At 46.6% G+C, this 144,179-nt stretch overlaps 3 protein-coding genes across 6 annotated transcripts; 2 read left to right on the forward strand and 1 right to left on the reverse strand.

The window, feature by feature from the left end:
* Positions 1-3,164: 3,164 nt before the first annotated feature.
* XG (Xg glycoprotein (Xg blood group)) lies at positions 3,165-38,764 on the forward strand (the record flags this gene model as incomplete). The annotated part of the gene is made up of 9 exons (XM_082681200.1): positions 3,165-3,283; positions 11,081-11,122; positions 13,716-13,739; positions 14,854-14,916; positions 17,908-17,970; positions 20,148-20,198; positions 20,315-20,350; positions 22,522-22,615; positions 38,710-38,764. The coding sequence occupies exons 1-9, from the start codon at positions 3,223-3,225 to the stop codon at positions 38,762-38,764; spliced, it is 489 nt and encodes a 162-aa protein (XP_082537326.1). The 5' UTR covers positions 3,165-3,222.
* Positions 38,765-40,990: 2,226 nt separating this feature from the next.
* On the forward strand, positions 40,991-73,069 carry GYG2 (glycogenin 2). Of its 3 annotated transcripts, none has more exons than XM_082681590.1 (10): positions 40,991-41,112; positions 44,652-44,793; positions 50,432-50,606; positions 52,303-52,465; positions 54,599-54,725; positions 56,237-56,459; positions 59,032-59,226; positions 67,945-68,049; positions 69,201-69,308; positions 71,298-73,069. In XM_082681590.1, exons 1-10 carry the CDS (start codon positions 41,106-41,108, stop codon positions 71,451-71,453), a joined length of 1,401 nt encoding a protein of 466 aa, XP_082537716.1. In that variant the 5' UTR covers positions 40,991-41,105; the 3' UTR covers positions 71,454-73,069. The 3 variants fall into 3 exon arrangements, with proteins under 3 accessions (XP_082537716.1, XP_082537717.1, XP_082537718.1); XM_082681591.1 differs by having other exon boundaries at positions 69,204-69,308; XM_082681592.1 differs by lacking the exon at positions 67,945-68,049.
* Positions 73,070-84,707: 11,638 nt separating this feature from the next.
* On the reverse strand, positions 84,708-102,835 carry LOC309839616 (arylsulfatase L-like; the record flags this gene model as incomplete). Of its 2 annotated transcripts, none has more annotated exons than XM_082681454.1 (10): positions 84,708-85,134; positions 89,997-90,118; positions 92,308-92,470; positions 92,845-92,979; positions 94,081-94,217; positions 95,714-96,137; positions 97,735-97,857; positions 100,657-100,778; positions 102,070-102,219; positions 102,813-102,835. In XM_082681454.1, the coding sequence occupies 10 exons, from the start codon at positions 102,833-102,835 to the stop codon at positions 84,755-84,757; spliced, it is 1,779 nt and encodes a 592-aa protein (XP_082537580.1). In that variant the 3' UTR covers positions 84,708-84,754. The 2 variants fall into 2 exon arrangements, with proteins under 2 accessions (XP_082537580.1, XP_082537579.1); XM_082681453.1 differs by having other exon boundaries at positions 102,070-102,231.
* Between the last annotated feature and the right edge of the window lie 41,344 nt (positions 102,836-144,179).

Below are 144,179 nucleotides of genomic sequence, written 5' to 3' on the forward strand. Positions count from 1 at the left end.
ATAGAGATGCAAATTCATGATACCCCCCAGTGATGTCAGATCTGTTTCCTCACTGCCGTGCAAACTTTCTGATTGGTGCCAATCTGTAAGTTGAAAATGATATCAAATCAACTGCGTTTACATTGCATTTCTCTTAACACAAGTGAGATTGAGAATCTGTGTAGGGGGGGACCCATTTGCATTCCATTTCTGGGGGAAATGAATGCATTTTGCCTATGTTTATATGTGTTATCGGCCCTATCCTTATTGATTTGTAGGAACTCTTTACATATTAAAGCTATGACTGTGAAGTAAGTAGCAAATACTCTTACACTTTATCCTTCACCTTTTAACTCTGAAGTGATATTTTCCCCCATTCATTTTTATTATTTTTGCACAGTGAAGTTAGTTAATGGGTTCTGGGCTTGCTGTCATACTTTTAACACTTCTGTGGGGTTTTTTTACATTAAAATATTTGATCCCCTAGGAATGTGTTTCTGTAAAGGGAATGAGGAAGAGATTTCTTGGTATTTAGTTTTTTAAAAACCGCCATGGGATAATCCCATCATTCCCAAACCATTTATTGAATAATCCATGTTTTCCCACTGATTTGAAACGCAGTTTACATCATCCACTAAATTTCTGGACCTCCCAGGGCAGGAAGTATTTCTTTATTTTTTTTCTGTCCTATGGGATCCTTTACAGAAAAAGGTTGGTAACACCTGCTTGAATACATAAAATACCCGTACTTCAAACTGCGTCTTGCAGGGGTCAGGCGCGGTGGAGCAGGTAGTGGCCAGTTATAATATGAAAAAACAGCTATAATAAAAACAGTAGAGTTTTAATTATTTTGCTGCCATAACAAAATACCACAAACTGGGTGGTTTAAAGAGACATATATTCTCTCCGAGTCCTGGAGGCTGGAATCTGAGATCCAGGTGTGGGCAGGGCTGGTCCCTCCTGAGGCCTCTCCTCTGGGCATGTAGACGGCTGTCTCCTCCCTGTGTCCTCACTCGGTGGAGAGTTGTCTATTCTTACAAGGACGCTAATCCTATCATGGGGGCCCCACCCTCATGGACTTAACTAACCCTAATCACTCCCCAAAGACACCACCCTCTAACACCATCCCATTGGGGTTTATGGCTTCCACAGATGACATGTTGGAGGGACACAAGCATTTGGTCCACACCACTGGGCGATGTGCTCAGCACCCCTTAGAGGTGGTCCCACAGAAGCCCTGGGTCCCCCCTTTCTACCATGTGCCTTTTCCCCACCCCTTCCTCAGCTTCCACTCTCCATCCCTCCCCTCCCTACCCAGCCTTTAAATTCAGTGTGAGGTAGGACTTCCCTGGCTGTCCAGTGGTTAGGGCAGGAGGCGCAGGTTCAATCCCTGGTCTGGGAACTAAGATCCTGTATGCTGGTATAAAATAAAATAAAATAAGAGAAGAGAAGAGAAAATCAAATCAGTGTGAGGCTACAACCCTCCCCAGAAGCCTCTAGGACACAAGCTGGGTGCAGAACCTCCCAGGAGCCCCCCAGCCTTGGTGTGCTCCCCCATATTACCGAACATTACACTGCAACTCTCTCCTCCTCTTTGTAAACAACTCTTCTTCCTCTGTCTCCACACAGCCGGCATCTAGCCTGCCTCTCTGGCTCAAAACAGCTGTGCGTCAAATGTTTGTTGAATGAATGCACGAGCTCATCTGATGTCCCACACTGTGGAGCTGGAAACTCTGGAATTTATAAATCTGGTGCTTCCACTGCTGCATAGCACAGGGACATCAGCTTGGGGCTTTGTGACCACCTAGAGGGGTGGCATAGGGAGGGTGGGAGGGAGATGCAAGAGGGAGGAGATATGAGGATATACGTATATGTATAGCTGATTCACTCTGTTACACAGCAAAAACTAACACCATTGTAAAGCAATTATACTCCAATAAAGATGTAAAAAAATTAAAAAATGAAAGAACCTACTGTATAGCACAGGGAACTCTACTCAATACTCTGTAGTGGTCTATATGGGAAAGGAATCTTAAAAAAAAAAGAGTGGATATATGTATATGTATAACAGATAAACTTTGCTGTACACCTGAAACTAACACAACATTGTAAGTCTACTATACTCCAATAAAAGTTTAAAAAATAAAATAACTCTGGTGCTTCCAACCAGTTCTTTTTTTCTTTTTTAAAATTTTACTGAAGTATCATTGATTTACAATGTTGTGTTTAATTTCTGCTGTACAGGAAAGTGACTCGGTTATACATGTATACATTCTTTTTCATATTCTTTTCTGTGACAGTGTATCACAGGGTATTGACTATAGTTCCGTGTGCTGTACAGTAGGACCTTGTTGTTGAACCATTCTATATATAATAGTTTGCATCAGATCGTACTGTAATATATATACCGAGATGTATGTAAAATGTATACATTTATATATAAATAATATATATATCGCATATAATATAATTTCTCTCTGAAAGGTGTAACTCAGGTGTATGCAATTGGAAACAAAATGCTTCCCTCCACACAGAGGGGTTATTTTCTAGAAGCCTCTATCCAACCACTTCTTACACAGCTCAGGTGGAAAACGCGGAGAGAGGGCCAGGTGAAATTCGCTTCTCTGGCCCCAGCATCCCCAGCCAGACTGACTGTCCCGGCCACCTACAAAGAAACTGAGGTCCACGGATGCAGCGCGACTCTAAAGGTACAGGGTCTTCAAGTCGTAGAAGCAGAGATTAAACGTGAGTCTAGACTCTGATCGTTGCCTTGGCGCTCTGCTGGGTCTGGCGTTGGCGTCGCCCTGCAGGAGGGTTCAGGGGAAGGACCCGGGGCAGGGAGTGTCCTGCCTGCACCCAGGGTTGGCGCCTTTGATGCTGGTGCATCTCCCATGCCTGCGGGAAGCAGACCCAGGACACCCATTGGTGCGGGGCAGCCACCCGTTTCCCCAGCATCCTGAGGCTGGTTGGCAGCGTAGCGCAGGGAGGCGGGCTCCCCGGGACGCCCTTCAGCGTATACGGGCACACGCCTCACGGGCTCCGGGCCGTGCCGTTTGGGACGGAACGCCCAGCCCTTCGGCTTCTGGCAGAGACACTCCAGTTTGGTTCATCCTTTCTGCTTGGAGACATTGCCTGTTTCCCTTGCCAACTGGGAAGCAGAAGTCAGCACATCCGTCCAGCGAGGGTGGGGTGGCCGGATCGCCCAGCGCGCGCCCTGAAGGTTCACCTGAACGGAAACCGAGGATGGAGCCCTGGTGGGGCCTCTTCTGCCTCACGTTCCTGTGTTCTCTGATGCACGTCCGAGGTAAGGGAGGGTTTGCTCTGGGGAGAGCCGCGTGGGTGTGCATTTCTATCTGGCTGCTTTAAAAAAAAAAAAAAAAAAAACTCCGCCCCAAACCACTTCCACTCAGGAAATGGCTCGAAGGTGCCAGATAGTAGAAAAACAAAAAACCAGACCAAGTATCATGGCTTTGAGGGGAGAAAAAGGGGCCGGGTTCCAATTCGGGGTCTGGGAATTGGATCCAGAAGTGTAGGGTGTGGACTCAGTACTTAGACGCGAACTGTTTTTGTGGTCTGCTTTTGATCTCTGTGTGTCACACACGGAAAAAAGTGACCCGTGTTCCTGGGGCGTGTTGGGATTTTTCAATTCCTTGTTTTCGATTTAAAATAATCAGGGCTGCGTTTCTGGATGGGGACAATGGAGCTGAGACCCAGCTTGGTTCTGTGGGACTGATCACCCAAGATTGGGTTTGCTGGAAGGGCAGCCTCCGTTCAGGTGTTTAGACATTTCTCACCAATGTCACCCCTCCTGTTGGCAAATGAAAAGCATCTGAATTGTTTACGCCCCAAACTTCAATACAGGTTCTTCTGGTGATGCCAGGATTTTGGTTTGTCGGGGAGCAGAGGTGGGGAGGGACCTAGTTTGGGAACTATAATTTACCCATGACGTGTAGGATTTAACCGCAATTGGATAAGCTCCTTTGGTCCTCATTTGAATTTTAGGAGGTGGAGGCCCAGGCAGGATTTAAGAGTGAGAAGTGTTGTAGGTTAGGAATTGAAAGGATTTCATTGGGATGGCAGTCTTGTGACATTTCCTGTTTATCCTGTTTGAGGATGGTTGTTGAGGGGCAGATGTGGTTTTGTGAGACATCCTGGCACCCAGAGCCCAGGATCTTCCCCGAGACCCTTCCGGGAGTCCTTGCTGTCTGCACATCGTGCCCCCCGGCACGTGGGTCACGCAGAAACGCAGTCCAGGCGCTTCTGTTTGCAGGGAGACGTTAGTCCCTGAACTGACACCAGGGCTGAGAAGAGCAAGAGAGCAGAGCTCTGATTCTACACAGACCCGCCCAGAAGCCGAGCCAGCAAAACCTGTCTGAGCGTTTATTCCTGCTGCTGTGCACATGGTAGGAACTGTGGGTTCACCTGCGGGCTCAGGCAGCTCCGCCTCCTCCCAGGCACGGTCGGGTTGCTCCTTTGGGGATAATGGGATGTCAGATTCCTTCAGCGCATCACGTATGTGCTGGGGAAACGTGTTGTGGATTTAACCGCTGTTCTTCAGAAGAGAAAACAATGCAGGAGCCGGCCCTGGCTGACGTTAGCTGAGTGCTCCCGAGGATGCCCAGGTTACGTTCTTTTGATGAGGGCGTGACTTGCGACGGGCTCTGCGGGTGTTAATCGAGTTCATTCTCACACAGCCTTGGGCTGGGGCTGCCCGGCTTGGTGCACTTTTTCTTTCTTTCTTTTTAAATATGTTTCCTTTTCTGATCTAACACGGAACTTTTTTTTTTTCTTTTTAAAGATGGTATTATTTTATTTTATTTTTGGCCATGCCGCACGGCATGTGGGATCTTAGTTCCCTGACCAGGGATTGAACCCGTGTCCCCTGCATCCCTGCTTTGGAAGCGCAGAGTCTTAACCACTGGACTGCCAGGGGAGTCCCTTGATGCCCTTTTTTTTGATGCCCTCTTATAGATGGGTACACGGAGGCACAGAGGTGTTCCATCATTTGTCTGAGGTCCCATTGCTGGGAACATGCACAGGCAGGAGAGGTGCGAGGAGGGACGGGAAAGGTAGTGAGGTCTGGATCAGGGTGTGTCGGTGTGAAGATGTTGTGCAGCTGGCCCGAGTCCTGGGTAGTTTGTTAAATGCATGGACCACCCCTCACACCCCAAACCACCAGCAGCTGTCGGCGTGAGCGAGTTCACGAGGTCCCCAAACACTTCCTGCATGGCTGTCAAGCTGCTTGTTACCAAGGCTCCGGAAGAGCAGACTATCGCTATGGTGAACGTCACTTAACCGTTCTTAGAACGACTAAACTGTGTGTATAACATAAAAGAAGAATTTGATTACAGTCCTGAGGCAGAGGGGTTTACAATTCGGTGGTGGCAGATTTCCAGTGTATTGAATTACCTTTCGCTATCAAACCTGGATGCACTTGAAGGACCACGAGACCAAGACAGGTCTTCGAAAAGCTGATAGAAGCAGAGATGGAAACTCCAGGGGCTGCTTGTTGTGTTTGGTTTGTTGAGAAAAAAATCTATCTATCTACCTACCTACCTATCTATCTACCTACCTATCTATCTTCTGTCTATGTATCTATCTATCAACTATCTAATATCTATCAACTATCTATCTACCTATCATCTATCTATCAACTAACTATCTAACATCTATCAACTATCTATCATCTAGCTAGCTAGCTATAATACAGGTATAACTCTAGATTTTGTATATATATATATACATATATATATATTTCCTTATATTCCCTTTTTCCTGTATATCTATTGTATCCTGGGTATACATTACCATTTTCCTGTATCTATATTATACAGTGGCTCTGAAATCCCCTTCTACATGTATTGTATCTTCTTCTGTTATCAGACAAGACTAAACATGTGTGTGTGCTTAAACAGAGCTCCTTTTCTACCTACAGAGTAAAAAAGTACCGGCATCCCTTGGTATTTGAGGGGGATTAGTTCCAGGACCCCCTGGGACACCAAAATCCATGGTTGCTCAAGTCCCTTCTATAAAATAATGTCATATTTGCATATAACCCACGCACTTCCTCCCGTAGACTTTATTATTTTTATTATTTTTAATTTTTATAAATTTATTTAGTTTTGGCTGCGTTGGGTCTTTGTTGCTGCGTGCGGGCTTTTCCCTAGTTGAGGCGAGTGGGGGCTGCTCTTCATTGCGGTGCACGGGCTTCTCATTGCGGTGGCTTCTCTTCCTGCAGAGCACGGGCTGTAGGCGCACAGGCTTCAGTAGTTGTGGCTCGAGGGCCCTAGAGCACAGGCTCCGTCGTTTGCGGCACGCGGGCTCTAGCTGAGGCGTGCGGGCTCGGTAGTTGCAGCGCGTGGGCTTAGCTGCCTCGCGGCACCGGGATCTCAGGTGCCAGGCCAGGGATCGAACCCACGTCCCCTACATTGGAAGGCGGGTGCTTTACCACTGGACCACCAGGGAAGTCCCCTGAAGTATATAGTATTTTTAAAGACAATGGAGCCAGAGTCAAAAGGGGCACCTTAAATTTGCCTGAAGGAAGTCGGGCTTTGTTCCCTGGGGTCCTGCTTCAGCTGGGTGAAATCCCTCAAGGACATGAACGTCCTACCCATGTATGGCGTGCAAAGTGGCTTAACCTGTGACGCTGGTTCCGGAAGGACTGGCTTCAAGTAACCCACGCTTCAGATGAAGCCTGTAAATTCCTATGTAAAGGAATGGAAAGCAATTGTCTTGAAGGGCAGCCGTTCCCGACACTGGCCGGAATAATAAAATCTAAGATCCTGCCTGCTTGTGAGGGGTGCGATTCTTATCCCCTGATGGACCCACTCAAAGGTAATTAAATTCAGCACCTATAAATGCTGCTGCTAGCGGCTGTCATTGGTGACAGGGCTTTAGATAGTAATCAGTTTCCCCCCTCTTCTCAGAGCTAGCCTGGGGCTGGTTTTCTCCTTCAGAGGGACTAATTCAGGGGTTAGTTAGTGGGAACTGGGACATGTGCCTCTATCGTGGTCGCCTCCGCCGTGGAGGCGTGGTGGGTTTTTTCTAGTGCATGGTGTCCTCCTCAGCGCCGTGTCATGATTATTCCAACAGCTCTGCCCTTTGCAAAAATTCCCTTTGTCCTGTAGGCTTGTGGGTCTGAGAAGTTCAGGGAAGCAAACTCTGATACAAAGCATCTTAGAATCTTGCTGGGGTAGAATTTGACTGGGGAGGGAGGGGATGGGTTACTAGAGATAAGGAGAGAATTCCTCCAAGTGCCACTCAGGTGGTTTCGTCTCAAAATCCCTCCTAAATAGCTTTGTTCTTGGAGGGTAGGGGTTCTTGGGTATGGTGCTAAGACCTCCCACCCGGCAGCATGAGTCCTTTTCAACGCCCATCTCCAGGACGTCAGCAATGGGTGACCAGCCTTATGATCGCAGACCCCACGCGGCTCCTTTCCCCTCGGGGTTTACAGAGCCCAGAACATGTGGGATCGATTAGCAATGGCCGAGCCAGCTAAACTAAGCAGATCAGAAACACGTCTTATGTTCCCAGCCCCGTCCTAGTGGAAGTAGTTGCCCTGGGGAGCTGCATCCCCCCTGCCCCCCAGCTCCACCGAGGTTGAACCTCTGAATCAGCAGCGTCCACCTGAGTGATGTCCCTGGCAGGGCTGCACCCGGTGGGGCTACGATTTGAAGCACGTGGGGAGGGTCTGGGCTGCAGCCCCTCTGGGGCTAAACCACTGGCCTGCGGGACTGGATTGTCGCCAAGCCCAGGGTAGGGGAGCGCCTCATACTGGGTGCGGTCGCCGGCTCTGTGCATGAGTCATGCCCACGGGCCTCCCAGCAGCGCCACAGCTAGGGACAGCTTCCTCCACGACCTCTCCTCATCAGAAGCATCTCCACACGGAAGGAGGCTGCTGGAAAGAGACGGGGACACAGAATGGGGTTAGGGCAGGGTGGAGGGACTTGGCTGTTCTCAGAGCCCCAGACGGCGCTCCCTGGCTTCCAGCCGTAAGAAGGCCAGCCGGCAAGGCTACCACATCCCCAGAGACGACCCAAGGCCCTTTTGGAAAACAGCTCCCGCCCAGCCCCGTGGGTTGTGCGATGGATTCGGGAAAGGCCGGGAGGAGACAGATAACAGAGGCTTTGATCATCTCAGAACAGGGGGTGGCCTGACGCTCAGGTTGGAGGACACTGTGTAGGTGCTTCTTCACGGGACGCCTGGAACTCCTGGGAAGAGCCTGGTGAGAGTTACCTGTAAACTGCCAACTGGCGATGAGAATGCAGATTCCGGAGCTGCCCTTGTAGCTGAGGGGCACTGGGGGCCCTGCACCGGTATCTGTCCTTTCAAACTGGAGGGAGGGTCAGCCACAGCCCCACTGGCAGCCCTGGAAGGGATGTGTCTTCAGAGTCCCCAAGGCTGACGCTGATTCCTGTCACCCAGCCCCTGCACAATGAATGACCCAGAGCAGAGAGTGGCCAGCTTGTCCCCAAAAGAGGACCTGGCAGAAGCTGGAGGGACACAGACCCTGGCCAAACAGAGGGGCGCTGAGGACAGATGCGGGACCTCCCTGTGTTAGAGACGGCTCTCCGGGGTTTGGCCTCTAAACGCACTGAGCCCCGGCCTCCAGTCCGGACCCTGAGGCTGCCGGCGGATGCCCTCTGACCTCAGCTCCTCTGCCGTCCAGTTTCAATTATATTGAATTGTATAATCTATGGATTCTGTCTCAACAGAGCTCTTTTCAAAAGCTCTTTTTGATCAGCCAAAGATGAGATACAAGTTGGTCAGGAGCTCAGAGGTTTTCTGATTGGGCTTCCCTAGTTTTAGAGGCAGCGAAAGTGATGGGTGGGATGTGTGTGGGAAGAAGCCCTTAAACTGGCAGGAAAGGAACACTCAGCTCGTTAAAAAGGTTTTGTGTGTTTTTTGGAGATAAAATTCACAGGCATCAGAGTCACCCTGTGAACGCTTTGAAAGTGAATAGTGCAGACATTTTTGTCCAGCATGTTCACAATGTTGTGCGACCATCACCACCATGGAATGCCAGAATGTTCTTATCACCCCCATAAGGAGCCCCGTACCCGTGAGCAGTCGGTGCCAGTCCCCCCGACTCACTTGTTATCCACCCAAGTTTCTCCGAGTTGAGCTTGTAAGAAAACTGAAATCCAGCCTCCGCTTCTCTCCAGACCCTAGACTTCCTCATAGTATTTTTAGCAATTCTGAAACTCGCACGCCAACAAAATATCTGGGCCCCTGAACACTGGGAGGGAGCCGGGGTTGAAATGTTTGGGAAATGCTTGCGGGGGTGTCATGGAGAGGCGAGGGCAGCGCGATTCTGGGCCTCAGTCCAAGATGCATTCCGTCTTAGCCATAAAGGAAGATATCCACAGTTCCAGCCACAGAGCCGCCACCGAACCGCATTTCCCGAAGGCATCCCCTGAGGTGTAAACTGGGGCCAGAGTGTCTCCCGGTGCGTAAACCACTATCTTCCACACAGCTCACGTGTCACCTCCTCCAGGCAGACCTCCAGGTCGGCTCACACAAGACGTGCAATTGCCCCCGCTGCCTTGTGGTCCCCGCTACACCCTGTCCCCACCTTTAGGGATATTCACGGGTCCCTCTCCCCTAGAGAACCAGGAAGCAGGGCTAGTGTCATGGAAGGTCCCGTCCCCACTGGGTGACGGTGTGCCTCGATCAGAGTCGCAGTTCGTAAATGTTTGCAGAATGCACGGGTGCTTTGGCTTTCCAAGACGTCTATGTGCTTTGCTCGAGGCAGCCGAGATCCCAGGAGCATCTCCCTCCTGTTTAAGACGGGGATACCAGGAACTTCCCTGGTGGCGCAGTGGTTAAGAATCCGCCTGCCAATGCAGGGGACACGGGTTCGAGCCCTGGTCCGGGAAGGTCCCACATGCCGCGGAGCCACGAAGCCCGTGCGCCACAACTACTGAGCCTGTGCTCTAGAGCCCGCGAGCCACAACTACTGAGCCCACGTGCCACAACTACTGAGCCCGCGTGCCTGGAGCCCATGCTCCGCAACAAGAGAAGCCACTGCAATGAGAAGCCCGCGCACCGCAGCAAAGAGTAGCCCCCGCTCGCTGCAGCTAGAGAAAAGTCCGCACGCAACAACAGAGACCCAGCACAGCCAAAAAAAAAATAAAAAAAAAATTTTTTTTTCCTTTTTTTTTTGCAGTACGCGGGCTTCTCACTGCTGTGGCCTCTCCCGTTGCAGAGCACAGGCTCTGGACACGCAGGCCCAGCGGCCATGGCTCACGGGCCCAGCCGCTCTGCGGCATGTGGGATCCTCCCGGACTGGGGCACGAACCCGTGTCCCCTGCATCGGCAGGCGGACTCTCAACCACTGCGCCACCAGGGAAGCCCCTAAAAACATTATTTTTAATTAAAAAAAAAGATGGGGATGCCATTGGCAGCAACATGGATGGATCTAGAAATGATCATACTAAGTGAAATAAGTCAGACAGAGAAAGACAAATACCATACGGTATCACTTACACGTGGAATGTAAAAAATAATACAAATGAACTTATTTACACAACAGAAACAGACTCACAGACATAGCAAACAAACCTATGGTTACCAAAGGGGAAAGCGGTGGGGGGGGGAGAATAAATTAGGAGTTTGGAATTAGCAGATGTCAACTATTGTATATAAAATAGATAATTAGCAAGGACCTACTGTACAGCACAGGGAACTGCATTCAATATCTTGTAATAACCTGTAAGGGAAAAGAATCTGAAAACATATATATATGTATAACTGAATCACTTTCGCGTACAGCAGAAACTAACACTATATTGTAGCTTAACTATACTTCAATAATAATAAAATAAAAAAGACGGGGTGCCGTCATCTTCCTTCGGAGGCGTCTTTGGTGAGGGGCGCAGCCTGCCAGGAGAGCCAAGATGTTGGCTTGACAAACACACCACAGGGGACGTGGAGAGAGAGGGGGGGACTTTGGTCTTCCGCTGACCTCACGGTGGGTGCTGGGCTTGACCTTTGCACCAGGGGGGATGTCTGGGCAGGTGGGGCCAAGGGGGTGGAGACAGGTGTCAGGGGGCCCCGACGGTCCCGTCGCGGTGTGACCTAGCGCCCTGTCTCCCCACAGGTCAAGGTGACTTTGATTTGGCCGACGCTCTCGATGACCCCGGTAAGTGCCTGTCTTCCTCTAGGAGATGCTGTGCTTCGCAGCCTGTGTCAGCTCTGTGCTGCCTCGGGGCTGGGGGTGGCGGGGATTCCGAATTCCAGGCAGTGAGAGCTCTGTTTTTCACCTAAGACACAAGCCCCGGGAGATGGACCTTCACATCCGGCCTTAGCTGTGGGGCTCGGTCTTCTGTCTTGGTAGGTCTGGGCTCCCCAAGCCAGGGGTCCGTGCATACCCTGGAGGGTTTTCCTTCTCTTAAATGTGGTTCACCTCTACTCGCGGGGCATCTACGACTTGGAAGACCCCCCCCCCCTACACCCCACCTGTGTGTGGCCGCTACTCTTGAGGTCAGCTGGACCTTCTTGCCAGCAGAAAGGCTGACTGTACATCTCCTGGGCCCGGGAGGAAGGTCTGGATTAAGGCCCACAGTCAAGCTGGGTGGCAGGAGCGTTCAGACCTGGGGGCTTGGGGAGGAAGGAAAGGTTGTGACCTGCAGGCACAGTGGGAAGAAACATCAGTGCTTGTCTACTCAGAAAAATCAGCTTCTCCTGTCATCAGGAGAACCCCCGGTCCCTGATCGCACATCAATTACGGTGGATTTTCCAAGAAGTAAAGAAAGGACGTGATCACCAGACCCACTCAACTTAAAAAAGGATGACAACCAGGGCTTCCCTGATGGCGCAGTGGTTGAGAGTCCGCCTGCCGATGCAGGGGACAGGGGTTCGTGCCCTGGTCCGGGAAGATCCCACATGCCGCGGAGTGGCTGGGCCCGTGAGCCATGGCCACTGAGCCTGCGCGTCCGGAGCCTGTGCTCCGCAACGGGAGAGGCCACAGCAGTGTGAGGCCCGCGTACCACACACAAAAAAAAGAAGCTTGAGAACGAGGGGACAGGGTGGCCTCCAATAGCAGCCTGTCACCACTTCTCCACTTATGAGCCGGGGAGCGACACTCAGCACTTCTGTACTCTCAAAGGAGCTGCTTTTTAAAATGAAAACACACCTTAGGAATCATAGAATTTTAACAAAATTTCTTCTGTAGAGAATGGCATTTTGAAAGATATTCATTATCTAAGTTTTTACATTTCTGATATGTTGGAATTTTTACTACGTATTATTTTGTAATCAGAAAAATTGCAGACATGTAAGAAATAGAAAGAACAAAATAATGGAGGCAAGACCTGCTCCCTCCCCAGTTTTCCCCACTAACTGAGGCTTTTGCTAGTGGTAACCGTGACAGAGCAGATGTGAGATTCTTGTCAGAGCACCAGACAAGCGTAGTGATGCAGGTCAAAGCTGACACGCTGCTTCCCCCGTCTGACTGCAAGGGTGAAGGGCTCAGTCCTTCCCAGAGTGGACCAGCTGCGAGCTCAGGGTTATAGGAGGGCCAGTGGTTGCAGCCACACTGCGGGGCATTGGGAGGTACCGCCCCACATTCAGCCTGGGTGGTTGGCACAGGGTCTGGGATGGATAAAGACGGAGCACGCCCAGGGTAGGGCACACGCAGCTGAGGACTGTGGTGCAGAATCATCGGAGGCGTTTTATCGATTCAAAAACGTCATCAACCTGTGAACTGGCAATTCCCCTCCTAGGAAGAAAGGGAAGGATTGAAAGGAGAGACTCAGACGCATACGTGTTTACAGCGGCGTAACTCATCATCGCCAAAAGGCAGAAGCCACCCACATGTCCATGGACGGATGGATGGAGAAACAGCCTGGGGTCCAGGCACACAGTGGAATGTGACTCAGCGATGAAAAGGCGTGAAGCTCTGACCCAGGCTACCGCGTGGATGGACCTTGAACCCACGATGCTCAGTGAGAGAGGGCTTTCTGCAGAGAGGAAGGACCCTGTCCACTGTGCACCCGGCAGTTCCAACCTCCCTCACCCTTGTCAGGGGCCACCCCTCGGAGCACCTTCTCCCAACCTCTTCCTCCTGCCCCTGTCTGCCCACCCACACTGCACCCCCCAGACTCACTGAGCCTGGCAGACAGGTACGCTGCACTTGATGCCCCGTCCATGAGTGCTGACCTCAGGGAACCGAAACCACCTGGGAAGCTGTGGACCACCGCGTTTACACACCCCCGGCAACAACAGGCACTCCGCAAACTTTTGTCACGTGAAGAAACACGTGCAAGAAAGTGAGAGAAGCATCGTCCTGGAACCGGGGGAAGCTTCTCTCCAGATCTGCCTTCAGCCGCCCTACCTCTGCTCCGCAGGCACGTTTGTGGGGCACCAGCTCTGCGCCCCCTGCCCTGGAGGCTCTTTGCTCAGTCGGTCCTCCTGCTGGCGTCCCAAATCTCGCTACCTCACCTCCTGCAAGGCTCAGATGAAACTTACTTCCTAAGGAGCTTAGCCGACCACCCCAGGAAAGCTTTGCTCCCCCAGCGGGACCTCTGCGTAGCTCCCGTGGAGACTGGTGGGCGTGGGTTTTAAAGATGCTTTTGTTCTCCCCCCGCCCCGAATACAGAGTGGAATTTGTGTTCATATCATGTCTGTGTTAGCGCCTTGAAATTCTCATTGTTTATTAGGGCATTAACGATTCTTTCTTGGAGCTGCACATAAATCCTCGAAGCATACTGAATGTATGTCCTCTCTGTCCACAGAGCCCACCAAGAAGCCGAGCTCAGGTGAGGGACTACCTGGCTGCACAGAAATGAGGCTGCGCCCCTGAGATGAGGTTTTGGAAGGTGTTTCTAGGGACGTGGAGTGTGTGAAAGAGGGGCAGGTGTTTAAAGCAAAGCCTAGTCCTTGGGGAACTAGAAATCAAAATCACAGTGAGACATCATTCCTACTAGGACTGCTAGAATCAAAATATGGCGATACCAAGTGTCGCTGAGGGTGTGGAGACATTGGAGCCTTCGTGCGTTGCTGGTGGGGATAGACAACGGTGCAGCCTCAGCGGAAAACAGTCTGGCAGCTGCTCAGAAAGCTACGTATAGAATTTCCCTATGACGCAACAGTTCTACTCCTGGGTATAGACCCAAATGAACTGAAAACAAGGATTTCAACAGAAACACGCACACTTAGGTTGATCGTGTATAATTCCTACGTTAGTCCAGGAGAGAAAAATTGAGAATAAAGTTGATGAAAAGAAGGATAAAGTTGATTGAATGAAGAATAAACTTGATTAAATAGAGAAAAATGAAGAATCAACTTGATTAAATGGAGAATAAAATAAACTTGATTGAATGAAGAATAAAGCAAACTTGATTAACTAAGTAGAGGTCCAGAAATTTGAAAAAAGAAAAGAAAGGGAAAAAAATAAAATAGTAGGAATAACGTAACGTTAATTACTGTAGATGTAAAATGATTTAATGACTGTTAAAAGACAGGGCTTAAAGCACTTTTAAGTCGGTTATATGCTATTAAACAAAGTGAAAGTAAATGTTTGCGTGAAGAGTTGGAGGCAGATACCGGAGGGAAGTGGCATCACGTAGCAAACGTCGCACAAAATAATCTTCAAGGCATGAACAGTTTTTTGGGTTTTTTGGTTGTTTTTTTTTTTTTGCGTACAATGTAAAGGCTAAACAGTTCCTTTTGTAACTGTGTGTATGCAGTTTTTTCTTTAAGTTCTACGTTCCGAGGTTTTCCTTCTAGCGGCTAAATGATTTTTAGCGGCTCGATGGTGATCTGTGAGCAGCAACTGTGAATCAAATACAAGATCTAGTTCTTATTTTATAGGCTGCTACTGACGGAAGGACATTCTTCTCTTCTAAACATGCAGTGTTGTCTTCCCCACAGATATCTACCCAAAGCCCACGCCTCCCCACCAGCCACAGCCCGGAAATCCCGACAACAGTGGAAGTAAGAAAGTTCGTTCATTTCAAAGCAAGTGTGATGAAAGGTGCCTCTTTTTTTTTTTCCTTTTAACTATGAGTTTTCATCTGACTGCTTCTGAAGTAAGAACCAAGTCAGCTTTTATGGGGGCGGGGGGGGAGCAGTTTGCATCATTTTATTTCCTCGTTGCTCAGACACTTGGAGAATACTGAGCATTTGGGGACGTCGTGCATTACTGTGCTGCAATTTTAATCAGGCTGGAGGACGAGTCTTCTTCTAGCTGTTTCCGTGGTTCCTAATAAGTTCCCTTGCACTGTGCGTTTTAGGTCATTTATCTTCAGTTTCTCCTTTGTTTTAAAAGCTTGGCAGACACTGCGCCTATAGATCACTTTAAAAAAAAGGGGGGGGGCCGGGAGGGGGGTAATATTAGCCAATAGCCCATAAAGTCCTCAGCAATTCAAAACCCTAAAGACCTAAAAGCTGAGCAGGCAGAGGTGACCAGTGACACTGGCCAAGTTGAGAGCTTGCGGAAGCTTCCTGGAAGCTTGGTGTGGCCTTGGGATGGGTGGAAATTCATCTCCTCGGCGGTGGTGATGGCCATGGTGAGGGAGATGTCATGAAAAGTAAGACGTAAGGTTCTACGAAGCTGTTACCTAATTGCAAAGCAGCCCAGGCCACTAACTGCGTTCGTTAATGGACGCTTACGTCACTACTTTGTCATCCTTGATACCGAAACTTGGCTTCTGTACAGCGGTGCCAAACTGAATCTCAGAGACAGAGTTTCAGGTGAAGTAGAAAAGAATAGCTTCGTTGCTTTCCCCGGCAAAGGGGGACACAGCGGGCTGCTGCCCTCACAACTGTGTCCCTGGGCTTCCCTGGTGGCGCACTGGTTGGGAGTCTGCCTGCCGATGCAGGGGACGCGGGTTCGTGCCCCGGTCCGGGAAGATCCCACATGCCGCAGAGCGGCTGGGCCCGTGAGCCATGGCCGCTGAGCCTGTGCGTCCGGAGCCTGTGCTCCGCAACGGGAGAGGCCACAGCAGTGAGAGGCCCGTGTACCGCAAAAAAGAAAAAAAAAGTGTCCCTACCTGGGGTGGGATTCGGTGAGGAGTTTTATAGCAATGGTTCAAAGGGTGGGGCTGCTGAGAAGGACCAGGGTGCCTGCAGGGCCTGCACTCCTTCAGTCTAGACGTCACCTGGGCTCAGGTGCTCTCCTGATGGGCTTCTGTGCTTCTCAGAGGTTATCAAACTGTGGCCTTCTCTTTGGAATGAAGAATGTCTTATCAAGTAGTTAACATCGTCCATTTGTTGGGGTTTTCAGTATCTGACAAACAGTATGGTCACGTGTATCCCTTGAGGGGAAACCAGGACCTGCCCCCAGGCTGCACTATTGTGTCTTCACTGCTCCTCCCTTGTCTCTGCATCCCCTCCCTTCCCTGATTGGCAACTGTGAATCTGCCCTGTTGGAACTCAGGGAAGGTCATGGGGGCTGAAGGAAGCCTATTTCCTGTAATCAAGAAACGGGGGACACAGGAAGGCTTTTGTGCCCAGGAGCTCCACAGGGCCCTGCTCGGTTTCATCCCCTTTCGTTTTTTTTTTCCCCTCCAATTTTAACATCCCAGCTCCATCGATTCCTTTCTTGTAAAAATCCCTCCCAGCCTTTTCAACAAACTATTGTCCAGTGGAGCGCTGTTGTTCTACAAGGTGCGGATGGAAATCCCTCCTGGGGAGCATTTCTTGCTACAGGCTATTTGGGGATCTCGGGTTAAACGTATTCCCATGGGCTTCCCTCCTACGGGGTCCAGAGGATGTTGGATGCTGGCCATCCTGTAAGATGAGTCACCAGGACCAGGGTGACTCACCCACCCCAGGGCGTGGGTAGCAAGCCTCATGCTTGGGAGGGGTCCCTCTGTGACTCAGGGTTCCAGCAGCTGACACATTCCAAATGAGAGGAAGGTTGCTTTCTGGCCTTTGTTTTCAAGCTCTGCTAAAACCCAGTGGGGAGATGCCTTTCCAATGGTACCCCCAAATAACGAATTTATATTTGATACGAGTTATATGGCTTTTGGTATCAGCCTGACTGTCCCTTAGAAGCTAGTTCTGCTGATGGTTTATTGTGTATTGGGGAACACATCTTGATTAAGGGGTTTTGGAACACTGATGAGACTCAGTGAGTATACTTTCTGCCTGACCCGTTTGGAACGATTCATAATGAAATGATAAAACGTGTAGAAACAGGGACGCAGCAAACGCAACACAGACAGCAAACGAAGAGGGGAAAGAACTTGATTAGAACTTAAGTATGGAAACAGCAACACAGGAGTAGAAGCTCTCCTTAAATTTCACGCTTGCCCTCTGGCTCACCCAGGTCCTGTGTGTGTCTCTTGAGAAGCAAGGTGAGTCATTGAAGGCAGTGGTGAGCAGTCCCTTGAATACAGGGTGTTCTGGAACATTCTGCTGTGCAAGAAAGGCTCTGCAGGTGGAATGGGAGATCCTGGCAGAGACAGCGTTTTGTGCCAAGGCTCTGGGGCAGGAAGCTTGGGCTAAGTTTGAAGGGCAGATTAAGGGCATTTGTGACAAAAGTTAAGATTAAGTCCAGTGAGGGGACGTACACACGCACAGCAGGAAGGGTAACACGTCATCAAAAACGTGAGATGCTTCTGTCCTGGTATTGATGACGGGCTTTTGCAAACAACGTGACGTTTGCGATAACGCTAAACATTGGAACGTTCACAGGGCAGCGTCTGCCAGATTCTTTTCAGGAATCCGTGAACTTGCTTTCAGAACCAGAGGAGGAGGTTCTGGGCGCCAAGGTCAACACGGTGTTTAAAGCTTTGGAGATGCTGAGTACCAGAGGCTCTGTGAAGGCGATATATAAACATAAAAAATAAATAAATAAAACATAAAAAATATAAACAAGCCGGAATGTCATGTTGTATTTCGGCCTTCTGTATTGTGTGAACGGTTCGTTGCGGGAAGATGTCATTCTTTTCCTAACATCACCTTGGTGTTTTCCAACAGATATCTATCCAAGGCCAAAGCCACTGCCACGTCCCCAGCCTGGCAGCTCTGACAACGGTGCAGGTGAGTACTGAGACGCCTTCCGGAAGCATTGGGAGGGATGCAATGGACTGTCTCGGCATTCTGTCCTCGGGCGCGTTTGAAATACGCAGAGGTTCTTTAACAAGGAGTCCACCTGCTGTTACCAATCTCTCTGTTGACGGAGGATGCGTTTTGTTTTGTTTGGGCTGAAAGAATGCAATGCGCCCCAAAGACATCTCACGTCACTATGGAGGAAGGGGATTCTCTGTGTCCTTGGTTGCCCTGTTTTGGGTGTTCCGTTGAGTTTTGCTTCCCCTGTCAAGAGCCGTTTGGGGCCACGTGGCCTGAGTTCCCACCATAGATCGAGTGACGTGTTGGGAATCCATGCACCTGGGGGAGGACCGCTCGGGAAGGGATGCTGGCTCATGGTGGTGGGAGAATCGCAAGAATTCCACGGCTTGGCCAGACACGTGTGCCGACGGGTGGGTGCTGGGCAAAGCTCAGCTCTACAGGCATCCTCATTTCCAGCTGTTTGGGCGATGGGGAGTTCCCCTGTTTCCGATTCTCTTGAGATATTATTCGAACGTTGAATTCCTAGGGTGCAAAACACGGTTGCTTACGCCCAGCCAGACAGCCTTCAGAGAGATCCAGGCATCCTTTCTCCCCTGCAGGTTTCAGCTTGGGGTGGGGGGCATGTCTGTCTCCAAGACCTGACCTCTAGATCCTAAGCTGTGATCCTTTCTCTGCGTCCCTTTGCGCTGCAGCAGGAGATCATGTTATACTTTGTAACGTGCCATGCCATGCAATTGTGGTTAATTTATTTCCTTGAGTTAGAACGAAAAGTACACACACACACACACACACACGCACGCACGCACGCACGCACGCAGGGATTTTTGCCTTTCCTCCACCGATGCATCCCCAGAGCCAGAAGCCAGACATAGCACACAGTAGGTCCTGTAAAGATCAGTTGCATGACGGCGACGGAGGGCTCACCCCTAAACCCCTTCGTCAGGACACATATACCCTCCACGGTGTGGTTGACTTGAAAGGTCTAACGGCCCCGCCTCCAAAAGGCTGTGCTCTTTGACTGACAGCGTCCAGCAAGATGTTCCTAAGGGGTTCTCTCAAAGCTGTTCTCTGTTCCAAGATGTTTCAGGAGACACCCTTTTATCGTTATTATTATTAATTATTATTGGCCACGCGTCACGTGGGATCTCATGGAAAATTGTATCCGAGCGAGATTTGAGGGTGATCACCCAGGTAGAGCATCTCAGAAAAGTCTGAGAGCTCTTCCGCCCCGTTTGGAAGTCAAGGCCCACTTCTGTAAGTTTTTTGAGACAGAGGGCTGGACCTCGCAGCATGTACTAGTGACAGGTTACACAATCTAAGCATCACTGTGGCCCCTTACAAGATGGAGAAGGAAGGTTACCTTGTTAGGAGCCGTCTTGCTGGCGCTGGGAGAATGCTGCCGTTTACGGTTGAGCGGATATTCCTACCGATGGGGGAGGTCCGACCAACGCCTAAGGCAGATACACGATGCACAGCGAGGGGTGGAGAGAGGAGGCCAAAGGGAAGAGAAAATTTCTTAGGTTTAAATGTTTCTTGCGCTGCCATGAAACCTGAATTTTATTTCACATAAAGGACATGATAAACGACACAGATGAACGGGCAGATGAAGAGACACAGGGCGAGAGGGTCCCAAGTTAGGAGCTTCTGGAATTGGGGTGCCCTGCCTTCCACCGTGTAGATAAATTCACTCACTCGGAAGCTCTCCAAACCCCGTCTCCTGGGCTTTTGCAGAGGCTCTGTCACGTGAGCCTGATGGACTCCTTGGCCACAGGACGGGGTGAGGCTGAAAGCCCCCACCCACCCATCGCTGGTCGGTTGCCCTGTTTCCAAAAGTCACCTCATGCACATAAACTCAGGTGTGGTTCTGAATAACAAAAGACACCTTTATCTCTTTTGTCACTTCACAAAAGACCCCTTTATCATTCCTATCATTTAGGAAATTCCAAGGGGCTCTGTGTTTGGATTAGGGAGGAAAACCAAATACGTATATTTCTGATGAAAATCACAGTGTCCTGTCTGCAACCTCTTTATAAATCTTGCTTGAGGCTAGGGGTGGAAGTAGCAGGTTGGGGTCCAGGCTTGGCCCCCTCCACCTCCACTGGTCCCGCTCCCCCCCTAGCTGTAACGCCTGCATCTCCCCTTCCTAGATCTGTCTGTCCCCACCTGCCCGCTGGGAGGCCAGCTCCGTGAGAGCAGAGGTTTGGTCTGCTCTGCTCGTGGCCATGTCCCTATCAATTTCATGGCGCTGGCAGCAGAAGGCAGCCCGACCAGCTCTTCCGAATAAATGAATGACCGTGTGCTTGTCCCCTTCTAGGTGGAGACGGCTCCCCCTCATACGGCAACCCACAAGGTAACACACAGGGGCGGGGCAGCCCACCTTTCCAGGAGCGAGCTCTCCACATCACTGTGGGATGAAGTGGGGTAGACGTGTAATGATTTCAACCTGAGGGTGTTCAGGGAGCACCTACTGTTCCCATGCTCGTCTGGAAGCTCCTGAACACACATGTCTGTCCTTCAAGGAGGGGTCCATCCTGTGGGGGTCAGAGAAGGAGGGCGAGGACGGTCCTCAGGCTGCAAGATGCCTTGGAGCTCTGAGAGCAGGGCTGGGGCTCGTGGACCTGCCACTGGGCCACCAATGACGTCCCTTTCATTGACCACTACTGACCGGTAGCCAACATGGAGAGGAGAGGGGAAGTCATGGCGTTCAGCCTTGGAGAGCCCCAGAGGGCACTGCCAGCCCCATCACAGGTGCAGAAATGGGGGCTGTTGTGTGTCCCTGGGAGGATGGGGTCCAGTCTCTTGGTCGTCTGGCGTTTGGGTGGAGGGTGACAGTGAATCTGCCCACTGACCCCAAGGCTTTGGGAAGAAGAAGGGTATTGAGGTGTCTTTCCAAGCTTCAGACCCCATCCCCATGCGGAGTCTCAGTACTGCTCTTTGCTGGGTGTAGGGACATTCTGGGGAAGTCCATGGATGCGTCTCTCCTCGCGGGCAGGAGGTAGGGCAGGAGGGGTGCATCTCAGGGCAAGAATCCAGGTCTGACACGTGGTTTGACGGGGTCCACGGCAGGACAGAGGGACTCATCCTAGCCTGGGGCAGAATGGAGGTGGGTAAGGATGCTCCTGGAGGGGACCATCTCCAAGTCCGGGTCTAAAGGATGGGTGGGAGGCAGCCAGGACAGGAGAGGTAGGTGCTGTGCTAGGTCGGGCTGGGTACACCCCCGGGAACAACTGTGGTGTATGGGGCCAGGGTGTGGAGTGTGATGGGCAGGGGGCAACACTTGGGACTGGCCAGGCGACCCCATGGGCACGTCTGCACTTTCTACATGCTCCATGGGAAAAAGCCTGCCCCTGTTTATACCTATGTGACGCATGGATCAGAGGGCCAGTGATGGTCAGGGAGATCAGTGTTAAGACCCACTTAGTTCCCAGACTAAAGAGGATGTTGTAGAGACAGTGGACATGGGGATAAGAGGTCAGCCTGGAGGACCATTTGGTAGTCACCATTGATATCACGTGGTTGATTTGTATGGGATGGCAGAGAGGAAAGAGGTGTATCAGTTAGCAGTGCTATGTAACAAAAGAGCCCCAAACGTAGTGATTTTAAACAACCACCATTGATTATGATTATGTGAGTCGCAATTGGGCTAAAACCAGCCCACATCCATCCAAGAGGCCAGGCCAGGCTGGACCACAAGGCAGCCAGACACGGTACCAGCGAATAAAGAGGAGCATCACAGCTTCACGTCTGCCGGTTCTACTGGCTGAAGACCCAATTCTCAGGATGATGACCTGGACCCCCCCCACCTCCCATGCCACCAAGTCACATGGTAGAGGGTGTGCATGGGGGGTGGGGAGCCCTGGAGAGCGGGGTCCAGCAGGGGACAGGGTGAGACAGCAGCACAAGGGAGGGATAGATCCCTGGGCGCCGTGGTAATGCTCTTCCAAGCATCACGGGAGCCACATCCACGGCATGGCCACTCATCTGTCCCCTACGACACGCCGGGCACTTGCCTGGATCTGGCATAGGACATGGGTGGTTATTTTAGATGGAAGCAACGATTTGTTCTTCTGGGGAAGTGTTGATTTTTGTCCCATCAAGCTTCCATACCTTGGGTTTTGTGCAGGAATACCTAAGCTTCCCTTAAAGCATTGATGTTTGCTCTATGGTTGTGTTCAGAGCCCCCAGCGTGATTTGAGGATCGGGCTATCAGGCACTTTTTGGTTAAAAAAAATTTTTTTGCATGAGTGAACATTCTATGTCCCCAAAGCTACAGATTCATCCAAATTCACAAATACATGAAAAAACATATCAAGCCTGTCTTCTGCGCAAAACTGTTGGGTGCCCCAGTCCGATAAGACTGGTTGGTAAGCTCTCCTGAAAGCAGAATCACTTCCTCAGGCTTCTTGTGTGAATAGGAGGGTGGGGAGGGCCGGAGATGTGATTGCAGAGTTATTTACAACCAGCGGAGTTCCGGCTGGCTGTGTTTTTCACAGACCATCTTACTTTTCTGGGTTCCTGCAGGCAACAGGATAGCAAAAATCGTGTCTCCTATCCTGTGCGGGGTGCTGGTGACCCTGGTGGGGGCAACGGCCCGCTATTTCCAGTACAACAGGAGGTGGAATTGTTGCAGGACGAATGGCAAGTTTCCCTCCCAATTTTATCCCCTAAGCGTAAAGCCTGATAAGTATATGAATAAATGTAACAAAACAGAAGCAGACTCACAGATACAGAGAACAAATAGCGGGTCCCAGTGGGGAGAGGGAACGGGGGAGGGGCAAGATGGGGCAAAGAGATTAAGAGATACAAACTGCTGTGTATAAAATAAATAAGCAACAAGGATACGTTGTACAGCACAGGGAATACAGCCAATATTTTATAGTAACTTTAATGGAATACAACCTATAAAAATGTGGAATCGCTCTGTTGCATGCATGAGACTAATAGAATATTGTACCTCGACTATATTTCACTTAAAAAATTACTTTAATAAAATAACAACCAAAACAACTTAGGTCCAATAGACACACTGGCACGTCTTCCCACGAATCATCTGTATCTAGGAAATTTGTTCTTAAGATGAAAAATGTTTCATTTTATTCAGAATTTATTACTTTTCAAAAAGTCCTTGAAGTAGTTTTGTTTTGTTTTTTTAACATAGGCCTTTAGAGCTGATTTGAAACCACACCTAAATGATGGCTTTTAAGATCTCTTCTTGTTATACATTTTTTTTAATTGAAGTATATTTGCTGTACAATATTATATGTTACAGGTGTACAATATAGTGTTTCACAAGTTTTAAGAGTTATACTCCATTTACAGGTATTACGGAATATTGGCTATATTATGTTATAAAATTCTTTGACAGATATACGTTACTTAATTTAACTTAGGTAATGAAAGGCTAAATCCTTTTGAATACAATCTATCAAAAAAGTTCATGCAAAATACATACTTTGATTTCGTGAGTAAAAGGTTTTGTGTCTGCTTTTGTTAAACAAGGCAATGTGTTTAAAAATATTGCAAATAGGGGCTACCCTGGTGGCGCAGTGGTTGAGAGTCCGCCTGCCGATGCAGGGGACACGGGTTCGTGCCCCGGTCCGGGAAGATCCCACATGCCGCGGAGCGGCTGGGCCCGTGAGCCATGGCCGCTGCGCCTGTGTGTCCGGAGCCTGTGCTCCGCAACAGGAGAGGCCACACAGTGAGAGGCCCACGTACCGCAAAAAAAAAAAAAATATATTGCAAATAGAGTTGAAAGCAGTCACCCGCGATGCACCTGTGTGAGCTGTGTTCAAGTGTCACACTCAATAAGTGATAACATATTTTGAATTAAAAAATACTTTCTGGGGTCCTTCGCTGGTAGTGTTATTTCTGATACAGTCCAGTGTAGACCCCCTTGCATAATGAAGGGATGTTAAAGCTGGGCCTTTATTACGGACCCACGGGGGACTTGAGAGATGCTTTTGAAAAGGTTTTCTCATCTGTAAGATTTGGTTTCACTGCCACAGACCTTACATAAGTAACTTGCTTTTGTTTTCAGTGAACTTTCAATCACAAGGGAGTCGGCAAAGATATTTGGGTGGAGTCTGCAGTGTTTGGACCCTTCTCCCAAAAGAAAACCACAGAAGGACTAAATTGCAAACCTTTCTGTCGAAAGGTGCACAGACCCCAGGGAAATGGGTTGGGGCCAGGGCTGGGGGCGTGCTGGGACTTTCTGCTTCACCTTTGGGTCCAGGCTTCCGGGTTTGAAGAATTACACGCCCAAGGACGGGTGGGTAGCCGTCCTTGGGAGCAGAGATCCTGTCTGCTGACTCAGATGTTAACTCGGGGTCTCCCAAGGTTTGGTCCTGAGACCAACCATGTCTGAATCTGTCTGTGTTTTGCCAGGGGGCCTCCACCTCCAGGAAGGAAGCTATGAAACAAAAGCCTGTTCCAGGAGTATTTTTTTAAGGATTTGGGCGAATTCAAAATCCCAAAACCTACCCTTGGCCTCCCTCTGCTGGTGGGTGGATGGTACTGCGCAACCCCCTGGCCGGGGCGAGCCTTGGTGTATACATAACCCCGGACCCGGAAAGTTTGCGGGGCGGGTGGGGAAACAGATTATGAAGAACAACGTTACTTTCCGGGCAACATGCCTTATCATTACAGAGACACTGTGCATTAATTTCGCTTGCATCTTCGGCCAAACTCTGTAAGCACTTGTGACCCCGGGAGCTCAGGGCTGAAAATGGGCAAGGAAAGTGAGGCATCATCTCAGGCGCAAACGTAAGGGGGTGGAGGGAGCCCCAACGAGCGAAGTCACCAAGATCAATACTATTTTAGTGCCATATTTTTTTAAAAAAATAACAAAATGGCAAACTACAGCCTGCCGGCTTGCTGCCTGTTTATGTCAGTAAAGTTTTACTGCAGCGAGAGGCAAGAGAGGCAAGACTGGAGCCCACGTTTATTTCACGTTTTGATACTATGCTCACAGTGGGCTTTTCTGGGCTTTCATTATGATTTTTTTTTAAAAAAAACACTGCATTCAAGTATTACGACGTATCCTGGGTTTTTTGGCACCTGCTACAACTTCGCGGCCACTCGCCTCCCCCTATTTGAATTTCTGCAGCAGGGGCAGCTTTTGTTCTTTCTGGTTCATACCCTTCCCGTCTATATGAGGCGGAGGCCCTTTCTGGTTAAAGCAGTGTCCTGTCTTGAAGCTCTCTCCTGCCTTTTTCGGGACTGGATAAAATACACGTCCAGCTGATTTACTTTGCTGTACAGTAGAGACTAATACAACATATTATAAAGCAACTACACTCCAAAAAAAAAAATTCTGTCTGCTTCCTCAATTATCGTTTAATGATAACTTCACCAGGTCCACGAAGGGACCAAACTTGGCTGAGGTTCTGTGAAAGTTAGCGAGCTCAGAGAGTCAAGACATGCTGTGACATCATTCGGGCACCCCTCCCACAGTGTGCAGGACCGATCCTTGCTGGGTGCAAAACCCGTAAACCGTCTAAGAAATATGGCAGCTTGACCTTCCCTCTGTGGTCCGGTGTTGATGCCCACCATGTGGCCAGGGAATGCCCACTCTCTCCCGAAGGATGGCGGGCACGTACATTGGCCAGCTCTGCAGGGGTTAGGAGCAACGCACGACCTGTGCGTCTGTGTGCAGCCCAGTCCTGGAGCTTGTGTGTCTTGTAGGGGCAGTGATGGGGATGGGGGCCTCTACCATGGCGACAGAGGTCCGTGCGCTCAAGGGGACCGTGTGAGCCTCACACTTTGCCTTTATTTCGTCAGATGGACGTAATAGTCACTCCCCGTTTAGAGGTTATGAAGACTAATTCGGCCGCATCCCCCAAAGGGGGATTTCTACAACTAGGAGTGGTCACCCAAAAGATAGAGTTCCTCGATTCACTTAAAATGTTCTAAACCCTGAACAGATAGAAAGCAGCAGAAAAGATAGCAGGGCTTTGAGATCAATCTGTAGAGTTTTTTTTTTTCTTTTTTTCCTGGCTATGACATCTTGCATCCAATCTTTCCTTACAGAACCAGAAAACATCTGAGGCCTTCAAAATCCACCCTTTGCTTTGAGATAAAGGCTCCACCCAGACAAGAACCACCCTCATCACTCCCGTGCCATGTTCCTTTCCTTCTGGGCTTAAGCAGCTGCCCTGAAGGGTTTTCCCTCCTGTTTGCAATAGACGTGCTACCTAACCAAGAATTCCTAATTCCTCAGACACATCGATCATCATAAGGTAGACAGCTGGACCTTGGGTTGTAAAATGACTGCTTGATCTGTTGGTTCCATCGTGAATCCGGACAGAGAGTCCAGCTCTGGAATGAACTCCGAAACTACCTCCTGGTGTGACCTCAGGCCATCGACATGGTCACAAAGCACAGGGGCAGCAGGATAGCACCGGGGTCTTGGGCGGGAATGCCATCGGCTTCTAAAAGATGCAGACAGACTGCTGTTTGGGTTTCCAACAAGCTGGGGTGAGAAGATTGACTGATGCCATAAGTTCCTTAGTTATGTCAGGAATCCAGACCTGTTCACCACCGCCCGTGAATCGGGAATGAGTGATTCCCGACACTAACGGCAGAATTTGAACGTTATGTCAGCTCCCAAGAGTATTGTCACCTGCAGAGGATGAGGCTGGATTTGGGAAATTTAAGTGCAAAATCGCTGATGTGGAAACCGTCTCGGGGAAGTGATCATGGGGTGCTTTTTTCCTGTGAAATAGTCCAGTTTCTACATTTTTTTGGAGAACGTGGGGTAGAAATAGAGATTTGCAGATGTTGTGGCTTTTCGTATTATTTTTGGTCTTTGATCCTCCGTGGGTACCAGTTCTTAAGGCGACGGCAGTGCCGTCCCTGGTTTATACTTTTCTTTTTACTGGACGAGATGATCTTCTATCCTCAAATATCTAAAACGCATACTAGCTGTTTGGTTCTATTTTAGTAATGCTTTAGGGGAGAGGGAAAAGGATGGTTTGGGCAGATTAGTAGAGTTTGATTCAACTGAGATGAATGCTGATAGAATTTTAGAGTTTAAATATTAGAACCAAAGAGGAAGCCAGCCCGCTAGAATCTGGACCTCATAAAGAGGACACGTTAACATTCCAAATATTTATGCCTTGAGCTCACCCTTCAGGATTGAGAGCTGGGTCTGCAAAGAAAAGTTGGAAGCAGAAGGCGTTTGCAAGAGCTTCCCCAAAATGGAAAAGAACTTAAAACTAAAGGTCCTGATGAGACGGCTCAGAATTGCATGCCTTCCCGTCCTGGATTTACAAAGATTTGAGCCATTTGAAGACTGTATTTCCTATTTTACTATGAATGTCCTAGGACTCTTCCCAAATCTTGTTAAGCTTCCCCATAAGTGAGGATGCCTGCTAAACATGCCCGCTAAACATAATTTAACTGTTGTTCAAAAGTGTGTGTATGTACACACACAGATTTACACACAGATGTACATAAATGGAAGTTAAGCATTTTGAAAGGTAACTCCATCCCTTTTCTGTAACTGTCATGGGCAACTTTTCCTCATTTAAAATACATGTAAGAGAAAAAAAAATCGGCCTTGTTGGTTGTGTTCTCTGTTCTATATTTTGCACATATAACCATGAGACAGCGGTGAAAGGGTCAAAAAGTCATGAAGCTACGTAGCTTTGCATGTATCCAGGAAAGCCCTTTCTACTCCGTTGTGCATCCTTTGGGCGCATGGCCTTGGAGGCTTATGGCTGAGATGGTCGCCCCACCACCACCCCCCGCCCCGCCACCAGCTCCGATGGACCCAGCAGTTGTTTGAGAACCAGAGGGGCATCTGTCACCTTCCAAAGGAAGAAATGGTGTCCTCAGTACCCTGTGGAAGAAGATGGATTATGAACACATAAAGAAACATACAGTTGGAGAACAGCGGAATAAACGTCACCCCGACGACAAGAGGAAGATATGGTTAGTGTTCAATGTCGTTTAAATTTATGTGAACAATGCTGTCTCGGGAAGCCTCTCTTTAAGGCTTTAAGTTCTGGGGATCGAATGTCCAGCATGGTGACTAGCTAACAGTACTGTATTCTATACGTGAAAGTTTTTAAGAGAGTAGACTTTAAGTATTCTAACCACTAAAAGAAATGGTAATTATGTGACAGGATGGAGGTGTTAGCTAAGGCTGGGGTGGAAATCCTATTGCAGTGTATACACAATGTACACTTTATTGTATATATATTGTATATATCACAATGTACACCTTAAACTTCCGCAATGCTACGTGTCAATTATTATCTCAATGAAGCTGGGGGGAAAAAAAACTCTTTCTGACATTTTCTTCCGGAAGCGTTTTTTGCTTGGATTCCGTAGGCATCCAGCACTCCGCATGCACAGATGATCATTTCAGTGGCCTTGGCAAGATTTTCCTCTTTCTTTCCGTGGCACATTCACTATAAATTTAATATTCTGTGATAGTTCATTTTCTACACACATATATGTATCTGGGGGAGCACAGCTCACTCAGTGACCATATGTTTCTACTGACGTCATAGAATCTGACTTTCAAATGATGTTTACTCCTGACGGCGGCGAAGCTTGTGCATTTCTGAGACCGTTTCATAGGATCTGCGTGTGCATCTGTTCTTTTATCTTCTTTCGGATAATTTAGTGTAGATTTGGTGGCTTTTTCTTGCAGACATTTGGACGACTCCTTTATCTGAGCTCATCCATCAGTTTCTTCGAAACTCCTTGTGGTTCGCGTTCGAGAAGGTCTCCAACGTCTCACGCATTTCAAATGCAAGGAGGCATCATCTGTAGTAGAATCATTTCTACCTTCAGCAAATGGTTTCTAACATTTTGTTTGTTTATTGAATTCACTCTTTCTTTGCACCCTCTGGTTTCTTACGAAAGCAGATTTACCCTCCCCCAAAGGTGGACACATTCATCCAAACCCTCTGTTAGTTTTCTGGCTGTGTTAACCTGAGATAGTCACTCTTAAATCTCACCGAGCTTCCTTTTCATTCACTGACAAGTGTCACGTTGAAATGTCTCGTGACGCAGGTGACAGATTTCGGATCCCATCTGTAAAACTGCGAGCCTGGGGCAGGTGCAGATGAGTTCTGCTGGTTTTCAATAGCTTTTCAGAACGCAAGTTCTAATAGCAGTAACCAACCGTGTAATTCTCTCCTCGAATTCCTGCTCTGAACCCATCAACCTTTTCAGGACACGTTAATCCATGTTCACAGGGGGCTTGAATTTTTTTTTTTTCCAATTAAGCCCACTCAGATAGTGAGAACCATAGTAAAGCAAGTCATCAGAAGCTAGTCACCAGCCTTAAATAACCGACGGTTCAGCCACCGTTTCTGAGAAAATGATTCCTCTTTTCACTCGTAAACTCACGAGGGGACATTAGTTCTGGAAAGCTGCCTCTTTGGTAGAAAGAGCACAAAGCTGTCTTCTGATCCTGTTTCTTACGATGACGATGAGGCTGAAACCAGGCAGAGGAAAGCCCTTGTGGTTCCTGAAACCCACCATTCTGATGGGGCGAACTTTTCTTTGGAGAGCCGCCTTCTATGTCAACAACGTATTTCTTGAATCTTCACATTTTGGGGACACACCCTTGGCGTCCATCACATCTCTAACCCTGGCAGCTTTCACCTTGGCCCCCAAAGCAGGTGGTACTGTTAGCAGTTAGGGTTCTTGGCCTCCTTAAGCAATAGAAATTGATCAGAGGCCAGACAAGAAATTCACGCCAGGCTTTATTGGGGCCCCTGCTGCAGCGCGGGGCGGGGGCGCGGGGTCGGGGGGGGGAGTGAGAACAAATAACAAGTTCCCTTGTTTGCTCGCTCCCTGGCGGGGGCAAGCTTGTTCCTTAAGTGGGCTGAGGGTACGGGTGGGTCCAGGGGTCGGGCTGGAGGGGAGGCTTAGGTGGGCTGCCCACCCCTTAGGTGGTGTTGTGTGCAGGGGGCATGCGCAGGACTCTGCTTTCGCTCCGGGCTCTTCAGAAGTGGCAGGTGGGCTTTTTGGTCTCTTTGTATCTTGTTGTTCATCATTTGCCCCAACTGCGCATGCACGCGGTTATTTTTAGTCCGGTAAATGTTCTCTGTGTGTTGCTGTCTAAGAGATCTCTGTCCCGGCACAAGCCCTGCAGCAAAGGGTCCCGGGTCCCAGCCTGTCTCAGTACTTTAAAAGTATTATTATCTCTGCAAATGACTTTTTCAGCACTTTGCCTGTTTTATTCCCAGGAAATGGTTTTTGTTGCTTCTTGGGGTCCTCCAAACTCCCGCTGTTAGGAATTCTGTGGAGGGACCATCCATGAATCCAGGTCCGGTTGTTGTCCGGAGATCTGTTCTCTGCCTGTTGTGTAGGTGACCCGACACACCGACAGTGCATCTACTCAGAGCTCATGCAGAAATGGCCCCTTTCCCATCTCTTGGTCTCTTGGTTCAAAACACAGGGTGGGTAGTTACCCTGCAGACGGGTAAAGTGAGAGGTTCTGCAGCTTTGCGAGGATTCGGGTCTAGGTGATCATTGCTTTTTGAGCCCATCAGAGGCTGCTGTCTTCCGGCCCATGAGAGAATTACGTTTCACATTTTGCCCGGGCGGCCCCCTGAAAGTGTTCAGGGCTTTGTTCTGTGCAGAAGGGATACTGTATGGTGCATGGATTTTATTCCATGTGATAACGTTTCCATGCAGACGGGACCTTGGACCCCAGGAGAAAAGAATTAATGAGATGCAGAATTCCATGTGTTGTCTTGTGATTCTAATGACTTTTCTGTAAAGGGAGAAGATGTGTATATGTATTCTGTAAAAATAGAAAGATGTTTTACTTAAAGGGAGTTAAGCCTTAGAGCTGCAGAATTTCATTTTTTTCCAATATATTATTCTTAGGTCTATAGTCTTAAAAATCTTTTAAAACAACCTGCACCAACAATTTCAAAATTCAGTAAACAAAAGAGGAAGTATTGGATATTAGTTTTCACTCAATTTACTAATGAAAATTTCCCAAAACAGTGGCGGTCCTCCAATTCATATATCCCCGAGAATCTTATAAAGTCTCCTGACATTGTGAAAGCCCATAGTCATTTTATATTAATTAAGTCAGTTAAACCGAGTTCCATTTTGTTTATTTTTACAAATAAACATTTTCTATGACACAAATGAACTTAACTATGAAACAGAAAGAGACTCACAGACATAGAGAACAGACTTGTGGTTGCCAAGGGGGAGGGGGGATGGGGGAAGGAAGGATTGGGAGTTTGGGATTAGCAGATACAAACTATTATATATAGAGAATGGATAAACAGCAAGGTCCTACTGCAGAGCACAGGGAACTATATTCAATATCCTGTGATAAACCATCATGGAAAAAAGTATGAAAAAGAATATTAAAAAAAGAAGAAATGACACAAAAACCTTAATTATATAACATTTTAAAATATAAATCAATTGAAAGAAATAAACATTTTCAATTTGGCAGACAGAGAATGATTTATTAGATCATCAAGCCAATGTTTAATCTATCAAAGAGTGGCAATCTAGAAAGTGAACAAAATAACTGATGTTCTGATTAGAAACACCAAGTACCAGTTTGAGTAATAGTAACGTCAATGACATATACATATGTTCTATTTTAGTAGGAAGACATAAAAAAAACCAAACTTTTAAGATACATTAAATATTTTACACATACACATGGGTGTCGTTGACAGTAAATTGTTAGTAAAGGTATAACTAGTTCCAAGGTTGACGGGGCAGGTATAGTGTATTGTAGTCCCCACCCTGCACCCTCCAGGGTCAAAGTAGTGACTATAGAATTCAGGAGATTTACAAAAGAAGTCTCCCCGAGAGTGCTCCATTACTTGTCGAGCCATTGTAAATTTGTGAAATGGCTTTAAAATTAGTTTAACACTTTTAAAAATCACGGTTAAAAAAAATGGGTAATCATCAATACCTTGCACATTGCTATAGCCCACGCACACTAGGGAATCAGAGACTCCCATTGGATGTCCCATGGAAAAGGTCACCATCTGCTGTGGTGTTTTTAACGTAAATGTTAGTCTTGATGGGGTTATTCACTGCCTATTCTGCTTTCTTTAGAAATCCAACGTCTTCTAACACAGCTTCTGTCTGAGCCTGTTGGTGAAAGGCTCGTGAGATTTCCTGGGAAGGAAAGAAAGAGGGTCAAGGCGTTCATGGGCCAGCCCCATCCTGTGATCCCTTATTTGCAGGTCAGACCCATAAGGGATTAGAATTAGCTCGTCTGGTTTCCCACCACGTACTATTCTGGTTCCTGACACTAAAGGGCTTCGGTGATGTGGGTTGGCCTCTGCCCGAGTCCCATCTTCCTAATGGAGGCATGTCCCCCGCAGTTCCAAATATAAATGCAGTGCACATCTGTGCCTTGCAGCTATCTCCCTCCGCATCGTGGCCACCCCTTCTCACACTGGCATGCGTCCAACATAACTGCTCCTCTGTGAATAGCTGGGGATGGATAAATGGTCTGTGGAAGCACAGACGACGTTCCAAACTCCCCTCAACTGAAAATAAAAACAGCACTTGGACCTGACGAACATGGAACATTTTGCCCCTGGGGTGGAGGGCTGGGGGCAAAGCTGACACGCTCACCTTCGGCCGTAGACCAAAGGGGAGTTAGTTAGCGAGATGGGGCCATTGCAGTCCCAGCCCTTTCCCCGACCCTGCACATTCCCTCACCCACCTCCTCTGCCCAAACTTTTGTTCTCTAATCTTGTATCCACTGCCCACATCTTATGCACTATAACTTTTTATTGTTTATTGCCCGGGTTTTCCCCTCCCCCCTGCCCCCAGGAGGTACATCTATAAAAGCATGGGTGTGTCCATAACTACTAGAGCGGTGACTGGCATGCAGTAGGTGCTCAGTAACTATTTATTCAATCAACACTTGGAAGAATGAATGAATCTGTCTCAGCTCAGGCTCCCATAATAGAACACCACAGACTGCGGGGATTCAACAACAGATGTTTGTTTTTCACAGTTCTGGAGGCTGGGAGTCTGAGATCGCCGGGTGGGCAGATTAGTTCCCAGTGAGGCTCTCTTCCAGATTTATAGACGGCTGCCTTCTTACTGTGTCCTCACATGGTGGAGAGAGAGCTCTGGTGCCTCTTTTTTTTCTTCTAAGGACGCTAATGCCATCATGGGGGCCCCACCCCCATGACTTCATTCAAACCTGCCCAGGGGCCCATCTCCTAACACATCCCATTGGGGGTCAGGGCTTCAACATGTAGATTTGGGGGGACACACACATTCAGTCCATAGCAGAATTTCTTTTTTTAAAACAAAATTATTTATTTTATTTTTGGCTGCATTGGGTCTTCATTGCGGTATGCGGGTTTTCTATAGTTGCGGCGAGCGAGGGCTGCTCTTCATTGAGGTGCGCGGGCTTCTCACTGCAGTGGCTTTTCTTGTTGCAGAGCCGGGGCTCTAGGCTTGCGGGCTTCAGTAGTTGCAGCACGCAGACTCAGTGGTTGTGGCTCGCAGGCTCTAGAGCACAGACTCAGTAGTTGTGACGCACGGGCTTTGTTGCTCCGTGGCATGGGGGATCTTCCCGGGCCAGGGCTCGAACCCGTGTCCCCTGCATTGGCAGGCGGATTCTCAACCACTGCGCCACCAGGGAAGCCCAGAATTTCTTATTTAGGCCACAAACTTCACATTACAGAGGACGTGTATCCTCTTGTTATTTTAGCTAAAGACCTTTATGTGATGAGATTAAGAGAGATATGAACAAATGTGAGGTTTTAAAATATATATTATGAAATAAAATGTACCAACATTTGGAACACCTCCAGATGACCCATGCATGATATTGCAAGATCCTAAGTGGATAAAGGATCCGTCTGAAGTTCAAGATAAAGCTGTGGATTCTAACTTTATAGAGTACAGAATTCATTGATTGGTATCCAGATTCCATGCTGAAATCATGGAACCTTAAAGAAACTACCAATTATCAAGTTTTGGTGTGGCATCAAAGAAGAATGTCAATTGTGTGAAAACCCTATTAAAATATTCCCCTCTTTTCTAACTACCCATCTGGGGGAGGCCAGATTTTCTTTACCCATTTCAACCTAAACTATTATTGCAACAGAACAAATGTAGAAGTAAATATGAGAAATTAGTCATCTTCTATTAAGCGAGATATGAAGGAGATGTACAAGTGTGTAAATTAATGCTACTCTTTCCCTCTCCCCCAGTTTTTGTTTGGGAAAATAAATTTATTTTTCTGTAAAAATATGTTATTTATACAAAATGGAATGGGTTTATTATTGTTATCTTTAAACTTATTAAATGAATAAATATCAAAATTTTTCAGTTTTAAGGGCTTCCCTGGTGGCGCAGTGGTTGAGAATCTGCCTGCCGATGCAGGGGACACGGGTTCGTGCCCCGGTCCGGGAAGATCCCACATGCCACAGAGCAGCTGGGCCCGTGAGCCATGGCCGCTGGGCCTGCGCGTCTGGAGCCTGTGCTCTGCAACGGGAGAGGCCACAGCAGTGAGAGGCCCACGTACCGCAAAAAAAATTTCAGTTTTAATTTCTAATACAGAAAATATGGATACTTATAAACAAATATGTAAAAATTTCAGTTTTAAATTTGAATATAAAAAACAGATATTTATAGATAAATATCTAACATTTTCAGTTTTAATTTCTAATACAGAAAATATGTTTCTTTAAAACCTACATAAGCAAAAGTTCTTTGGGTTTCTCACTAGTCTTTCAGAGTGTCGGGAATCCAGTGACCAAACTGCTTGAGGATTTCTGCCATGTGGTATAAATTAGGATGCTTTTATGCTGAAGTAGCAGAAAGTCCATCTCAAAATAGCTAACACTATAAAGACAGTATCTTGTAAGGGGACTTACTGAGGTTTAGGGCGTCTGGATTGGGGATAATTTGAGGATTTAATGGTGTTCTCTCATGGTTCACCGGGTATTAACCAGTTTCACTCCTGGCAGAAAATGGCTCTGTAGCTCCAGCCATCACAGCCCCACCCACTAATATCTGCAGGCCCAATTAAGGCCACTTCCTCTTTTGAGAGTGAAGACCTCTTTCCAGAAGCCAGCCGCTAACCCCGCCTCCTTCCTCACACACACAATGGGCCACACAGCCCCTCGCTGAAACTGGGACGCATATATCCTGGATTTATGCATCCCAATCCAGTTCTGTTACAAACAAATAACAGAAAAATGAATGGCGGTTGAGTGGTTACCAGTAGCACGTGACGTAAATGCTTTGCTTTCTGTTTTCTTGCGGTTGTGGTCCTTTATATCTTACTAGGTTAATGTGTACAGATAAAATACAGATATATAAGGACTTCCCTGGCAGTACAGTGGTTAAGACTGCGCCCTTCCAATACAGGGGGCCGTGGGTTCCATCCCTGGCTCGGGAACTAAGATCCCACATGCCGCGTGGCCAAAAAATTAAAAAAGAAACACAAACGCATCTATCATTGCAGCTGGGACGCACACATATATGGACGTATACATACTGCAGACATCTTTTCTCTCCTTCTCGCACTTATCTTTCAAGGTAATTCATAGGATCTTTGTCACAAAAACGTGGCAGGTGACGCAGTTGGCTGGCATCTTCCTCTGACTCCTGGGCTTGAACTATGTCCGCCGCAGCGCCCTGTAACTTTCCAACAATGTTGCAACCGACGTACCAACGACTCAATTTCTCTGAATGGCTCCCAGGGAGAAGGCAGGGTCACCTTCGCCACGGGCAAACCTCCTTCGTGCGGCACCCCGACAAGAGACCGCCTTCCGCTGACGGCGCCCACGGCTCACCAGGTGCCCACCCTCCTGGCTTCCTGGAGACCCTCCCCCTCCCCCAGAGGCACCGGCAGCGCCCACGGCAGGATGCCTGCTCTGGGTTTCAAAACGGACCTAACCTTTGCCCAGGCATCTGGGAGGACTGCCTGTGGCTGACGGCCCTCTGTCCTGCTTTCCGGCCTCCAAGGCAGAGCTGGAAGGACCGGGTGGGCGAGTGTGGGGGCAGGGGCTGGGGGCGCGTCTACGGAACTGGGTGCTGGGAGGAGAGGCAACCTGCTCGGGCGTCCTGAGCCTTCTCTTTAAACATCTCTGCAGTTCCCCCCAGCTCCTGTCTGGGTGCAACTTCTTCCCACCCTCTCTAGCCCCTCAGGCTGCCGCCGGTCCCTCCCCACAAAGCCCAAATGCCGGCAATCAGAACCGCGGTTGTCAACCTTGAGGGTGGATGGGGCGGGGAAGGGGGGGGGCTTGTTAACACAGGGTACGTATGAGAGACTCAGTTTCCTGATGTTCGGGAGACCTGAGAACGCGCATTTCTCAGAATTTCTCAGGGGATGCTGATACCGCTGCCGGTCCAGGGCTGACCCAGGGAAGCAAAAGATGGGAGGGGGGGCGAGCTCGGAGTGAAACACAGCCTGGGGGGGACCAGCGTGGGTGGGTGGGTGGGTGGGAGGCGCTGCTAACTTCTCCCAAGTGTACCAACCGCCTGGCGTTATTTCCCGTCCTCCTGGGGCTTGGGTAGGATTCCGAATTCCTAGGATTCTTCATCAGCGGGAAAGCATCATGAGATGGTGCGTTCAGGGATGGGGCTGAAGGAATCCGCCTGCGCAGTGTCTGGGTTTCGACTTGGCCTTGAAGGTGCTCACTTTCTCCGCAACCCGGCGAGGACGTGCCGTGATCCACGCCCCCTCCCCCAACCTGACTGTAGCTTGTTAACCCCTCTTCCCCTCTGGGCCAAAGAAATCCCCTCCTCCTCTCAGCGGGCGTCAAAACAGAGACACAATTGTCAAGCTGTCATAAGTGGGGAGGGGGTGCTCCTGGCACCTGGCGGGTGGAGACCTGGGACGCTGCTTCACACCCCACAGGGCACAGGACGCCTCACATCAGAGCCACCCAGCCCCAGATGTCAGTAGTGCTGAGGCTGAGAAACGCTGACTTAGCATCAGAGATTCTATCTTCCATTTACCAATCAACCTCTCTCTCTCTCTCTCTCTTATCTATATATTATAATTGTAATTAACCTATCTATTATCTATCATCTATCTGTGTATCTATCCTGTCAATCTATTCACATGTCAATCATCTATCATCTTCCATCATCTCTCTTTCTCCCTCTCTCTCTGGCTGTAGTTCGCAACCAGAGACAATTGTACTCCCCCAGAGACACTTGGCGATGCCTAGGGACGCTTTTACTGTCACAGCTGGTATCTGATGGGTGGAGAGCAGGGAGGCTGCTCCGCCCCCCACAGGGCACAGGACGCGCCCATGACAGCAAAGACTTTGGTCTTTGCTATCTATCTATCTTTGGGTCTATCATCTACCTATCTATTATCTATTATAATTCTATTATCATTTACCTGCTAGATCTGTCATCTATGTATCTCTATCTGTCTATGATTTATCTATCTGTCTGTCTATCATGATCTATCTGCGATTGTAGTTTGAAACCCTGCATGGCTCTCTCCCCAGGGGCACAGTTGGTGATGTGTGGAGTCGCTTTGTGGGGTGTGGGTACCAGGGATGCTGCTGCACAACCCTAGTGCACAGGACACCCCACATCCGAGAGTCACCCACTTCTGAACGTCCCTGGTCCTGAGGTGGAAATCCTGCTGGCAGGTAACTTCTAACCCAGGGCAAAGGGAAAATTTTAGAATCTCACCACCCCGCAATGTGGACTGAAGGACGCAGACGCTGTCTGGGACGTTTCAAAGGGGACCTCTTGTTGTCGGAACGCTCTGGCGGGTCCTTTTCCCCATATCCCCAGTGTCACACAGGAGCACTGCACCGCTGGGGCAGAAAGAGGCCAGAATGGGACCAAAGGGAATGACCCTGTGGCACGGGTGAGTGGGGACACTTGGCAAACACTGGAGACAACAGTCAGACAAGCACAGAGGCTGGGAACCCGTCCCCTTCCTCTGGAAGCCAGGGGGCCGCTGGGGGCTGAGGAGACCTCGGGGCTCAGAACGGACCCTTCCTGAGACTGTCCGGCTGCGTCAGAAGCACCTGAGCCTCTTTCAGGTTGGCTGGCAGGGGACAGAAACCCAGCACTGTCATATTAAGTAAGAGAAAGACAAATATCATTGGATGTCACTTACATGTGGAATCTACAAAAATGATACAAATGAACTCGTGTACAAGACAGAAACAGTCACAGGTGTAGAAAACAGACTTAGGGTTACCAAAGGGGAAAGGGATGGGGGAGGGATAAATTAGGAGTACGGGAGTAACAGGTACAAACTACTGTACACAGAACAGATAAACAAGGACCTGCTGTATAGCACAAGGAACTATGTTCAGTATCTTGTTAGAACAAGATGGAAAATAAATGGAAGTAGATTCTTTGTATTAATCTTTTATTAAAAAGCAATAGATTCTTTTCTATAATGGAAAAGAATTTTGAAAAGAATATACATGTAACTGAATCACTTTGCTGTATACTAGAAAGTAACACAACATTGTAAATTATCTATACTTCAATTTTAAAAAATGGTTAAGGAAAAAAACAAAACCAAACCCAAACCAGCACTGACTGCAGGAAGAGTCTTCCCCTGGTTGTTACTCATATCCTGATGCTTCCACCAATGGTTCAGAAGCTGCAGGGATTTCAGGGAGACTTCCAGAGGCTCAGTAAGTCCCGCAGACATCTTGCAGCACCCCGATAATAAGTACGTGCACATAGTGCCCAGGGGGCGGGCAGAGGGGTCCGTGCCCTTTTCCTGCTTAGCGACATCAGCCACACTTTCATCGCATACGAGATCTGCATTCTGCAGACAGCGTGATGAGGTGGGGTCCTGCCCTAGCGTTTTCCAGCCGGCCTGGCCCAGCTCTGTCACCTGGACGCGATTTCTGAGATAGCTCTGAGCCCAGCAGGTGCTGAAAACACCTGCGGCATCTGTCCCTCGAGGCCGATGGCTATCCATCCACGGTGCTGTGTCTGTGGACAGATGCCCTGAGGCTCTGGGCTCTTGCCTCATCTGTCTCCCCACATGGCACGGGGAATCCCCTTCTTATTCCAAGGCAAGTGAGCCCCGATGGCTTTTACGCCTGCAAAGCCCCCTGTTCCCCATGGGGCATGAACTCCAGCAAAAAGCCCAGACAGAGATCCCAGTCTGCTGGGCGCTGGGTGACATGCACGCCTTACTGCGTCGATCGCTGACGAGGTTTAGCATCGGCTATGTCCTCTCTTAAGATTTTTTCTGTCACTTCTTGAGCTTAAATTGTACCGGTTCCCAAAGTGTGAAGTGTGGAACCCTGAGGGGGCGGGTTCCCCGAGATCAGGACATCCGCGTGGGAAGAACTCCTTTGCCTTTGTTAAAACTATGTGGACGTTTGCACAGACGGTGGAGAAGCAACACGGGGCGGGGGGGCGGGGGGTGAGGACTGCTGGGGCTATAGTTGGTGTAGTGGAGAGATGACCCCCCTCCCAGGACGCCTTCCACCCACCCCCCCCAGGTGACATTTTCAGAGCAGGAAGCCCCGTTACTCAGGAATGTCCATTCCTTCTGTCGATCCGTGTTCCCTGGACCCTTGATCCCGCAGGACATGACAACGTGCTGGATGGGCAAGGTCCAGCAGGTGGGAGAATTCCTGAGATACCGCCTGGTTTCTCGGGCCCCTGGTGCTTACGCGCTCCTATGGCCCCAGCCAGTGGCTGCACCCTCCCTGAGGACAGCATCTGGCCCACTCCTCTCTCCTTCTCTACAACCCGCCGTGGCTCACAGGGTTCAGATGGCGACTCATCCACTCATGCGGGCATGCACTCACACGTGCATTCATTCATTCCATTCGTCCACTCCTGCATTCACACGTTCATTAATTCACTCACTCATGCGTGCATTCATTCATAAATGTATTCCCTCGTTTATCTACTCCATTCATTCACTCATAATTCTCTCCCTCCCTGACGCACGTATTCAGCAGCCGAGGTGCCCATCACTCCATCACTCACTCATTGATTTTCAGTTACTCTCTCCTGCGTACACGCACCGTGCACGCTTGCATGCCCCTTTCCTTTGCTCACTGAGCGTTCGTTCAGTAAGATCACGTTTCCAGCGTGGCCTCTGCCCGGGCAGCGCGCCGGCCTTGGGCCCGGCCCGGGAGGCCACTGCAAACGTTTACTTTGGGGCTGGCCGGTTAAAGGTGAGATGTCCGAGCGGAGACGCCTCAGACTCCTGGATTGGGCGGGGAGGGGTCGGGGGGCCGGGGCGGGGCGAGGATGCCCGGCGGCCGCTGCCCCCTCCGGCTCTCCTTCCGGGGCGCCAGGGGCCGGGCACGAGGCGGCGCCGGCCTGGCGCGGGGCTGCGGCGGTCGCGTGGACCAGCGCCCGGGGCTGCAGAGCGGGGGCGGGGGCGGGCTTCCGGAGCGCAGCCCAGCAGGCCGGGCCGAGGCGCTGGGGCGCCGGGGACGCGTGGTGGGCGCAGGGCAGGGGCGCCGGCCCGGGCAGAGGCTGCCGGAGCGCCGCAGGTGCCGGGGCGCAGGGGCCGGGCGGCGCGGAGGCGGCCTGGGCGCGGCGGGGACTTGGCGCTGCAGCTGCCCGAGCGCGGGGGAGGAGCGGGGCGGGGCGCAGGGGTGCGGAAGGCCGGGGGGCGGGGGAGGCGCCGGCGCCAGGCGGAAGCTTCGGGGGCGCAGTGGAGGTGCTGGGCCTGGGGAGGGGCGCGGAGGCGGCCTGGGCGCTTGGGGGGCCTGGGGGCGCGCGAGCTGCCCGAGCGCTGAGGAAGGGCGCGGGTGGGGGGCGCAGTGGTGGTCGCGGGGCGAAGAGTATTCTGCGGGGCGAGGGGCGCCGGGCCAGCCTGGGACACAGGCTGCCCGGGGCGCGGCGAGGTCGCTGGGGACACCCGGGCGGGCAGGGGCCGGGGGACGACGGGGGTGTGGGCAGAGGCAGCCCCGGAGCGCAGAGGGAATATGGGGAGACCGGGGTGGGGAGGGGCTGACCCGGGGGAGGGGCTGTAGGGCGGTGCTGCAGCCCCGGGGGTCTGTCTGGAATGCCGAGCTGTCTCCGCAGGCCCGGAGCTCCGTGCGGGTCGCCTAGAGACGACGCCTCCGCCAGGCCCGGCTCGAGGCCGCCCCCGCGCCCAGGCGCACTTGGCCGCCCGGTGCCCACGGCGCGCTGGGCCTCAGACCATGCCGGGTGAGTCGGGAAGACCCCTCGTGCTCAGCCTCCCTGCTCTCCTGGCGCGGCTCAGATTGGCCCGCGCTGGGGGCACCCCCCGCTTTGCGCGCGCAAGGTCGCCCCCAACCCCTCAGCTCCCACGGTGCGCCTTCCCAGTGACCCCCGGGGCTGGAGAGCTTGGTGTCCCTGGGGCAGGTGGAGATGGGGGTCTCAGCAGCTGGGAGGCGGGCGAGGTTTAGTATGGTCAGGGGGCGCTGAGATTTGGTAATTTTCCTTCTGTATAAAAGTAGCCCTTGGAGATTAAATGGGCTGGTTTGTTGGCCAGCGCGGAAACGCGTGGGCGTCTCACGGACGCGGAGACCCGTGGGAGTTCGTGCCCCTATGGCTCTGGGAAGACAGAGCCTGTGGTTCCCCTCCCCCAGCCTCGCCCCTCGAGGTCAGACTGGAGGCAGAACTGGTTATTCCGGTAAAGATCCAGGGTTAATCCCGCAGCGGGGCAGCAGGCCGACCGTGGCCAGATGCTGGGACTTCGGCGAGCCCTGGCCCCCCAGGGCTGCAATTCGGTCCTGTCTGCCTTCTCTTGGGTCTGGAGTGGACATCCGATTTGGACAGTAGACTTCCAAAGCGTAGAAACGTGATGATGGAGCAGTTCCCTGGGGATCCAGTGGTTGGGACTCCGTGCTTCCAATGCAGGGGTCACGGGTTCCATACCTGGTGGGAGAACTAAGATCCCACATGCTGCGACATGGCCAAAAAAAAAAAAAGCTCCCAAGAAATGTGGTGATGAAACATAACCTCCACCCATGGGAAAGGTGCCCGTCCCGTTTTTATCATGAAGACACCCCGTGCTTGCACCAGTCCGGGCCTGAACGTGCATGAGCGCATTTTTCAGAAAAAAAAAAAAATCTGGTTACTTTTTATTCAGAGGAGCGATTTGGTAATTCAGGGAGCCGTTTCCATGCTTCTGTACCTCCTCTGTGCCTTAGAGAGGAGAATTGTTGGGGCAGAAAAGGCAGATATCCTGCCGTGTGCTGCGGTGTGCTGTCAGATTCTTGCAGAGAAGCAGAAAAGTCTGTGTGTTCCAGGCGGCGGTTTGGAGCTCTGCAGAGTGAAAAACACATTTTCTGCCAACCCGCTGGGGTCAATATAATGGTAGCATTCAGGAGGGTCGTTCGGACACATCGGCCACGGAATGTGCTAGAAAGAGCCCATCTAGGTGTTCAGCACTTTGCAGGGAACAAAAAACACCATTGAGTATAAGAGGAGGGGCAGAGGAGGAAGTCGGGATGTTATTTCGGGGGAGGGTCCGGGGGTGGGTTGTAAGGGGGGTGGGGTAGAGGAAGGCGAGGAAGAGAAGTAAACATTTCTCCCAGACCTGTTATAAAACTGTCAGCCACCGCCGTCTTCAGGATGAACTCGGTTTTGCGGCATTCTTTTTTCCCCCCAACCTGGGGCTGGAGGACAGCCACCCGTTCTATTTCTGTTTTCCCACCCTGCACGCATGCCAAAAGTCCCCTCCCCAGCGCCCTGCCTGGTGGAAACAAAGCCTTTCAATGCAGGAGGCTTGGATAATTGTGCCGTGTTTTTTTGATGCCACGCCCAAACCTGACAGATGGGAGTTTCTTAGAGGTAAGGTGGTGTTGGAATCTGCAGACTTGTCCGTGAAGTTTTCAGCCTTTGTGACATTGACGTCCACTGGTCTGCCTTTGCACTTGAGATGGAGATCTTATCCAGCCATGATTTTGCACCATCATGCCCCGGCCCCTGGGGGCTGGCCTTTGGAGTCATGTGTCTTTGACCTAGAACGTGACGTTGAGTCTTGGGGTCGCTGGAGAAAGGGGGTCTTCTCTCCACTGGGGCTGTCTTGTCATCCTGTTAGCAGAAGCCATAATCCCTCCCCCTAGCAAAGGGAGAGTCCAGTAGTTCCGTAAAACCTACTCTGCAGACCCAGCCCTGTCTGTCTCCTCCCCGAGAATCGGAAGCTCTGGACAGTTGCCCGTCGCTGCTGCCTGGTCCCACTGTAGCCCACCTGCCCCATGCCTCAGCCACCCCAGAGACCTCCCAGATGATGTGGCTCTGTCTATAGGTAGAGATAGGTGATAGATATAGAGAAATAGAAGGGTGATAGGTGAATGATAAACAGTTGGATAGACAGACGTTAGATAATGATAGATGGGTAGAAAAATGGCTGGATGGGTGGATAGCTAGACAGATATCTTTTGGGCTGCAGACTTGAGTTCTGAGGTCTGCTGTCGTTGATACTCAGCCCGCAGTGGAAATGCCAGGAATTCTCATTCCCTCTTAATACAGGATAATGTGTAGACAGGAGCTGTTGGAACAGGCACACTTGGGCGTTTACCCCAATGGAATGTCAAGGGTACGATGCCAGCTGCAGGAAAACCGGCTCCAGAAGCTTGGGTCCTGGTGTTCTGTTTGGCGTGACGGTATCTTTGGGCCGTGCGGTGGCTGGAGGGGAAGACCGTCTGGTCTTTGAGAACTGAGCTGTGTGTGTTCCAGCCGTGGGCTGTGAATTTTAATTTCTGTCGACAGCAGGGGAGCCAAGGCCTGGATTTCTGGATCCCTTTGTTTTTATCCTGGCAACCAGCTCCTGGGGGTCCCAGACTCACACTGCTTCAAAGTCCCCGTTAAAGTCAATGTCACGAGTTCCCACTTAGATTCAAAACTGCCATAAATCGGATTGGCCGTCTGAGTTTCTGCCTCTGCTGCGGAGACATTAGGAAACTGAGGGCCTTTTGGTTAATGAGACAATATATTTTCCCTTCTCCCATCTCCTCGGCCTCATATATCCTTGAGTTGAAGTCTTTCCAACAAGTGGGTTGTGTGGAATTTAATTAATGGCTTTGGCCATTCCTTCTGAGAGCCCAGTTCTTTTGAGCTGGGTGGGAGTCCTCACGGTGACTCAGAAACTCCAAAGCTCTGTTTCCACCTGTTGCTTTGTGTTCGCCCAAGACCCACCTATTTTGGGTGAGTTTTTGAGACTTGAATGCAGAATCACATAAGGGGTCTGAGCTATGCCCATTTGCCGTGTGGCAGCACCAGGAAGGTTTTTTTAAATTGAAGTCTGGACGATTTACAACGTTGTGTTGATTTCAGGTGTACAGCAAAGTGATTCAGTTATACGTATATATCTATATTATTTCGACTCGTTTCCCTGATAGGTTATTACAAGATAATGAATATGGTTCCCTGTGCAATACAAGTAGGACCTCATGTTTATTTTATATACAGTAGTTTGTATCTGTTAATCTGAACCAGGGAATTTTAATGATGCTCCTCTTGGCTTTGTCTCACTCGTGTTTAGGGTTTCCTCTTTTCCTGTGTGTTTTTTTTCTTTTTCTTGTTTTGAAGAAGAATTGTTTTGCTTTATTTTGAAACAAAAGGATGCATGTGAAATGTCCTTGATGCGTATCTTAGAACAGCGAACAGTTATTGAGTTAGAGTTGTGAAGCTTGAGAGGATTGGAGGTGACCCTCAGCCCCGCCATCCCATGAGACCCGTCGAAAACATAACCCTGTTGTTTTTGTCTGTGTCCACAGTGTCTGACCAAGCGTTTGTCACGCTGGCTACCAATGACATCTACTGCCAGGGGGCCCTGGTGCTGGGGCAATCATTGCGGGACCACAGGGCCACCAGGAGGCTGGTGGTGCTGGTCACCCCTCAGGTGTCCAACCTGCTCAGGTAAGACTCAGACACACACCTGGTCCTTCCTCCTGAAGACGCAGGTCCCAGCCATGGTTCGTGGGCCCGGACCACCGGCTGTCCTGGGGGGCCTGAGACACTTGCACATTGCCCTCCGGTCGTTATTAAAGGAGGAGGCTCTGCCAGGGGTGTGGCCAACTTCAGAATCCTTGTAGACAACACGCTGTGTGGGTACCGTGTCTTGTCTCAACTACGGAAATTCAGATGCCAGTTATTTTGCGGGGGGAGAGGGCAACTTTGAGAAGCAACTGTCCTAAGCTAAGTTAAAGATTTTTTTTTTTACGTTTTTATTGAAATATAGTTGAATTACAATGTTGTATTATTTTCAGGTGTACAGGAAAGTGATTCAGTTATATGTACATACGTATATATTCTTTTTCAGATTGTTTTCCCTTATAGGTTATTACAGGATATTGAGTAGAGTTCCCTGTGCTCTACAGTAGGTCCTTGTTGGTTATCTATTTTATATATAGTAGTGTGTATCTCTTAATCCCCAATTCCCAATTTATCCCTCCCCCCTTTCTTCTTTGGTAACCATAAGTTTGTTCTCCATGTCTGTGAGTCTGTTTCTGTTTTGTAAATAAGTTCATTTGTATCATATTTTAGATTCCACGTACAAATGCTATCGTATGTTATATGTCTTTCTCTGACGTACTTCACTTAGTGTGACCATCTCTAGGTCCATCCATGTTGCTGCAAATGGCATCCTTTCATCCTTTGTTATGGCTGAGTAATATTCCATTGTATACATGTACCACATCTTCTTTATCCATTCATCTGTCGACGGACATTTAGGTAACTTCCATGTCTTGACTGCTGTGAGCAGTGCTGCTGTGAACATTGGGGGGGGTGCATGTTTCTTTTTGAATTAGAGTTTTTTCCGGATATATGCCCAGGAGTGGGATTGCTGGATCATAAGGTAGCTCTGTTTTTAGTTTTGTAAGGAACCTCCACACTGTTTTCCACAGTGGCTGGATGCGACTTAAATTTTAAACTTAAATACTACGTGGAACACTTTGCTGATAAAATTGAAAGTAGGAAATACTTGATCCTTCTAGGGAAATTCAGATGGTCCACATGACACCAGAAGAAGTGAAGCCCTTCTGTGGACCAGTAACAGTGGGAGAAATGGAGGATGTTATCAAAGGCTTATCTGGGGGAAGGACCTGGGCCTGGGCAATTGTAAGGGATGTTCTGTAAAACTGGGCACAATAAATTAATTTCCATGCAAAAAGAACTATCTGAGAGCCTAGGGGGAAAAAAATCAATGTGTTCCTTTATTTTAAGACACTGTGCTAACCTTGATACGGAAACTTGATTTACAGATTTGATTGTGTTTCCATATAGATGAGAAAAGCCCCCCAGTACAGATTATCAACAAGGCAACTCTAGGCCTGGAGTAGAGAAATAAATGATGCTGGATAAACAACAGGGTCCTACTGTATAGAACAGGGAACTATATTCAGTATCCTGTGATGAACCGTCACGGAAAAGAATATGAAAAAGAATGTATACGTATGTATAACTGTGTCACTGCTATACAGCAGAAACTAACACAACATTGTAAATCAACTGTACTTCGATAAAATAAAGAAGACAAAAAAAGAAAGAAATGATGCTTGCTGTAAGAAAGCAAGGATAGTTCATTGTATAAAAATCTATCATTGGGCTTCCCTGGTGGTGCAGTGGTTGAGAGTCCGCCTGCCGATGCAGGGGACACGGGTTCGTGCGCTGGTCCGGGAGGATCCCACATGCCGCGGAGCGGCTGGGCCCGTGAGCCATGGCCGCTGAGCCTGCGCGCCCGGAACCTGTGCTCCGCAACGGGAGAGGCCACAGCAGTGAGAGGCCTGTGTACCGCAAAAAAAAAAAAAGAAAAAAAATCTATCATTGTAATTCATCACATCGCTGTATCAGAGAAAGGCAATGATGTGATCCTTTTATATAAAAGTTGAACACATACCCACATGATTTCCAGGTAGATTTTGAAGATAAAGGTAAAATTTAAAGTGTAGGAAAATCTTAGAAGTCGAGATCTTGGCATGACTGACATCTGGGGCTGGATGACCCTCGGATGCGGGGCGTCCTGTGCCCTGTGGGGTGTGTAGCAGCCTCCCTGGTCTCCACCCACCAGGTGCCAGGAGCACCGCCCCCCCCGCGCCAACCCTCCTTGCCTTTGTGATAACGAAAAACGTCTCCAGATACTGACATAGTTGACTGCTTCACGTGTCTGCCATTTTTAATTACACAAAACAAAGGGTACCAGAACTGCTGTTTGTCAGATGTATTTGTGTAAACGTAAAAGGTAAAACAAGCCAATTAGGGAGCCCATTTACAAAATTTATAACGAGGAGAGGGTGTTGTCCGTAGAATAATGAAAGAACTCTTCCAATTGATAAGCAGAGATGGATGGATGGATACAACCAGGGTAGACGGCATGACCAAGGGATACGTACTCTGTCTTCACAGACATTGAAGCCCTGTCACATCAAACAGCTCAGTGATACGTATGACGCGTCAGGCTGGCAAATGTGTTTTTAAACGTCGGTGTTTTGGGAGGGGGGGCGTGCACAGACCTTAGTCATTGACATTAAGTGTTGTCATTAGTCTTTAACCAGATTGGCCGTCACCCATTCTCCCAATAGTGTTTCAGATGAATGGATGCTCGAGGTGTATTTCTTCTTGTCTAAGATGATTCCTGCAGGCCCCAAAGAGAAAGAAAAGAGAAGAAAATACATTTGTGTGCAGCGGACGTTTCCCTGTGCCCGGGCCGCTGGGTCTTCAGGGTCAGACCAAGGGCTGCAGTGGAACCAGCGTTGGGAACGGTGACCCTGGGGGTAGCCACGCATCCTTGGGGGGGACCTCTTTGTGGTCCCATCATCATCTCCTGAATCATGGTGTGCGTGGAACAGTTACATAGAACTGATAAAGCCAAAAAAAACCAGACATGTCTGTTCTCTGCTAGATTCCTATCTCCTCAGCTGTCCAAAGCTGTCAGCACGTTTTTTCAGTCTTTCAGTCTACTCATGATGAACTGTAAAATATTCAGGGACAGTGTCACAGAAAGACTGGGAAAGGCTCACTGAGGCAGACCTAGTTGCACTGTTGTAGAACCAGTTATGTATTTTGCGGTCGTTGGTAGGGTTGAGGAATGGTGCTCTGTGATGCAGTCAGGGCAGTAGGACATAAACAGTGACCTGTGACTCCAAATGACCAGGCGGCGGTGTTCAAGAGACTGCCATTCCTCCAGGCTGTGTGGTACATCCATGGCTGGGGGAGTCTTTCTGCAGGGAAGGGGACCCAGTAGCATGTGCTTGTGGGTTCACACAAATTGCATTCTTGAAACTTAATTCTCCCTCCAGGAATTTAAGTTAAGGAGGCAAGGAGAGCTGAACAAAAGCCTATAAGGACATAGGTGCTACTTGTAGTAACGTAGAATGACATTTCTTGGCCCTCTACCTCCCTCTTTATACAATCTTGAGGATGCCATAAATGCCATAAATAACTGGGTAAAAAGCAGGAGGAAATTGGTGATGGCGTGGTATTTTCTTAGAAAGTTACTTTGAATACTGTGCAACGTGAAAGCACAAATGTAGAGTAGAAGTGGAAAAGCTACTAAGGAATAGAAAAGATAGACTCAGAAGCTCCAGCATCTGTCAAGACTGGGAGTTTCAGAAAGGACAGGAGTGGAGAGAAGGGATTCAAGGAACTACTTCAGCTCTGAGGAAGGATTTTAGATTGTGGGTGTTCCCTGAGCACTGAGCAGAATGAATGAAGGAAACCCAAGTGTTGATGATACAGAAGGTACCATTTCAGAGCACGAAGAAAGAAGAAAAAGTACCAAAGGCATTTCAGGTCTCAGCCTGGTTGAGACAGCTGATGCCTCAAAGCTCTTAGACTACCTAATTTTGAAATGAAATGTCTGTATTCAGCTAAATGCAGTTTGAAAGCAAAATCAAGATGTTTCAAATATGCAGAAGCTGAGCCGTTTTACCCCTCAACGACCTTTGAGAAAAAGTTACTTGAGGATACACTCAAGCACAATGAAATGTGAATCCAAGAAAGAAGAAATAGAATGTAAGAAGCTGTGCAAAACAAATAAACGAGTAATATTGAGAGTTAATTGGGAATGTATGGGTGAATAATTACGAAAACCTGGAATTAACAGTCCCCATGGGAGGTGGTTGGCGGTTAAAAGAGGAGGGAGACAGGTGAACGTACGCTAATATTCCTGTCTTGTCTGGGGCGAAGTTATAGATGATAACTGTTGTTACATTTGATAGGAAATAGTAAGGTTAAATAGATGCGTTGAGGGTTTAAGGGTGGCAGCCACCAGAGGACTAGAAAGGGTATAAACAAAAAACACAAGGGAGAGAAAAAAATCGAAACCAAGCAATGAAAAGTAGGAAAGAATTACAAAGAAGAAAGTACCTTCTTCAGTGCGTGATATTGTGGAGTGTGTGATGTCTTGGTACTGGTGACATTAACCTTGGTCTCCTTTGGGGTATCTCTACTGTAAAATCATTATTTTTGTCTTTGTAATTGATAAATATCTTGGGAGAGGTACTTTTAGACTATGAAAACATGCTGTTTCTCCTCAAAACCTTTACTCATTGCTTTTAGGGTTCATCCGTGAATTTTGTCTGCAACACTTACCACTGTGATGTTCATCTAATGGTGATTTTTCTCTTTCCATCATTCCTTCTACATTTATTACTTGGAATTCTTCTGGGAGGAAGAGCTACCCCTTTTACCCCATTTACTTATGTATTCACTTGTGATATCAGTGTGGATCCGTGAATATTCATGTTATACTTTAGGTTTTGTTGTTGTTGTTTTTGCGGTACGCGGGCCTGTCACTGTTGCAGCCTCTCCCGTTGCGGAGCAGAGGCTTCGGACACGCAGGCTCAGCGGCCATGGCTCACGGGCCCAGCCGCTCCGCGGCATGTGGGATCTTCCCGGGCCGGGGCACGAACCCGTGTCCCCTTCATTGGCAGGCGGACTCTCAACCACTGCGCCACCAGGGAAGCCCTAGGTTTGTTTTTGTTTTCTTGCCCAAATTGCGTCAGCTTTGGCTCCTGGGACCTCCTCCTGACTGACTTACTGTATCCTTTTGACATGCCCCTATCCTTTTTCTAGCACCTTCTTAATTTTCTGTCATCGCAAAGATATTCCAGGCAATGATGAAGTAGAATTTAAGCAAAAAAATTTTTAATGGAACAGAGGCACATTTCATTTTGATGAAATGTACATTCTTTCAAAATTTGAGTCTCAAAACTTGTATGCAACAAGCGATGTAGGTTTTGAATATGTAAAGTAAAAACTGATGGAGAGCTTCTGTTGGTTTCTACCTCCTCAGCCTTCCCTTCTCACTGCCCATGCACTTTGGAAAGAGAAAGTACCTTCCTAAGAGATGACCCGAATCAGTCTGTGTTAAGACAGTTTAATATGTCTTGCTTTTCACGTTTGCCTAAGTTTTAAGCATGAATGGAACGTGGGCAAAGCCACGAGACCCACATGGGGAAAATAAAGCCTGGTATGAAGACTGCAGCAGCAAGGGACAGCATGTCTCATGTTAGAAGGTGGGCTGTTCTCCTGGGATTTGGCATGTCTTTTCCAGGGTGATCCTCTCGAGGGTGTTTGATGAGGTCATCGAGGTGAACCTGATAGACAGTGTAGACTACATCCACCTGGCCTTTCTGAAGAGACCTGAGCTCGGAGTCACCCTCACCAAGCTTCACTGTTGGACACTCACCCATTATAGCAAGTGCGTCTTCCTGGATGCAGATACCCTGGTGAGTACAAGGGAGGGCAAGGACCAGACCCTCCACCTGTTGAGGAACCCCCGACAAAGACCATGCTGCTCCCTCCTTAAGCAAGCTGCTAGCTCGTGCCGGTGGGTCCCCACCAGGTAACGTCCATCACTATCACCAACATCGTTTAGTCGATAAACATCAGATAGAACACACCTACTGCAGTGGACCCTGCTGAGTATACTGGGATGCTTGAAGGCATGTTCCTTCCCGAGGAGGGGTTTGTAATCACATTATTTTATCTACACAGGGTAAAATATTAGAGAAGTATTCTTTCTTGATTGTAAATTAGAGAGTCCTGAAGGGACTGGTACACCTGGCTTCTGAAGCTGTGGTATCCCCCATCGTCATGTGGGGTAGTTGCCTTTGGTGTAGGAGCCCAGGATGGGCACGTTCGTGAGCAGCCATTGGAGAGTCGAAATGTGAAATGAGGTTGGAGTGTCAGAGATACATGCGAGCTTGTCTTGGTTGTGCAAAAGCAGCTCTGTAGGAAAACGGGGGTGGAGAGGAAGATAATAAGTGCGTAATCAGAGTAATTTCTTTCCCAAACAGCACAGTTCAGAAAGCCGGTAGGTGTTGGAGAGAACTGCTGTTGGTGGTCAAGCTCTCGAAGACAGTGGATTATATGATATTGACTTGCAGACCTCTCTGTTTATGGATTTCCAGTCTTGTAGGTCACACTTGCTAGAGGAAAGAGAATATATACAATTAAGAGCATTTCGTGGAGGATCTTAAGAATCTTGAGGTGATAATTGCATTTCAGTGACGGTGTTACTTCAAACCCTTGAAATAAACCAGGGAGCAATCTTATACACACACTCTTCTCTTTTGAATATAAGTCTAAAAGAAGAGAGTCAGGGGCTTCCCTGGTGGCGCAGTGGATGAGAGTCCGCCTGCCGATGCAGGGGACGCGGCTTCGTGCCCCGGTCTGGGAAGATCCCATGTGCCGCGGAGCGGCTGGGCCCGTGAGCCATGGCTGCTGAGCCTGTGCGTCCGGAGCCTGTGCTCCACAACGGGAGAGGCCGCAACAGTGAGAGGCCCGCGTACTGCAAAAAAATAAAAAAAAATAAGAGAGTCAGTCAAAAAATTGGGTATAAGTTTCCCATCACTGAACGTTGTCTGGCCCATTGTGAAGTTCCTGTTGCATTTCTCACTTGTGCCCCAGAGGTTAAGAGAAGCGTCGCTGTTCCTGAGTCCAAGCTTGTACTGCTCACCACACGACACAGGCCAGTAAATTGAGAGATGAGGTGTTGGAGCAAGGAATAATGACTTTATTCAGAAAGCCAGCAGACCGGGAAGATGGTGGACCCGTGTCCCAAAGACCCATCTTCCCTGAGTTAGAATTCAAGCTGCTTTTATACTAAAAGGGGAGGGGCTGAAGTCCTGCTACTGGTCAGAATTTCTCCCTTCTTGCAGCCATTCACAGGTGGGCCTGATGAGGGTTTCCTGTGAGCGAAACAGAGGTATTTTAGCTTAACACTCATTGCACCGGAGGCAGGGTTCCCGGAGATGGGCCGTTATGTATTGTTTAAGCTTATGGGCAACATCCCTTTGGTGATTAACTTGCAGCAAAAGCAGTAGAATACAAAGGTTAAACTAAGAGAAACAGGTCTAATATGGAGTCAGATTGGTTCTTCCCTGTGAGATCGTACGGGTCCCCCACGCTCTGTTGCTCCAGGTGCTGTCCAATATCGATGAGCTGTTCAGTAGGAGAGAGCTTTCTGCGGCCCCGGATCCCGGATGGCCGGATTGCTTCAATAGCGGGGTGTTTGTCTTCCAACCTTCCCTGGAGACACATGGCCACTTGCTGCGGCATGCCACGGACCACGGCAGCTTTGACGGTAGGTGAAGGGCAGCTGGACATTTGTGGGAGAGAATGGGGCCTGAACACATCCCTCTGCCCCACCGACACCTATAGTCCCCACCACCCCGTATCTGTGAGCGGCAAGTTAAAGTTGGGGATTGAAGAACAAGTGCAGGAAGAGATGAAGATATAAGTAAGTAAGTACACAGTAGAGAGGACCGTTGAAAATATCTTTGATGGGTAGAAGGGAGAACTCCTCAGTCCTGATCACATAGGATGTGTGGACAGCCTTTCTCTAAAGGGCCCGATAGGCGACTTCCCTGATGGTCCAGTGGTGAGGACTCCGCACTTCCACTTCAGGGGGCACGGGTTCCATCCCTGGTTGGGGAACTACGATCCCGCAGACCTCACGGCGCAGCCAAAATAAAATAAAAAAGGACCAGGTGATTAATGTTTTCAGCATCGTGGGGCGTCTCATCTCTGTGACAGATATTTATCCCTGTCGTTGTAAGATGAAATCAGCCATTGACAGGACTTAAATGAGCGTGGATGTGTTCCAATAAAACTTTATTTACAAAAATGGGTTGAAGCCTTCGTTGGCCAACCCCGATATAGAATAAAGGGGAGAATGAACTGAAACCAGACAGTTGCCTGAACAGGCGTTAGTACACGGGAAAAATACTAGAATTTTTGTAATGGGAAAGAAAATGGTAGACTATTGAAAAATTGGAATGTAGATTGGTGCAGCCACTGTGGAAAACGGGATGGAGTTTCCTCAAAAAACTAAAACGAGAACTGCCATATGATCTAGCAATTCCACTTCTGGGCATATATCCAAAAAAAACCCAGAAACACTAATTTGTAAAGACACGTGCACCCCAGTGTTCATAGCAACACTATTTACAGTAGTCAAGCTATTGAAGCAACATCAGTGTCCACAGATGAGTAGATAAAAGAGATGTGGCATCTACACAATGGAATATTACTCAGCCATGAAAAAGAATGAAATATTGCCATTTGCAGCAGCATGGATGGACTTGGAGGGCATGATGCCAAATGAAACAAGTCAGACAGAGAAAGACAAATGCTGTATGCTGTATGGTATCACTTATATGTGGATCTAAAAAATACAACAAACTAGTGAATATAACAGAAAAGAAGCAGACTCATAAATACAGAGAACAAATGAGTGTTTATCAGTGGTGATGGGGGGCAGAATAGGGATAGGGGATTAAGAGGTACAAACTATTAGGTATAAAATAAGCTACAGGGACATATTGTACAACACTGGGAACAGAGCCAAGATTTTATAATGTCTATAAATGGAGTATAATGTCTAAAAGATTGTGATCACTGTATTATACACCTGTAACTTACATACTATTGTACAGCAGCTATACCTCAATAAAGACATAATAATAAACATTGATAGAAAAAAGAAAAGAAAAATTCCTTCTAGGTAACAAAGTTGGCAAAATTGATGGGAACAGCGATTGTCAATACCAGATAGAATTCCCTGGGGAGGGGTGGAGAATTTTGGAGACCGTGTGCGATTTTATTATTAATTGTTTGCACCATCGGTGGAGAATTCTGGAGAGACTATGCACTTTTTATTTTTATTTCATTTTATTTTCTTTGTTTGGCTGCTTTGGGTCTTAGTTGTGGCACGCAGGATCTTTGGTTGAGCTGTGGATTCTTCTTTGTGGCATGCGGGCTTCTCTCTAGTTGTGGTGTTTGTGTTTTTTTTTTCCTGTCTCTAATTGTGGTGTGCGGGGTCCAGAGCACATGAGCTCTGTAGTTTGCAGCACATGGGCTCTCTCGTTGAGGTGTGCGAGCTCAGTAGTTGTAGCGCGTGGGCTTAGTTGCCCCATGGCATGTGGGATCTTGGTTCCCGGACAGGGATCATACCTGCATCCCCTGCATTGGAAGGCAGATTCTTTACTGCTGGACCACCCGGGAAGTCCCGAGACTATGCACTTTTTAAATGAATGGTGTGGGTTATCCGTCACTTTTGAGACAACGACCATGTTTTAGTGGGTTGAGAGAGGAAATGTAATTTGTGCGCTGGGATACCCGTGTCTTTCCATGAAGTCTTCACACATGTCTTGCATTCTCCTGGTGCACTGTACCATTCTTTATTAACTTCTTTGTCTGTTTGTTAACTCTCTAGGGGCAGACCAAGGCTTGTTGAACAGTTTCTTCAGCAACTGGTCCACAGCAGACATCCAGAAACACTTGCCATTCATTTATAACTTGAGTAGCAACACGGCCTACACCTACAGCCCTGCTTTCAAACAGTGAGTTTCATGCCAAGCCCAATTCTTCTAGACCTGGTCCACCATCCTCTCTCAGAATCTAATATCACCTTTTGGCATTTTGAAGGAAAAAAAAAAAACCAGATCATCCTTCTGCTCGCTTATTTATTGCTTTACATGATAGGTCATCAAGGCAGCTAGGCTTAATGAGAGTGGTTCCCAAAGTGTTGCCCAGGGAACCCCCAGGGGTTCCCCGCCCCTCTCTCAAGGGTCTTTGAAGTCAAAGCGACTTTTAAAAACTTAATTTTAACATGTCATTTTCATCTTTTCACTCTTGTTTTCTCACAATTGGACAGTGGGATTTTACAGAAACGCCATGACATGATGTGATAAAAAAGCATTGTACTGAATGCAGGTGCAGATATGAGAAACCAACCGTCTCCTCGTAAAACAGGCAGTGTCACTCGTTTTACAAATTTTTAAAAATATAGTTATATAGAGAGTTATATTTTATGAAAAGATACGAAAGATGTGGCATTTTACGCATTTTAAAAATATATATATAGTTATAGTTTATGAAGAGATATGAAAGATGTCACTTTTTACACATTTAAAAGGTATATAGTAATATATAGTTATAGTTACACTTTATGAAAAAATATAAAAGTTATGTTAACATATAATGGGCCCACGGTTTTTTAATGAGTTGGTACACGGGTTTTCTAATTTCTCAGTTTTAACTTCTGTTGCGGTGAATATGGACAGATGGAATCCACGTGAACAAACATTTTTTGTTCCTCTGTGATTTGTAAGAATGTCAAGAGGTCCTAGAACCAAATGTGTGAGATCCTCTGCTCTAGGGGACATTGTTATAAGTGAAAATGGGAAATCTGAGAAGATTTTGAGCGTGCTTTTTTAATAGGGGCTGCACTGCCCCCAAGGAGGCAGACACTGGTTTGTGGGGTGTAAAGCCATCATATCCTTTTTAATGTAAAAAGCACGGCTGTACCTACAGAATGTAGATATACAAGGCAAATATGATATTAAAATGTCATAGGAAAGCAATTAAGAAAAAATTGTTTAAAAAGTTTCGAGGTTGGTGAGAGTGGTGATAATGAACAAAAAAAAAAGGTCGAGAGGGTAAAGTTCACCATCTTGTACAAGAAGCCAGTTTTCTGGTCTGCAGCTTGCGTTATCTATTATAAAATCAACTTTTTAAAGTTTTTATCATTTTCAGGATAAGATGATTTGGGCTACAGTACTGCCCATCTTTCTAAAAGACTCCTGATTTCTTCTTCCCGTTTTGGGGAACATCCCAAGTGAGTTATGATCATGTTTCTTGGTCTGTGGAAAATGAAAGGCTGCAAACGTGGATTGATGAAGCAGTTATTTTTACCGCAAGTCTAGGCGGTCGTTAATGACAGGATCGTCCATAACTCGTTGAGATGCATCTTTACGTCCCGCTGTCTGTGATGAGTCCTGTGGTTGTCACAGGCTCTCTGTGTGTGGTCACTTCCAAGAGGAAGGCCGGATGCTTTGTGTTTCCTCCTCAGATTCGGCTCGAGCGCGAAGGTGGTCCACTTTTTGGGGTCCACGAAGCCTTGGAACTACAAGTACAATCCCCAGACGGGCTCCGTCTTGGAGGAGGGCTCTGGGTCTGTCAGCCAGCATCAGACGTCCTTCCTTAACCTCTGGTGGGGGATTTACCACCGCAGCATTCTGCCTCTTTATGAAAATATCCTGCACGAGGACGAACAGACATCTCCAGGACACACAGTAAGCACACAATACCCTTGACATCCAAGAGTTCAGACCGGGGATAAACTCTCCGTGATCCACACCTGTGGGTTTTCTTCAAATACACGTTCCTCCCTCTTTTTTTGGAGTCTCTTCTCATTTTTTTTTATAAGTGGTTTTATTCTTTTTTAAAAATTAATTAAGTTATTTATTTTTGGCTGCGTTGGGTCTTCGTTGCTACACGTGGGCTTTCTCTAGTTGCGGCGAGTGGGGGCTACTCTTCGCTGTGGTGCACGAGCTTCTCATTGCGGTGGCTTCTCTTGTTGCGGTGCACAGGCTCTAGGTGTGCGGGTTAAGCAGTTGTGGCTCGCGGGCTCTAGAGCGCAGGCTCAGTAGTTGTGGCGCACGGGCTTAGTTGCTCCGTGGCATGTGGGCTCTTCCCAGACCACGGGTCGAACCCGTGTCCCCTGCGTTAGCAGGTGGATTCTTAACCTCTGTGCCCGCAGGGAAGTCCCTCTTCTCATTTTTTATGTTTCAGGAAAGACAGATTTAGGATATCTTAAGCAATTATCAAGTTATATTTTTATTTATTTATTTTTAAAATGTCACTTTTTATTCCAAATTCTTTTTTTCTGGCTTACAAGATCTTAGTTCCCTGACCAGGGATTGAACCCACCCCCTCAGCAGTGAAAGTGCAGAGTCCTAACCGCTGGACCGCCAGGGAATTCCTCACCAAGTTACATATTTTAAAAAAATCTGTCAAGGCCTACATTAATGAAAGAAATAAGGTTTTTTAAAAGTTCAATGTTTATAGACATGTTCATTGAAAAAGGATGGAATTAGAAGGTGGTAAATAATGTTGATACACCCCAGGAAGGGCTCAGGCAAGGAAAGATACGTCATTTCGTCGCAAGAAAGAAAGACCATAGTTGGAAGTTAATGGCCAGCCCAACTTTAGGTCTTGTGCTAGTTTTCCTTCTGCGTCTACAGCCTATATTTAATGCAGGAGGATGCTGAAAGAGGCAGGCACCATTTTTTTTTTTTTTTTTGGTGTAAAACCGTAAATGTTTCATGAGCAGAATTGCTGCTGTGATTTAACAGGGCTGATGCATAAAAATCATTATTTAAATTAGCTGCCTTCATCAGAGAAAGAGCCCCTCACAGATTAAGTGGCTAAAGATGATTGATTACAAATGTCATTGGAGGGGGCGTTTTCCACTTTCCCTCCTCGATGGAAGTAGCATTCGGAGGTGGTTTCTTTTTTTTTTAATTTATTTTATTTTTATTTTCGGCTGCGTTGGGTCTTCATTGCTGTGTGCAAGCTTTCTCTAGTTGTGGCGAGCAGGGGCTACTCTTTGTTGCGGTGCGCGGGCTTCTCATTGCGGTGGCTTCTCTGGCTGCGGAGCACGGGCTCTAGGCGCACGGGCTTCAGTAGTTGTGGCTCGCGGGCTGTAGAGCGCAGGCTCAGTAGTTGTGGCGCACGGGCTTGGTTGCTCCGCGGCATGTGGGATCTTCCCGGACCAGGGCTCGAACCCATGTTCACTGCATTGGCAGGCGGATTCTTAACCACTGCGCCACCAGGGAAGCCCCATTTGATTTTTTATAACTGTAACCCTACATGCTGTCCATAGTAGAGTTTCTGCAGTGAATTTTTTTTTTTTTTTTTTGGCTGCAACTGGTCTTAGTTGTGGCCTGTGGGATCTTTAGTTGTGGCACTCGGACTTCTTAGTTGTGGCATGCATGCAGGATCTAGTTCCCCGACCAGGGATCGAAGCTGGGCCCCCTTCGTTGTGAGCGCGGAATCTTACCCACTGGACCACCAGGGAAGTCCCCCTGCAGTGGACTTAACAGGGAGGCACCTGCCTTGCCAAAGACCTTTTATTTTTTATTTTATTTATTTATTTATTTATTTTTTTTGCGGTACGCGGGCCTCTCACTGTTGTGGCCTCTCCCGTTGCGGGGCACAGGCTCCGGACGCGCAGGCTCAGCGGCCATGGCTCACGGGCCCAGCCGCTCCGCGGCATGTGGGATCTTCCCGGACCGGGGCACGAACCCGTGTCCCCTGCATCGGCAGGCGGACTCTCAACCACTGCGCCACCAGGGAAGCCCCAAAGACCTTTTAAAATAAGGTCCCAGGAAATTTTATTTCCTGGTCAGTTTTTGACTAGTGCATGTATCGGTACAACGGAGTGCAGTGTCCGCAGATGCTTGCGTTGGGATCTTGAAACGAGTTCACATTTTAGCGTTTTTACTATGGTTTCTGTTTGGTGCACCTGGGTGCTGCTTTTCAAGAGAACTAAAGCTTTCTCTGACCATGCGACACGAATGAGTAGGAGTTTATTCAGATTCTTGATAGGAAGTTGCTGTTCTTTTCTGCAAAGCAGTATGCGAGGTACTGGGTTGGCTAGGAAGGAAAATAAGACCAAGTCAGGTGGTTCTAAGAGTAAAACGTGGAGACCCTGTGCCTGGGGGTCCTTCCTACCTGGAGCAGTAATGTGAACGCGAATGTCGGCACTGGGGACCACTGGCCACACAGGGGAGGGGATGGGCAGCGGGAGATTGGCAAAGATGTCAGGAGGACCTTGCTAACTGTGAATACCTTTTCTTGCAGGCTCACCTCGGGGGCGCTGGGGTGCCTTGTTCAAGTTCAGCGCCCACTGCTGAGGGGTCGTGTGCAAATGCTGTGCCCCGCTCCGGGGAGCCCTGTACCAATTGGGCGGAGGGGCCCCGCCAGCCTTGGCCTGAGAGCACCATGGTGGTGGTGGAGGAGACCCCCGCTTCGCCTGACGCATGCCCTGTGGAAGATGTAAGTATGTGCTCTTCGCACCGGTGCGATGGGGACACAGACGCTGGTTCCCCCGCGAGATGAAGCAGAGAGGATACTCCCCGGGGTCCCGGGGAGGGGCTGGGGGGACGGGAGGAACCTGTCTTCAGTCTGCTCTGTGGTATTAGGGCCTCCTGAGTTTCTTTAGAGAAAATGGCAAAATTGCACGTCACAGTAAAGCCAATGACAGCTGCATCTAATCCCTGGAAGCTGGAAATGCTGCCTTATATGGAAACGGGGTCTTTGCAGGCGGGATTGAGTTAAGGACCTTGACGTGGGGACGTGGTCCTGGCTTATCCGGGGAGGACACAGTGTCGTCGCGAGGGTTCTCCTAAGAGGGAGGCGAAAGGAAGCTTGATGAGATGGGAGAGAAGCAGGAGTGAGACGGGGAGCGATGGGAAGATGTGAGCTTCTGGCTTTGAAGGTGTACTGGAGCCACAGGTGCCTCTATGAGCTGGAAGAGGCGAAGAAATGGGCCATTGGCTAGAACCTCCAGAAGGAACTCAGCCTTGCCAAGGACAGCTGCCCAGTGAGACCCAGCGTGGACGTCTGACCTCCAGAACTGTTAACGTCATCAGTCTGCATTGTTTTTTTTTTGTTTTGCTTTTCACACTTCCTGAAGGTTGATTCTTTTGCCAGGTGCAGCCCTAAGCACTGTACGGTATACTGTTCCTGTTCAGCAGCACCAGAGCACAATTCTTGTGTCCGTTTTTTAAAACTAATTTCTTTTAGTGTGTCGTTGCTTTACAATGTTGCGTGAGTTTCTGCTGTACAGCTAAGTGAATCAACTCTACGTATCCATATATCCCCTCTTTTTTGGACTCCCTTCCCGTTTAGGTCACCACAGAGCACTGAGTAGAGTTCCCTGTGCTCTACAGTAGGTTCTCATTAGTTATCTATTTTATATATAGTAGTGTATGTATGTCCATTCCAATCTCCCAATTCATCCCACCCCACCTTCCCTCCCCCCCGGTAACCATAAGTTTGTTCTCTACATCTGGGTCTCTGTTTCTGCTTTGCAAATAAGTTCCTCTGTATCATCTTTCTAGATTCCACACAGAAGCCATATTACACGATAGTTGATTCTCTTTTTCTGACTTACTTCACTCTGTATGACAGTCTCTAGGTCCATCCATGTCTCTGCAAATGGCACTATTTCATTCTTTTTTATGCCTGAGTAATATTCCATTGTATGTATGTGCCACACCTTCTTTATCCATTCCTCTGTTGATGGACATTTAGGTTGCTTCCATGTCCTGGCTACTGTAAACAGTGCTGCAGTGAACATACGGGTGCATGTGTCTTTTCTAATTATGGTTTGCTCTGGGTTTATGCCCAGGAGTGGGCTTGCTGGGTCATATGGTAGCTCTACTGTTAGTATTTTGAGGAACGTCCATCCTGTTCTCCACACTGGCTGCACCAGTTGACATTCCTACCCACAGTGCAGGAGGGTTCCCTTTTCTCCACACCCTCTCCAGCGTTTATTGTTTGTAGATTTTTTGATGATGGCATTGTTTTAAGCCACCTAGTTTGTGTCTCTAAAAATGAGAAGGTCATTGCCCTTCTCTAAGGAAGGGGTGCTTTTTTGCGGTGTGTGTGTGTATATTTCATTATTTTGCACTCCCAGGCCATCTTTGTCATTAATTATGCAGCATTGCTGCCACCTACCGGCCATCCATTGAATGATTCACTCTGGGTTCTTCATTTTGGGGATTTGGAACCAGTCCAAAAAACCAAAAAAAAAACGATTATTTTCATAAATTCCTGTAACTGCGGAAGAGCTGGGTGTCTGGATCTGGGATCCTTATTCCAAGTAGCAGCCTTTGTATGTATAGCCATGGCAGTGTCGAGGAGTAGGTCTCCGTTTTCAAAAGTTGAATATCTTGGGCTTCGCTGGTGGCGCAGTGGTTGAGAGTCTGCCTGCCGATGCAGGGGACACGGGTTCGTGCCCCGGTCCGGGAAGATCCCACATGCCGCGGAGCGGCTGGGCCCGTGAGCCATGGCCGCTGAACCTGCGCGTCCGGAGCCTGTGCTCCGCAACGGGAGAGGCCGCAGCAGTGAGAGGCCCGCGTGCCGCAAAAAAAAAAAAAAAAAAAAAAAGTTGAATATCTCATTTATTTCCCATATAAAGGCATGTGTGTTAGATAAATATTTTTGCAGTTTGTTATCTTCTCAGCCAAGTGTCCTGTCCTATAGCCTCTTGGGTTGGGAAATGCAGTTAGTGGAAAGATTAGGGATGCCTTTCCTTGTTTTTTTGAAGTTGTTGGCTGTTTTTGCTATGGTTAATTTCTAAATGGTATCCTTGGATGAAAAGAAGTACCTAGTTTAGACCAATTTGTTAATGTTTCCTATATGAGGAGTGGGTTTTGTTTACCTTTTAGGAAATCTGTCTCTAAATCAGGGTCATAAAGCTAATCACCTCTGACGTCTTATGGATTTTTTATTCTTTTTACATTCAAGTATATAATTGATCTGGAATTGATGTTACGTGATGAATGAGTTTGGGGTCCACATACATCACTGTTATGTGTGGATCTGTAATGAACTCAGCATGGTTTGCAGTCAAAACTGTTACATCTCCACTGCTTTGTCATGTCTCCTTGGCCATCAGTCAGATACTCACACGTTACTAGGTGGCTCTGTTTTTGGAGTCACTAATCCTATGGGTTCCTCCCCCCCTTGGGAAATGGTATATACGTATATTTTTAAAATTGAAGTATAGTTGATTTACAGTGTTGTGTTGGTTTCAGGTGTACAACAAAGTGATTCAGTCATATATATATATATATATATATATATATATATATATATATATATACACACACATATATATATATACATATATATATATATACTTTTTCAGATTCATTTCCATTATAGGTTATTATAAGATAATGAATATAGCTTCCTGTGCTAAACAGTAGGTCCTTGTTTATCTATTTTATATATAGTAATGTGTGTCTGCTAATCCCAAACTCTTAATTTATCCCCCCCCTTCCCCTTTGGTAACTGTACGTTTGTTTTCTATGTCTGTGAGTCTGTTTCTGTTTTGTAAATAGGTCCATTTGTACCGTTTTTTTAGATTCTGCATATAAGTGATATCGTATGGTATTTGTCTTTCTCTGTCTGACTTACTTCACTCAGTATGACAATCTCTACTTGCATCTATGTTGCTGCAAATGACGTTATTTCATTCCTTTTTTATGGCTGAGTAATATTCCATTGTATACATGTACCACGTCTTATATATGTACACGTCTTCTTTATCCATTCATCTGTCGGTGGACAGTTAGGCTGCTTCCACGTCTTGTGAATAGTGCTGCTGTGAACATGGGGATGCATGTGTCTTTTCAAATTAGAGTTTTCATCTTTTCTGGATACATGCCCAGGAGTGGAATTGCTGGATCATATGGTAACTCTGTTTTTAGTTTCTTAAGGAATCTCCATCCTCTTCTCCGTAGTGGCTACACCCACTTATATTCCCACCGAGGGGATGGAATTCTTACTTGGCAATTCCCTTACAGTGACACTCGGAAGACGTTTCAAAATCATCTGACTTCCATTATTTCTCCAAGAATTCATCTCCCAGTCTTATGTTTATACATTTGAAGGTCATATGTCTTTTTGGTCTGCTTTTAACATCTTTCTCTTAGGCTCCGGTTTTTATCATAATGACTTTTTATTATCATTTGAATTTACCCTGTTTGGGTTTGTAGCACTTATTGAAACTGTATTCCTTCTGCCCTTTCTTTCTCTGTCTGTGTCTCTCTCCTCTTCCCACTTCCCTATCCTTCTGTGATTCCAATGACATCTACAGTAGGAATTTCATCGCATCCCATGTGTCTGTGACACACTTCTCCCATCTGTCTTCCCGTGCTTCTGTCTACTGGCCTGTTTTCCAGTTAACCAGTCTTCTCTTTGGCTGTGTCTAATCAGCTGTTAAACCCACATTCTGCACACTTTATTTCAACTATCGTGTTTTTAGTCCACATAAACGCCAAATGTTTACGAGGGGGTTTTCAGTACCCCCTTGAAACTCTCCAACTTGTCCCATCATTTAAAGTATTTTCCACGTTCAGTTACAGTCTGTGTGCCGTCCACCATACATCTGTGTCTCACATGGATCTGGTTTTGTGCTTTGATTTCGTTTTCTCTTGATTTTCACGCCTTTGGTCTTGTCTCGCTGCGTGCTGGTTGATTTCTGATTGACTGCAAGACGTTGTGTATGGAAAAATGGCAGGGATCCTCTGAGGCTCTGAATCACAGGATCACCCAGAGAGCATTTCTTTTTTTTTTTTTTTTTTTTTGCTGTACACGGGCCTCTCACTGTTGTGGCCTCTCCCGTTGCAGAGCACAGGCTCCGGACGCGCAGGCTCAGCGGCCATGGCTCACAGGCCCAGTCACTCTGCGGCATGGGGGATCTTCCCGGACCGGGGCACGAACCCGTGTCCCCTGCATCGGCAGGCAGACTCAGAGAGCATTTCTTATGTGTTGTTTTTCTTTTCTCAGTAGGAAGTTTTCATAGAGATGGTTTGCCCACATGCTATTAGAGGTTGAGTTGGAGTGAAATTGGGTTTTGGTGTTTGTGAAGGTTGGTCTTTTGCTGGTTCTCTTTTCAGTGGAGTCCTAAATGAAAGCTTGTGTTTAGAGTGTCCCTCTTGGATACCTCATTATTTATGGGCTCCTCAGGGCTATAGCCTTTCAGTTGCCTCGAGGGGAAATAAAAGAAATGTGTGTGTGTGTGTGTGTGTATATGTATATATATATATATATATTTTTTTTTTGGTCTAGAATTTTAAGTTGCTTTTGGCAGGAGGTTTACCGGGAAACAAGTAGCTTCACCCATTGATGAAAGTGGAAAAATCCCTCTTCGGTTCTTGAATAGATTTGTATATTTACACTTTTTAGTTTTCACCACCTCTTGCAGTCATAACGTTCACAAGATGATAGCCCATGATGCAGAGGAGTGTGTCTTCATCGTGTGTCCTAAACTTACCTGCTCGGGCTGTGTATGTGAGCACTCTGTGTCTGTCTGTTGGCGGTCCGTTCCCCACACAGTCTGGCTTTACGATGCTCTCTTTCCGCGTTCATCTTTCTGGGCTTAGAGTCACTGGATTCTCAAGCTACTTTCCATCCTTCAGCGGCTCTGTCTTCTTTGACCTGAGAATCCTCTGAATTGTTTCCAATCTGAGAGTCTCTCTTTTCAAGGTGACCCAAGCTTGCAGCAGCTAGTTAGGGGTGTGGATCAGTGAAATACTGATCATCTCAGGAGGAAAATAAATGCAGAAGTCACATTTTATGTAGGTGTGTTCGTAAGCCTGCCAGCCGTTGGCTGAAAGGCTGGCATTGCACCGTCATAGTATCAAATCCTTGTCTTGGAATTCTCTCCTGGCTTTCTGCACATGTGAAGAAAGACGTCCCTGTTTGTGGCTAGGAAGAGTAAGGGGAATATTTACTATTACTGTTTCAGTTTATATTTTAGTTGTTAACGTTCATTGTTTTTTTTTCCTCTTTTTTTTATTGAAGTATAGTTGATTTACAATGTTGTGTTAGTTTCAAGTGTACAGCAATTAAACATATATATGTACATATATTTTTTTTCATATTCTTTTCCATTATAGCTTATTACAAGATATCGAATATAGTTCCCTGTGCTATACAGTAAATCCTTGTTGTTCACCTATTTTATATATAGTAGTTTGCATCTGTGTCTAGGGGTCTTGTTCAGAAGTTTGTATCTACGTCTAGGGGTCTTGTTCAGAAATGTTAGCGTGAGTTGACATAACTTCTTTTCCTGTTTAAATTTGTAAGAGCCTAACACATCTGCAGAAGACAAGTGGAAAAGTTGTATTATTAGTTCATCCTTTCTTATCAAGTAAATGACCCTGAGTTAAATCTCTTCCAAGGAAGGATAGAGTTTCATGATGGCCCACGTGGAATTTATTTATGTGTTCTTTCTTGAGAGAAATTAAGCTGACAAAATTGACATTTTCCCCAATCCAGTTCAACTAATCTTTCTGAGATTACTCACATCTGTTGGCGATTAACCGTTTGCCAGGCCAACTGCTTCGTTTGTCCGTTACATCGAGTGTCCGTGCTGTGTATGATTCAAGAACTTGAGTTTCAGAGACAGTAAGTAATTTATGCAGTTTCTTTTTTTCAATGGGTGTTAGGATTCAAACTAGAAAATTCCACTACCCAACCCTGATTGGATGAGGAAATTATTTATTTTTATGGTATTTATTATTTGTAGGTAGTGCAATTATCTCATTCGTCATTTTTTTTTCCCTAAAGGTTGTTTTGGTGTTTTGTACACCAGGGAGACTTAGGATGCATTAATGATGTGGATTGAATAGGGCTCGTAGAGGGCTTGGTAGTCAGAGCGGTGTGAATTCAAATCCCCCCTCTCTCCCTTGCTACATCTGGCATGTTTAACGAGTATCTCTGTCTGAAAGTTCAACTTTTCCTCAGTAAGAGAAGGGATCAGACTCTCTACGTCATGGGGTTGTTGTGAGATTAAAAGGAATAATGCGTAACAAGTTTATGAGTTTAATTTAGGGACCAGTGTTGAACACCTAATACAAAGGGGCTGTTATTATCCTGGCCTTTCATGTTTTGGATAAAGTTATCATTTTATTTTCTACTGTAATTATTAGAACTTAATTTTATTTTTGGCTTTCACGTACATAATCAAGATCAGGAAGAATGAGCCCATATTTTTTGTTTTTATTTTTTTTTTAATATTTTATTGAATTATAGTTGATTTCCAGTGTTGTGTTAATTTCTGCTGTACGGCGAAGTGGTTGTTATACATGTATCTGTTCTTTTTCATATTCTTTTCCATGATGGTTTATCACAAGATATTGAACATAGTTCCCTGTGCTCTACAGTAGGACCTTGTCATTTATCCATCCTATATATAATAGTTTGCATCTGCTAATCCCAAACTCCTGATCAATCCCTCCCCCGCAACCTTGGCAACCACCGGTCTGTTCTCTGTATCTGTGAGCCTGTTTCTGTTTTATAGATAAGTTCATGAGTGTCATATTGTAGATTCCACATGTAAGTGATATCATGCGATATTTGTCTTTCTCTGACTTACTTCACTGAGTATGATCATCTCTAGGTCCATCCATGTTGCTGCAAATGGCATGATTTTGTTCCTTTTTATGAGCCTGTATTTTAATTGGCACTTTCAAGTTGACGAGAGAGAAAAAGCAAAATTTAAAAAGAGCAACTTTATGAACACAGTGTTCTCTTCTACATTAAAAATGTTTTTACTGAATTTCACCAAAAATGTACTTTTGTGCACTTTTTACTGCCAACTTACTTCAGTTTCCTGATGTCCTCCTTTACCTCTGCCTCAGGACATTTGCACGTGCGTGCTGTCCTGCTTTCTCACCATTGTCTCTTTCTCCCCACGTCTCCTGCTCATCTTTCAAACTTTGTTCCAGATGTTACTGCTTCAGGAGTCCTTACCCCTCCTGACGAGGTCGATCTGACCTTGATAAACCTGCCCTTGGTTCTCTGTCATTTTCCTTTGCAGAATTTTACAGGATTGTCATCTTATAGTTGTTATTGGTGGGACATTCATCTCTCTCCTTAGACAGTAAGCTGCATGAGGGTGGCCCACTCTTTGGTCTTCCTACGTCACTCTGTGAATAGCCTTTGGACGTATACGTAGGTGCCTCCGCTAATACAGGGATGACCTGCCCTTTCTCCAAGACGGGAAAGCCGGTACCAGAGATTTGGGAGCTGGGAGTGTGAGTTGCCAGCCTCCGCGTCAGGTCAACTCACTCAGAATCTCTGGGGCAGTGGCTGGGGAATCTGCCTTCCCCGCATGGAGGAAGCTCTGTCTGACCGCCACAGTCGGGGTCAGCCCAGCCCACGACACGATTCCTGCCGTGTGTTTGCCGTGAGGATGGGCAGCTGTGTCCGCGTTCTCTTCTCTGTAGTTACATTGCTGGAGCCTTTGGACTTGAATGGGCTGCAGCCTGGGGGCGCGGCCTCGGCCCCCAACCCTGAATTCATCGGGGTGGGCTAGCTACTGTAAGAAATAGCCCCCCAAATACATACAAGTGTATTTCTGGTGCGTGTCACACTCAGCCCAGGCGGTAAAGCTGTGCTGTGGTCCATGCGGTCTTGCGGGGATCCAGGATTCCTCCCCTTGGCCTCTGCTCCATCACCATCCAAGGAAGCCCTTGTCCACGGCGGCTCCTTAAGAAAGGGTTAGGCTCCCACGAGGAAGCCACCCACCGCCTGTAATGCATTAAGTCGCGTCCTGTGCCTCTGGGATGATCTTTGCTACGTACCACCCTTGGGAGAGCCGAGAAACTAGTCGCTCAAATGGTTTTCCGTAGGGTTTCGTTTTCCTGTGGAATCCCGGCTGAAATTGGAAGAGGTTGTCTGCCAAGGGACATTGCTCTTCACCTGACCTGTGGGGCAGAGGGTAGGAAACGTGTCCCCCACCTCAGCACCCAGTCTGGGGTGGACTCAGGTCACATCTCCTCAACGCCGTGGGTGAGAATTCATCATGTGGTCCTGCTTAGATGCAAGGAGCCCAAGACGAAGCAGCAGACACAGGCATTGGCGAGCTCCTCTGAGCCATATTTGCCGTATTTGGAGGCAGAAAAGCATTGATTGGGTGTTTGTATTTGCACGAAGGGTTGTCCTAACTTGGCGTTTGCTCTTTCTTTTTAGATGATAGGTTGGCCGGAAATGGAGACTTCCGCTGGAGTGATGTGTGACCCGTTGTCACCACCCTCCACCCAATTCGCAGACTTCACAGGGACCCAAACCAACTCGGTATAACTCACTTCTGTTTCTTTCTAATTCTTTTTTTTTTTTTTTCTGTACCGCACAGCATACGGGATCCTAGTTCCCTGACCAGGGATCGAATCTGCGCCCCCTGCCTTGGAAGTTCAGGGTCTTAACCACTGGACCTCCTGGGAATTCCCTGCTTCTACTTCTTAAGCATGGCCGTGTCTCTGCATGCCTGTCCATCGACCACCAGAGGAGGTGCCCCATGGGCTTCTTCACCATCCCGTGACCTTTCTAAATGGTTTTTCCATGGTGTTGTGACGAGTCTCTTTACTTTCGAGGTGGATAGGAGACCTGGTTGTCTATTCACATTTTTTTTCCCTCCTCCATCACTGAGTTTTGTGTTGGTCCTTTGGTCATTCTCTTATATCTTGCTTTAGGAAGACTCAGAAAAGAAAAAGATACAACATCAAAATGGCCTATATGTCTTCCTTAATTTTTGTTAAGTTTTCGGGACAACTTTGCACCCGTGTTTCACGTCACTATTCAAGGATTATGGCTTTCCCTTTCTTTCCCCCCGCTAAATTTACCCGCATGAATCTGGGCTTTTGTCCCCAGGCATCCTCAGAAGATTAAATCCAGACAGACTCTTAATCTCGTTGACAGACCATCTTAGTCAAGTGCTTCCGTAGACATTTGGTCTAAACTAATTGCCCCTCTCTGAAAAGTATTTTTGTTGTTGTTTTAAAATTTTTACTAGAGTTGATTTACAATGTGGTGTTCGTTTCAGCTGTACAGCAAAGCAAATCTGTTATACATACACATAGATCCACTCTTTTTTAGATTCTTTTCCCATATAGGTCATTACAGAGTATTGAGTAGAGTTCCCTGTGCTCTACGGTAGGTCCTTATTAGTGATCTAGTTTATATATAGCAGTGTGTATGTGTCAATCCCAGTCTCCTGATTTGAAACGTTAACCTTTACATCGCATGATAAATGTCAGCATCTCATCTTGTGCAAGAAAAAGCTGGGGGGAAGTTTAGAGTGGCAGAGCACACTCAATTACTTACTTATTTAGCACAACCCCTTCGTTTGGTCTTATTTTCCCAGGAAAAAGAGTTCTCTGTCATTTTGGTTAAGACTGCGGTCCTGTGAAGCCCCCTGCAGACTAACGATGGAACGGTTATGTTTCTAGCAGCCCGTGGAGAGCGCGGAAGGTGGCCCACCTGAGGAAGCCTTGGAGCCACGCCGGGAGCCCCCTGTGGATGTCACCAGGGACCCCAGTCTCCAGGATGCTTTGGAGGTGGTGTCCTCATTGTCTGCCTTGTCCAGCTCTCGTGATGGACGCTGTGCGCTAACTCAGGGGCCGGCTGCGTACACGCACTGGCGTTACCCCCATTTCAAGCCTCGCTTGTGGAGAGAAGAGTCCGCCTGCTTCTCCTGCTGCCTGAGACCCGTTTGTCTTGCGTTTGCCCGCGGTGGTCGGTCCACCCTCTTTCCTGTCCTCTGCTCTGATAATCACGCCCGTTCTCTCTTCAAAAGCTGTTCTGCAGAAGTTAATTGACGTTATGGGGCTGTGCTGTGTTTTCCCGCAAAGTAGGCTTGGAAGTTCATGCACACTGTCTAAAAAGACGAGCGTAAAAGCTGGGAAATTTGGCGGTGGTGGGGGAACCTTTCAATCCAAATCGAGCATGCGTTGATTTCTTCTTGAAGAAGGAAGTGAAAGATGCTTCCTTCGTGACTCTCCGTCTTACAGATGCTCTGGTCTCAAACTTCAGGCTGTGCGATGATGCTTTTAATGATGATGAAATGCTTTCATTTCTCTCTAACCATGATCTTAATAATACCTTTTGGTCTTTTAGAGCAAATACAGCTGTAGAGCTGAGTGTTGGGTGTAGGATGAAAATTCGTGTTGATTTTTTGGATTGTGTTTTTGTCTGTTGAGGCTGCGGTAACAGAAACACCATAGTCTGGGTGGCTTATGAACAATAAGAAATGGATTTCTTGGTGTCTGGTGAGAGCCCACTTCCTGGCTCACAGAGGGTGTCTTGTTGCTGGTTCCTCACATGGAGGAAGGGGTGAGGGAGCTCTCTGGGGTCTCTCTTCTTTTGAATTTATTTTTTAATTGAGATATAGTTGAATGTGTCCCATTCTTTCCAGAAAGTTTTCATTCCCGGGAACTCACGGAGCCCCAGTCCAAGCGCTCTTAGCGGGGAAACGTGCTGAGCTATCCTGGAAAATATCTTGTTTTCACTCTTGCAGTTTCTTTGAGCAACACGTTGGCAATGTTTCAATAAACTGTGCAGGGATGAGTGTAGAAAGCAGAACCTTATATGTAAAAACTCTTTGAAAGCATCGTGGCAGATAAACAGTGGAGAAAGTGTTGCATGCCTAGTGGATAGAAACAGTAGCATAACTGTCTGGTGTCCAGTACTGTCCACCCCCCAGCCCCACTTTTGCTGATCTATTTGCGTGCCAACCAAAAGTCAGGGGTGTGTGTGTGTGTGTGTGTGTGTGTGTGTACACATTTGCGTATTTATAATTTTCCTCATACGTATCCTTTAAGAAGATGGAAACCCTGCCATGGCAAGAAAAAAAAAGATTTAAATTAGTATTGAAATGGTCTTGCCAGGCTGTCCAAAATGTCATACACTTTATTTACACAATATGAACCTTTTCTTCATTTCACGTAGTTTGGTTACACTCAGGGATACAGAACGTGTTTTTTTTTTTTTTTTTAACTTTTAATTTTATTTTGGAGTAGAGTTGATTAACGATGTTGTGACAGTTTCAGGTATACAGCACACTGATTCCATTATACATAGATCGGTATCTATTCTTTTTTCAAATTCTTTTCCCATTTAGGTTGTGATATAATATTGAGCAGAGTTCCCTGTGCTCTACAGGAGGTCCTTGTTGGTTATCCATTTTAATTATAGCAGATACAGAACCTTTTTTTGGTGGGTGGAAAGATTAAGATGATCATATAAGCGTGTGTGAAAGGGTTTAGTGGCTAGACATTAAAACAAGTCTTAGGAACAAGTGGACACAAGTACAATGATAAAGTATAAAATTTCAAAAAAGTCAGACCAACTAAGCATCTTCTTGTGAGAAGGTTGTATTAAATTCAGCGTGTGGTTTGTTCAGAAGCAAAGTGTCAGCACCGTCTCCCTGAGACGTGGTGAGGTTTGTCCGTGGAACCGATTGCTCAGCCAGGTGGATGCCCGGGCTGGCTTTCACTCTCTGACGACGGTTTTTCTAACACCGTCTCCTGTGGGCTTGTCTTCCCTAGGTGGACCTGGCCGTCTCCGTCTCTGAGATTTCCATCGAAGAAAAGGCACTGAGTCCCGATGAGGAGCGGAGGAAGTGGGAGGAGGGACGCATCGACTACCTGGGGAAGGATGCGTTTGTCCGGATTCAGGAGAAGCTGGACCGCTTCCTGCAGTGATGGCACCATGGCGTTGGGTGGCCCTGTTCCATGAACGTCTCGAGTCCTTTCCGAGGGAAAGACTCTTCCACGATGTGCCTCTCTTTATGGTTGACCAGCTTGCGTGCCTCATGTCAGTCACGTGGTCCATCCAAAACCCAGCTCAAAAGGCCTGTGTGACCCCAGCTACCCATGCCTCCTGGGGGTTCCCCAGGAGGTTGCATCTCCTTTACACCTTGTTGGCAAAAGGGAACAGGAATAACCTTCTGGTCAACCCTGGGTCTCTGGTCTTGCTTGAAGGAGCTCAGGATTCTGTCCTGGGCAGGTCCTGCCGTGTCCGTCCTACGTAGGGTTAGATGTCACTGCACAGTTTCTGTCCCAGTGCCCGTAACACGAGGAGAGGTATTGAGTGCCCTGGGAACCTTTATTCAGTGCCTTGAGACTTTGCAGAATGAAAAGTCCTTCCTGTGAAGATGCAGCAAACGTTCGGATGCCTTGAGTGTGACTCCAGTGTGGACTTTCCCAAGCATGGCTGAGAAACACCACGGCTGTGGTTCCTCTTCAGCAAAAATACCCAAGAGGACTTGCAAGTGCATTGGCAGGTGCCCCATGGAGATGTGTCAGAGATATTTGGAAGGAAGATTCCAGCTGGCTTGGGAGAGGTGACCGCTTCCAAACTGGTTGGCCTACTGGTGTAGAGAAACCCAGGGTCTACGCTGAGGGGTGTCTGGTGGCCGTGCGCTCACGGTCGCTGGATTTGGTCGAGGCTGTTTCGAGGCAAACCTGTAGGCTGCCCTGTGCTGGGTCACACTACCTCACTTCACAGTATGGAGTCACTGTGCTCTCCAAGCCGTGCCAACTCGGTTCTTTCGGGACAGTTCTCCGTTTGATGACACTAGACGCTTTATCCCATGAGAAAGCCTCCCCTCCAGAAGCATCCGGAAATGAATGCGGTATGTTGGAGTTTCTCCCAGGGTCATTGCTGGTTGCCACCGTAGGATAATTAAAGCCGGATGTCAGTCGCTGTACTGAAGAGAAGGAAATGTAGTTTTTAAATGTTGGAATGGCTTATCACGCGTGTGCAATCGAAAGTCATGAGTTCATTAGACACAGGTGTGGAAGAAGCTTGAGAGGGCTGTGTTCAAATCCATCTGAGGTCTGGGTGGACTTCTGGGGCTCGTTGTGGCATTCACGTGTGTGAGGTGTGAGCTATGGAGGGGTGGTTTCTTTTTATCTATGGGTGAATGATTGGTCGTCTTGGTTGGTTTCACACAGATGATGCTTCAGGGGCTACTTGGAAATAGCCCTAGGGACATAGTCCTTGGGTGGGTTGCATGGGGTGATCACCAACCGTTAGAGTTATCCCATAACTTTGTGTTGGGGAAGGAACGTCTGTGCTCTGAGCCATAGTGTTGGACTAGAAGAAACGGGAGCCTGAGTCTGGCATCCGTGAGAGGAGGGTTCCAGGAGATGAACATCTGAGTCCGGTCCAGCTTCTCTGGAGAAGAGGGTTCTCCAGTGCCTATGGTCGATCGCTCATTGGCTAAAAGTGTACGCTTAAAATGGACTTCTGCTGCGCATCCTAGGGTCAGTCCTCACGTTAGTCAAAGGCTAGCACACTGCAATTAAAATTTTAAGACAGCAGTGGGGTCTCCTTCGGATGTGTGTTGGGGTGTGTTCCGAGCCATTGGGATAACACAGGCATGGGACGCCTTCGTCCTGCCATAAACTTAAATAACCAAATGGGTTTTTTCAGAATGGGTGGTAGCAGTAAAATGAGTAGAACTGTTTACTTCTTACCCTCGGAAATCTCATAAGTTCTCTCCAGGCATGCTGCCTACTCTTCTAGCATTGACTCGTCCATTTCACCCATCCATCCATCCATCCACCTATCCGTCATCCCTCTATCCATCCATCGTCTATCCATCCTTTCATCCATCCATCCATCCATCATCCCTCTATCCATCCATCGTCTATCCATCCTTTCATCCATCCATCCATCCATCATCCATCTATCCACCCATCACATGGTTTTTTGAGTTCTCTCCAAATGGCAGGCACTCTGACACGTGCTCAATCAATACATGAGAACGTACAAGAACCTGTAAGAACATTTTAACGACGTCTAAGTAATATCCATCCAAGAGGTGTACTACGAGGTTATTTCCTGAAGAATGCCAGTGCCAGGATTCGGGCTGTGTAATGTCAGGACTGCAGAGTGAACATAAGTTGAATCCTTGAGAGATGTGATTTGACCTATACTATCACTAATATTTTGGTACATAGGAGTTTTTTTAAAAAAAAAACACATTTAATTGTTCTAGAAATATTATCCAGTTATTTTGGGGCAGGATGAAATGGCAGGTGAAGAAAAAGCATTTCCAGAGGTATTGACCTGGCCGGCTGGATTAAGGTGTGTAGATTTACAGGAACACAGCAAGTATTTTTGTTATTCAAGGTCACTTGGTCACATCCTGGCGCTGAATGCACAGGAGTCATCCTAATGCTGCTGAGTTTCGGTGTGGAAATGCGAACAACTTGAACTAAAATAGGGTTTCTTTTAGCCACCACACCTGAATTAGGAAAAGTAGACCAATTCTCCTTCCCGATTTCATAGATCTCTGCCCTTTAGAGGACCATGCCATTTTTACCTTAGTGTCTTAAGGTAATGTCTTATATACCACTACTGTCTTAGTATTTTTGGTTGTTCGGGTTTTTTTTTTGAAATTTATTTATTTTATACAGCAGGTTCTTATTCGTTATCTGTTTTATACATATTAGTGTGTACATGTCAATCCCAATCGCCCAATTCATCCCACCACCACCACCCAACCCCCGCTTTCCCCCCTTGGTGTCCGTACGTTTGTTCTCTACGTCTGTGTCTCTCTTTCTGCCCTGCAGACCGGTTCATCTGTACCATTTTTCTAGGTTCCACATATATGTGTTAGCATACGATATTTGTTTTTCTCTGACTTACTTCACTCTGTATGACAGTCCGTAGACAGCACCGATTGTTAACCAAGGTAATGAGCAGAGAGAATCAGCAAGTTTACTATAATAATCAAATTGTATGATTTAAAAAAGGGGGAAAAATGGGAAGGAAATCGCAAAAAGAGGTGGCATATGTATACATATAACTGCTTCACTTTGTTGTACAGCAGAAGCTGACACAACATTGTAAAGCAACTATATGCCAATTAAATTTTTTTAAAAGTTAAAAAAAAACACAACCTAGCACTGGACTGTCGCCAGAACAAACCGCTAATCGGGGAGAGAAAGATGGGACTTGATGTCACGTAGACACTCACACGGCTTGGGGATGGGGACAGACATTCAGAACACGGAACAGGATGGGCTAGTGCACAGCACGGTGATGAAAGCTGACGATACTGTATTACGAACTCGGAAGTCGCTAGGAGAGTAGATCTTAAAAGTTCTCATCACCAAAAAGAAAGGGCAACTATGTGACCTGGTGGAGGTGTGAGCTCATGCTTGGTGGTGACCGTTTGGCGAGATTTATAAACATGAAATCAGGGCTTCCCTGGTGGCGCAGTGGTTGAGGGTCTGCCTGCCGATGCAGGGGACGCGGGTTCGTGCCCCAGTCCGGGAGGATCCCACGTGCCGCGGAGCGGCTGGGCCCGTGAGCCATGGCCACTGAGCCTGTGCGTCCGGAGCCTGTGCTCCGCAACGGGAGAGGCCACAACAGCGAGAGGCCCGCGTACCGCAAAAAAAACAACCCATGAAATCAGGACTTCCCTGCTGGTCCAGTGGTGAAGACGCCGAGCTTCCAATGCAGGGGGCGCAGGTTGGATCCCTGGTCAGGGAACTAGGGTCCCACATGCCATGCAGTGTGGCCTAAAAATAAATAAATGGATCACAGAATTTCAAAAGTAAATAAATACATGAAATCATTATGTTGCAGCCTTCAACTTACACCATGTTTGCACGTCAATGATAATAGAGCTGGGGAAGAAAGAAAAAACAAATCACACGCATTGGTCTCTGGTGGGTCCCCCACCATGTTTGGGCTTGACACCCCCAGTCTGCGTGATACATGCACGGAATTCCTGGTAGGGTTAGTTAACTCTGCCGGCTTGTTGCTGCTTGTTATGCGAAATAACTTTTCTAGAAGGCCACTCCTTGGTATCAACAAAACGCACAAAAATATTTCTCTGGCCAAGTGCTTTGTAGGAAATGTTGAAAGACATGCCCTTTTAGAGCAGTTTCTCAAGGACTTTTTTTTACCCCCTGCCTTTTCCTGTAAGTTCTTGGAATGAGTCCTTTACTAAGTCATCCAAGAACTATTTTTCGATTATTTACTGTTCAAGGAACCAGGAACCTCTACAAGAGATTTGTAAAAATATAACCTTGGCAGTTTGGGAAAAGACAGTAGGAAAACAAGTTGGGAAGAAACCTTATACTGCTTCCTTTTCAAAGCAATCTGCTCCGGCAGGTGTCCTTCTAAGAGACAGAAGAGGAGAGACCCAGACACAGAGGAGAAGCCCCGGGAAGACGGAGGCAGAGACGGGAGGGACGCGGCCACAAGCCCAGGGATGCCTGGAGCCCCCAGAAGCTGGAAGAGGCAGGAAGGACCCTCCCCTGGAGCCTCTGGAGGGACCGCGGCCCTGGGACACCTTGACCTCAGACGTCTGGTCTCCAGGATGGGGGAGGATGGACTTACAGTGTTTAAAGCCTCTGGTTTGTGGTCATTTATTACAACCACCCCAGGAAACTAATACACACACTCTCTGTCAGCCTGTCTAGATCTCAGCTCTTCATCAAGACTGTGTCCTCCTCCAGAAACGCTTTTCTAGACCTTCCAGGTTTCAGTAGTGGGCCAAGACCAGTATAGAGAGCGCCCAGTATTGGGGACCAGATGTGGACCAAGCATTTGATGTCCCTGATTATTTCATCTTCCAATACCCTGGGCATGGGCACCTACTATTTCCCGTAAGGGTCTGACCAAGTGCAAAGGCAATGCCTTAGAGAAAGGATGGTCTTTTCAACAAATGATGCTGAGACCACTGGACATGCATAGGCACAATGATACAGCTTGATAGAGGACTCTTAGAACGCTTGGGTGGGTCTTCTTGAGCTGCCATAACAAAGCACCCCAGACCGGGTCCCTCAAACAACAGACATTTATTTCCCCCTGTCCTGGAGGCTGGAAGTCCGAGATCCAGGCGTGGGTAGGGTTGGTTCCTCCTGAGGTGTCTCTGTTGGGCGTGTAGATGGCCGTCTTCTCCCTGTGTCCTCACAAGCAGAATTGAGGACATCTGAGCAAGAAGGATGGATGGCACCCATGCCCGTATTCTGGTTACCATGGTTACTCTATTACTAGAGGGGAAACAGGTAAAGGGCACATCGAAGCTCTGGTGTTATTTTTATTTCCTACGACTGCACGTGAATCTATAATTATCTCAATGTAAGAAAGTTTATAAAAAGAAAATAGACAGCTGTATACATCTCATGCTATAGTGGCATCAACTGAACTTGAGTTTCAGCGATGAACCCAAAGACATCATGATGAAGAAACAGAACAAGAAATTTGCACCCAAGACTGCTTGCTTCCAAACTCATATTTTTAACCACCCTGGAAAAAAAATAATAAAACCCAGTGGATGAGGGTTCTGATTTCTCCATATTCTCACCAACACTTGTCATTTTTTTTTTATTCTAACCATCCAAATGGGCGTGAAGTGGTATCTCACTCTGGTTCTGATTTGTAGTTCTCTAATAAGTAACGACGTTGAGCGTCTTTTCATGTGCGTATTGGCCATTCCTGTCATCTTTAGTAAAATATCTGTTGACATCTTTTGCCCATTTATTAGATCATTTGTCTTATTTTTTAAAAATTTTTATTGGACTAGAGTTGATTTATAATGTTGTGTTAGTTTCAGGTGTACAGCAAAGTGAATCAGTTGTACCTATACATATATCCACTCTTTTTTTCTTTTTTTCATTTGTCTTATTATTGAGTTGCATTCGTTTGCGAATATTTTCTCCCAGTCTGCGGTATATCTTTTCATTTTCTTAATGAGTGCTTTGAAATTTGATAAACTCTAATCCACCCCGACAGATCAGGCTTTTGCTACCTTATCTAGAACATTCCTTCCTAACCTAAGAGGACAAAGATTCTCTCCTAAGTTTTCTTTGGCAAGTTTTGTCGATGTGTCTCTTCTGTGTGGGTCTCTGGTGCATTTTGAGCTCGTTTCTGTGCACGGTGTGATAAGGAGCTAAACTTGTCCTTTCGCATATTTTGAAAATCCAATTATGTCAACACCGTCTGCTGAATCCTCCCCTGCGTGTTTTAACAGGCTGCCAAAGCGCTGTGAAATTTCCCTAGTTTGGACATTTGAGTGGGCTCCCCAGACCCTGCAGAGCATACTCACACTCCTGCAAAGCTTTCCTTTAGAGGTATTGATGGGGAAAAAAAAGCACAACCTAAAAGGTGAGAATTATGCTTTATTCAGTGGACTTTGTGAGGACGGAAGCCCTGGACACAGGTTCTCAGAGCGCTCTGAAGGACTGTTCCCAAGAGGTCCGGGAGGAGCCTGGATAGATAGGAGATTAAAAAAAATAATAATAATCCCAGATAGCTGAACATGAAAAGATGACTGCTAATTAAAGAAAAACAGACATCTCAAGTGCGTGAATATAGCGCTTTTCTGTGTGTGGGGAGATGCAAGAGTCTGGGCTCACGGAAACCATCCTTCTGATGTGCACCTTAAGTCTCTAAGGCCAGGGTCCTGTTGTTCTCCACCCTGAATCTCCACCGTCGGGGGCGCTACAGAGGCTGAGGGCTGCAACATCCTTTGTTTCCTGAGAAGGCAGGTGACATTCTTTGCCCCCAGAGGCGGAGGAGACGGGGCAGGAAGACAAAAGTGCAAGCCGGCCAGTAACGGGGGGTCAGAAACAGCCCGTGCACAAGCGCCCCACTGCCCTGCCCGTGGACAGGGCTCTGAGAGCGAGTGAGCTTTCCAAGGGGCTCAGGCAGACCCTTGCTCGGGCTTCCCTGGTGGCGCAGTGGTTGAGGGTCCGCCTGCCGATGCAGGGGACGCGGGTTCGTGCCCCGGTCCGGGAGGATCCCACATGCCGCGGAGCGGCTGGGCCCGTGAGCCATGGCCGCTGACCCTGCGCGTCCAGAGCCTGTGCTCCGCAACGGGAGAGGCCACAGCAGTGAAAGGCCCGCGTACTGCAAAAAAAAAAAAAAAAAAAGGTAAGGCCCAGAGACGGGCGGGGTGCATGAGTGATCACACAGCTACCCCGAAGCACGGCGGGGGTGGCCAGAGAGCTGGGGGTCTCGGGGCTCCGTCTCCTGTCCGGACCCCTGTCCCCCTGACCATTTGCGGGCTATAGGGTCACGTCCAGCATCACCTCACTTCTAGGCAAGGAGGGAGAGCCTGTGTCGCTATCCCAAACCCAAATTGAGTCACCAGGCTCTCAAACCCTACCCTCGCCTGCAGACGAAAGCGCGAAGTGTTTAACCACAGCCAAAGAGGATACCTGTGGACCCACGTCGCCACGGAATCCTCCAGCTGTGCTCCCTCCGTGAGGGATGCCTCACTGTCTGATGATTTAGGACAAAGGTCAGCAATTGATGGACAAATCTGACCCTGGGTCTATTTTTGTAAGTCCCTCTGGAGCGAAGAATGGTTTTCACGTTTTTTTCAAGAGCTGGACAAGGTAAACAGAACAAAAAGAAGGATATGTAAGGCGGACCTTATGTGGTCCACGCAGCCGACCAGAGTCCCGTGTGGCCCCTCACGGAAAAGCACTGCTGACCTCGACCCCTGGATTTGGAACAAAAAGGTCTTCCAGCATGTTTGGTATGTATTTCTGACACATACCTGGCTGCCAGAAAGAATTAGATGGGACTGCCTTACAAGAGGAGAATGGCTTACGCCGGAAGGGTGAAGGATTTCATAGCAAATCACTGAGAGGTGAAGTTAAGGATGCTGTACTGGGCGTGGCGTCCTCCTGCCTTGAAACCAAAGGTAGTTTCTCTAAACCAGGTGAGTTGTACCCCTGTCACCTTATGAGCTTGTGTTGGCAGAATGCCTAGACAGGGTGTGCCCTGCTTGCAGACGGGCTGGTGGGGCTGGTGGTGGATGGAGGACCAAGCGAGTCAGTAGGTTGTGGAAGAAGGCCAACACACCTAGTGGACGATGCTCTTGGGGTCTAGCCCCACAGCTGGACGAGGCATGCAGCAACGCCCGTGGCCAGTGGCCTCAGGGTTTTCCTCAACAAATCAATGACTTAAATGAAGACAATCCGAGGACTTCCCTGGCGGTCCAGTGGGTAGGACTCTGTGCTTTCACTGCAGGGGACACAGGTTCGATCCCTGGTCGGGGAACTAAGACCCCACAAGCTGCACTGTGCGGCCAAAAAAATACCAAAACAAATTAAGAGAACCTCCTTGCTGGCTATAGGGCGCCCCCCGGACCCTGCTCCCAATGTGCCTGCATTTGGGGTAGAAAGAGACAAACTACAGACATAAAATCACAGAGGCTGTTTCTACAGGTGGTGCTGGGCAGTCAGACCCAACATCTTGGCGGTTTTCAAGGTCAATCCAAACCCACTGGCCACAGAGGGGTCGACTTGGATCTAAATTGTTGCTTGCTTTGGTCAAAAGCTAGGAGATGATGTTCCAACGAAAGGGTTTCCTTGATGTAAAACAAGATATTGGGACCCTAGGACCAGCCATTGTACTCCTGGTTTCTACCCAAGAGACATGAAACAAGCTGTGTCCACACAAAGATTTGTACAGGAAGGTTCGTAGCAGCATTATTGCTCAGAGTAAAAAAGTGGAAAGAACCCAAATGATCCATCAGCGCAGGAATAGACTCCTCAGTGTGTCGTTCCCATAGCAACCAAGATCCCCAATGCCAAGATCATGTGCCATTGTCAGTAGAATATTCGGTTTAAACGCATTCGCTGCTTTGAATTCTCAAGTCCTCAGAAGCAAACACACAGTGAGTAGAACCGCCAAAGAATCCCTGGACAGAAAAGAAAAAACAAAAAACGCACAAATAAACGTCTCTCCCTTGGAATGAAAAGTCGGCCTTTCAAACCAGGTTGCTGGGAAGGTGTGTGTATTTTTCCACTATATTAGGATTTAACAAAGGACGGCCTCCAGCTTTGAATTCTTTGGTCCCAAAGACTGCCTAATCCCACGTGCCGCAGGGAAGTTGAACGCGCTAGCTTTTGGTTTTGAAGGTCCTGGTCGGCCCAGATTCGGTTTATTTCACTGAATGCATGCAGGCCTCCACCTTCCCATCGCTGTGTAAGTAAATTCTCACTGCAGGACGGGCGCGCCTTTCCCGCGTCTCCGCTGCGCTCCGGGGACGGGTCGCGGCCGGACAGCTGGAGAGGGGAGGGGGCGCCCAGGGGCGGACGGCGCGTATCCTGGAGGGTTTGGGGAACACCGCCACCCTTCCGGGGGAGGAGGGGGGGCTGTCCCAGTGCAGGAGGGGGTGCAGCTTCGTTTTGGGGTGGAGGGGACACGCCGGCGCTCGGGATGGATGTGGGGGGGGCGTGGCAAGAGAATATAGAAAGGAGGATGTGGTCGCGCTGGGGGGCCGCCTGGAGGAGGAAGCCTAATGGGTGGCGCCCTAATGAGTGTGGGAGGGGACGAGGCCGCGCCGGGGGGGCGGGGACCTGGGGGTTGGACCGGAAGTGTATGGAGAGCGCGGGGAGGGGGAAGGGGAGGGGAGAGGACCTGGGAGTTGGACCGGAAGTGTATGGAGAGCAGGGGAGGGGAGGGGCGGGGACCTGGGATTGGACCGGAAGTGTATGGAGAGCGGGGGCGGGGCGGGGCGGGGACCTGGGGGTTGGACCGGAAGTGTATGGAGAGCGGGGGGAGGGGAGGGGAGGGGGAGGGGGAGGGGCTGGGCCGCTCTCTGCCGGGGCGTGGCTCGCCAGGTCCCCTTCCTCTTCGCGGCCCGCCCTCTTTTGTTCCGTTCCCTTCCGGTCTCCTTGCCACCCCCAGGCCCCCGTTTCGTGGGGCGAGCACTGCCCGCCTGTCCCCAAGCGCTTTCGTCCCGCGGGTGTGCAGGCCAGAGAGCCGGCCTCCAGCTGCCTTTTGGTGACTCCCGTGCCCCCAGCCCCAGGATCCAGTAGGCACCGGGGCGCAGGGTCCCGCGCACCTGGCGGTGGGCGCGGCGCGTCCCGTGTGCTCCGTGGGTCCCCTGGCCGAGCTCAGCCTGGAGTGCAGGACTTGGCCGCGAGCGATCCGTGTCCTGGGCCCGCCCACGAGATCCGGGGTGTGGCGTCCTCTCCCTCCCTAATCCGCTTAAAGTCCTGGGGCCTCCGGGGAATTGCTCTGGTAAACAAGTTTTCCTGGGTGGCTTTCTCGGGGCGGGCACTCCCAGGAGACTGGGGCCAGGAAGGAGCCGATTAATCCTGGCCGGGGCTGGGCTCGGTGAGCACACCCCACCCCCCCCCGGTCTTCCGCCTGCAGGCTGGCCACCAGGATGTGAATCCAGACTCACGAGGGTCCAGGATGCCAGCCTTCTACTCTATGGGAGAGGCGTTTAAATGTGGTAGCCTCGTTGGCCCCTCAGCCGACTTTCTGTGTGTGCGTCTGCGGGCCCGTGGCAGTTTGCCTGGTGGTCAGTGTTTACCAGATGGGCATTGGAAATCCGTGTTAACCAAAAGCCTGGGGCGTAACGGGGTGTTGGAATTTACAGAAATGGGGCTGGAGATTCTGTTTGGAGCAGAGACCTTTGCCTTTTCATGGGTAGATTTAGTTGGCTTGTTTTTGACGGGGTGATGGCTTTAGCTGGATTCATTCTTGGCCGTTGTTTATTGCAGGCACTTTTATCAGTGGAGGACTTCTGGGGAAATACCACACAGATTGAGGCCTGGAGGGAGGGGCAGGAAGCCAGGAGCCCAGGAGTAGCTTTGCATAGAATTTGGCAAGGGTGGAGACCAGATTTGATCCGTTGAAGAAATTCTGCATTGGAGGCAGTCAAGATTCCCCAAAACTGTGCAGAACAGGAGCCCTGGGGACACTTGGGCCAAGTACCCAAACAAAATACAGGCTGTCCTGAGGGTTTTGGAATGGCAAAGAGGGATGGGGGTCAGGGAGCTGCTGCCCCGAGAAGTACTATTTGGGGGAGGTTGCATAAGCAGGTAAGAAGGAACCAGGCATGGCTTTGTTGACATAAGAGAAGCCATTTTTGGCCTGAGCCATTTTGGGATCTAAGCCTGGCCACTATGCTTGCCCTTGAACAGGTCTTAGTAATGAATGATTTTTTTAAAAAATTAATTTTTATTGGAGTATAGCTGATTTACAGTGTTGTGTTAGTTTCTGCTGTACAGCAAAGTGAATCAGTTATACGTATACATATACCCACTCTTTTTTGGATTTCCTTCCCATTTAGGTCACCAGAGAGCACTGAGTGGAGTTCCCTGTGATATACAACAGGTTCTCATTAGTTATCTGTTTTATACATAGTATCAATAGTGTATATATGTCCATCCCAATCTCCCAATTCATCCCACACACCCCTTTCCCCCTTGGTATCCATACGTTTGTTCTCTATGTCTGTGTCTCTATTTCTGCTTTGTAAATAAGTTAATCTGTATCTTTTTTCTAGATTCCACGTTTGTTTTTCTCTTTGGGACTTACTTCACTTTGTATTACAGTCTCTAGGTCCATCCATGTCTCTGCAAATAGCAGAATTTCATTCTTTTTTTATGGCTGAGTAATATTACATTGCATATATGAACCACATCTTCTTTATCCATTCTTCTGTTGATAGACATTTAGGTTGCTTCCATGTCTTGGCTATTGTAAATGGTGCTGCTATGAACATTGTGGGGGGGGGGGTACATGTCTCTTTTGAATTATGGTTTTCTCTGGCTATATGCCCAGGAGTGGGATTGCTGGATCATATGGTAGCTCTATTTTTAGTTTCTTGAGGACCGTCCCTACTATTCTCCATAGTGGCTGTATTAATTTACATTCCCACCAACAGTGTAGGAGTCCCTTTTCTCCACACCCTCTCCAGCATTTATTGTTTGTAGATTTTTTGATGATGCCCATTCTGACCATGAGGTTATAACCTCATTGTAGTTTTGATTTGCACTTCTCTAATGATCATTAATGATCTTAAGGGAACCAAAGAGCCAGCTGTTCTCAGGCAAGAGAAGGAACAGTAGCAAAGATCACAAACCAGTGCTGACGCCTCCCAGTTCTGCTTCAGTGGGGATTAGCCTGAAGCCTCAACCACCAGATCCACTGGGACCTAAAGGAGGAGGATGATACTGACCTTTTCTGACCCTGTGACTTCAGTCAACTAAAGCTTAGACTCTGTGGACCTTGGCCCCAGTGCAATGCTGAATTCTCCCCTGCTCAAGCCCCTTCATGAATATGCATGTACCACCCAAGCGTTTTCCCCGCCCCCGCCATGAATATACATGTACCCTGAGATTAAAGCTTCCCCAGTTTTGCTGTTCGGGAAACACTGCTTTGGGAAAGGGCCCCTGTGTTCTCCCTACTTGCTGCAGATGATAAATCCTTCTCCTGATTGTGGCTTGGTTGTGTCTTTGGCTGCACACCCACCAAGAGGCGACCCCAGTTTTCGGGTCACGGTCCTGGGGTCTGGCCTTGATCTTATGGGTCTGAAATCACTTTAAGGAATGCAAAGACTCTAGTGGCTTCAAAGTATCAGGGACAAGGGTGTGGATGGGTCTGGGAGGGAGGTGACAGAGCACAGCTCCTATTCAGTGGCATGTGGGATCCTCCCAGACCGGGGCGCACCGTGTCCCCCGCATTGGCGGGCGGAATCTCAACCACTGCGCCACCAGGGAAGCCCTGATTCTTTGTTTTAAATAACTTTATTTTTTAAATTGGAGTATAGTTAATTTACAATGTGTTAGTTTCAGGTGTACAGCAAAGTGAGTCAGTTATACATGTACATATATCCACCCTTTTCCAGATTCTTTTCCCATAGAGGTTATTACAGTGTATTGAGTAGAGTTCCCAGTGCTCTACAGCACGTCTTTATGAGTTATCTATTTTATATATAGTCATGTGTATATGTTGATCCCAATCTCCCCATTTATCCCTCCACCCCCTTTGCCCGCTCGTAACAATATGATTGTTTTCTATGTCTGTGACTCTCTTTCTGTTTTGTACATAAGTTCGTTTGTACCAATTTAGTATTGTGTTCCTGAGCGGTGAGACGCTGAACCTGAATTCGGTCACACTTTGTCTTTAGAGTTGGTGAAAGGATTCAGCCCCACACAAGCAGACAGCTTGTCTTCAGGCCATTTTATTTTGACCCCAAAGGAGATCTCTAGGGAGCGGGGACCTAGTTTTCCCGGGCGGTCGGCTCTTGTGGGTCAGCTTCCCGATCGCACCAGCAGAGGGGGAACCGACCACAGCAGGGCTGGAGCCATGGCTTCCAGAGGTTGTCCGGCATGTCCAGCTGCAGTGGAACCGGGCTGAGCGTCCGGCGATGGTCCTCCACGGCCTTTGTGATTCTCTCCATCACCTGATGGAATGAGGACTCCGTGTCTGGCGTGAGGGCGTGAGCTTCGGAAGGGTCTCTCGAGAGGTCAAACAGCAACGGTGGGTCATGATGGGCTACTTTGTCCCCAAAGCATGGGCAGACCCCTCTCCCGTAGCAGGCACCGGCTCCGTCTGGGTGGAACACTGGGGTCACGTAGTGGACTTTCCACACTGCCCCTCCTGGAGGAAGGGCAAGAATTGGGGAGGGTTGGCATGGAGACACAGGACACATTGCTGGAGAGCTGGGCGATTCACAAGTGCCAGGGGCTGGAAGCAGCCCAGGTGTCCATCAAGTGATGGATGGATACACAGCATGGGGGCCATCCACACAGTGGAATATCACACAGCCATGAAAAGGAGTGAAGCTCTGACACAGGCTGCCACGTGGATGGACCTTGAACACACGTTGCTCAGAGAAAGAAGCCAGACACAGAAGGACACACAGTGTGTGATCCATTTATAGGAATCGTCCAGAACAGGGAAATCCACAGACACAGAAAGTGGGTTCATGGTTACCAGGGGCTGGGGGAGGGGGATTGGGGAGTGAGTATTTAATGGGTTTGGAGTTTCATTTTGGAGGTGATGAAAATGTTATAGAGCTAGATGACGGTGAGGTTTGCACCCACTGTGAAGTGCTAAATGTCACTCAATTTTTACATTCGAAAAGGGTGAATTTTATGGTGACGTGAATATCATGGACTGAATGTTTGTGTGTCCTCCACCCCTGCAACCCCAGATTCATTGTGGAAGCCTTGAGCTCCAACGTGATGGGATTAAGAGATAGAGCCTTGGGAGGTGATTAGGGGTAGACGATGTTGTGAGGGTGGGGCCCCCGGGATGGGATTTGTGTCCTTATAAGAAGAGAAAGAGGCCAGAGCTCTCTCTCCCCAACATGAGGACACAAGGAGAAGGTGGCCGAATCTGACCCAGAAGAGAGTCCTCCCTAGAACCAGACCATGCTGGCATCTTGATCTCATACTTCCAGCCTCTAGAACTGTGAGAAATAAGTGTGCATTACTTTAAGCTCCCTGCTCTGTGGTCTTTTGTTATGGCAGCCGGAGCTAAGATGGTGAGGGAGAGCGCCACAGAGCTGTTTACAAAAAGGAATGAATTACTTGTCTTGACGGTGGTTTCCTAAGTGAATTCTCAGTGATGTTTTTCCTGAGCTTCTCTCTAGCTGTGAAGGTTCCACCAAGAAAAGGAGGGAAGGAAGGAAGGAAGGAAGGAAGGAGGGAGGGAAGGAAGGAAGGAAGGAAGGAAGGAAGGAAGGAAGGAGGGAGGGAAGGAAGGAAGGAAGGAGGGAAGGAAGGAAGGAGGGAAGGAAGGAAGGAAGGAGGGAAGGAAGGAAGGAGGGGAGGAAGGAGGGAAGGAAGGAAGGAGGGAAGGAAGGAAGGAGGGAAGGAAGGAAGGAGGGAAGGAGGGAAGGAAGGAAGGAGGGAAGGAGGGGAGGAAGGAGGGAAGGAAGGAGGGAAGGAGGGGAGGAAGGAGGGAAGGAAGGAAGGAGGGAAGGAGGGGAGGAAGGAGGGAAGGAAGGAAGGAGGGAAGGAGGGGAGGAAGGAGGGAAGGAAGGAAGGAGGGAAGGAAGGAAGGAGGAAGGAAAGAAGGGAGGGAGAGAGTAGCATGAATCTGTAAGACATCCTCCAGCGTCTGAGAAGACTTACTACTTAGAGGTCAGCTGGCACCAGACCTAGCTCAGCCTCAGGAAGCGATTTTGACCAAATGGAAGGAGAGACTGAGGCTGTCCTCACACCAGCACTGCCCCCCGCCGTGGGTCAGACCCAGGACTGCACAGCCTGAGCCCTGCGGCTTCCTGCTGCGTGGGGAAGGAGGCCCCCACTCTCCCTCTGGCATCCCCCCGGCATCCTCGCAGGGCAGCAAGTCTGGGGAAGCCACACGTGTAACCAGAGGGCAGTGAGCGGGACTCTGGTGGCCGTGCCTCTTCCAGGACCAGGCGGGAGGGCTCCCTTGGATCCTGGTGTAGGAGGACCAGGGAGGGAGACGGGGCAGGGCTGGGGCTGCTCCTGGGACCTGGACAGGAGAGTGAGAATGAGGCCAGGGGTCCCCATGCAGCCAGCAAGTGTGGGCAACCAAGACCTGTGGTCAGACGGGCATCCCGTTCCCTTCGTCCCCACAGCCACCAGATTTCCCTGCGCGAGCCCTGGTTCCCAGGCTGGCACCGCTGTGGTTTGGTGTTTTTATGGGAACACTGGCTTCTGTTCCCTTCAAAGCATTTATGGTGACCTGCTGTCTTTTTTGGTTTTTTTTTTAATATATATTTATTTACTTATTTGGCTGCGCTGGGTCTTAGCTATGGCACGTGGGGTCTAGTTCCCTGACCAGGGATGGAACTCCGGGCCCCCTGCGTTGGGAGCGCGGAGCCTTAACCAAAGGACCCCCAGGGAAGCCCTGCGACCTGTTGTCTTAACAAGTGTCAGTTTTCTCACCTGTGAACTGGGGACAGGAATTGTCACCTGCTGGGGTTTTCAGAGTAAAATGAGTTCATGGGCATCGGACGGACACTCATTCAATGTCTGTGATTGTTTTCATCGTTCAGCAGATGAGTACAGAGAGAAGACAGACAGAGTCGTAGGGAGGGGACTCGGGCCAGAGAGCGGTAAATAGACACCAGAAATGAGAAGATTGCCAAGAGTGCCGGATGCCTGGAAGAAAATACAAGCGGTCCAGGTGATGGAAGGCGGACGTGGAGGTGTGTGTGTGTGCAAGGTGCGGGCTGGGGTCATAGTGGATGCGGGATGTGAAGGTCAAGAACGGAGGACGGTCCGCCTCCTGAGCATGTTCTCGATGGCAGGGACGGGTCGTGCAAAGGCCCTGAGGCAGTAACTGCTGGTTCTAGAATCACAGGGCATGGTTCTGCTGCAGCTTGGTGACTGGGGGCTCCTAGGGTCCGAGCTCTTGCCCCAGAGAAGGGGAGGAGCTGGCTCATGTCACAGGGAGGAATCGGTATGGTGGGTGGTCCCGGAAAGGTTTTCATGGAGGGCTAAGTGGACAATGGGAGTGGGATGAAGAGTGGACCTGGGGAGGCCGGTGAGGGGGCCGTCGAAGAGACATGGCAAGTAGGAACAGGGGACTTCCCTGGCGGTCCAGTGGTTAGGGCTCCACGGTCCCAATTCAGGGGGCGTGGGTTCGATCCCTGGTTGGAGAACTAAGATCCCACATGGCGCGTGACACGGCCGAAAAACAAAAAGTTAAAAAAAAAAAAAGTAAGAACACACTCCCTATCTACCTTGAAAAAAAAATTGAGATATTTGCCCAATAACTGAGAGAGGAGAGGTTCGGTAATGGGGCAGCCACGGGGTAAAGAAAAACAGGATGAACGTTGATCCCAGGTATCGGTGCCACTCACAGCAGTGCTTGAAGGTTGGGCTATGGAACTGAAGGAAAGTTTAAAAAAACCCTTAAAAAGGGAAATCTATAATATGTGACTTTAAAAAATCAAAAGCGTAGCAATAGAAATCATCCCTAAGCATAAATGCTGGTAGACTGAACTGTGCAATTGAATGAAAGTTTTCTAAAAAATCGTAAAAGGGGAAATCTATAGTATGTAAGTTTAAAAAAGCAAAAATGTAGCAATAAAAATTATCCGTAAGCATAAATAGTTGTAGATTGTGCTAGGTAATTGAATGAAAGTTTTTGGTTTTTATTTTGCCACGCCCCATGGTATGCAGGATCTGAGTTCCCCAACTAGGGATTGAACCCGTCCCCCTCTGCAGTGGAAGCACGGAGTCTTAACCACTGGACTTCCAGGGAAGTCCCTGAATGAAAGCCTTTTTTTTTTTTAATCTTAAAAGAGGAAATCTATGTTATGAAATTCTTAAAAACCCAAAAATGTAGCAATAAAAATCATCCCAGATGATGATACTACTGGAAAGGATGGACAGGAAAAGGAGGGAGATTTTTAAAAAATCTATTGGTAACTTCCTCAAATAAGGGGGATTCCAAAAGGTATTCTTTTATTCTTGTTTCAGACAACTGGACATGTCCAGAGAATGGTTTTGAGGCATAAAGAAAAAAGAGTGAGTTGAATTGCAAGAGGGCTATAGGCCTTCCCAAACCCTGGAAGAAAACCAAGTCCTTAAGGCAAATCCACAAAAAAGGGAGAAAATGTCAGGGCAAAATGCAGAATAATAGAGAGGGAAACAGAAATGAAGAAAAGAGAAGAAACTCAAATAGCTGAAAGTCTGTTACCACAGACCAAGGCAGAGGCAGAACTCAAGCAGTTAGAAAATTTAAAAATATAGTTGTTTAGTAAATCCAAGAGCTGGATTTAAAAAGATTCATAGAAACAGAAAACCTCAAGCAACTCCAGTCAGACGATGATGGAGAATCCAGCTATAAATATGGAAGCAATTAAAATACAATGAAATGACTTGGTAAGGGAGCAAAGTGCTTGGTAAAACGAATAGCTTTTCAATAAGAAGTGCGGAGACATAACATGCCTCAGTTTGGGAACACTTGATATTGTAAAGATACCACTTTCCCCCCCAAAATCATTTATACGTTGAAGACAATGGATATTGATATTCCTGTGGGATTAAAAAAAATAGTTGCAAATGATTTTACAATTCTTTTGAAAGGACTGTTGGGCCACAACAGCCCAGAAAAGTTTGAGGTGCAAAAATTATTCACTAAACATGTTACTGCTTGTTTTACAAAGTTATCGTTAATCTAACAGGTATGAGATGGTGTCATGAAGTTAAGACACGTGGAAAGCAAATATAGATTAAGAGGACAGACTGGAAAGGTTAGAATCAGGTTGGAACACCTGTGTGTGTACAAGTGTGTGTGTGTGATGATAAAAGTTGCACCTCACCTCATGGGGCTGGGGGACGGGAAAGCCATAGACCAGAGAATTCCCTTCCGATCACCACGGGATGATCGACAGTGAAAGGACGTTGCCGGCATCAGAAGAAAAATACCGCCAAGAAGGAAATAAAGGAGCTCGCGTGGACATGCAAAAGCCACAAAGAAGCAGAAAATGCGAACGGAGGCCAAGACATGACTCCTTCAGGCAGGCTACTCACTGTTCCGTTGGTGCCACCGGGCTGCGTGCAGGAAGCTCTCGCAGTAATGCATCAGGAACTCGTGCTCCGAGTGCTGGGCTGTCCCCAGGAGCAAGGGCAGCAGGTCCCGGCCGTCAATCACCCTACAGGCAGGAGCACAGGGACTCAGGGCGGGGCTGCTGGAAGGTGGGCGTGGCCTTAACAAGCCCAGGGCCGCCCCGGGGCAGTCAGCACCCCAGCCGCCTGCACACAGCGCCTTCGGCTAAAAGATGTTGGAGGGTCCAGCTTGCTTGGCTGAAGTAATGGTCCCCCCAGCCTTATTCTGAAGCACAAATAGCTAAACCAAATGGAAACACCTGCTTGGTTCTGTATGGATTTGAGCTTTAAGTCGTTATAGAACATGCGGCATTCTTCAACAAGACCTGGAATCATTTCATAAGTATATATAATAAAAGAAATCTATATGCATATGTAGTGTATATATGCAATATACATCATTATATAAAAAATGTATACATTATATGCACAATGTATATCATTATATACAAATAGACATATACACTATATATGCAATATATAATACATACACAATATATGTATTATATATTCAATATATACACTATATATTATATATACTGTATATACAATATCTATACATATACACATACCACATACATATACCATAGATATGTGATATATATACCCACCATATATACATAAAATATATGCATACCGCATGGATACACCACACATATAGCACATATATATATACACCATGAATATACACAATATATATCATTTCATTTCCAAACGTGTATTCATATACACATACACACATACGTTTACATATGTGTGTGTATATATATAAATGTATATATAAGTAAAACCAAGCAACAATATATGGCTGAACTTCATCTTCTAGCAAAATACATTTGTGATATACATGATGGACAAATTTTTATTTTTAAAACAAATGAGATATTATAAATTAATGTTAAAAATTAGCAGCCAGTTAGGAGGAAAAAAAATCAACCAGAGACATGATATTCAATGTAAGAGAAGAGAAAAGAGGAGAATGTAATATTCAACATCTCTGCTGATAAAGCAGTGGAAATGATAACACACATATATGTATATGTGCATACACACATACTGTATGTGTCGTTTATATAATAAATAAATTACATGTATAAATTAAACTGATTTTAGTTCTATTATTTTAAAAACAGATGCTCTCACATACAGCCAGTAGCAATTCCTAGGGAACAATTTGACAAAATGTATCAAGAGTTTAGTAACTGGCCACACACTTTGACCCAGGAATTCAACTTCCAGGGGTTTTTACTAAGAAGGTAATTATGACAGGCAGTAAAATGACAAAGCCAGATTTTTTTTCAAAATGAACACGGCTGAAGTCCACCTGTAAGAGGTTAGTTGAAAGAATACTGTAAAGCCATTAAAATTTCTGTCCATGCATAAAGTATCTAAATATATATAGATATGTACATATATCTCTCTATATATACAGAATATTTTATACAAATATATAAAATATCTAAATATATATAGTACATAGGTATCATATAACTTAATTATGTATTCATCTCTACGTTGTCAAGTTTACGAAATAATTTTATTTTCTTTCTATTCCTCCCAAATTTTCTATAATTTTTAAAGGAAGAAAAACTGGAATCGGGCTTCCCTGGTGGTGCAGTGGTTAAGAATCCCCCTGCCAGTGCAGGGGCCACGGGTTCGAGCCCTGGTCCAGGAAGATCCCACATGCCGTGGAGCAACTAAGCCCACGAGCCACAACTACTGAGCCCGCGAGCCACAACTGCTGAGCCCACGTGCCTAGAGCCCGTGCTCCGCGACAAGAGAAGCCACCGCAATGAGAAGCCCGTGCACCGCAATGAAGAGTAGCCCCCGCCGGCCACAACTAGAGAAAGACGGCGTGCAGCAACGAAGACCCAACACAGCCAAAAATAAATAAATAAAATAATAAATAAATTAAAAAAATAAGAAAAACTGGGATCATGAAAAGTCCCTACCACACTACATCAAAAGGAATCTCTTGTGATGAATCGTTAGTAAATTCATTGATGCGTTTCAGTGACAATCGTCCTTATTATCAAATGGCTTCACTTAAGACTGAGAAGAGAAGGACATTTTGTGCATAAAATGAAGCAGACGTTGGATCCCAGCAGAGAATGATGAGCGTTCTTCCAGATACTGATCTCACGGATGTTTTATGCCAAACAAAAGTGACAGTGATGTTTGACATACATGTTGGCTCTACACAAAACGCAACTACCTTCTTTGGGCTGCTCTGTACCTGTCATGGGGCACCTGGCCACCCCCCAGCTGGACCACGGTGGGGAAGACATCCATCAGGCTGGTGGGCTCGTGGATCAGGCGGCCAGCGGGCAGCACCCCGGGCCACCGGAGTATCCCTGGGACCCGGATCCCACCTTCCCAGCCGCCCATGCCTTTGCCACCTGTGTTTAAACATGAACAGGAAAGAATGTGATTGAAAATCCAAAGTGGTCGCTTACCTGGGTGATTTAACCTTTCCATCTGTTTTAAATCTCTCTTTCTCTCCCTCCCTCTTTAATTACATGATGACATTTAGTTCCTCCCTGGCAGAGCATAGATTTTGTTTTATTTATTATTCTGGGTGTTGGTTTTCCACCACACAGGGGTCAGGACATGGATACCTTTGGGGACATTATTCTGTTGACCACAACGATCATTTGGGTTCCTTTGGTTTTTGTGACTTTGCTTTGTAAACTCCCATTCCAGAGAAAGCGTTGGGAATTATTGGGAAGAGATGAAGCCAGTACACATGGATCTGGGAATGTCTCACCCTTACCTTTATATATCCCATTCCAGCCACCATATTGATTGTTTCCAAACTGAGCCTCTAAGGATCCCCCATGATCCGACGTAAAATAAACGAGGGTACTGTTGGTCAAACCTTCCGTGTCCAAGGTATCAAGGATCTTCCCTGCAAAGAATAGATGCGTGTGTGCCAGTCAAAATAGAAGAAACTCTTACACCGGATTTTTGGAACGCTTCCTTTAAATGAGTCTTCAGTGTTAAAGCTTAATGGGAGTCAGCAGTAATATAATTGTGCTATTTTAAGCATCTTCGATCTAAGATTGACATATGTCTTTGTATGTGCCCAATCCTGTTTCCAGAAAGTTTCAGGAAAGCTACAAGTGTACATGCTGCATAGGACAACGTCGTGAACCCTTACAAATGAGGCAAAAGAAGATTACAGAGAAAAATAGGGAACAGGATGGTCTAGGAAGGACGGTGACAAAGGCATTTGTACGTGGATGAAGAATAGTTTTCAGTGGCAGTTCTAAGTTTCTTAGAGTCACATAAAAACTATCTGTACCCCCATGTTCATAGCAGCAGTATTTACAATAGCCGATACATGGAAGCAACCCGAGTGTCCATCGATGGATGAATGAATAAAGACAATGTGTTGTATACATTCAACGGACTATTATGCAGCCTTGAGAAAGGAGGAAATCCTGCCACTTGCAGCGACATGCATGGACCCTGAGGGCATTATGCTCGGTGCAGTATGTCAGACAGAGAAAGACAAATACCGTGTGATCTCACTTACATGTGGGATCCAAAAAGCCACACCTACAGAAAGAGAAAACAGATTGGTGGCTACTGCAGGTGAGGGTGAGGGGTGGGAAAAAATGGGGGAAGGTGGTTGGTTAAAAGTTACAGATTTAAAAAAACGAGTGTATTTCTTTGGTGTTTGGGTGTTGCTTTTTTATACAGTCTGACCAGGTCTGCATTTTTTTTTTTTTGCGGTACGCGGGCCTCTCGCTGTTGTGGCCTCTCCCGTTGCGGAGCACAGGCTCCGGACGCGCAGGCTCAGCGGCCATGGCTCACGGGCCCAGCCGCTCCGCGGCACGTGGGATCCTCCCAGACCGGGGCACGAACCCGCGTCCCCTGCATCGGCAGGCGGACTCTCAACCACTGCGCCACCAGGGAAGCCCTGGTCTTCTCATTCTTTACATCCTTCCCTCCTGCAGTTTCTGGACGAGGAACCATCACTTTCTCATCTGGAAAAGGTACCTACCCACCATCCAATCCATCTCTTCTGTGTTGTCCCCGTACAGCCCATGGGGACTCCTCCCTCGGAAGTTCTCGGTAGTGATGAGAGGGGTGTGGACATGTAGAAAGGACACGAAGAGGAGGAAAGGTCCTTGCTTGTTTCTGAAAGTAGATACGATGTGATGGGAGTTATTTTTTGGTCAACCTGAGATTGAGCTCCCACAGATGCTAAATACAAATTTCCATTGTCACGTCCTTACTCAGACACATGACTGTGCTGCTCTACCCACCAGCAGCAACTGCGTAGATCTGTTCCACGGCGCGATGTTCCTGTGTCTGAGAATCTTCAGTGTGATGACTTTCTTCCTTCTAAAGTCTTTGGAAAAGTCCACACGAATTTTTTTATTTTTTGGCCGTGCCACGGCATGTGGGATCTCAGCTTCCCGACCAGGTATCGAACCCGTGCCCCCTGCAGTGGAAGCGCAGAGTCCTAACCACTGGACCGCCAGGGAAGTCCCTCCACACTGATTTTAAAAGTCTTTTTCTTCCTGATTATCGTTTTCTAACTCTATGGACTTCGGATGACTGAAAGTAAAATAGAATACCAGGATGCCATCTGGTCTGACTTTCATTTTATTGTTATTTCGGTATATTTTTCGATTTCCAACTTAGCTGAAAGAATAAGTGATTTGCACATTCAGTTTTCTTTACAACTGCTCTTATGCAATGAAGTTTAGGGTGTGGAACAGTCATGAAAAAACCCACTTTCAAAATGATGTATATGGGGTTATTAATCTCAAGTTGATTCTCCCCAATCTAGACAATTCCTCACCTTCCCCTGTCTTCACCTGATCTTTATGGTCTAATCTACACCCTTAAAGGACAGAAGCAAAGGTGAAGCTCTTAGACTTAATAAGGACACATCAGGTTAGTTTGTTCTAATTTGAAAGCCAAGTATTCGCTTCACACCTGACCCAGATTTGGCAATTCCATCAAAAGCTCTCTAAGAATATTCCGGAACATGATCACCACCCAGGTAAGTTGGGGTTCCATGGAGTCACCCACTCTACTGGAACCCCTTTGGGGAGCACAAAGTGGCCTCCGTTTGGTGTAGCTTTTCATTGTGTCCCTCCTGGTCTGGCCTGGTAAGTCTCTTTGTCACTGTCACATTTACATCCAGGCTGAAGTTAGCCACAGGACTGCTTGGTCCTGATGGTAGAGCTTTAAAAATACTTAGAATTTATTGCAAAACCTACAGGTGATTCAGTTTCATATGTTCATTAAATACCACCCCTGTGGTAACCAGGGGTGCTCAAAGAATTGGACTGGCTCTTTTTTTTTTTTTTTTAGCCATGCCACGTGGCTTGCAGACCAGGGATAGAACCCGTGCCCCCTGCGGTGCGAGCTCAGAGTCCTAACCACTGGACCCCCAGGGAATTCCCTGGTCTGGCTCTAAAATAAGAAGGAACAGCAGCAAATTTCAACTGACTGGTCAGTTGTTTCAACGGATCCAGTTGAGTTTCAGGGAACATCATTTATGCCCCATTTTACCAAAAAAATGTCTTTCTGAGCTGGGACCGTTTCACCACGCCAGTACCCATTCCAGAAGAAGCAGATTCCGAATTCATTTTCATCCTGAAGCCACCTTTGATACTCACCTTTTGACAAAGGATGAGACCTCCTTGAGCATAAGAGCCGTCGTCCTTTGAAGGGACATGGGCTGCTCGGTGATGGCGTGATTTCGCATCAGAAAGCAGTCGGCGTGAACAATCAGGGCACCCATGAAATAGGAGGTCGTGAGGCACAGCAGGGCCACAATGGCTGAGCAGATGACCAGAGTCCAGGAGCCCGCTACCAGGCGAGTGAGTTTCCCAGCGGTGAGTGTAAAGGCGGCCAACGCCATGACATGCGAGCAGACGTTGAGTTTATGCTCCAAGCCTGCGCGCTTTTCAGACACTTCCCCGGGCTCACAGTCTCCCATCATGGAAAACGGCATTCCGTAGAAATGGTCAAAGCCATGGCTGAGCGGGTGGTGGCAGTAATCATCGGAGGATTCACAGTTGAGACCCAGATGCCATTTTCCTGAAAAGCAAGAAGTACGCACACGTGACAACGGTCCGACCATCCCTGGGGGCGTGGGTATGGTGTGCTTGCCAAGTTCTAGGCTCTCTGCTGGGTGGTGGGATGAGGTGGGGATGTAGAGGAGGTGGGGGTAGCGTTTGCTGTTGTTTGTACCACAGCCTGGCCAGGTCACTTCAAGGGAATGAGGACCTTGTGTAGCAGCATTTCCTGTGCTGCTGGAACAAAGTCCCATAACTTGGTGGCTTGAAACAACAGGAATTTATGCTCTCACAGTTCTGGAGGGCAAGTCCAAAATCAAGGCACGTGGGCAGGGCCACGCTCCCTCCAGAGGCTCCAGGGGAGGGTCCTTCCCGCCTCTTCCAGCTTCTGGGGGCTCCAGGCATCCCCAGGCTCGTGGCCACATCCCTCCCATCTCTGCCTCAATGGTCTCACTATCTCCTCTTTGTAGTCAGATATGTGTCTGTCTCCCTCTTGAAAGGACCCTTGTCCTTGTACATAAGGAAACCTGGATAATCCAGGATCATCTCCTCATGTCAAGATCCTTCACTGAATCACATCTGCAAAGACACTTTTTCCCTAGGTAAGGTTATATTTGCAGGTTCCAGCAGTTAGGACCTGCTATCTTTGGTGACCCTTATTCAGTCGCCTCCACCTGACTTTGCGACTGTCTACAGGAGAGCAATAATCAAGGCACACAGTGGTCACACGGCTCTAGAAAACTCCATCTGATGTGACCAGCGTGAGCAAAAGATTTCCTGACTTTAGAATTCTCCGTCCCTTTTGCTAATTCATTATAATCACAGTCAGGGTGGTGGTGGGTGACAGGTTTTGCAGACCCCACCTGTCGTGTTCAGTCAGTGGAAGGTGATTAGCTCCCCTGCTGTCACTGCTGGAGTGTTGATACGCTCTGTGTACCTTCTCAGCAGCCCAATGGTGTCCGTCACCCAGAAGACCTCATGTGATTTCCCGAGCGATATATCCACGAATCTATTGGATTCTATATTCAAAGAGCTAAAGAGTTAGCTTTGCTCTTTCTGATCGACAAAGGAGACTGTTAGCAAAACTTATTACTATAACATGATAATGATCATGACTTCTTGGGCCCCTTTCAAGAAACTGCCATCCCTAATTTTCATTCATTCTACACATGACGTACGTGGTTTGTTGACGTATAGAAAGATAAGCCTGCTCTTTACGGAAGCAGACAGGAAGGTTCTAAGCTGTGTGGTCACATTTCTAGACAGGAAATGGGGAAAAACAGCATGATGAAAATTTTTGGTAATTTGGTAAAATTAGAAAAGAAATGAGAAATCCCACTGTGTCCCAACTATTTCATTTCCAAACTTCTTACTTGACTATAACCTCCCTATAAAAGTAATGTGCTCCAGGGAGATCAGCTCAGTGCTTTGTGGTCACCTAGAGGGGTGGGATAGGGAGGGTGGGAGGGAGACACAAGAGGGAGAGGATATGGGGATATATGTATAGCTGATTCACTTTGTTATAGAGCAGAAACTAACACACCATTGTAAGGCAATTATACTCCAATAAAGATGTTAAAAAAAAAGTAATGTGCTTAATACTTAGAAAATGTCCATACCTATGAGTCCAGTGGCATAGCCTTTATCTTTCAATATTTTTGCAAAAGTTGTTTCATTCGGTGGAAGTCCTCCAGATACGCCCGTCCACTGAAGAACACGGTAACCATTACTGGACACCATACCTTTGATCAATCGTTTTCAAAGAAATGTTACAATCAGACATCGATTTGTATCATCATTATTATCACTTTAACTTAGAACATTCGGTGGAAGTCTCCATTATTCAAAATTCAGTTGAAAATTTACTTCCAACGTGGGTTGGCCTCATGGGTTTTATTTTTGTCAGCAAAGGAAATGATTCATTGATCGAAAATGTTAGCGAGAAGACTTACGGTCCCGATATGTCAAGGTTGTAAGCCGAAAGAGAATTAAATGAAAAGGAAAACAGAATTAAAAATGATTTTATGATTTCACCAAACTCTTGATAGAATCCAGTACTTCTCAAACTGGTCTGCACATTGGAATCATGGGAGGGGTTTCCAGAATATCCTGACACTTGGTTATCATATCACCCCAGAGACTGTGATATTAGTTGGTCTGGGGTGGAATTTGGAATGGTTAAAAGGTCCCCCCAAATGATTCTCATGTGCTGAAAAGGTAGGGAACCACGGACATAATTCATCCTGACCCTGATAGATCCAGGACCTCTACCCAATCATTTAAAAATGTAGGTTCAATATTTTTATAAAGCTCTGCAGTGTGCAGCTGAGAACCAACGATTTAGAAGATGCTCTTTGCCTCCTAGACCTTTTTGATGACTGCAGCTCAGTCTGATCAGAGAGGATCCACTTGGTTCAGAGAGCGAATGAAGTTCTCAGTGATCACGCTTTGGAAATTGGAGAATTCTGAGATTTTCCAAAACCTCAAGAACGCGTCTGGTTCAGTGAAGGCTAGTGAAAACCAAATAGTTCTAGGTCAGGACAAAGAAAGTTGGGGTGTTTCAGCTTATGTTGTCGAGGATTTATTCTTCCCTGAGCAGGTTGCAGAGAACTATATATAGGAGGGTCTCTGTGGGTCACTTTGATGGATCAACTTGACCAGGCTACGGTCCCCAGCCATGCAAACACTAGTCCATGGGTCTAGGTGTTGCTGTGACAGTCTTGTGTAGATTGGGTTAACATCTGCAATCAATCGACTTCAACTAAAGGAGGTGACCCCCGTGCAGGTGGGTGGCCTCATCCAGTCCGTTGGAGGTCTCCAGGACAAAAGCTGAGGTTTCCAGACACAGAAGGGATTCTGCTTCAAGACTGCAACACCAGATCCCACCTGCGTCTCCAGCCTGCTGTCCTGCCCTGAGGATTCTGGACTTGCCAACCACACAGTCACACTAGCCAGTTCCTTAAAATAAATCTCTTTACAGAGTAGGAGACAGAGATGGTAGATCCTAAATAAGTAGCTGATAGATTGATAGATGGTAGATGGATAGACAGATGATAGATGGATAGATAGATGATAGATGGATATATAGATAGATAGATGATGGATGGATGGATAGATGATAGATGAATAGATAAATGAGAGATAGAAAGATGATAGATAAATGATAGACAATAGATAGATGATAGATAGATGGATAGATAGATGATAGATAGAAGATAGATAGATAGATAGATAGATAGATGATAGATAGATGATAGATGATGATAGATAGATAGAAGATAGATAGATCTTGTTGGTTCTATTTCTCTGGAGAACTCCGGCTGATATAGGGTCTGAAGTCTGTCCCTACTCCCAGGAGTCAGCTTCAGGGTCAAAGGGCAGAAGGACATTATACAGACTTTCAAACTTTTAGTCTAGTTTCTACCCAAATCCCCAGGGAGATAGAAGATTGGGAGGAAAAAACCCTCCAAACCCCTCTGAAAAACAAACAAAAAAACCCCCCAAACCAAAAAACCAAAAAGCCCCAAACCCCCCAAAAACAAACAACAAAAGAAAACAAAAAAGCCAAAAAAACAAAGAAACAAAAGAAAACACACCAAAAACCTCTCAAAAAACAAAACTAAAACCAAAACCAAAACCCAAAACCAACCAAACAAAAACCCCAGAACTTTATAACAAAAGATCTGCATGACTTTTAATGCAAAAGAGTATGATTTTGGAGCCCCTGAGGTGGAAGCGGAGGAATATTTTGTCGACGTATTTCCCTCTTTAAAATCATTCCGAGGTCTCAGATCTTTTTCTTGGGGCCACAGAGAGCAAAAAAATTCCTTTTCTACGCGGCGGGCAGAGATTTGAAAACAATCTTCGGAGACCCCTATCTCTTCTTCTTCAGATTAAACATATTTGGTTACTTAAACTTTTGCACAACCAGAGTCATGATAATGCCTGTTAGGTCCCTTAATATCCCTCGGGGTAGATTATTATGTATGTTACACTAAGGGTTGAAAAGCTATGCCCCCTGGGGCAAACGTTGCCTACCACCTGATTGCATAACCCCTGCAGGTGGAGAATGGTTTTGTACATTTTATTTAATGGTTGGGGAAAAAATCAGAAGTAGTATGTTTCATAACATAGGAAACTATATGAGATTTAAATTTCAGTGTTCATAAATAAAGTTTTATCAGAACACAGCCATGCTCATTTATGTATGTAAGGTCGGTAGCTGCTCTCAAGCTACAACAGTAGAGTTGTGTAGCTGTATCACAGGCTACATGGCCCACAAAGATGAAAGTATTTAATATCTCGCCCTTTCGAGAAAGCGTTTGCCAACGCCTGCCTTATATGGTTATCCACATCACAGGAGACCATCAAATGCACCGGGCTCTACCAGTGTCACCTCATTATCTATAGCTCTTACGGACTCCAATCTGATGGGGGACTTAGAGCGTTCTCTTCCCACTGTACTGGAGAATCCGCACGTGATTAGTAAAAAAAGAGCATGTTCCTGCCCACTGCGTGGTTAGACGGAAGGAAGGACAAACCTGATCGGAGAGGGTATCTGCCTGTTAGGAAAGCGGCTCTGCTTGGCGTGCACACGGAAGCCGCGGCGATGTGCTGGGTGAGCATTACGCCATCCGCGGCAAGGCGGTCAACGTTCGGAGTCCTGCAGACGGAGACGTTAACTGCTTTATTCCTTAGCGCACAAACAAGAGGCTTTTCCCGTAAGCATAGTGACATCTTACTTAATAGAAAACTTTCCAGTCACCAATTAACACATGCATGCGTTCTTAGGAACGAACAAAAGACAACGGCTTTGCAGAGCTGGGGATGGACCCAGAGACTGTAATACAGAGTGAAGCAAGCCAGACGAGAAAAACGAATACCGTATCATATCTTTTCCATGTGGCGTCTAGAAAAATGGTACAGATGAACTTCTTTGCAAAGCGGAAATAGAGACACAGATGTTGAGAACGAACATATGGATATTGGGCAGGTGGGATGAATTAGGAGAATGGGATGGACATAGACACGCTACTATATATAAAATAGGTAACTAATGAGAACCTACTGTATATAGCACAGGGAACTCTACTCAGTGCTCTGCGGTGACCTACATGGGAAGGGAATCTAAAAGAGTGGCTGTTTGTATACGTCTAACTGATTCACTTTGTTATACTGCAGAAACTAACACAGCATTGTAAAGCAACTATAGTCCAATAACAATTAGTAATTTTAAAAAAGGCAGTGGAAAAACTTCAAATGTCTTCTGAAACATCGAAGAAGTATCCACTGCGTTATTATTGACCAAGTTTCCACAATATACGACTGGTACCGAGGCAGAGACGATAAGAGATCCAGAACTGAGAGTCCAGAGCGACTTCTCACTTAGGACACACAGTCTTCTTTTTCTCTTTACTTTTTATTTTATATTAGCGTGGAGTTGATGAGCCGTGTTGCGTTAGTTTCAGGGGTGCGGCACAGTGACTCAGCTATCCACAGACGTGTATCTATGCTGTTTCAGATTCTTTTCCCATTTAGGTCGTTACAGAGGATTGAGCAGAGCTCCCTGTGCTCTACAGAGGTCCTTGCTGGTCACGCATTGTAAGCACAGCTGTGCGGGCACGCTACTCCTAACTGGAAGATTTGACTCCACGCTACCAGCGCACTGTCGGTGGGACGTGAGGGTGGGACTCAGATGCAGCGTCAGGGTAGTGCCTGTGCTACCAGAGACTGTGCTGATGGAGATCATACTTAACAGTGAAGCGATTATTCACACACAGGATGCGTGTGAGCTGGCGTTAGTGCAGGTGTGGGAAGAAGGCGGGATTAAGGGCGTTCAGAGAAATGATGTGTGTGCAATTCTGTTATAGTTTGAATTGCACAGACCGAGGGTCAGATGCGATATCAGTGGCCTCTGCACCGGGGTGTCAGATGAGCAATTCTCTGGTCCTTGCCTTATGGTGTCGTTGCCATAGCAGCCGACATCTCCGATGCCGAGATCGTCTGCCATCAGGAGAAGGATATTCGGACGGGAACCAGATAGACTGCGGCAAGTTGAGGGCTTCAAATCCAGAAGCACACTGACTGTCAGAGCCAGCCAGCTCCTGAAAAACAAGCTACCCAACAAGGCTTCATGCTGCTTTCCACCTTATCGACACTACTTCTGTAAGTTGGAAGTTGGGTTCCCTCTTTTAGGGGACTTTGATATTATCATCCCATTTCAGAAGAGTTTGAATACACCTCTTAGGCATTTGAATTTTTTCTCTCTCTTTCTTGCTTTTTTTTTTAAAAGTTAAAAACAACTCATCCTTTCATGGATGCCACCCTGGGCACGCAAATAAACAGCAGGACAGTGGTGTTCCAATCCCCAGCAGCGTCATGAAATAAAGATGGAAATCTGAATCTGATGGAATTTGTGTCGTGGGCTTCCCGGAAAACCAGACACCGGCGCCATGGCAAGACTGGATGCACAGCTGCATCGGAAAGAGTGAGGTGGAATTCTTTCTGTAGCTGCCGGGGAGCGCCTCCCAGGAAAGGGTGCGTGGAACGTGTATATTAATCGTGAATTCTCAGGAGGGGAGGGATCAATTACTAATTTAGAAAGATCAGTTTACTATCAATGCATTCTGAGAAAGCGACATGAAGTCACACAGAGGCAGACCTAGAAGATGAACGAGTGCCCATCATCCTATCTTACCAAGAGTGTTCCAGATGTAACATGTCCTCTCTGTCCTTGTATTTCCTGGAAGAGATAAAGAGGTTGATATTAACACAGGCAGCAGAAAATGAACTAATGCAGGAAGTCAAACAGTAAGTCTGTAACGAGAAGGGAAACGTGGATTCTCTCTGATGCTATCAATAACATCTTAACTCCTAAAAACTCATCAAGGAATGAATGTTCTTCCCTACTCAGAAAGCTTTACGAATGCTGAACACTGTCTTTAGAACGGAGAGCATGGCCTTTGTTAGCTCTAGCTTAGGTCAGAGTGTGATCGGTTTTGAGGCACTCTGTCAGAACAGAAACGTATCTCCCTGCAGGTGAAAGTTCCCGAGGTGTTCTAGATCCAGGAGTGGCTGCCAGGAACCATGTTTGGTCCAGATGGATCTTAAATCCCATACATGGAGCAAGAAAGCAAAGCCGCGTTTCCGCTGAAGGTTCTGGAATTCTGGGGCCTCACCAAGGTCGTGGTTCACGGCTCTCACTTGCACAAGCTCTGGACAAAGTGGGTGTTCCGCTCCAGTGGAACGTGTTTCAGCTTGAGGAAGCTGTGAACGCCCTTGAGATAGGCCCTTGGGTGAAACGGAGCCAATGTGCAAATAACGTACCTGGGAGCAGAATGTAGGAGGTAGGCTGTGGGCAGAGCTGGAGTGGCTCCGTCCTGCTTGGAATTCTGCTCCAGCCTGACGAGCTGGAAAAACCAGCTGGTTTGGGGTGTCTGCCTTTGCGTTTGAGTCCTGATGTGACTTAAAAAAAAAAAAAAGAATGTGGGGAATTCCCTGGTGGTCCACTGGTTTGGACTCCACACTTTCACTGCCGGGGCCGGGGTTCAATCCCTGGTCGGGGAAGTAAGGTCCTGCAAGCCTCAAGGCGCGGCCAAAATAAAGAAGAATGTAGAACATGTGTTTATCAAGAGCCGATGGTACATATTTTGGGCTTTTCTGCCCAGATGGTCTTGTCGCTACTACTTCTCTCTGCTGTCATAGCATGGAAATGGCCACGGCCAACCCAGATGACTGGCCCTTGTTGTCCTCCAATTAAACTTGATTTCCAAAAACAGGAAGAGTTTGCCAAACAGACCAGAGATTCCTGATTCCCGATATAGAAGGCAGGAGTATAAAGGAAAATGCAAAATTAAGTGACAAAATATTGATATGAAATGATCTCCAATTCATATTTAAAAATTTTTTTGATTGTGGTAAACACACATAACAAAATTTCCCATCTTAACCATTTTTTGTGTGTGTGTGTGTGGTACGCGGGCCTCTCCCTGCTGTGGCCTCTCCCGTTGCGGAGCACAGGCTCCGGAGGCGCAGGCTCAGCGGCCATGGCTCACGGGCCCAGCCTCTCTGTGGCATGTGGGATCTTCCCGGACCGGGGCACGAACCCGTGTCCCCTGCATCGGCAGGCGGACTCTCAACCACTGCGTCACCAGGGAAGCCCTATCCAATATATTTTAAATGAAAAAAAAAAAAAAAGAGTCAAGAGAGTATGCTGCTGTCCCTACAAAACGATCATAGGAAAGGGGAAGAACACGTGTATTTACGTGTCTACAAAGCCGTCTGGTGACAACAGCTACTTTCTGCAGATAACTGGCAATCCTGTCCCTTGATGCGTGAGAATCAGACCTTGGGCTAACTTTCTAGCTCTGTTTCCCTGGAAACCCAATAAAGGTAGAATGTCAATGGGTGACTGGGCAACATTATGTGCAATAAAAATGCTGGTCCCTGGCAGCCTGTTTGTGGCCATGAGGAACCATGAAGACATGAGGGAAGCCCACTTGGGGCTTCTGGGGGTCAGTGGCCCTTGACCTGGCATGGCTTTTGCAGTGACCCAGAAGCTCTGCTCATGAGTTGTCTGAAGAGAAGTTGGCTCGCGTGGTGGGCGAGCTTCCGAGCTGGGGATGTCCAGCCTTTCAGAGTGACACCCTCTCCATCTAAACTGTCCCCTGGGAAGGTGCAGACTAGCTGCTGGCTGGCTGTGTGTGCAGAGGCGTGGATCGCTGTACGCAGGGCCTTCTCCAAGGAGAAATGCCCCAGTGTGCTTCCACCCTTCTCCTTCTGAGCTAGCCTGACATTTCCTGGTGCTTCATGTTCTCTGGACATTAGCCCTTGCCTGCAAGACAGAGGTGGCTCCTTCCAAGCTCACTTGCAGTTCAGGTGCTTTCTCACACCTCCCCAAGTTGCGTCCTCCTCAGCACAAGGACAGGGCAGTGCACCTGTGGTCAGCCGGATGACCACTGCATGCAACTGGGACAGGGCTTGGGCAGCGAGAAACCCCGCAGACAGGTTTCTCTGGATGGCTCTCTGTGGTCACTGCCTCTGTAGCGGGGAAGCTTTCAGTTGGGATCAAGGCTGAGGGCTCCTATCACTCCTGGTGAGACGTACCGTGACCCAGGCTGTTTATTTACTTCATTCCTTTCGAAGAAGGATCTTAGTGAGGTGTGAGCTACCTGGCTTGCTGCCTCTTTTTCGCTTCTGGTAGCTGGTGTACAGGTGGGTGACCTGTTGCAAGGTGATTGTGTCTGTTTGCACAGACACAGAGTTAGCTTTAGGGTTCTTTCTTGGTGTTATACATCCCATGGGTGGACAAGGTACAATGCCATGTACACCCCGCCCAGCCCATTAGAGTATCATACAGAGTAGTTTCACTGCCCTAAAAATCTTCTGTGCTTTGCCTGTTCATCCCTCTTCCCATCGTAACCCCTGGCAACCACTGATCCTTTTACTGCCTCCATAATTTTACCTTTTCCAGAATGTCATGGAGTTGGACTCATACAATACGTATGTTGTGGATGAAACTACTCCACTCTCTGATGGAAGGACAGAACACCAGGGACTTTGCTTACTAGACCTGTTTTAACATGTAGACAGTTTGGATGGCGTATCTCAAATTGAGCAGAGGGGGGAAGCTGGAAATGCTTTCGTTTCATACCATCGGCATTCGCCGTACCCTTTCGTTTGTTCCATTTTGCAATTTTTGGCTACAAATCTTTACCTCTCAGGAGGTCTGTATGAACATTTTAATTTATATGTATTTATATATGAAATAAATACATTTATGTATATGTATGTATAGATACATGTATATATAAAACACAATAATCATATAAAAATATGAAAATATAGAATATAGTATAAAGTAGATATGATTGTTTTCTTTACATCTATTTTAATCTTTTTTTTTTCCCCCCAGAAAAAGCATATTATGGGCTTCTTCTGACTTTTCTAGGGAACGTGACTGGTTCTACTTGTTCTACTGGTGGGTTAGAGTTGAGTGTATATACGCCGCTTGAGCACATGGTGGAAATGTCATACGAGGTTTAGTTTTATCAAATCTTTGGTTCACCTCTTCAGTGATAGGCTCTCTATACTTAGCTACACAGAAGGAGCGTATTCTTCTGTTCCAAGGAACACAGCATCTTATCCCTTAGAACACTGCATGCTTTTCTCCATGTTGGCTACCAGAGAAAACTTTCCATAAGAAAGAGACAAAGAAAGAGCAGAGGGTAGGGTGGTGGTTGCGGGGGTGGGGGTGGGGGGGGGTGGGGGTGGGGGGTGGGGGGTGGGGTGGGGGGTGGGAGAAATGGGAGGATGTTGAAGGATGCAAACTTGCAACATGTAGGTAAATACTTTCTGGAGAGCTGACCCACCCACAGTGATTACACTCAACGCTGCTGTAATGTTAAGTGTCAAAGTTGCTAAGAGACTAGATCTCAATTGTTTTCAACACAAAAAAGCAATGGCAACTACGGAGGTGATAGCAGTGTTAGCTAACGCTATTGTCGCAATCATATTGCAACATAGAAATGTTATCAAACTGACCCTTTGTATACAGCAAACTCTCACAATGTTATCTGCTAATTATATCTCAATAAGCACAAGGAGATCAACTGCATGCTTTGTGACGACCTAGAGGGGTGGGGTAGGGAAGGTGGGAGGGAGACGCAAGAGGGAGGGGATATGGGGATATATGCATACGTATAGCTGATGCACTTTGTTATACAGCAGCAACTAACACAACAATGTAAAGCAATTATACGCCGATAAAGATTTGAGAAAAAAAAAAAGAATACTTACCAAAAAAAAAAAAAGTCAAATACTTTGACCATTTAAAAGAAAAAAGATACAGAAAAAGAGAAGGAAAGCCCGGCAATGAAGTATTACCCATAATGTAGCCTTTGATGCTCTTCCAGGGGAGAAAGAATTACAACCCCTGGTTCCCCGCTGTCCTCCAGACCCCAGGCAGCAAGTCTCATTTCTCCACTACACTTGAGCCCTGTTCCCAAACCCGGTTCCGTTTTGAATCTTAGCATCTCTTCAACGTCCAATCCACATGCTCCCAAATCTCTTAGCATCTCGCGTAGTTACATTCGCTCTCTCTCTGAACTAAATTCTGCATTCCTTGTAGACATCACCCAAGGCAAAAATCTGACATGCATATCTTTGCTTTCCATGTTTAAGAAAGTTGCCTCTAACATACGGCCAGATGCTGCAGTGTGCCCTGCAGCCACGCGTACTTAGGGGGGCTGCCACGGGTCGCTGGCCGGGCTGGAGCGGCCTTGCTAGCGTCTCAAGAAAAGCTGGTTACCTGAAGGGCTGTCTCTGGGCCAGGCCAGCTGTAGGTAAGCGAACGGCTGCTTCTCCGGGGGGGACCAGCCCTCTGGGTCCTCTTGCCGGGAGACACGATCTCAGCTCTGAGTCAAGGACCTCTCTCCGGTGCACGCATGTGCCGGCTGATTCACTCTTCAGAGCAACAAGGATCGTACGGAAACCAAGTTAGGTTGTCCAGAGAAGGGGCCGGGAAGTCCCTGGCGTCTGCTGTCTGCGCTTTTCGGGTTTCTACAGAAGCCCTTCTGTTCTCATTTACAAACTGTAACACTTGCAGAGGGATCTCTGACAACTCTTGCTGGAAACAGGGAGTCTTTCATTCACAAGTAGGTTGAACCCCGCCTGGCCTTTGGTCAATTCAGACGGGGCATTTGCTGGCTGTGTCTCAAAGCAGGGAAGCAGTTGCCTTGAACATCCCTCTGGAACAGTCCTGAAACGTCCTGTTTCTGCCGCCTCTGGCATCCGCCTTCAAAATAAACAGAAGACAGAAAATAGCTCTGACTAAGCTGCAACTACCTCTAGATACAAATGATGTTTAATTACCTGATAACGTGACTCTCGGTGGAAACTCGTTTTTGGCTGCACGCCAATTTCTTTTTCTTTTCTATTCGCTAATGTAAACATTTGTTCTGTACATCTGTGTCTCTATTTCTGCTTTGCAGATAAGTTCATCTGTATCATTTTCCGAGATTCCACATCTATGTGTTAATATACGGTATTTGTTTTTCTCTGTCTGACTTCCTTCACTCTGTAAGACAGTCTCTAGGTCCACCCGCGTCTCTGCAAATGGTGCAGTTTCGTTCCTTTTTATGGTTGAGTAAGGTTCCATTTATAGATGTACCCGATGTATCTACAAGCAAATCAGTTACCCCCCAAAAGACCCCTCCGGGGAAGAAGGGGGTATTTGGAGGCAGGAGAAGACCTGACTCTAGCTCGCCTTGTCAATGTGACTATATTGCACCCCAAAGCTGGTGAAAACTGGGAAGAACAGGGATTGAAATTACTTATACTTGGTTGGTGGATTTTGGATGCAGCTTTCTGGGACAAAAAAAGACAACTTGGAAAACCTGCAGTCATGAGAACAGTGAACTTACTGTGAGTCACTCATGCACGTCCGATGCTAGGTCACCAGCACTTTCCTGAACTTTCCAGAAGGTGCGGGCAGAAAGTTTCTGCCCAGGTAGGTTGTGACTGCCACCTGGCTGCACAGTAAAATGCATCTCGAATTCAGAAATACTATCATGAGGGTGTTGCCAATAAAATTTCCTATGCTGCGGGCTGTCTCTTCACTCTCTTGGCCGTATGCTTTGACACACACCGGTTTTTAATTCTGAGGCAGTAAAATGTATCTATTTTTCCCTCTTTGATCGCTTGTACTTTTGGTGTCATAGCGAAGGAATCATTGCCAAGTCCGAAGTCATGAAGCTTTAACCCTGTATTTTCTGGTAAGAGCTTTGTACTTTTAAGCCCCCTTTTTTAGGTCTTTGCTCCATTTGGAGTTCATTTAGGGGTCTATCCACGCAGTGGCATATTACGGTCATCAAAAGGATTGAAGCACGGACACAGGCTTCAACGTGATGAACCTCAAAAACGTGATGCTCAGTGAGAGAAGCCAGACACAGAAGGACACACAGTGTACGATTTCATTGATATAAATTGTCCAGGATAGGTAAAGCCATAGAGATTTGGGGCTGGACACGTTGAGTGGTCACCAGGGACTGGAGAGAGGGGATGATGAAGGGGGACTCTTACTGGGTAAGGGGTCTCCTTTCGGGATGATAAACATGCTTTGGAACTGGATAGAGGAGGTGCTTATACAACATTGTGGGTGTGTTAAACCCTCTGAATGGTAGAGTTCACAATGGTAAGTTTTGTGTTATGTGTATTTTAGGACAATCAAAGAAACGAAAAAAGAACCTGGGGATAAAAATGTCTGCTGTAGAACAGATTAATAGAGTTTGTAACTTGCCCCAAATTCCATTTCTAGTAAGTTGTTTGATCCACGGCAGTGGTTGACCTGAACGTGTCCACTTAATTATCCTGCCACTTCCCCTGAGAGAAAAGATGTTGAATTTGACCCTTTCCTTTAATAAGGACACGCTGGGTCCTGGGACCCTTTGTTGGGACCTGGGACCCTTTGAGGCAGTGCTGCAGTGCTTGCCCCTGGACACGCCTCTCCTTAAGCGACGAAATACAAAGAAACTCTATGGGACTAAAAATAACTGCATGCATGCGCAGTTGGGACAAATTCTGCACCCAAAAGATACAAAGAGACCAAAAAAACACAACTGCCACTATTGAAGAGCGGGGAGCAAACACAGGTGTCGGGAGCAAAACCAGGGTACTACGCATGCCCCCTGCACACAGCACCACCTAAGGGGTGGGCAGACCACCCAAGCCTCCCCTCCAGCCCGACCCCTGGACACACCCCTACCCTCACCTCATATAAGGAACAAGTTTGCCCCCCCTTGTTCCCAGCAAGCAAGGGAACCTGTTACTTTTGTGAACTTCAGAATTAGTCTTTTATTATTTTTTTTTGAGAGGGTATCTATTGTAATTCTCGAAGGGAGATGTGCAGCTCATATCATTGCAATGAATAAATTAACTCTAAGTATTAAAAATCTTTGGTTGACACAGAGCCTAACAATTTGCCAGAGACAAGGATTTTCTTAGGTCACATTTACCTCGTAATGGCTCTAATTTAAGTTTTTATTAGTAGAATTTTTCTTAGTGAAGAGCAAATGTAGAGGGATTGGGTCTGTCTCAGCCGATGCAAAAACTGAATTTATCTTAATTGTTAGGGAAAAAAAGAATGTTTTTAGTAACAGATGTATTTAAAATTTTCCATTTTGTTGAGTATTCTCTTTAATACTTTATAATACTAATGATTCAAGGGTCATCGAATAGCAGGTGGTTTGGAGGACCTTCGGAATTTATGTGAATCTCTTTAGAAATCCCTTGTATAATTGGGGAACCGTATGGTAAAGACATCATCCAATCTGTTAAATTCCTTCCGGTGGGGAATTAGTAAAATAAAGCAACGAGGAAACTGCCTCCTCACTTTTCATTATTAATGTATTTAAATTAGAAAAAAAGAATAGAATCACAGAGCTTCTATTCTGAATCAATAACCCTTTGAATGCGAAAGTCAGAATCTTGCGTCATTCGTATTACCCAAAAAGATAATAGTAAATGGGGACATTTATGGCTGTGTCACTATTGGGGGTGGAAGGGGGCTGCTGGCACGTGGTGGATGGAGACCAGAGAAGCTGCTCCACAGCCCCAGTGCCCAGCACGCCCCGCATCAGAGGGTCATCCAGCTCCAGATGTCAGTCGTGCTGAGGCTGAGACACCCTGACCAAGCATGGAGACCCCGTCTGTCTATGTGTCTTTCTATCTATGTATCAATCATCTATTTATTATCTATCAACCATCTAATATCTATTTTTATTTTATTTCTTTTTTTCTTCTTTCCTTCTTTCCTTCCTTCCTCCCTCCCTCCCTTTCTTTCTATTATCTATCATCTACTGAGTATGTATCTATCATCTATAATCATCTATTTATTTATCAGCTATTACTTATCTATCAACTATCTATCATCTGTCTATCTATCTGTCTATCCAGCCATCCATCACCTCTATCTACCTATCTGTCTCTCTCTCTATCCATCCATCCATCACATCTATGTCTCTATCTCTCTATCTAACTATCTATCTATCTCTCATCTAACTATTTATGTCTCTCTATCTATGGCAGTGATTTGCAACCAGAGACAATTCTACTTCCCTACAGACACTTGGTGATGCCTAGGGACATTTTTTATTGTCACAATTTTGGAGCTGCTCCTGGCACCTGGTGGGTGGAGACCAGGGAAGCTGCTCTGCACCCCACAGGGCCCAGCACGCCCCGCATCAGAGACTCATCCAGCCCCACATGCCAGTAGTGTTGAGATGGAGAAACAATGGTCTAGGACATTACCTGACTCTCCAGGTGTGCCTGTTCCCTTCATGTCACATCCACACATGAACTTTTAGCTCTTTATACATCACCGGGGAGTTTGGTTTATCCAAATTGACTCTCGCCCACCTCCAAGCTTTGGTTCTGAGCACAGAGCAGAAACAGAGGATGCAGAGGCTAAAATGGAGAGTAGCGTCAATTGTTCTTCTCCGCTTTGGTAGAAACTTCTGAGTTTGGCTGAATCGTGCCCGGAATCATGTAATTCTGGCTTAGCCTCACCGACTGTTCCCATCAGGATATCGTGGGGATCCCACTGGGCATCAAGCCATTTTTAGGGGTCCACTTTGCAGGTCGACTGTGGGTTTGGTAGATAATTACACATTTTCCAGGTGTGTTAGGGAAGGAGGGAAGGTGCTTCTCTTTCATTGGAAGAATACAGGCACTTCCGAGATGGGTGTCAGCTGGAATATTTTAGTTCGTGAGTATTAATAGAGGGAATTTCTAAAAATTAAAGTATATTTGATTTACAGTATCGTGTTAGTTTCAGGTGTACAGCACAGCGATTCAGATGTATACATACTCTTTATATATATATTCTTTTCCAGATTCTTTTCCTTTATAGATTATTACAAATTATTGAGTAGAGTTCCCTGTGCGATAGGACCTTGTTGCTTATCTATTTTATACATAGTAATGTGTATATGTTAATCCCTAACTCCTAATTTAGGGATAAATTAGGAGGCAACATTTTAATTCGTGGAGGGCTGTGTTTAAATTTATTAGTTTGACCTTGAGTTGCACCCTGCTCCTGTAGCCCATTTCATCAGTGGAAAATGGGATCAAGGATGTGATTACTGTCCCGCCTCATGGAGAAGTGGAAAAGCTTAGGGAGAGACCATGCCGGTGGCATTGCTATATCCTTGGATGAAACGCCCCGTAAAAGTAATTACTCTTTTCAGTTCAGCTACGATTGGGAAATGCTTATAGAATTACACAGCTTTACCATCAAAGAGACCCAGGAGATCAGGAGTACACCCTTCTTATTTTGAAGGAAGTTACATGGAATTCTCTAAGAATGAATGCATTCCAATTTATGTAGCCTTTCCTCTTCACAATGCACATTTCAGGTGATTTCAGTTTGACTCAATACAAAAATAGTGTTGCAATTAACCTCCTTATGCCTGCTTGTTAACTGTCTGTTTCTCCAAGGTTAAAGGTACAAATTCTCAGTTTCAGCTCACCATCATTAAAAAAATTTTTAAAAATATTTAGTGGCAACTTCCGCTCATAAAAACTTTCATCAGTGCCGGGGGGGAAGGTAACGTTCTTTGAATCCTTGTGAAAACCGCATACTTATCAAACTTGAAAAAATATTGGTGATTTGATAGTGAGGCATACTACCTTATGATTCTTAAAATTGACTTGTTTTCTCGTTGCTGAGGAAGCTAAGCATATATTTATGTACTTATTGATCTTTTGTGTGTCTTCTATGAATTGCCTGTTGACACCCTATGTCTTACTTTTCTGTTGTACTTTGTTCCTTTTCTAATTTTTTTCATAGATATTATTGTAGATGTCTCCTTCTTTGAACATGCCATTTTTGCTTTGCTGTGTTTATCTCTTGTCACATGGACTTTTTTCTTAATTACTTGTATTTGTTTCCTGGGGTGGCTGTAACAAATAACCCCAAATTTAGAGGCTGGCAACAATAGGAATCCATCCTCCCCCATTCTGGAGACCAGACGTCTGAGGTCAAGGTGTCCCAGGGCCGTACTCCCTCCAGAGGCTCCAGGGAAGGGTCCTTCCTGCCTCTTCCAGCTTCCGGGGGCTCCAGGCATCCCTGGGCTTGTGGCCGCCTCCCTCCCGTCTCTGCCTCCATCTTCACGTGGCTTCTCCTCTGTGTCTGGGTCTCTCCTCTTCTGTGTCTTAGAAGGATCCTGTCTTTGGATTTAGGGCCACCTTCATCCAGGAGGACGTCATCTCACATCCATCACTTCATCACGTCTGCAGAGACCCTATTTCCAAATAAGGTCCCATTCACAGGAACCTCCATATAAGTACCCACTGAGATATCCACGACTGATCCATGTTGCAATTTCTGAGTCATTGGGAGTTAACCACTAAAGACGAAAGCATTAAAATCTGGAATATTTTTAAAACGTTTTTCCCAGCTTCATTGAGACAGAATGGACGTATAACACTGTGTAAGTTGAAGCTGTGCGGGGTGATAATTTGTTATCTGTAAACATGGCAACGTGGTGACCATATCGAGGTTTGTTGACACATCCAACACCTCGCATAGTTACAAGCTTTTTCCCCTTGTTTGGAAGGTCCACTCCACCATCCAAAACACTGGGGGCTTGTGACTCTCTCTGATGGAATATAGGACAAGCACATTTGCACAAGTATTTTGTACACCAGCCTTTCACCCATTCGCGGATGTAATTCTTGTGTTGGCCAATGTGTTTCCTCGTCTTTCTTAGGTGCAAACCATGAATAACACAGTCTTATCTAATAGTTTTTTTGGGGGTGCTTCGAATGAAGTAGGTGACTTTGGCCGCCTCTTTAAAGAGAGCTAAAAAATAACGCTAGTTTGTAAAATCGTATTTGTGTATGATGTGTCAGCCTCATGCATTACTTACCTATCTTTAATAAAATTCTATGTTAAAATTTGAAAAAAATATAGGAGGCTACGGGGGATGGGGTGGGAGGACAGGCAGAAGTGAAGCAGCTTTTGGTAGAAAGGGCCTTCTTGATATTTCTTAAAATCTGGAATTGTTAAGTACAAAATTTTGAGGCAATAGGAGCTCCCTTATATCATGAAGATAACTTTTATTTCTTTCTACTTCACAAATAACTTTTATTCCTTGCCAGTTAGAAAGAACTTTCCACTGGCGGCTAAGACCGCCGGTTGTGACTCTTACCCATGTGGACTGGAGAGGCACTTATCAAATTTGGGTGGGAACAGCAATGACTAGTGAATCTTAAAAAAAGCGGTTCTTGCCTCTCTCCCCGAGCTCTTGGGAATCTCTTGATTCCTTGGGTGTGCACTTACTGAAATGCCATGTCCTATGTTAAGCGGTGGGGTTGGGAGGATGAAAAAATATGGCTTTTCAATTTGCAGCCACATGGATGGACCTAGACATGATCACACTGAACGAAGTAAGTCAGACAGAGAAAGACAAATACCATATGATGTCACTTATATATAGAATCTAAAATATGACGCAAATAAACTTACCTACAAAACAGAAACAGACTCACAGACACAGAGAACAGACTTGTGGTTGCCTAGGGGGAGGGGCTGGGGGAGGGATGGAGTGGGAGCGTGGGGTTAGCAGAAGTCTTGACCGGGGGTCGTGGGGCGGAGAGAATGGACCACGGGTCAAAGGCTGGGGTGTGGGCTTCACCAGTCACTCCCGGGCTGTCAGCCTCTAGAGATGCTACACGGTAGCGCCTCACTGGAGGTCAAAGACTAGAAGATGGCCCTGGGAATCGCGCGCACACACACACACACACACACACACACACACACACACACGATTGAGTCAGAGACCTCATACGGCATCCCGGGTCTTCAATTTACCAGCCTTGTGAAAGTCATTTAAACTGTGGGATTCCCCAAGTCCCTGTTCCGTAAAACAGGACCACTAACATTAAACCTCGGAGGCAAGCCAGGAAAAGTATCCCCCACAGGGATCCTGTGTTGTAGAAATGCCTTGGGGATGAGGAAGCCCTGTGAACCGTTTGTTTGGGAGGCTTCACGGAATGTTCGTGACGAGGAAATCCAGACCCAACATTGTCCTCCTGATGGCGGACGACCTCGGGGTGGGAGACTTATGCTGCTACGGTAATAACTCAGGGATGTAAAGAAACCGCCAAGAAAGAAAGATAGAAAGAAAGAAAGAGAGAGAGGAAGGAAGGAAGGGGGGAGGAAAGAAGGAGGAAAGAAAGAAAGGAAGGAAGAAGGAAAGAAAGATGGAAAGAAAGAAAGAGAGAGAGGAAGGAAGGAAGGGGGGAAGAAAGAAAGAAGGAGGAAAGAAAGAAAGAAAGAAAGGAAGGAAGAAGGAAAGAAAGAAAAAAGAAAGAGAGGAGGAAAGAAAGAAACGGCCCCGCCTGTAGCTTATAGCTGTGGTGCTCTGCCAGCCACATCTCTGCCTTTGAGGAGGGCGGCTCGTGGGGAGCAGTTTCCACTGAGAACAGCAGAGGGGGCCCTATGAAAGGTGCAAAACATCAAGAGAGCATTTGGGATCCCGGTCACCTGAGTCTATACTTGTTGCTGTTTTTATTTCTGTGCTAAAATACACAGGACGCAAAATTCATCTTTTTAACCAATTTAAAGCTAACAATGCAGAAGCTTAGAGTAAATTCACAATGTTTTACACCCAACACCTCTGTCTAGTTCCAAAATATTTTCATCATCCCCAAAAGGCAACCCTGGACCCATTAAGAGTCACTCCCTCTTTTTTCCTCCTCCCAGCCACTCATCTCCTTTCTGTTTCTATGAATTTGCCCATTCTGGAAATTTTATGTGAATGGGATCATACAATGTATTAGATTGCTAAGGCTACCGTAACCAAGGACCACCAACGGGGGGAGAAGGGGTTAAATAACAAAACTTAATTTTTTCACAGTTTTGGAGACTAGAGGTCCAAGATCAAGGTGTTGGCAAAATTGGTTCCTTCTTTTATTTTGTACTGAATCTTTTTTTTCCCCTTCCCCACCGCCCCAGAATTGAGGTCTGATTCAGAGTGAAATGCCCATTGACATTTGAATTTTGAATAATCAATGAATACATTTTTGGTACAAGTAATGACTCATGCGATATTGGGGATGTACCTATACTAAACAATTATTTGTTCTTCATGTGAAATACCAATATGACTGGCCATCCTGGTGATCCTAGACCCCAAAGGACATCTGCATGTGACATATAGGAAGAGAATAACGAAGTACAGAAAGAAAAGGGACTACCTGGGAAAGACTGGAATCATGGAGTGCCAGAGGAGAAATTTCCAGGACGTTGGGATGAACCCTGGGGTTGTCAGAGTCTCCTAGAGTCCACGGTTCCAGGTGTGGCAAGTTTTACTGCATAAATCCCTTACTTCAACGAACTCCAGTGGGAGACCCAAGAGTTTCCATCCAGCCAGATACCCATCCACACGCATGTTCATTCATACTCATTGCATCCCCCATCATTAAAATCTACATTTGTGTATCTATCTATCTATCTATCTATTATCTATCTATCCATCTATCATCTATGTCTATCTATCTATATGTCTATCTATATGTCTGTCTGTCTATCATGTGTCTATCTACCATCCATCTATCTATCCTGTATCCTGTATCCTGTATCCATCTATCTATCTATCATCTATGTCTATCTTTCTATATGTCTATCTATCTATTATCTATCTACATGTCTGTCTATCATCATCTATGTCTATCTATCTATATGTCTATCTATCATATCTTTCTATCATATCTATTATCTATCATCTACGTCTATCTATAGCTATCTATATGTCTATCCTAACAGATCCTGGGCGACCATCTTGGAAACCATCCACTGACAAAAAGATAAGTTCACAAAAGGTGGAAGCATTTCTCTGCTGCTTCTTGTCCTAGGGGTTCCAGCACGTCCTTATTTTATCACCTTAGGAGAAGATGCCTTTTGGATTTAGGATGTGGTGGAACAGAATCTTAGAAGTTTAGCCTAAGGAAGCTCTTCTGAGACCGGCTCACCTCTTGTTTGATGGGTGAAGGACACAGGTTATATAAGCTTCTATTAAGACCACATCGTAGAGTGAATGGGGCTCTGATTGTTTCTCTCTTCCTTTCTAGTTCCTCTGGTCACATGTTGAATAAAAAGCTGCAGAAAAAGCAAGCCTTCCATTCGGCCTCATTCTCAAGTCCCCTCTGAGTACATACCTGTGAACGCACCTGACTACACACCAGCCCCTTCACCTCCTTGTTTATACTTTATTTTTTACATGAAATGAACAGAGGGCTAAATATTCTAGCAACGTTCCCAGGCACTCCTTGGGAGTCTTTTTTGTTTTTATTTTTTTTAATTTATTTATTTTTTGCAGTACGCAGGCCTCTCACTGCTGTGGCCTCTCCCGCTGCGGAGCACAGGCTCCGGAGGCGCAGGCTCAGCGGCCATGGCTCACGGACCCAGCCGCTCCGCGGCACGTGGGATCCTCCCGGACCGGGGCACGAACCCGCGTCCCCTTTATCGGCAGGCGGACTCTCAACCACTGCACCACCAGGGAAGCCCAATAGGTGTTTTTAATCATTAGATTATTTAACCACTAGGGGGCACACTCATATAGCTGCGAACTTGTCTGACTCAAAATCCTGAAACAACTTTTTTAAATGTATACATTTCTTTCATTTCTATAAAGGTAGCATAAGGTGTTTTTTTTTTTTTTTTTTTAAGGATCTTGACATGGATTCTGGGACTACCAGGGGCTTGCTGGGATCACGCAGCTGACCATGACAAGTCAGTTTAAACTTCATTCCTAAAAAAGGAATTTGCAAGGGAGAGATGCTTTTCAACTTTTCACCTTCAATTGGATCAAGAAGTTCACCCCCACCTGCCTTGTGTATCTTAAAGAATATAATGTATAGATGCCTCTCAAACCGGTAATAACTTTGGTGGGATAGGATGTATGATGTAAATGTTCCGATAGGAAGAGCAGAAAGCAAAAGTTACAGAAGAACAGACAGAGGGAATAATCGAAGTGCGTGACTTAATATCTGGATTTTTCTGAGTAATATATTGATGACAATGTATTTGACTCATTCATCCCGTCGCTGGAGAGCGTTAATTGAGCACTTAGGAAAGCATGGCTTTCCTGACACTCATTCTAGCTGCCATGTGGGGAGATGCAGAGAATGGGTGGTGGGAAGTAATACCCAGTAAATCGGGGACTGTAGGGGACATGCTGGCAACAGTAGGCTACGTGGGCGAGGATGGTAGACCTGCCCGGAGTAACGGCACAAGAAAGACCAAAGAACGCCATGACTGAGGAAGCCAACTGGTGTGGGTGGAGGCAGTCTCCCATATATTTGAGACCCATATTGGCAATGGGAGTAACCAGACTTGCTGGTCATTGATTGTGGGCTGGGGTGCAGAAGAACAGACAGGATACTTATCACTGATGACTTCTTGTTTTCTTGTTTGAGCCACTGGAGGGATGCTGGTGCCATTTGCAAGGATGGTGCTTGAGGGAAAAACCTACACACGGCAGGCTCTGAGTTCGAGATGCTCTCACCAAGAGACCCAAGTGGAAATGCCAAGGGAAGGCTGGATGTGAGGACCCCCTTGGTCTGGAGATGAGAAAGAAGCTGTTGGGGAGACTGGTTCCAGCCACCCCTGTTGGTTTCCTTGATCATGTCCTGCGCTAGTTCAAACTGGCTCTTGCCTTCTGAGGACATGAATTCAACAAGTTCACTCTTTATTTCTCCTCTGAGGCTCCAAGAACGCCAACCGATGCTCCTTTTAAGAACAGAGTAAATTCAACGTCATTTGCCGTCTGTGCCGATAAAGTTATTACCTAACTTTAGGTAGGTAAAGGGACTGATGCGTGACCAGGTGAAATCAGGGACTGACCATCTCTCTTTTTTTCCCCCAGAAAATCATTGCCAATTTAATTAAGAATATTTAATATTTTGGGTAAACTAATATAGTCACGGTACCCAAATATGTTGCCCAAAGGACTCCTTCCTTAGTGTTACTGCGCTATGGACAAAATCTCATAAAAGCATTTCTGTAGAGCAGTTTTTGTTACCTTAGCAGAGCTGTGTCTATAGCTAGATCGTGAGATGGCATTGTGACATGGAACTGAGCATTACGGCGATCTTAGATAAAATACTCTTCTAGGAGGGTAGTGAAGTGGTGGTTCCTGGTGGCATTTTAGGAGAAAAAATCAGAAGCTGTTTCTACATTTCAACTCTTAGAATATGACCACACCTCTTTTTTTTTTTTTTTTTCCGATTGGCAATATGACATTTTTTTTCTTTTTTCCTTTTTCAGGTACTTCAAAGAACTTGCCATGATACTCATGATAAAGAGGTCCTGTTAGTGCTACCAGAAAAAAACCCTTGTGAAAGAGGCAAGTAAATGCAATTCAAAATAGACAACGACCTCCAAACCCAACTTCATTGCATGGAATTGAGATTCCAGAGGAGTAGAAAGTAACCAGAGGCAGAGAACCATTTCTTATGCGTGATTCCAACGCTCAAGAGGATGAAAGAATTCTTATTTACACGACTTATGACCACATCTGTTTTGATGTCATTATTTTAGCTCATGAATTCAAGGCAGCTTGGAAGCCGATCTTTCACCTGTTTTATATATTCATTCAACAAACACTTAGGAGAGTGTGCTAAGGACTTGAACAGTTCCTACCTAATGAATGCTGGGAGAAGTGAGTTTCCATAGGATGCAAGGTGGATGGACATATAGTTACACCCTCCTGCTGTCAAGTGGGTTTTGGACTAAACAAGAGTGGGTCTTGAGGAGATGTCAATGAGAAAGGCATTGTAATCAGGAAAGTAAGAGATGATAAAACCTTCAATCTGGCCCCTGGCACCAGAGCTGGAAGGGTTTAGGGAAAGTGCCGATGAAGCCCAGACATACACAGTATCACTTCAAAACGGCCACACAGCCTCTCCCTCTTTTCCAGGAGAGGTTTCTGCGTCAAGGGACCAAGGAGACGGGTGTAGCTAAAAACTTAAAAGGCAGGAGTTCCAAGAAAGTGTTTGTATGAATTTCCTGGGGCGGCTGTAACAAAATGGCCACAAACCGTGAGCTTAAAACCACAGGCATCAATCCTCCCCCATCCTGGGGACCAGACGTCTGAGGTCAAGGTGTCCCAGGGCCATGCTCCCTCCAGAGGCTCCAGGGGAGGGTCCTTCCTGGCTCTTCCAGCTTCTGGGGGCTCCAGGCATCCCTGGGCTCATGGCTGCACCCCTCCTGTCTCTTCCTCCGTCTTCCCGGGGCTTCTCCTCTGTATCTGTGTCTCTCCTCTTCTGTCTCTTAGAAGGACCCTGTCATTGGACGTAGGGCCACCCTCCTCTAGATGACCTCATTTCAAAATCCTTCACTTTATTCCATCTGCAAAAATCTTTTTTCCAAATAAAGTCACTTTCAAAAGTTCTGGGCTTAGAACCTGGACGTATTTTTTTAGGAGTCACCATTCAAACCACTACAGTTTCCATATTAGGTATTTGCCTGGCGGCCAGTGGATTAAGGTGGGTTTCTGTGTGTTTTTAAAGGTTGAAAAGGCAGCAATAATAATAATGTTATTCCTGACATACCTCTTGGTATGTTAGCACAATAAAATTTCCCTAGATTTGCGAATGAATCTTTACAATAAACAGCAAGGGATCGACTGTTCCCTGTTTGATTTGAGTCTTGGATGCAGTGAAGGGAAATCTTAAAAGTCATTAAAAATCTCACTACCTCCTGATGGCTCACCAGACACCTTTCGTGCTTCAGAAACAGCAACAGAAATATAATTTCCAAGAGAGAAAGCGAACAGAATTCCACGTCGACATCCACGTCAATGGAAAACGTAGCTCGGTAGACATGGCTAGGAAAACGAACAGAGAGTAATTTTCAAGATTTCCTTTCATTAAAAACAAAGCTTGCTGGTTCAGAGATAAAGGAAAGTAAAGTGCATTTTTTTTTTTTTGGTAAAGGAAAGAATCCTAAGATTTGGAGTAAACTGCTTGATACTGGCAGGAAAAACGTGGCTGGAAATATAAAAGTGCTATCTTAGTTCAAGGTGACTCTGCAATGGTTCTTTGAAACTCCTCTTATAGCCTATGTTAATCTGATTGATCTATGCAATATAAGAGCACAGGAAAGCCATAGGGACCCATGCTTTACACGTCCATGTGGGATTCTGTGTATAAAAAATGTGTCTATCAATACAGGTTATTGGTAAAATTAAATAAACACTCTTGGTCATCATGCCTTTCTGGGTTTGCCAACGCTTGGTATACACCCAACTCCAATTCTAGAGGATGTATATTATCTCTCACATCATGGATCAGAGCAGATTTTCAAAAACCAAGCGGAAATTCCACTCCACTGAAAAAAATTCTTCCATTTCAAATAGTATAAGCCCAACTGGTGCTTTTGAAACAACGGGATCAACTCAGAGTCTAAACTCTGCAGTTCTGTAATCATCAGCTGTAGAGCTGAAATATTAACGGAAATTGCTAAAATGTTGGAAAAACTCTGAACAGATGGATATACCATGAACCATAAGATGTCCATGACCTTTACCAAAAGCAGGGGAGAGTCATTTTAAAATTTGATGATGAAACGACAGCTAGATGTTTTTAAAAGGTCTATGGCAAATTTTATTTATATCAGACAAATGTTAAGTTAATCATTGCCTCTGGTTAATGCATATCCCAGATCTTGTGACGTTGTGCATGAAATCTAGACTCACTCGCTGTTTTTGCAGAGTTACGTGGAATTGTTTATTGAGTCTAAACAGAATCACAGCTTAGCTGCCTTCCGTGCTGAAGGGCTCTGATCACTTCCTGAAGGGAAAAGAATGTGAACTCTTTGCAAAAGCATCCTACACAGCACATTCTCTCGGAAATGCAGTGGCTATTAGATTTTTCATGTTTGTGTCCATGTGGTCACTTGGAAATGTGATGAATTTCTACAGATAAATAGTTAGATGAGACATAGATAGAGGGCGATAGATAGATAGATAGATAGAGATAGGGGTAGACATAGATAGATAGAGATAGATGACAGATAGACAGGTACATATGATAGATAAATGGCTGGACAAGTGGGATGGAAGAATGGATGTATGAATAGGTAAATAGATGGGAGATACAGAGATGACAGATAGGTAGATAGATAGATAGATGGACGATAGGTAGCTAGAAGATGGACAATAGGTAGATGACAAATCACTTAATGATATTAGAAGATGGATAGATAGATAGATAGATAGATAGATATAAATAGATAACACAAAACGTCTGACCAACAAGATAAAGGACAGAATAAGTCTACTGAACCTAAGCTTTCCACATACCCCTGCGTCTGCTGGCCATCCGCTTTCTCAGGCGCAAGGGGTAGGCTCAGACTTTTCACACCCAGAGCCCTCACACCTGGCCGTTCTCTGCAGCGAGGTGCATATTTACACCAGGAAAAGCGGCACTTACGATGGGACCATAAAAGTAAATGCAGAAGCTGCCTTACGGTGGAGGGAGGGCAATGGGACTGGGTTTCAGCTACCGTAGCAACTGTCCTGTCTGTTTCTCTGTCCTGCGTGACCTCAGCCCTCGGCCAGGCAGTCCCCCTGACTCAGCTCTAGATGGGCCCCTGTTCTTTATGCCTCACAGGGACCCACAGGGAAATTCATAGAATATCCCATGAGTAACCGACATGGTATTTAGTAGCATCATTCATTCACAAGTCAATCAGATTGAAGTGAACACATTTGAATATGCTAAGCCCGTCGAACACAGAAATCCCTTCCGGTGAAGCAGAATTGCGTCATCGAACCAGTTACGGTGAGGAAAAAAAGTCATACAGTCAAAAAGTTAAGCCGCTTTTAAAAATATATGTGATTTTATTTAGAGTTTGTTTTACACATAGATGTAGGAAAGCATGGAGGACTTTCTTTTTCTAACTTTTTGTTTTATATTGGAGTATAGTTGATTTACAAAGCTGTGTTAGTTTCAGGGGTACAGCAAAGTGATTCAGTTATACATAGACATGCATCTGTGCTGTTTCAGATTCCTTTCCGATTTAGGTTGTTGCATAGCACTGAGCAGAGTTCCCTGTGTTATAGGATAGGTCCTTAGGGCTTTCTGTCTTGTATGCCTTGCACGCAGAGTTCGTATCCCATATAAACACCTAGGTCGAGTTTGTCAAATGAATCAACAAATATGCAAAATGACTGGCGTTGAGTCCCGGACCTCGCTTGGCATCGGGTACGACACAACGTTCTCCAACATACGTCAAAGTTTTCACAGATAGTAAACTGTATTATTATTACTGTTAGTAGACTTTACTTTTTAGAGCAGTTTTATGTCCACAGAAAAATTGAGCAGAAAAGGGACTTCCCTGGAGGTCCAGTGGTTAAGACTCCATCTTCCAATGCAGGGGCGCGCGGGTTTGAGCCCTGGTCGGGGAGCTAGGATCCCACATGCCGCGTGCAGTGTGACCAAAAATTTTTTAAAAATTGAGCAGAAGATACAGAGATTTTCCATACGCCCCTTACACCCCAGCACCCATGCACAGTCTCCCCCACTATCAACATCCCCACCAGATGGTACATTCTTTATGAGTGATGAACCTACATGGACACGTCATCATCACCCAGAGGCCATGGTTTACCTTAAGTTTCACTCTTGGTGTTGTACATTCTGTGGGTTTGGACAGATGTGTAATGACATTACAGTGTCAGAGTATTCTCACTGCCCTAAAATTCCCCTGTGGTCCACCTATTCATCTCTCTTCCCTTCGTAACCCCTGGCAACCACGGATAATTTTACTGTCTCCCTAGTTTTGCTTCTCCCAGAATGTCATAGAGTTGGAATCCTACAGTACATGGCTGATAATCAATTTTTGAAGCCATATACCAAATTCTTTTCTTGGAAAGGAAACGTTCCTTTCTTTGATCAAAGCAATGCTTGAACCGCCGCCATGTGTCCGACATTTTATTGACATTACCTCATTTAATTATTCCAACATCCTCGTGAATTAGGTCTTAACATCAGCGTAGCTCAGAGATTCCAAGTTCAGGCAGGATAGGATGGAGGGAGGGCTCTGAATCGCAACCCCTGTGTCATTCACTCCATCGTTGCTTAAGGACACCCTAGAGTCTGCTGTTGACTTTTAGGGTCAGTGACCTTACACTCACTCTATCCCTAGCCAATCATGTGTTCTGAGACCCCTTAACATCTCCTCGGAGCTGAGATTTCATAGAAGTTAAATGTCCTAAGGTGAGGGGTCTTATTTAGGAAACAAGAACAAGGCTACCTGAGTATCCAATTCACGTTTTATCATTCTGTTTGACTGCATTGCCCACGTACAAGTGGGGAAGACCCAAATAATCTTGGACAAATGCCTTGTGCAGACACAGCTATTAGAAAAATCAAAGGAGGCAGGGCCTCATTTAATAGGCAAAACGTTCTGCCTGGTTCTATGCACACACGGGAGAAGTCTTGAACTTTCATTTGGTAGCATAATTGGAAAGAATTCTTTCCTCTCTCTTGGGCATCGTATGTGGATTCTACCCTACCTTACAGTTTTGGGCAATCAAATAAAACACAAAAAGGTTATGGGTCTTGTCATATCCTGCCTAAATTAAACAAGAGAGCGATTCAGAAATTTCTGAGGGGCTCCGGGGGACTCATTGGGTCTGTCCCGAGTGTGTGAATTTGTATGGGAATCCCAGAGTTTCCTCTTTCTTCAGATCCCCTTCCCTTCAGTCCTCTGGGGCCCCTTCTCATAATTAGTAGCTTGCAAGTCCCTTCCTGCCCTTCCACTGAAGTCCCTATAACCTCACCGCATGCAAATAAAAAAGGGAATATGCGATGTCTACGTACAATAAAGGAGAATTAAAGGTGAACGAGCTCTGTTATCATTGGTATGTCCGCGTAAATGCTTGGGCGCGGGATTTCACCAAGCTTGTGTGAAAGTAACCACGTGCTTGGGTTAGCTCCTACTGAATAGATCTGAGTTTAAGAGACATAGGAAGGGAAAACGCCATTTGTATAAGATGGTGCACACATGAGGCAAACAACTGGAGGGATGGACACACAAATATCATCAAGGGGTAGGAAAATAAACACAGATGACAAATATTTGTGTAGGACAGTCCAACGGAACATCAGATGGACATAGCCACAGGCGGCCAAGAAAAAGCACAGATGGTGAAGAGATGTCAAAGAAAGCAGAGACTGTTTTCACCCTGGAAGCGGGCATGGTTCTACGTGTAGAATCCAGGTAGGTTCCCGTGTCTTGATCGCGGAAGCAGGGATGCCGAGGTCAGCAGGAAGCAACCGCTTCCCCTGCCTTTGCGGCCCCACACTCTCGCGCTCAGGTGTTTGCGGACAATAAACGTGTCAACGTGCGTCTGTGATGTCTGCCCTGGGTTTTTCCCCAAAACAAAAGCAGGTCTGCTCTTGAGCGCTCAGATTCCATCAGTGGCGCACTGCCAAATGCTGAGCTATGCAAACAGGGCAGGTCCTCCCTCCAAAGAGGGGAAAGAGGTCTCAACTTGTCTCAGAACCTTTCTGATTACATTGATTCCGTGGTGCTTTGGCTTCCAAGTTATTTTTCAAGCTGTTAGCTCATCCTAAAGTAAATACAGCTAATGTTCTGTATTCACTGCAAATGGATTCAGTACCCAGTACGGCGGTAGGATCCAATTGATCTTTGAATCCAATCAACATGATGTTGTCAAACCATCCATAAAGATTGACGTCCAAAATGTTTTTAAACATCCAAAAGAGAGAAGTTTACTTCTGTCAAATTTTTTCTTTTTTCTTTTTTCTTTTTGAGCCTCTCTGCATCTAACTCTTGTAAAGACAGAAGTAACCAGCAAGATTATTTATAAATAATGTAAGTATGACGATAAATCCTATGATAATCCCCGTAACTTGAACAAAAATGATTTCTTGTCTTCACAGCTTAGGAAGGATCTCATTGGACACTGTAGATAGATAGATAGATAGATAGATAGATAGATAGATAGATAGATAGATAGATAGATAGATGATAGATAGAAAATGAATAGATGATTGATGCCTAGATGGATAGATAGATGACTGATGGATAGATAGGTAAATAGATATATGGATGATAGATAAACAGATGCTAGACAGTTAGATGCATACGAAGTTACCTGAATTTTACTGTTTAATTGAATCAAGATTTATACAAACATGCCACATAGCGAACAAAATATCTGAAAACAATTTCATTTCGAGAGCTGTCTTGTTCCGTGGTGTATACGGATCTCTCCTTGGGTTTCCCTGGTGGCACAGTGGTTGAGAGTCCGCCTGCCGATGCAGGGGACGCGGGTTCGTGCCCCGGTCCGGGAAGATCCCACATGCCGCGGAGCGGCTGGGTCCGTGAGCCATGGCCGCTGAGCCTGCGCGTCCGGAGCCTGTGCTCCGCGGCGGGAGGGGCCACAACAGTGACAGGCCCGCGTACTGCCCCAAAAAAAAAAAAAAAAAAAAAAGAATGTCTCCTTCATCAGAACGCTCTTAACTTCATCACTAACTGTGATAAGAACACTCTTTGATTTGTAGTTTCTTCCTAAGATTTTTTGGCCATCACGTCCTGTCCATTTGAATCAGGCCATCGGTTGCTCACATGCCCAGCAGAACTTTTCGAAAGCTGGCTAACGGTCCATCTGTTTCCCGGAGGATTACGTGGGGGAAAAATATTTTATTGCCTTTAAGTAACCTCAAGAGTTTTAAATATTGGCAACCCTTTGTCTCTCTTGTCAACAATTTTTAATGTGACCTTTCCTCTTTGACTCTTTTATTCCTTATGAACCTCACATGTGTTCTCAGTCCATCGTCTTCTATTTGTATGAGAATTTGCTTCACGTGTAGAACCCGAGTGGGGTCCTAGCCTCCGATCACTCTGAAAGGTTTTTCTACACAAGCACGTGACGCGCCACCTATTAGCCGACGTGCGGTAAGCGGTGGGTGGTTCCACATCACGTGATAAGCCTGCTGTACCTCGTCTAGAGGACACTCCCCACAGATGACAGGTACTAAATCATTCTGAACACAGCAAACGGCTCCCCCAGATTTCCAGGTCTTCCTCAGGGAGACCTCATGCCACCCCTCTTGAGAACCAGCGCTCTGAAGACTTTTAAGAGAGGGAAGAGGGTGGAAGGCATTCAGAAAGGACTCCTTGTAGACTCAGAATGTATACAAGTATCAAAATTAAAACTAAAGAGTGGATGGAACGTAAATTTCCGCAGCCACTGTGGAAAACAGTATAGAGCTTTCTCCAAAAACGAAAAATAGAGCTACCATATGATCCAGCAATCCCACTCGTGGGCATATATCTGGAAAAGACAAAAAGTCTAATTCGAAAAAATACATGCACCCCAGTGTTCATAGCAGCACTGTTTACAATATCCAAGACATGGAAGCAACCTAAGTGTCCACCGACAGATGAATGTATAAACAAGGTGTGGTACATGCATACAATGGAATATTACTCAGCCATGAAAAAGATGATGGACCTAGAGATGATCATACTAAGTGAAGTAAGTCAGACAGAGAAAGATAAATATCATATGATTTCACTAATATTTAGACTCTAAACAAATGATACAAATGATTATTTGTAAAATAATAAAAATAAAAATAATAAAAAAATAAAATAACATTATTTACAAAACAGAAGCAGACTCCCAGACATAAGAACAAACTTATGGTTACCAAAGGGAAAAGAAGGTGGGAGGGATAAATTTGGGAGTCTGGGATTAGCGGATACACATTACTATAAATAAAATAGATAAACATATATATTCTTCTTCAGATTCTTTTCCATTATAAAATACTGAGTAGAGTTCCCTGTGCTATACCTCCTGCATATATAGCACAGGGAAGCCTACTCAGTATTTTATGATAACCTATAAGGGAAAAGAATTTGAAACAGAATATGTATATACGTATACATATAACTGAATCATTTTGCTGTACACCTGAAAGTAACACAACATTGCAAATCAAGTATACTTCCCATTTGGGGCCGTGCACACGGTGGAGCTGACCCAACTCTCCCTCCACCCCATGGAAGCCCAGGGGAGGGTGTGGACGCATCTATACAAGGAGCCCAAGGTTTCCCAAGACGGATGGCATCCAGAAATTCAAGCCTTCCCAAGCATCTCTGTTAGACTGAGGCCAGCTGTCAAGGATGGAAGACAAAAACCCCTGACCCAAACGCCAAGCATCGTGAGCAACCCCCGGGGCAAAGACCACAGCAGTGATCCCGCAGAGGCAGCAGGGAGCGGTGGCGTGAAGCGAGATCTTGATTCCCTGCCCCGGAGTTGAACCTGGGGAGCCTGGATGAAAACCAGGAATGCTAGACACCACACCCCCTGGCTCTTGCCCCCAGTTAAAAATGCATTTCTCACAGAGGTAAAACTGTAAAGACAGGTGCAAAGTTTATTGTTAGGGACACAGCACAACAACAAGTGGGAGAGTGCACAGAGAAACAGTTTGCTTAGTTAAGATAGAAGCAGGGCAGAGACGCACACCCGGAGAGAAAGGGTGTGGGCGTCCCCCCTAACCAGGAGAAGCCCTTTAGTAAAGAGACGGTTAAGTCACGTATACAGGGCAGTTCTTCCGGGTCTCGGTTTACCTTTGGCCAATCATCTGGTTTATTTTTCCACACCTGCCCTGCCTAGGACCCTCCTCAACACACATGCACAACTTTTTTCCAAGATGGATTTCAGCCCAGAGGCCTATGGGACGGCCTTAGCATCACCTATCATGGGGTGGTGCCCCTTCCTTTTTGACCCCCAAGGAGCCTCTGTAGTTGTGACGCACGGGCTTAGCTGTTCTGCGGCATGTGGGATCTTCCCGGGCCAGGGCTCGAACCCACGTCCCCTGCCTCGGCAGGCGGATTCTTAACCACTGCGCCACCAGGGAAGTCCTCATCTTTTTCAAGAACCTAACTTCTTTTCTCTCATGCATGGTGACGGCTCTGGAGAGTGTTGACAGGGAAAGGCCACCTCTGTGAGAAGAATATGATTTTTACAAGCTGCTAATGACAGAACAGCAAAGTAGAAAGAGGGTCAGTGAAGCACAGGGATACGGCCACACTCCTTGAACCAGAGGCAACACAGAACACATCTCGTAAGCCCAGGAATTCCAGCAACAGGTGCTGCCTGTGATTTGAAGTCTCCCCAGCTGCCTCATGACAGTACAGACGAGAGGAGGACATTTCCCTCTACCCTTCCAGGCTCCTCTGGCTGGTCTAAGAATGAAATGGACATGAGACAGATGAACAGGAGAAAATCACACAACGTTTAGTCACACGTACACATGGGAGAGACCCGGGAAAACTGAGTCACTCACCAAGATGACTGAACCCCTCCCCTTAAATACCATCTTCAGTTAAGACAGAAGAGCCTGTTGGGATAGTGATTTGGGACCTCAAAGGGGAGGAAGGCAGTTCCCATGGAGACGGAGAAGCAAGTGTTTGTAAGCGAGTGTTTGCTGGGTCTGCAGAGAGAGACAGGGGGACACAGAGAGGACTCTGATCTCTGGGCCCGGCTGAGTTTCCATCCCCCTACATGCCTGGTCCGTATGCTTTGCAGACACGTCTGGCGATGCTCTGTTCTGGGAACAGACGTTTATCTAAATTTTCTAGGGAGTTAAGTTGGGGGTGGAGGTGAAAGAAAGACCTCGTGAGTCTTCTGTTTCTTCAGAGTCGTCAACCACCATTTATCCTCATTATCAAGCCAAAGAGATACATTTTGGGGCCGCAAATCTCACTCCCCTACACGATACATCGCTATTAAATTCCTCTTTCGGATGAAAGAAAAAAAATCCTCTCCAGGAAAACAAATCACGCGGCTCCGCTTCCAGCTAAGTGAACTTGCTCCTAGGCGGGAGAGAAAAAAAAATAATCCTGGTGCCTCGCCGTGTGGACTTACTCCTTTTACTCATTCCCGAAGATTGCACTGTCATTTTGGGGAACCTCCCCAAAGGCCGGAATTTTCTTAGCAAGTATCATTCTTAATGCAAACCATCTGTTCAATTAAAAAAGAAAACAGAATGACCTCAGTTTGCTTCAAAATAGACGATTCTTTGGTTTTTCACCAAGAGGCAGTGCACTAATTAATTTTCTAAATGCTGACCTCGTTCGAATTATTTCAGTGCTTTTGATGAAAACCATGTGTCAGGATGGGGTGTGTTTTTACTCTTCTATAGGCTCCAAACTGCTGGGTGTTTTGGTGCACAGCAGTGTCAGGTTACTCTCAGAACAAAGACCTGCAGTGTGAACTTGGGGGAGGCTGGGGTGGATTTTAAGGAATGAAGTGAGGGGAACGAGTAGCAGAGGTGAGAGAATTAAAGAGAAATGCGCCCAGTTTGTCAATGTGTTTACAGCTGGCCAACCTATGCCAATTATACAGCCGATTCGGCCGAGATCAGACCCAGAAAATGGGGGAAAAGAAAACGTGAATGACCTCATGGGAGAATAAAATGGAAAACCGACAGTGATGAATGAGGGGCTGCAGTGGAATTCAGCAGGGGTGTGTGTGTGTGTGTGTGTGTGTGTGTGTGTGTGTGTATGTGTGTAATTGATGATCAAAACTTTACAGGTCATTGAAGAGAATGGCACTTCAAATTACAATTAGGTTTGAATAAAGAGATTTATAACTTACTGGCTTATCTTAGGCTTGTCAGTCAAATGCTTTTCTGAGACCCAAAAATAGTAGTGATATTTCAGAATAAGGAGGAAGAATAAAACTAGAGCCCCAGGGGTGGGCCACGCCCTCCCGGGATCCTCAGTGTCAATCACGTTTCCATAGTAACTATACTTTCCTCATAAGGAATTAAATGAGAAGAAAGCTATGGACTAATGCACATATATAAGTCATTTTAAATATTTTAATATTTTCTTTCTGCACCTTTGGTGGATTTTCTTAACACCATATATAGGATTTGTGAGCAAGAAACATCAAGGCCCTTGGAAAGGTATAAGCAGGGAGAAGTGGTCTTGGTTAGACGGCATAAATTACGATTTCATGTTTTCTATACCATAACGAAGGCTTAAGGGCTGCAACCAATGTAATCAGTTCTGATGAATTTGAAATCCATCTACTTGTTGTTAGCACCCGATAAAGCCCAGACATCGTGAGGTCAGGCAAACCGTGACTATGTAACATTTTTGAGTAAGGAACTCCGACACATAATGTTGTAATGTTTGGTTTTCTCAGAAGTATGTTTTGCATAAATGGGGAAAAATATGGACAAAGGAATTTATCAAAGACACTTCAGTGCCAACTTCAAAGCTGAAAACACTTGGCGCTCTAAACATTCACTTACGTTGTATCGCGGTAGGTGGGGAGGGAAATATTGGTATTCCAAAAATGAGTTAAGAAGGGGGCTTCCCTGGTGGCGCAGTGCTTGAGAATCCGCCTGCCGATGCAGGGGACACGAGTTCGAGCCCTGGTCTGGGAGGATCCCACATGCCACGGAGCGACTAGGCCCGTGAGCCACAACTACTGAGCCTGCGCGTCTGGAGCCTGTGCTCCACAACAAGAGAGGCCGCGACAGTGAGAGGCCCGCGCACTGCGATGAAGAGCGGCCCCTGCTCGCCACTAGAGAAAGCCCGCGCACAGAAACGAAGACCCAACACAGCCAAAATAAATAAATTAATTAATTAATTAAAAAAACAAATGAATTAAGAAGATAAATGACTTAAGAAAATAAAATTAAGATTTGGGGAAAATGCCATATTCAACAAAGGTTGGAAAATGTTCTTATTCTATTAGAAAGAAATGCTCTCATAATTTAACCGGTAAAAATCTCAAGGGTGATATCAAATATAGAAACAGTAAGAAGGAACACTCCGTGGGCTGAATCTGCACTTCGGTGATGTTAACCCATCAACCTGACTAGATAATTACCAAAGGCCACCTTATTTTACATGTAGAGATGAAGACTATGCCCCTTTTAATAAGATTGCTGAAACATAGAGAAAACAATGAAGGGATATACAATTATGTATATGGTAGACGCCACGTCACTTGGAGGACAGGAGCTGGACATATACTATTACATATACGGTAGAGTCCACTCCACCTGGAGGACAGGAGTTGGGCATATACTATTATATATATGGTAGACTCCAGTTCACCTGGAGGACAAGAGCCAGGGCATATACTATCACATATGTGGTAGATGCTACTCCACCTGGAGGACAGAAATCTGGGCATATACTATTACATATACGGTAGACTCCACTTCACCTGGAGGACAGGAGTCTGGGCACATACTCTCATATATACGGTAGACTCCACTTCACCTGGAAGACTGGACCCTGAACATAACCTACCATATATATCATAGTAGGAGAGCCCTGACCATCATGACACCATTAAAGTCATCCAAGGACCTCTCCATTCCAGATACGGGTGCACGTGGATTTGGTCAACAAAACCCTACACAGACCCCCAATCCAGTAGACGCAGTCACAGGCTCAACCCCACTTACCTGGTGTGAGACTATCAAATAGTGAAAAAAACTCATAGGAAACTCCAGCACCCAGTTTGGGATTCCGAGTTATGATGTGGACTCTTTTCCGGGCACTTCCTTGGAAGTCACCTTGAGTTGCTTTTCTGCAGAGCGGACGTCTTCCTTGGAGGGGACACATGCACTGGTGGTGAGGTGATGGCTCAGTTGCTTCTGTGTACCTTTGCGCTCGCCAGGGCTCTCCAGAGAAACAGAACCAACAGATACACCTGCACACGCAGCTGTGTTTTAAGGGACTGGCTCATGTGATGGTGTCAAATCTGTAGGACAGGCGGCAGGCTGGAGACCCAGGTACACGTTGAGGTTGCGGCCTTGAGTCAGAATTCTGCAGGGCAGCAAGCTGGAAACTCAGGTAGAAATCGCCTTTTTGGGACCTCCCCGGTGGCTCAGTGGTTAAGAACCCGCCTGCCAATGCAGGGGACGCTGGTTCGAGCCCTGGTCCGGGAAGATCCCACATGCCGCGGAGCCACTGAGCCCGTGCGCCACAACTACTGAGCCTGCGTGCCGCAACTACTGAAGCTTAGAGCCTGTGCTCTGCAACAAAGGGAAGCCACTGCAATGAGAAGCCCGTGCACCGCAACCAAGAGTAGCCCCTGCTCTCCACAGCTAGAGAAAACCCGCATGCAGCAACGAAGACCCAACACAGCCAAAAATTAAATAAATAAATAAATTTATTTTGAAAATAGCCTTTTCTTTGGGAAAGACCAGTAGTTGAAGGTCTTCACCTGATTAGACGAGGCTCACCCACATTACCCAGAATCATCCGCTTTATTAAAAGTCTACTGGTTGTAGATGTTAATCCCATTGACTAGACACTTTCACCTGGTATTTGGTATTTAACAAACACCTGGACTAGGTATTGACTGGACAACTGGGCTTTATACTCTGGTCATGTTGTCATATAAAATTAACCAGCACAGCCTGCATTGAGATTGTAGACTGGAGGAGAAGAGGACAGGTAAGGTCGGTAGTGGCGCACAATTACCACTTGGCTAACAAGAGAGCATCAAGGACGTACTATGGTTTTCTTGTACGTGTGACCATGGCAGGGCCACCAGGTGTCCGGAGGTCTGGTCAGTATTATTCTGGGTGTGTCTCTGATGGGGTTTCAGGGTGAGATTAGCATTTGGATTGGTGGTATGAGTTAAGCACGAGGCCGTCCCCAGGGTGGGTGGGCCTCGTCTAATCAGTTGAAGGTCCAAATTGAACAAAGAGCTGCCTCTCCCCCAAGTAAGAGAGAATTCCTCCTGCCTGACTGCCTTTGAACGGGGACATCAGCTTTGTCTTGCCTTTGGAGTCAGCTGAAACATCAGCTCTTCCTGGGTCTCCAGTTTGACAACTCACACTGCCTGCACATCTTGGGACCTGTCAGTCTCCATAATTGTGTGGCCTGATTCCTTGTAATAAATCACTCTCTCTCTCTCTTTCCATATATATATATATATATATATATATATATATACATACACTCACAAATATATAACCAGTAGAATGTGTGTACGTATAGATATATGAACTATAGAATGTGTATATATAGAGATATAAATGTATAATCAATAGGATGTGATATATAAATAAAACCAAGATATATATAAAAGCAATAGGAGGGTGTATCCACCTATCTATAGAAATAGATATCAATATAGAGATATATAGAACCAGTAGGAAGTTTGAACCTATCTATCTATCCAAGACCAATAGAATGATTGTATATTTATAAATATCTAATCGATAGGATGGGTGACATATATATCATATATATGAGATGTATTATATATATATTCAATAGGAGGAGGTATATATTTGTGTGTGTGTATATATATATATATATACACACACATATATATATGGTTTTATATATATATAAAACCAATAGAAGGATGTGCATCTCTCTATATATATATATAATATATAACCAATAGGATGCGTATATATGTATAACTATATAAGCAATAGAACATATGACAACTTACTATATATATTTGTGCGTGTATACATATATATATCCCAAAGGATTTTATATATATATCTCCAGTAGGAGGGGGTATGTATACATATAACCAATGGGAAGATGGGTATATATTTATATATATAACGAATAGGATGTGTGTGTGTGTGTGTGTGTGTGTCTCTCTCTCTCTCTCTCTCTCTCTCTCTCTCTCTCTCTCTCTCTCTCTCTATATATATATATATATATATATAACATGTAACTCCATGGATGACCCCTTACAGCTGTCCTCTCTTGCAGCCCCAGGAAGAAGCACTGTGTAGGGACAAACAGGGCTGCGGTGCCCTTCCAGGTCAGGCCTCCTGAGGGGGAAAGTTGGATGATGCATGCACACAGGTGCAGTTAAAGCTTGCCCGCTCCACATTTTTTGACAAAATAATGAATGCCTCGTAATAACGTGAGGTTACCGTGTGTCCATCATCGTGCTAACCCCTCTACAAGCAATCCTGTTAGTATCAGCACACCTAGTTAAGTCCCTAACGCATGCTGTGTGCGGAGTCTCCTAAAACCTTGTTAAGTTTCAGCTCACGTGGGTCACTCAGCCCCGGGAGCGTGTCATTATTATGAATCCCACTTTGCAAATGAAAAAACTGAGGTTTTATAGAGGGGATAACAGAGCTGGAGGCTGTCCCCATGCTGGGAATCAATCAGATTCTCAGGTTACTGTCTGTTGTCAGCACCGCTGTTTACTGTCTGAACCCCTCTGTTCCTCTTTTCAAGGAATAGTTGCCTTCTTGTTATGCATATGAAGAAAGAAAGATGCCTGGACCTGCCTTGAAAATTCGCAGGGCGTTTGCTTTCATGAGTAGAGAACAAGAAACCAAGTCAGGGGCACCATGCTTCTTACAGAGTAAAAACTTGTTTGGGAGGATTTCTCTACATAAAAAAACTTCAGTCAACTGGCCCTAAAGCAATATTCCTAACTTAGTGCCAAATGGTCCAAATGAAGCTGTAGGAAAGCGTTCAGCCCTCGGGCGGACTGGGCTTCTTCCTGCAGCCGGACCCCCCAGGGACTCCACTGGCAGCCCCCGCGGTGAACAGGAAGGGAAACAGCGGGCTTAATCCCCCCCGTGAAACCCTCCAGCCTGCGGGACCGGAAAGGAGGCCTGTTACTGGCACGTGGGGAGAAATGAGATGCGTGAACCTGTTTCTTAGTAGAGAATATACTTTTACTAGAGATGGGGAATGAAAGAAAGTCGGCAATAACACACACACATACATACGCACACATTTTATATATATACACACACACGCACACATACATACATACACTATGTATATACACACACATTGTATATGTAAACACACACATATATAGACACACATATACAAACATGCATTATATATACATGCACGCACATATATAAACACACAGTATATACACACACTCATATAAATATACACACCCACTGTATATATACACACACATATATATACACATACACTATATATATTTACTTATATATAAACACACACATACTATATATATATATACCCACAGTATATATACACTTATGTATAAATGCACAGACACACTATATATGAACACACAAATATACACACGCACATATATACACACATTATATATTACACACATATAAATATATACACACTATTTACACACACACATATAAACACACAAACTATATAGATACTTACACACGTTTACACACACATATGCACTCATATATGCACACATATAGTGTGCGTATACACATGTATATATGTATATGCAAATATATAAATACATACAAGTATACCTACAAGAAATGAGTAAATATCTTCACCAAAGAGCCTGAACTAGACCTTCCAAAGCAGCACTGTTTACAACTTCCCCGACATGGGCAGGAACCCAACAGTCCAACAACCATCTAACGGACAAAGAAACCACCGTGTGGCCTGCATATCCTACAGTGATGAGGAACAACAAAGGAGTACTCCATGCCATGGCACAGACGGATTTTCCAGGCGTAACGCTGAGTGAAAGAAGCCAGACACAGAAACACGTACCTCTCGGCCCCGTGGAGGGAGGCCCTTTGGATGGAGGCCCCGTTACCAGGCCAAGCTCTCTTGCCCTGGGCACCACGATCGCGGTCTCCTTGGTGAGGGCTGCTGGAATCCGGGCCGATCTTTGTTTCCCTTTCTGGGTGCAGGTAATATTTAAATTTGTTCACATCATGGAGGAAAGTCCAGTTCTCTGAAATAAACTGCCAAGAAGCAGCTTAACAGGAGAAAAGGTACACCCATGTATTCATTTTTAATAGGAATTTATTCAAGTTTAATAAAAATAATTAAAAAAAATTTTTCCCTGAGATGCAATGGGGGCATCTCCAAAAGAAAAAATACAGAATACCAGAAAATCTAAACTGTAGTGAGATTTGAGAGGTTATATACTGTCTTTATAGGGGGAGTGGGGGAGGGTAGGGGCCTTTCAGGGGACAGTGGATGGTTTTCAGGAAAGATGCTGGGTCCTTAGAAAACACGTGGCAGGTGTGACCATTTGTGACAATGTCTGGGTGTGGGGCTGCTCTTGAGACGAGAGTCAACCTTCCTGGTTGATGGAGCCCCTTCCTCCCCCCATCCTGGGAGGACTGATGACAGTTGAGCTCCTTCTGGGGAAATAGGCGCGTACATTCCAAAAAGCATCTTTCTGCATAAGCTGATTTTTCTAGTGCCTCCCGTTCAAAATAATCAATATACCAATGCAACACATATTGGGGTGGCCTGTCCCAAATTCCTTCATTCACTTTTCCCCAAGGGAGCTTTCTTGCTATGCAGTGTTTTTACCTGAAAAGAGCACGTGCCAACGTATTTCTGGTGTCATGTGTGTGGACCCAGAGTCCCTGTGTGTTCGAATGTGAGTGTATTTGCGTATTTGGTTGGGTGTTACTTTTAAATGTGATTTTATTTTCGTGGTCCTGTTTGCCTGCTATATAACAGTGTGGTGTGTGTGTGTGTGTGTGTGTGTGTGTGTGTGTGTGTTTGGTATTGCTGGGCCATGTGGAATGCATAATTCATAAAAACTGTATTCTTTTCTTATGCTAATTTAAATGGATTATACTGTAGAGCTAATAATGTCTTCTATTAAAATGATTGACATGTGAGTTATTGAAGCCGGGGGCTGCGAGTTTCAGTTTTCCTTTGGACAACTCTTAATATTTATTTTATTATGCTTGAAGCTCTACTCACTGGATGAGTTTCTTTCCTTCCTTCCCCCCCACCCCACCCCCCGCCTGCCTTCCTTCCTTCCTTTTCCCTGAATAGCTTCACTGTTGCATGATTAGTTTTTAGTCCTTTTCAACTTTCTTTTGGATAAGGAGTCAAACACGCTTCTAACTCCAGCCTGCGATTTCTTTTCCAGACATTTCACCAGCCGCCCCGCACGGTTACTCAACACTGCTTGTCCCCTCCCTCTGTTTGAGAAGAGCTCTGTTTCATACATTAATTGAGAATAAACTCAGACGTGCTGGGCTGATTGAGAATAAACTCAGACGTGCTGGGCTGATGTTCTCTGTGGTCCTGCAGCTCCTGTCTTCATCCATTCGGAATGTCTCACGTCGCAGGAGGCAGATGCCTGTGGATGCATGGAGAGAATTCAGGTTCATGCCTCCAAACGGAAGCAAGGGGAGAAAATGCGTGAGGCAAATGAGGCAGAAGTGAGGGGGTCCGATTCCCTCACTTGCCTCCCTGCTGGTGAATGCATTATTCTGCTCCAAGGAAATTGGAGAAGGAGGATGGGGAGGGAGGGATAAATAAAGCCAATAAATTCACACGGGGGGCGGGGACTTTGAAAGTTATCCATGAAGGAATTAAAGAATAAGATGTAACTGATGAAGCCCTACGCAGTCTCTGTCTTCTTATGGATTGATGGTGTCAGACTCCAGCTACAGAGAAACAGGGTGGGGGGTAGACTGAGCTTTAACCTAATTATCTACATTCTGGTGCACATCCTTTGTTGTGCGATGCCGGATGGGTCCCTTGATTCTCTGGAGTTCAGCTTCCTTAGCTCCATAACAAAAAGGTGTACCTGTGTCATCTTGACTGTTCCTTATGAAATTCTCTGAGTCCTACAAGACAAAAAGCAAGATAATTTCCCCAAATCACTCTTTTTTTTTTTTTTTTTTGTAATGTAGAATGAGTTCCCTCCTTTCTATGTTTTGTCTCCAATAAAATTTGGGGAATGAGATAGTGGACTTCTATGGGTTACTCAAGGTGACGTCCCCCTCAAAGATCAGAACGGATGCTTCACTGCAGAGAAATGTTGAATGACTCATTTGCCACCAGGTTTTAGGACGGAGTAAGAAGTATAGTGTGTCTTCACCCAGCCTTTGATTACACACTACATACGACTCTTTAGTAAGAAAGGACAGAGCATGTTAAAAAATGTAAACATCATGTAATAGGCATATCCAGGTAGATAAATGTACGTCGACAGATGAATGGATAAAGAAGATGTGGTCCATATATACAATGGAATATTTCTCAGCCATAAGAGAGAATGAAATAATGCCATTGGCAGCAACATGGATGGACCTAGAGATTGTCATCCTGAGTGAAGTAAGTCAGACAGAGAAAAACAAATACCATATGATATCACTTATATGTGGAATCTAAAATATGACACAAATGAACTTACAAAACAGAAACAGACTCACAGACATAGAGAACAAACTCGTGGTTGCCAAGGGGTGGGGCAGGGCAGGAATGGATGGGGAGATTGGGGTTAGCAGATATACACTATTATATATAAAATGGATAAACAATAAGGTCCTACTGTATAGCACAGGGAACTATATTCAGTATCTGTAATAAACCAGAATGGAAAAGAATATGAAAAAGAATGCATATATATGTATAACTGAATCACCTTGTTGTACAGCAGAATGTAACACAACGTAGTAACTTAACTATACTTCAATAAAATGCATTAAAAAAAAAGAACATCCAGATATTGATAGAAACAGGCTTAAATTTAAAAAGAGAGGAAAAAGAAGCGACCTTGAATGCTAATTGTGTATCCAACAAAGTGGATCCCACTAAGAGAAGGATAACATCCAGTTTGGGAAATCAAGGGACTCTTCCGAACCACAGACAGAAGGGTAAAACACTACCTTGTAAATGATCGGTAATGATTGATGTGTTAAGTGCTAGGAATTTTAAACATTTGTTGCTTACGAGTTCTCAGCCCCAGAATCGAGCCTTCTGGCAATAAATAAATAAGTAAGGCAGAATCATGGCTCGGTCGCGGGTTTGACCTGTGCGTGTACTGATCTCTATGACTAAAGAATAAAAGGAATGAGAAACATGGTAATACGTTCCGTATTTTAGGAATTGGTTTTTGTTTTGTTTTGTTTCGTTTTGCTCTTCTGACTTAATCTTGGCCTCAGTTACCCTGTAGCCTGACTTACTGATTTCCTTGAAATGTGACAGTATGCATTGCTCCATTCCAAAGTAATTCCAGAGAGAAGATTTGAAACTATAAGTATGATTATTTCCTATGCCTGCCAAGAATTCTGTTGTTCTGATTTTCCTTTCTTTTCTAATCTATCCATCCTCATCTTAGGGAATAATTTTTCATGGAGTTAAAATTGGGATCTCTTCCTAACCACAGTGCGTTTTATACAGAATGCTGATCAAAGGGGACTTCCCTGGTGGTCCAGTGGGTAAGACTCCACGCTTCCAATGCGGAGGGCCTGGGTCGCACCCCTGGTCGGGGAACTAGATCCCACATGCCGCAACTAAGACCCGGCACACAGCCACAAAAACTAAAAAAAAAAAAAAAAAAAAAGTCAACCAAAGGATTATCACAAGACTCTTGGAGCAGGTATACTTTTTCTTCTTTTTTTTTTTTGCTGTACGTGGGCCTCTCACTATTGTGGCCTCTCCCGTTGCGGAGCACAGGCTCCGGACGCGCAGCCTCCGTGGCCATGGCTCACGGACCCAGCCGCTCCGCGGCATGTGGGATCTTCCGGACCGGGGCACGAACCCGTGTCCTTTACATCGGCAGGCGGACTCTCAACCACTGCGCCACCAGGGAAGCCCGAGCAGGTATCCTTTTAAGTGGTCCATACCTTCTCAATGGCTTGAGCTGAGTTGCACCACACGCAAATGCTGCTGAACCGGGCAGGCTCTACTAGGTCACCGATCCACACTGGCTCGATCGGTGGATGCAGGAGTTTGAGACAAGGCTTCTGGCCAGTGCTGGACAGAGCCGGGGAGCCGCGGTGTGATGGGTTAGTTATGGGCGGGTGAGCCTCGTGCAGAAACGTCATGTGGTTCGAGCGTGTGCTGGAGTCCATGCCATTGTCTCCAGCTGAACCCATTGAATTGCAGGCAAAAAACAGAACGCCAGCCAGAGGGCTACTGTATACAGTATTTCAATTAATTTGTAAAATCAATTCAGTACACATGTTCACGGTCACTGTCAGGTATCAGCCCCATCTGCCCATTTTCTCCAACTGGGAGGTGGACATGGGAAGCTGAAGGGTAGTCAGGCAGATCATTTTGTGCTCACAAAGGCACGTGATGGAAGTGATGTGAATGTTTTCCGGCTTGAGATGCAACAGGATTAGAGAGTTCGTCTCTATTTTTATTATTATTATTTATTTATTTTTGGCTGCGTTGGTTCTTCGTTGCTGCGCGCGGGCTTTCTCTAGTTGCGGCGAGCGGGGGCTACTCTTCCTTGCGGTGCGCGGGCTTCTCATCGCCGTGGCTTCTCCTGTTGCGGAGCACGGGTTCTAGGTGCGTGGGCTTCAGTAGTTGTGGCGCGTAGGCTCAGTAGTCGTGGCTCGCGGGCTCTAGCGCGCAGGCTCAGTAGTTGTGGCGCACGGGCTCAGCTGCTCCACGGCCTGTGGGATCCTCCCGGACCAGGGCTTGAACCCATGTCCCCTGAATTGGCAGGAGGATTCCCAGCCACTCTGCCACCAGGGAAGCCCCATCTCTATTTTTGAAAGGGGTGCACCTCCTTGGAAGTGTGGACTTGACCTCAGACGGGCAGTGTTCTCTCCTGCAGGCAGGGTAACGCGTGATCTGTCAACCTGGTCTCTACGGGTCTATTTTCCCTGTGTTCTATTTCACCACACTCCTTGGGTGACACACTGTCTCTTTCTGGATATGCTAATACCTACGTTCAAGTTTGGTTCTGTTCTATGAGTCCCTCTGTCTCCTTAAGGTGAAGATCTCTATCTCCTTCTGTTCTGATATCTTCCTTCTTGCAATTCTTTATGTCCAAGTATCCATGTATCCTGCCCACAGAGCCATCTTCAAAAAGAACTCCCGAATGCTCAGTCTGATTCTAAGGGACGGCAACCACGTACTTGAAAATTTGTGGAAGATTTTCCTACACAAAAATGATGTTGTGTACTGACTGGGTCATTTTCTTACAACTGTACCTCTCAAATCAGGGATGAACTTAACATTACGAATTGGGAGGAAAGCTGTGACCTGGATATTGAGGGGTGAGCCTACGATCCCAGGGAAAATAATCTATCGCAGAGATTATGGGTGGTGATCACCTCTGTCCAGGAAAAACAGTCTGTGACCAAGATGATGATCTGTGATCACTGCGCTCACCTCAGTCCAGGAGAAATAATCCATGACTGAGACGGTGGCTGGCGATAATCTTATTCCGAGTTTGATTACAACAGGGGTTTGAAATGTGGGACTTTCCGTTTCACCCTGTCATCCAAGAATGCTTGACTAGCTAACAGGCTCAGCACTTCCTGGCAAGTGCACGCTTGGCCAAACTGCTGAGTAGAGAGAAGACTGAGCTTGTCTGGGGGACTCCTGCAGTTCCGTCCCCTGCAATCACTCTGCCCTCCCCCAGAAGAGAAGCTTCTGGCATCCCCCTGCCCACCTGAGATGCTCAGTCTGCCTGGGCTGCCTACACAGTCTTGCATGTTCTACAAATGTTTCCCTTTCTTCCTCAGGTCAATCTATACATGTCCCATTGATCTGTTTCTTCAGGTGCCTGATCAAGGATCAAAGCAACGTTGCAAACATGTTCTTACTAATAACCCTGGTGGCTCCTGGATCAATGTCTCGTGCTTACAGCTGTGCTTGCCTCTACTCTCGGAAATTTGATTGCCTCGGATGGTTGTGAAGGTGGAAGAGCAAAGGGCCAGGGGCCCATCTGAGCCTCTCCTGAAATCCCGCCACGCAGATGCTTCTTACCCCTCTGACAATCCCATCCCCGCTGCTTGTGATTCAGTCTGATTAGCCAGATTGAGGTGGGACGTTCTCCTCTAAATCGCTGAGTAGGACTGAACTTGGTTGAAGACATTAGATTCCTTTTCTTTCTCTCTTTGAATAGAATGTTTTCTTTAAGCAAAGAGCCGTGTCTATAGAAAGTTTAGCTTAGAATTATCGTTTTGTTTGAAATTATTATTTCTTTCCAAAAAATTCAATTTCTAGAAAGTCCCAATCTTTGTTTCTGAAGGAGGAGTCTCGTCATTCTGCCCTCTGTCTCTGATCTTTTTTTCACGAATGCCCTTTGCACGAAAAGGATGGAGTATGCAGAGCCTTATGGCTGCCCCAGGAGAAACGTTGCCGGAACTGCCGGCTCTGATACGTTCATATGTGTTGAAAACTGTCCTATGAGATCACAGAGCCGGCCTGGAGTTCCTTCCCCAGCCAGAGATGGAAATACCAGATTCCTCATGTTCCCTGGAGCACAACTCACACAGAAAGAACTCACTGCCTAGCTAGAAATGGAATATTGTGAGATCATATAAATATATATAAATAATTCCATCATTTGGCATAATTCCCAATATGCTTTACAGATAACCTCTTTTTATGGGTGGAATTTTGTCTCTCCAAAATTCATTCGTTGGAGTCTTAAGGACTAGTACTTCAGAATGGGACTGCATTTGGAAGTATGGTCTTTGCAGACTTAATCAGGGTAAAATGAGGTTATTATGGTGGACGCTAATCCACTATGACTCGTGTCCTTATGTAAAGGAGACATTTGGACACAGAGACATGTGTACAGGAGACAGCCATATGAAGACGGAGGCAGAGGTTGGGGGGATGCGTCCACAAGCCGAGGACTGTCAGAGATCCCCAGGAAACCACCAGAAGCTGGGAGAGAGGCGTGGAACGGATTCTCCCGCAGGGCCTCCAGAAAGAACCAACCCTGCAGATGGCTTGATTTAGGACTCCTGGACTCCAGACCTTCGAGAGAATACATTTCTGTGTCGAAGTCACCCAGGTTATAGCACTTTGCTACAGCAGTCCTGGAAAACTAATATGCACATCATCTTGCCCAAGGTTTGAATTTTTAATATTTCTTGAATTTCAGTTAACGTGTGAGAAATTGAGGAAATGTTCTTGGTCTTCTTGTGTTTCACTCCATTCCTGTGTTCCACCTTCTCCGGAGCAGAGGTCCTCAACTGGGGGGAGAGAAACTGGGATGTTTCCCCCTCTCCCCCTTTTGAGGTCTTGCGGTTGGGCTAAGAGTAAAATTGACACAAA

The sequence above is a fragment of the Grampus griseus genome (assembly GCF_964374135.1).
Source record: "Grampus griseus genome assembly, chromosome: X".
Lineage (NCBI taxonomy): Eukaryota > Metazoa > Chordata > Mammalia > Artiodactyla > Delphinidae > Grampus > Grampus griseus.

Bases quoted from the DNA above. Each gene is read 5' to 3' on its own strand.
- GYG2 (XM_082681590.1), top strand. The intron at 59,227-67,944 runs GTAAGTATGTGC...CTTTCTTTTTAG, and splicing joins ACGCATGCCCTGTGGAAGAT to ATGATAGGTTGGCCGGAAAT. The intron at 68,050-69,200 runs GTATAACTCACT...TTATGTTTCTAG, and splicing joins CAGGGACCCAAACCAACTCG to CAGCCCGTGGAGAGCGCGGA.